This window comes from Amblyraja radiata, chromosome 13, assembly GCF_010909765.2.
Source record: "Amblyraja radiata isolate CabotCenter1 chromosome 13, sAmbRad1.1.pri, whole genome shotgun sequence".
NCBI classification, from domain to species: Eukaryota; Metazoa; Chordata; class Chondrichthyes; order Rajiformes; family Rajidae; genus Amblyraja; species Amblyraja radiata.
In genome coordinates, this window is record NC_045968.1 from 35786087 (window position 1) to 35894844 (window position 108758).

At 46.4% G+C, this 108758-nt stretch overlaps 1 protein-coding gene across 2 annotated transcripts; it reads left to right on the forward strand.

Moving 5' to 3' along the window:
* Nucleotides 1–15865: 15865 nt before the first annotated feature.
* On the forward strand, nt 15866–102346 carry dvl3 (dishevelled segment polarity protein 3). 2 transcript variants are annotated; one of them, XM_033031762.1, is made up of 15 exons: nt 15866–16302; nt 39274–39343; nt 43898–44019; nt 50748–50854; nt 75396–75531; nt 80347–80440; nt 83779–83848; nt 89985–90124; nt 90829–90905; nt 92695–92762; nt 94723–94872; nt 96336–96467; nt 97156–97323; nt 98852–99070; nt 100600–102346. In XM_033031762.1, the coding sequence occupies exons 1-15, from the start codon at nt 16142–16144 to the stop codon at nt 101049–101051; spliced, it is 2166 nt and encodes a 721-aa protein (XP_032887653.1). In that variant the 5' UTR covers nt 15866–16141; the 3' UTR covers nt 101052–102346. The 2 variants fall into 2 exon arrangements, with proteins under 2 accessions (XP_032887653.1, XP_032887654.1); XM_033031763.1 differs by lacking the exons at nt 15866–16302; nt 39274–39343; nt 43898–44019; nt 50748–50854 and adding an exon at nt 67738–68721.
* The last annotated feature ends 6412 nt before the right edge of the window (nt 102347–108758 follow it).

Here is a 108758-nt window from a genome sequence, read left to right on the forward strand (position 1 = left end):
CCACCCCCTGGCAGTGTGTTCTAGTCATCCAGCACACTGTGCATTTGTGGATCTTGGTGTCATCTTATCTACACTGCCCTCCATAATGTTTGGGACAAAGACCCATCATTTATTTATTTACCTCTACTCCACAATTTGAGATTTGTAATAGAAAAAAATCACATGTGAAAGTGCACGCTGTCAGATTTAAATAAAAGGCCATTTTTACATATTTTTGTTTCACCCTGTATAAATTACAGCTGTGTTTATACATAGTCCCCCCATTTCAAAGCACCATAATGTTTGGGACACAGCAATGTCATGTAAATAAAAATAGTCATGTTTAGTATTTTGTTGCATATCCTTTGCATGCATTGACTGCTTGAAGTCTGCGATTCATGGACATCACCAGTTGCTGGGTGTCTTCTCTGGTTATGCTCTGCCAGACCTGTATTGCAGCCATCTTTAGCTTATGCTTGTTTTGGGGGCTAGTCCCCTTCAGTTTTCTATTCAGCATATGAAAGGCATGCTCAATTGGGTTCAGATCAGGTGATTGACTTGGCCACTCAAGAATTAACCATTTTTTAACTTTGTAAAACTCCTTTGTTGCTTTAGCAGTATGTTTGGGATCATTGTTTTGCTGTAGAATGAACCGCCGGCCAATGATTTTTTAGGCTTTTGTTTGATCTTGAGCAGATAGGATATGTCAATACCCTTCAGAATTCATTATGCCATCAGCAGTTGTATCATCAATGAAGATAAGTGAGCCAGTTCCTTCAGCAGCCATACATGCCCAGGCCATAACACCCCCGCCACCATGTTTCACAGATGAGGTGGTATGCTTTGGATGTTGGGCAGTTTCTTCTCTCTTCCATACTTTGCTCTTGCCATCACTCTGATATAAGTTCACCTTCGTCTCATCTGTCCACAAGACCTTTTTTTCCGGAACTGTGGTTGCTTTTTTAAGTTCTTCTTGGTAATCTGTAACCTGGCCATCTTATTTTTGCAGCTAACCAGTGGTTTGCATTTTGCAGTATAGCCTCTGTATTTCTGTTCATGAAGTCTTCTGCAGACAGTGGTCATTGACAAATCCACACCTGACTCTCGAAGTGTGTTTCTGATCTGTCGGACAGGTGTTGGGGATTTTTCTTTATTACAGAGAGAAACTCCTTTCATCAGCTGTGGAGGTCTTCCTTGGCCTGCCATTCCCTTTGTGATTAGTAAGCTCATCAGTGCTCCCTTTCTTCTTACCAAAACAGTTGATTTTGGTAAGCCTAAGTTTTTTTTTCATGTTTCTCATTCTCATAATGGATTCTTTGACTTTCATTGGCACAACTTTGGTCCCCATGTTGATAAACAACAATAATAGTTTCCTAAGGTGATGGAAAGACTGGGTGCTGAGAACTCTCTTATACCTGCATTAAGGAGGCAATTAAGCAACCTGAGCAATTACAAACACCTGTGGAGCCATGTGTCCCAAATATTATGGTGCCCTGAAATTGGGGGACCATGTATAAACACAGCTGTAATTTCTACATGGAGAAACTAAAATGTTAAAAAATGGCCTTTAATAAAAATCTGACAATGTGCACTTTAACCAAATAGATTTTTTTCTATTACAAATCTCAAATTGTGGAGTACAGAGGCAAATAAATAAATGATGGGTCTTTGCCCCAAACATTATGGAAGACACTGTAGATCACCAATATGACAGGGTGGAAGACTGTTGTCCAATCTCATTCTAGTTGATATGTGACTGGATCCTCTTGCCCCAATTGCATAATTCTTTAAGATTTCCCCTCCGATCTTAAAGCGATGCCCTCTAGTCTTTTGACTGTTCCATGCTGGAAACAAGGTTCTGACTTTACCCTGTGTATACAGTGCCCTCCATTATGTTCTAAACGTCTATCAGATCTCCACAACATTCCAGAGAAAGTAGGGATGTTTAAAACGAAAGCTTGCAGAAAAGATAGTGTGTGCCCCGATTCCACAATTTATCTAATTCTTCGGCTATTATGATGGGATATTAACTTATTTTTCAGGTCACTGTGGGAGAACCCTGGACTAATAACATAACCACTGTACACCTCTATGCCACGGTCAGCACCAGGTGAAAGGCAGTGGTGTGTTCCCAGGGCACGGACTGTGCTGTGCAGACTCACTGAAGCAAGGCTTGGTGTGTCCTCCTGGCCTCTGCACACTTCAAGCCTGTTCACTGAATGGAAAGCCATGCATGGGTAGGCAAAGAACCTGCAGCACGCTGATTAAATAGCCACTTTCACTGCGCTTGTGGTAATTGTCAGAAAAGGCCAAGTCGTTTGTGGGCAACACTGAGAACGCCTTCATTATCCCATCCCTAATGGCCCAACTGAGCAGCTTGTTGGGACATTCAATGGTCATTCGTGATGGTCCAATCACAAATCAACTCTAATGGGATCGGACAGCAGTCTTCTGCCCCTGTCATACATTCGTGAAGTAGATAAGATGACACCACGATCGAATAGTTTCAAGATCACTAATAGTCACATAGACACAAGGAACTGCAAATGCTGCTTTACAAAACAAGACGCACTGTGGTGCAGCAGGAGAGTTGCTGCCATATATGGGTCTGCCCCACTTAGGCGATTTTTCAAGCGACTGTCAAGTTGCCGGCAGTCGCCTGAAAAACCGGCAACTGGAACGGCGACTGTCAGAGTGGAACACACGCACATCGCTTCCTTCATCAGCCAGTTATGCAGGCGGGGGACAGGGCAAGCGGAGGGAGCGCTGTCTGAGTGAAATTCACACAATGTAAAGCCAAGGTGATACAGACACAGGAAGATTGGCGCTGTAATTATGACGGCTAAAGCACAGTATACGGTAATTAGTCCTTTAAAAGAGGGGGGCGGGGGGGGGGAGAAGGAGTGGAGACAACTTTTAAGAAGCCAGAGATACACGGCTGTGAAGCTCGGCAAACATTTAACATTACCGGTCAGTTATCCTTGGTTCTGAAAACTACTCACATTTATTTTCCCCAATGAGCCAATGAAAATCACCAGTCAGCGCTACGAGAACCTTCGACCTCCTGGCAACCCACTAGGACCTCCTGGCGGCCCACCTACCGCATGAGAATTCTCGCTACTCCATGGCGGCTTCATTCTAGTCACCTTGAAAAATTTGCGGCCACCATAAGGCCGCGACTAGTTCCCAGAATGCGGGAACTCCTCACGACCATGGAGGCGACACCCCGTAACCACACGTGATCATGAGGCGACTGCATAGTCGCCTAAGTGGGACAGGCCCATTACAGTGCCAGAGACCCAGGTTTGATCCTGACTACGAGTGCTGTCTGCACGGAGTTTATACGTTCTCCCCCTGACCGAGTGGGCTTTCCCTGGGTGTTCCGGTTTCCTTCCACATTCCAAAGACTTACAGGTTTGTAGGTTAATTTGCTTCGGTAAAAATTGTCCCTAGAATGTAGGATAGTTGCTAGTGTACGGGCGACTCCTGGTCAGTGTGGGCTGAAGGGCCTGTTTCTGCGTTGTACTTCTAAAGTCACTGAATGGAAAGCTAAGCATGGGTGGGCATGGAACCAAGTTCATCTGCAGCACTCCGATTCAGTAGCTACCTGCGCTGCGTTGAAGTGAGAATGCGAAGATTTGGATGTTTTGGCAATTTAAAGGGGAAAAATGCTAATTCATCGCAACTTAAAGTTGGTGCCAAGGGACCCTCACACAAAGCAGGACGGTACATAGAACAGTACAGTACCGAAACTGGTCGTTCAGCCCACCGAGTCCACACAGACCAGCAGTCACCCGTACATAATGCCAAGGCTGACTTATCTGCCTGCACGTAATCTATATCCCTATATATCCAAAAGTCTCTTAAACGCCACTATCCTATCTGCCTCCACCACCACCCTCAGCAGCGCGTTCAACGCACCCAACTGTGTCAAATTAAAATTGCCCTGCACATCATCTTTAAACTTTGCCCATGTCACCTTAAAAGTTATGTCATCCAGTATTTGTTTTTTCCCTCCTGGGGAAACGGTTCTGACTGTCTATATACACCACATTCTGACCTGTGGCCAGCGGGACAGGCATCCCAGTCTGGAATTCCATGATAAAAAAAAAGACACAAAGGGTGGCACAATCACACAGCCGTAGAGTTGCAAGACCCCGGTTTGACCCTGACTACGGGTGCTGTATTTACGGAGTTTGCAAGTTGTCCCTGTGACCGTGTGGGTTTTCTCTGGGTGCTCCGGTTTCCTCCCACACTCCAAACACAGGTTAATTGGCTTCGGTAAAATTGTAAATTGTCCCCAGTGTGTACGATAGTGTTAGTGAACGAGTTGATTGCTGGTCAGAGCGGACTCATGGTCCCTGCTGTATCTCTAAAGTGTAAAGTAAAGTGCTGGGGTAACTAAGCAGGTCAGGCAGCATCTCTGGAGAACTAGGTGACAATAGACAATAGGTACAGGAGTAGGCCATTTGGCCCTTCGAGCCAGTACCGCCATTCAATGTGATCATGGCTGATCATACACAATCAGTACCCCGTTCCTGCCTTCTCCCCATATCCCCGGACTCCGCTATTTTTAAGAGCCCTATCTAGCTCTCTCTTGCTGAAAGCATCCAGAGCACGTGCCTCCACCGCCCTCGGAGGCAGAGAATTCCACAGACTCGCCACTCTGTGAGAAAAAGTGTTTCCTCGTCTCCGTTCTAAATGGCTTACTCCTTATTCTGGAATAGGTGACGTTTCGGGTTGGGACCTTTCTTTAGACTCTAGTCGAGGTCACCGATTTGGGAGGTTTTGTTGAATCAGCTGTTGGCTGAGTTAAATATCATTCGACCACCAGTTGGGGCTTGGCAGCTTCACTTGTCACTGACCTTTGTTAGTGGATAGTGGTTGAGCCAGATTTACGACGCTGGTATGTGGTCAACAATGGACTGAAGACACCACCGAGACCAAGATAAGGGTGGAGGCTGGTCTGAAACGGATGTTAGTTTGTGGCTGAAACTCACTGGATTGTGTTGCAGTTATCACTTTCTCTTTTTGTACACGTCTGTCGGTGTGAAACAAATATTCTCGGATCTCCAAGGAACAGATACATGAAGCAGTTCCAAAACATGCTCAAGATAAATACTATTTAAGGAGATGGAGCCTGCTGGGTTATTCATTTTAATGTTCTACTCAGATGTGCATTTGGATTGCAGAATTAAACAATAGAAAATATTCTTTAACACAGTTTTAAAAGTCGTAATTGTGTCCACCTATAGCTTCTCTGGCAGCTCGCTCCAGACTATCATCTGAGTGGAAAAAGTTACCCCTGAGGTCCATTGTCCCTCTTAAATCTCTACCCTTTCACCTTAAGCCTGTGTCTTAGAATCCTCTATCATGAGAAAAAGACTGAGCGTTCACTTTATCCGTGCCCCTTATTATCGTGTACACCTCAATAAGGTCAGCCTCCTACACTCCAAAGATAAATGTCCCACCAATCCAACTTCTCCCTATAATTCAAGCCCGTAAGACCAGGTAACATCCTGGTGAATCTCTTCTGCACCCTTTCCAACCTAATGACAACCTTCCTATAGCTGGGGGACCAGAGCTGCACATGCCATGTGTGGTCTCACCCATGCTGACTCCTTCAGCTCCCAGTTATTTACTGCAGCCAATTAACTTGCCAATCTACATGCCTTTGGGATGTTGGATGAAACCGAAGCACTCAGGAGAAACCAGCACAATCGTAAGAACAACGTGCAAACTCCACAGAGACGGCACCTGAGATCACGACTTGGGCATCTGGAGAACGATCTATCTGCTTTGCATCTCCACAGAAGTATGCATTAACCAGCATCTGCAGTTCCTTGTTTTTACTCTTCAGGTTCAAGTTCATTTGTTGCACGCACCAGTACAATGAAATCCCTTCATATGAAGCTCAGAGAATAAACACACCACACACACAGTAATGATAAGTGCCGAACAACAGAATGGTGCAAGATTGTAGTGTAATTCAAAGTATTGCAAAAGAGGATGAATACAGGAATGGAATAGCTGAATGAGATAATGTTCTAATTACATGGCATAGCAGAACCTCTAGGAAGGGGGTGTGAAGGAGGTGTTAGCAACAGGGAAGAAGCTGTTCATAATTCCGGATGTCCGAGTTTTCAAGCTCCTGTATCTTCTCCCAGAAGGAAGAGGAGAGAAAATGGAACGGCCAGGGTGGCGGGCATCCTTGACAATACTTCCAGCCTTCCTGATACAACGCACCATGAGAGTGTAAGTAATGGTGTCAAGGGTAATGGGGAGAAGGCAGGAGAATGGGGTTCAGAGGAAAATATAGATTAGCCACGACTGAATGGCAGAGTAGGCTCGATGGGCTGAATGGCCTAATTCTGCTCCTATGACTTATGAACATGGACTGGAGGGAAGGAAGTGACGAGCCAGTGATGGACAGGGGTGTATTCATCACTCTCAGCAACTTCAGGCAGTCAAGAGCAGAGCAGTTGCCACACCAGGCTGAGATTCAACCCATCAGGATGTTTCCTGCAGAGCATCTGTGGAAGTATTGGTTTATTATTGTCATGTGTACTGAAATACAGTGAAAAGCGTTGTTATGCTGTCCATTCAAATGAGCACAATCAAGCCATTCACAATACACATGAGTACTATCAAGCGATACACGTCCATTGAGATAATGTGCAGGAGATAATGTAACAGAATTATAGCGTTCTAGTTACAGAGATAAAGTGCAGGGTCTGTCATGAGATAGGTTGGAAGATCGGAACTACACAAAGCTTATGAGAGAACCGTTCAGCAGTCGTTAACAGCGGAGTGGAAGCTGTCCCCAAATCTGGCGGCACATGCTCGCAAGCTGGAGAGAATCCTCGAGGACATGCCAAACCTTCTCAGGTGCCTAAGAAAGTAAATACGGCTGATGTGCTTTCTTGATCATGAGTGACGGGAACAGGTAAGGTTGCTGGTGACATTGATACCAAGAACTTGAAGCTATCAACCATCTCTACTGCAGCTCCATTCTGCAGCAGACTAGAGCAGCCCAAACCAAACAACTGCTGTAGCCCTTACATTTTGTGGAAAGGGTGCTTTCTTTATGTTTAAACATTGATCAGTCATTGATTTAAAAAAAGAAGAAAATGATATTTTTGTTAGGTGGAAATCTATAAAACGTTAGAGATACAGCGGAGAAACAGACCCTTCGGCCCACCAAGTTCCAGTACACTAACACTATCCTACACACTAGGGATAACTTACAATTTTACCAAAGCCAATTAACCTACAAACCTGTTTAAGAAAGAACTGCAGATGCTGGAAAATCGAAGGTACACAAAAATGCTGCTGCACCCACTGAGTTTCTCCAGCATTTTTGTGAACCTACAAACCTGTACGTCTTTGGAGTGTGGGGGGGAAACCGGAGAAACCCCACACAGTCACAGGGAGAACGTGTAAAGTCGGTAAAGGCATCACCCGTAGTCAGAATCGAACCTGAGTTTCTGGTGCTGTAAAGCAGCAACTCTACCGTTGCGCCAATGTGCAGCCCTTCAGTGTGAAAAGGGATCCCAATCAAGGCACCTATTCATAAAAGGACACAAAGTGCAAGAGTAACTCGACAGATTAGGCCCTATCTCTGGAGAACATGAATAAGTGACGTTTCAGGTTTCAGGTTGAGGAATAAGTTTCAGGTCAAGATCCTTTTTCAGCCTGAAGAAGGGTCTCAACACAAAATGTCACGTATCCATGTCCTCCAGAGATGATGCCTGATTTGCTGAGTTAATCCAGCATTTTGTGCCTTTTTTTTGTCAACCAGCATCTGCAGCTCATTGCTTCTCGATTAAGCCTATGCCATCTATCCGATTCAGATTCAGATTCAATTTTAATTGTCATTGTCAGTGTACAGTACAGAGACAACGAAATGCATTTAGCATCTCCCTGGAAGAGCGACATAGCAAATGATTTAAATAAATAATAATAAGTGATAATAAGTGTCCGGGGGGTGGGGGGGTGATTGGCAGTCACCGAGGTACGTTGTTGAGTAGAGTGACAGCCGCCGGGAAGAAGCTGTTCCTGGACCTGCTGGTTCGGCAACGGAGAGACCTGTAGCGCCTCCCGGATGGTAGGAGGGTAAACAGTCCATGGTTGGGGTGAGAGCAGTCCTTGGCGATGCTGAGCGCCCTCCGCAGATAACGCTTGCTTTGGACAGACTCAATGGAGGGGAGCGAGGAACCGGTGATGCGTTGGGCAATTTTCACCACCCTCTGCAATGCCTTCCGGTCGGAGACAGAGCAGTTGCCATACCATACTGTGATGCAGTTGGTAAGGATGCTCTCGATGGTGCAGCGGTAGAAGTTCACCAGGATCTGAGGAGACAGATGGACCTTCTTCAGTCTCCTCAGGAAGAAGAGACGCTGGTGAGCCTTCTTGATCAGAGTTGAGGTATTGTGGGTCCAAGAGAGGTCATCGGAGATGTTGACTCCCAGGAACCTGAAGCTAGAAACACGTTCCACCTCCGTCCCGTTAATGTGGATGGGGGTGTGCGTGCCGCCCCTGGACTTCCTGAAGTCTACAATGAGCTCCTTGGTCTTCTTGGAGTTAAGGGCCAGGTTGTTGTCAGCGCACCATGCTGCTAAGTGCTGGACCTCCTCCCTGTAGGCCGACTCATCGTTGTTGCTGATGAGGCCAATCACCGTTGTATCATCTGCATACTTGATGATGGTGTTAGTACCATGTACAGGTGTGCAGTCATAGGTGAAGAGGGAGTAGAGGAGGGGGCTCAGCACACAGCCCTGTGGAACGCCGGTGTTCAGGGTGAGGGTTGAAGAGGTGTGCTTGTCTAACCTAACAGACTGGGGTCTGTTGGTTAGAAAGTCCAGTATCCAGTTGCAGAGGGAGGGGTCGATGCCCAGGTTACCGAGTTTGGTGATCAGTTTTGATGGTATAATGGTGTTGAATGCTGAGCTGTAATCGATGAACAGCATTCTTACGTAAGTGTCTCTGTTGTCGAGGTGGGAGAGGGCGGAGTGAAGTGCCGTTGAGATGGCATCCTCCGTACTCCTGTTCTTGTGGTAGGCAAACTGATAGGGATCCAGTGTGGGGGGTAGGCAGCTTTTGAGGTGTGCCAGGACCAGCCTCTCGAAGCACTTGGTGATGATGGGGGTAAGTGCAACTGGGCGGAAGTCGTTGAGGCTTGCCGCAGTGGAGTGTTTTGGCACTGGCACGATGGAGGTGGATTTAAGGCACGTGGGGACAACTGCTTGGGCAAGTGACAGGTTGAAGATGTCAGTCCAGACGTCTGTCAGCTGCGCAGCACAGGCCCTGAGCACGCGCCCGGGGATGCCGTCAGGGCCAGCAGCTTTACGTGCATTAGTCCTACTCAGTGCCACGAATACGTCGTAGGGGGTGAGTGTGAGGGGTTGGTGATCGGCAGGTAGCACAGCCTTGATGGCTGTCTCTAGATTGTCCCTGTCGAAGCGGCCATAGAAGTGGTTAAGCTCCTCAAGGAAGGAGGCGTCGCTGGATGTGGGGGTGGTGTTGGAGGGTCTGTAGTCCGTGATGGCCTGGATGCCTTGCCACATGCGTCGGGGGTCGGAGTTGTTGTTGAAGTGCTCCTCAATCCTGAGCTTATGGCAGTGCTTGGCCTTCTTGATGCCCCTCTTCAGGTTAGCCCTGGCTGAACTGTAGGCTCGAGCATCGCCTGACCTGAAAGCGGTGTCCCGTGCTTTCAGCAGTAGCCTGACCTCGCTGTTCATCCATGGCTTCTGATTCGGGAATATGGTCACCTGTTTGAGGGAGGTGACACTAGTTATAGAATCCTCTATCCTGGGGAAGACTTAGCGTTCACTATATCCATGTCCCTTGACCTTATACACGGCAATTCTTGTAATATACAGCAACATTTTAACAATGAAGTGACTTAAGAAAAAGTCACAGGATTAAAAAAAAATCAAAAACATGAAAAAATGCTGAGATGTTATCCGTTTGACAAATGAATAAAGAGCATTGTTTGTTAAATTGCTTGCCTGGGATAAAGCTGGCAATTCAAGCTCTAAGATTCTTTCCTGCCTTCTGAGAAAAACAAAAGGATTCCCAGGTCATCGGCCGAGCTCGAATGTTGGAGTTCATCAGCTGTCAATGCAGAGATTGCAGACGGTTGCAAACTACCCAAGCTGAGAACTCGCCAATGTAGTCAACGCCCTCGAGCTCCCCCTGAATTTAAAACGCTTCTTGTTGAAAAGCTTCTGAGACAGCTGGAGGCTTTGCTGTAAATCATTTTGTTTTCAAAGAAAACAGCGTGAAAACTCTGTTATTGTGTCATCCCTACAGTTCTTTACGATTCACTTGGACTTTATCCTTACTGACCAAGATTGACCTCTGGTCTTGCATAACCCCCCCCCCCCCCCTCCCTCTCCTTCCTTGCCCTAGGCTGACCAGTAGAATGCAAGCAAACAGCAGTAGGCTGTTCGCCCCCTAAAGCCTGTTCTGTCATTCATTCTGATCATGGCTGATCAAATGTCTTAATTCCCTTTCTGTCAGACCCCTATCGTACTCAAAGTGTTCAAGAAGGAACTGCAGATGCTGGAAAATCGAAGGTACACAAAAAAGCTGGAGAAACTCAGCGGGTGCAGCAGCATCTATGTAGCGAAGGAAATAGGTAACGTTTCGGGCCGAAGAAGGGCTCCATAGATGCTGCTGCACCTGCTGAGTTTCTCCAGCTTTTTTGTGTACCTTCCCTATCGTACTCAGTTCTCCACACTTTCAAAGATTTACCTACCTTCTCTTTAAGGAGTTTGGGCAGAGAGATCCAGAGGTACTTCACCCCCTTTGAGAAGAATTTGCCTCATTTGTGAACGCTACCCCCTTCACTTCTTTTTCCATTACCCCAAACCCTACGGTATGTTTGGAAGTCTAGGGAGAGGTTGAGCAGGCTAGGACTTTATTCCCAGGAGTGCAGGAGGATGAGGGGTGATCTTATAGAGGTATATAAGATCAGGAGAGGAATAGATAGAGTAAATGCACTGAGTCTTTTACCCAGAGCAGTGGAATCAAGAACTAGAGGACAGGCGTTTAACATGAGGAGGAAGTATGTAATTTTAAGAACCTGACAGGCAACTGTTTTACACAAAGGGTGTTGGGTGTATGGAATGAGCTGCCGGAGGAGGCAGTTGAGGCAGATACTATTACAATGTTTAAGAAACATTTAGAGGGATACGGGCAGGTGGGAGTAGTGTAGATGGGGCATGTTGGTCGGCATGGAGAAGCTGGGCCAAAGGGCCTGTTTCTGTGCCCATTGTTGGTTGGTGAAGGTGTGATAACACAGGGATTGCTGGCCCTGATTTGTTCTGGCCTTTTCTCCAGTCACCTATTCCTTTTTCTCCATAGATGCTGCCTGACTCCAATGAGTTACTCCAGCACTTTGTGTCTGTCTTCGGCGTAAACCAGCATCTGCAGTTCCTTCCTACACACTTTTGTGTTTCTTGTCTGCACCACCATCCTGTGCCACATGGCTTCCTGCTCCAGGCCACCCAGTCCGTGCCCAACCTGGATCTCAGATACCGACCCTCCATCCACCGCTTCTCGCAACAGTTCTTAATCAGTCCAAAGAAGGGTCACAAACCGTAACGTCACCTATCCATATTCTTCAAGGATATGGCCTGGCCCGCTAAGTTACTCCAGCACCTTGTGTCTTTTTTTTTGCAGAGGTTAACGTCAGGGGAGAAGGTGAACCGGCGATCAGGCGTCTATCAGGAAAATCCTCCACACATCCAAATAATCAGGCAATATTCTGGAATGCACGTGTTTATGCCTGTTTTGCATTAAAAAAAATACCCTTGTTTTATTTATGAATGACAAACCTGGCAATGATTTATTTAACAGCTGAAAATCACAACAGGGAATTCCATTTGAATACCAATAAGTAAACTGATTTTTTTAAAGTTTATTTTAAATTAAACTTAAGATGAATGATTTACAAGTTGGGGATATATATCTTATATATATATATATTTAAGATATATATATAAAACATTTTATATTTTATGATTTATATTCTATATGCTGAGAACTATATTCTGTATCTTCCCCTTTGCTCTACCTATTGTACTTGAGTTTGGTTTGATTGTATTTATGTGTAATATTATATAATTTGATTGGACAGCATACAAAACAAAGCTTTTCACTGTACCTTGGTACACAGGACAATAATAAATCTAAACCGATATGCTGTTATCTGCTCCATGAGACTTTTTGATAGGGACATGGATATGCAGTGAATGGAGGAATATGGATCATATGCAGTCATCATGTTCAGCCCAGACACAGACTTTATGAGCCGAAGGACCTGTTCCTGATCTGTACTGTTCTATATTCTATATTAGGTGCAAAACCACATGATTTTAAAAACTGAAGGTTAATTTTTAATAGGTGTTGGGTATAATTGTGAATTAGGCAGCTGTATTCAGTTAAACAGTAGAACACTTAGTCCTGTGGGCTGGGACACCTTCCAATACAATGGTTACTTGAACTTAAAGAAGAAATCAGTTTAATGTGCTTTGCAGTTGACACAACTTGTGCTTAAAATTCCTCGACCTTTAACTCTGTCGTGAAAAAATATGAGATTTCAAACTTCTGTACCACTTGCCTGGTGGGTGGGGAAAGAGGGAGTGGCCGGGATGAGACTGGTCCTTGATTGTGTTGGTGGCCTTGCCAAGGCATTGTAAAGTGTAGATAGAGTCAAGGTTGGTGAATTGTAGATTAATGTAGGTTGGTTTGCGTGATGGTCTGGGCTGCGTCCACACGCTCTACTCTTCTCCACCCGGTATGCCTTTCACACCGCCAGGATATACAGAATCCACAAGAGTTTTGAGCCCCATTTCTGAGGAAGGATGTGCTCAGCGTTGTAGAGGGTCCAGAGGAGGTTAATGAGAATTATCCCAGGAATGATTCAGTTAACATATGATGAGTGTTTGACGGCACTGGGCCTGTACTCACTGGAGTTTAGAAGGATGAGGGGTAACCACATTAAAACTTACTGAAGAGTGAAAAGCCTGGATGTGCAGAGGATGTTTCCACTAGTGGGAGAGTCTAGGACCAGAGGCCATAGCCTTAGAAGAAAAGGAAGTACCTTTAGAAAGGAGATGAGGAGGAATTTATTTTGCTGGTGATGAATCTGTGGAATTCATTGCCATAGACAGATATGGAAGGCGTCATTGGATATTTGATTAGTAAGAGTTATGGGGAGAAGGCAGGAGAACGGGGTTGAGAGGGAAAGATAGATCAACCATGATTGAATGGCGGAGTAAACTCGATGGGCCGAATGGCTTAATTCTGCTCCTATGACTGCTGAACTTATGAACACAGTTAGATCCTTCAGAAGCCAATAAGTGCCTCTCCAAACCTTTATTGAAATTATAAGGGCACCGTGTGTTTATAAATAACATCCGTGCATGCGAAAAACTTGCAAAAATAAATCTTTGAACAATTGCATTGTGCAGGTCCACAAAACTGGCCGCAGCCCTGATCGCAATAATGAGGTGCCCAGCTTCCATCAATTGTACCTGATTGAGACAGTTCTTCATTAAAAGTTAACCTCCCTGCCCCGGCTGAGACAGAGTTCCCCATGGCACCATTGTTGGAAAAATGTTTCTGTCAAGAGTTCACTCCAGATTTGTTACCAAGGCACCCTGAACTGGAATCCTCTTTTGTGGTGCCGTAGTAAGTTGTGATGTGGGGCCACCTGTTCCAGGGTGTTCAGACTAGCTTTTCCAACTACTTTAATTTAGAGATACAGCACAGAAACAGGCCCTTCGGCCCAATCACTCCCTGTTCTCCCCTCTCCCATCAGGCAAGAGGTGCAGAGGCATGAAAACGCACACCTCCAGATTCAGGGACAGTTTCTTCCCAGCTGTTATCAGGCAACTGAACCATCCTATCACTGTCTAGAGAGCAGTCCTGACCTCCCATCTACCTCATTGTTGACCTTCGGACTATCTTTAATCAGACTACTGGACTATTGTAATCATGTAGTCTTTTTGCTAACTGGATAGCGCACAGCAAAATCTTTTACCTGTACTTTGGTACATGTGACAATAAACTAAACTAAACTAAATTGCCCTTGCAGAGAAATATGCTCCAACTACACTCATCCACCTGCTCGCATTGGGCCCATATCCCTCGAAACATTTTTAATCAATGTGGCAGGGGTTATGTGGAGAAGGCAGGAGAATGGGGTTGAGTGGGAAAGATAGATCAGCCATGATTGAATGACAGAGTAGACTTGATGGGCCGAATGACCTTATTCTGCTGCTAGAATCTATGAAACACTCAGCAGGCCGAGCAGCATCTGTGGAAAGAGAAATAGAGTTAATGTTTCATGTCAATAACCTTCGTCACAAATATTTAGGGTGTTTCCTCACTTGCTGAGTATTTCCAGCATTTTTAGTATTTAACAAAGGCTGAAGATTAAAATGTCCTCTTTTGCAAAAAAAAAAGTATCTTCAAGAGTGTAGGAGCGAATAGAATGGCCATGCAGAGTTGGCATTTAAAGTAACGGGCGATTTATTAAAACTGATGTGCACCAGCCGACCAGTCAAAGCTGATCTCCTGAGAGCGAATTTGGTACAGCTTTTACATTCTCAGCTGACAAGATTATAGATGAACTTGATTAACAATAAAACTAGGTCTTGATTGCAGAATAAAGGTTACAGCAAGGCTTAATTAGGTAACAACCTACGTCTTGGTTACAGAATAAAATGGTTATCGACAAGTCTAAATTGGTTGACAGTAGATCCGATTTTCTGTTACAGTGATGGTGCACAATATAACGTAATCAGTGAAGTTCCTGAAACAGGTGTTGTCGCTGTTGCATTCCATGTCAGTACTCGGGGGGCGGCACGGTGGCGCAGCGGTAGAGTTGCGCCGGAGACACGGGTTCGATCCCGACTACGGGTGCTGTCTGTACAGAGTTTGTACATTCTCCCCGTGATGGGGTTTCTCCGCGATCTTCGGTTTCCTCTCACACTCCAAAGACGTACACGTTGACGTTGGTTGGTGTAAATGTAAATTGTCCCTAGTGTGTGTAGGATAGTGTTAATATGTGGGGACTCAGTGATCACCTGTACTCAGTGATCCGCTGCATCTCGAAACTAAACAAAAAAAAAACTAAACTACGTTTAGGCTTTGTCTGTGGTTCCCTGTCACTACATTAGCACAATCAACATCCCTATTTGCAAGGAACTGTAGATGCTGGTTTACACCAAAGATAGACACAAAAAGCTGCAGTGGCTCAGTGGGTAAGGAGTTCCAGAGAGGGAATAATTTAAAGGTGAGAGGGGGAAGAGAGTAGTTGTGCGGGACAATTTCTTTTTACAGAGAACACGCTGCCGGGGGTGGTGGTGGAGGCATATGCGATAGTGACATTTAAGAGGCTTGTGGATATGCAGGGAATGGAGGGTGGTTTGCGGGCAGATTAGAGTTGGTCTTGGCATCATGTTCGGCATAAACATTGCGGACCGAAGGGCCTGACCCTGTCCTATACCGTTCTCTGTCTCGCACTGCCCATGTTGTGTGCCCCTTGGTGTTAAGAACAACATCTTCTGCAAGGCTGATGGTTATATTTTCATTTTGGTAGCGAAGCAGTGGGTGGGAATCGTCGTTGGCCGGCGTGGTAGGGGTAGGGGTAGGGGTAGGGGCAGGGGCAGGGGCAGGGGCAGGGAAGGGGAGAGGGAGGCGGCGGTGCCAGCTGGCCAGGCCGGGTGACACAGGCGCCGTGACGGGCGGCGGCCGCTCCCCTCGCCGTCTGATTGGGGCTCGGGGGTGGCGGCTGGCGGCACTGGGCGGAGCGCCGGGCCTGGGCAAAGGATACAGTGTTGGGCCGGCCGGGGAGAGGAGGCACTCGGCGGGGGCAGGGAGAGGAGAGGCGGCTTACAAAGTGATCGGCCCGGAAACGAGCTCCATCGGCCAGGGAGACGATACAAAGCATCTGCCGGAGGACGGGTCTCACCGGCCGGGGTGGATACAAAGTAGCGGCCGGGGAAGGAGCCCCATCGGCCGGGGGGAGGAGGAAGGAGGATATAAAGTATCGAGCGGCCGGACTATCCAGACGGAAGGCCCCGGGATCGGGGAGAGAGCGGGGGCGGCCTCTCCGAGGGTCGGAGCCCGAACACCGGGGGCGGCCATGGGTGAGACGAAGATCATCTACCACATCGACGAGCAGGAGACGCCGTACCTGGTGAAGCTGCCGCTGGCCGCCGAGCGCGTCACCCTGGCCGACTTCAAGCAGGTGCTGAACAAGCCCAACTACAAGTTCTTCTTCAAATCCATGGACCAGGACTTCGGGTGAGAGCCGGGGCCGGCGGGCGGGGGGGAGAGAGAGAGAGAGGGGGAGAGGGGATGAGAGGAGAGAGGAGGAAAGAGGGGAGGAAGGGAGAGGGAGGGACGGGGAGGTGAGGCCGGGGGAGGAAGATCAGAGGAGAGAGGGAGAAGGAAAGGTCGGGGAGTCCTGGGAAGGGAGAGTGAGATAAACTGGGGGGATCAAAGGGAGAGGGGAGGGACAAGGAGAGGTGGGGAAGTCCGGGGTTAGGAAGTGGAAGAGAGAGGGAGTTGGGGTTACGAGAGGGAGGGGAGTGGAGGGGAGGGAGGCTGGGAGAGTGAGAGGGAGAGGTGGGGGAGTGAGGGAGAATGGAGGTCCGAAGGGGAGAGGGGAAGGAGTTGGGGGTGAGGGTGTCAGTGAGAGGGGAGACAGGGATGGGGAAGCCCGGGGAAGAGAGAGGGAGATTCAGGGCAGGAAGGGAAGGTGGGAGAGAGAGAGAGAGAGAGAGGGACAGGCACCCGGAGGGGAAAGACCCGCAGAGAAGGTGCCAGAGGGGAAGCCCGGAGGCCAAGCGCCAGCTCTGAGGCCGGGGACGGGGGGGTTGATGTGGCAGCCGGGCGCAGGGGGGCAGTAGCCGGGGACTGTGTGGGTTGTCATGGCCGGAGGCTCGGGGAGCTGTGGTCGAGGCCCGGGGTGGATGGGGAGGGGAGGGACAGAGACCGCCCTGACACTTCCTACGGCCTGTCCCTCCCAGCTGTCGAGCGCCCGGTACTTGAGGTCCTACCCGGGCTGGGCCGGGGGAGAGAGACCTTGGGGCCGAGGTCCCTCTCCTCTCCCTCCCTCCCTTCCTCCTCTCTCCAGCCCCATCAGACAGGAAAATGGCGGAGCCTCTTTGTGTGTGTGTGTGTGGGACGGGGTTGATTCCGAGAGTTCCGTCTGTTTGTGATGGGGATCCAGTGTTGGTGGCTGCAGCCGCGGCCTCGCCTGGAGCGGGGATCCACGGACAGGACGTCCCGTGGCTGCAGCCCGCAAGAGCCTGTCTCAGTGACCGCGGCCCGGGGCACAGGCCCGGGGGGCAGGGCTGGGCTGACAGCTCGGTGGCTGAATGTTTGCATCCTCCCCATTCTGCTGGAACCAGCGACCGCGCTTTCACTGACAACCCGCGCATCTTTAACCCGGTGCAAAAGGATCTTTAGGATCTCTCCCCAGTCTGAACCTTCCTCCCCCCCTGGTCAATCCACCCTTGTCCCTCCCTCCCTCCCTCTGGCTGTATATCTCACTCGTCTCCATCCCCACTTTGACTCCATCTACTCACGCTGTCTTGGGAAAAGTAGACAGGGGTGGCACAGTGTGGAGAGCCTCAGCCTCGCAGCGCCAGAAATCCAGCTTCAATCCTGACCTCGGGTGCTGTCTGTGTGTGGAGTTTGCATGCTCTCCCTGTTACTGCGTGTGTTTCCTTCTGGGGCTCCCGTTTCCTCCCAGGTTAATTGCCTCCCTGTAAATTGCCCTTCGTGTGCAGGGAGTGGATGAGATAGTGGCAATATCATAGAACTAATATGAACGGTGAACTGGTATGAACAAAACTAGTGTGAATGGGTGATGGATGGTTGGCATGGACTTGTTAGACCGAAGGGCTGTTTCCATGCTGTATCAATCAATCCAACATAATCAAACATATTCTGCACCATTGTAGACATTGGACTTTGTCTCTGGAACTGATGTGCTCCAATGCTGAAAACTATATTCTGAACCCTATCTTCCCCTTTGCTCTACCTATTGTACTTGATTTTGGCTTGTTTGTATTTATCCGATCTAATTGGATAGTATGCAAAATAAAGCTTTTTCACTGTACCTCGGTATATGTGACAATAATACACCTAAATCTTATCTGACACCTTTTTGCAAAACACAAAGTGCTATAGGAACTGTGCGGGTCAGGCAGCATCTGTGGAGGGGATGGACAGGAGATGTTTCCAGATTGCACCCTTCTTCAGACTATTTGTAGTAGAGCAGAGAAAACTGGAAAAGAGGCACCTGCAATTCTGTTGTTTGACACTTTTTGTCTCCTTATCCCTCTAGCCTTTTTCACTTTCACCACCCATCTGACAATGATCCCCACCCCCTTCCCCCACACACACACCTGTATCCACCTCTTACTTGCCAGGTTCTGTCCCACCCCGCCTCTCTTTTCCAGCTTTTTACCCCTCCTACTCGAAACATCAGTCCGAAGAAGGGTACTGACCCAAAATATCACCGAGCCATGTTCTCCAGAGAGGCTGCCTGACCTACTAGGTTACTCCAGCACTTTGTGTCAAACTTTGTCGTGGGTTTGCATTAAGGAAAATTGCAATGTGGACATGTTTTGTGGATCAAAACTCCTATGTGATGTGGGGTGGTCTGTATGGGTTCAGTTTAGTTTTTGTTTAGAGATATAGTATGGAAACGGGCCCTTCAGCCCACAGAATCCATCAATCTCCCATTCACACTAGTTCTATGTTATCCTATTTTCTCATCCACTCCCTACGAACTAGGGGCAATTTACAGAGGCCAAATAACCTACAAACCTGCACGTCCTTGGGATGTGGGAGGAAACCGATGCACCTGGAGTAAGCCCATGTGGTCACAGGGAGTATGTGCAAACTCCGTACAGGCAGCACCTGAGGTCAGGATCGAACCCGGGTTCGATCTGGCGCTCACAGACAGCAGCTCCAACAGCTGCACAACTGTGCCGTTAATATGATACAGGTGGACACGGGTCTTTCGGTAGAAAAGACTAACGCCTGCAAGGGATGGTACAAATCTAGTATCATGTATACTTGCAAGACAGAAACCAGAACAACTTGTAATCATTGCCATCCCTATGTTTTATAGTAAAACACCCTTGCACATCCCAGCACTAGATTTGATAATGTGCTGTTAATGGAATATGTGATCGATGTAAGACACAAATGCTGGAGTCAGACCAGTGTCGATGGAGCTTCTCAGTTGCCATGGGCAAGTTGGGCTGAAGGCCTGATTTCTGTGCTGTATGACTCTCTCAACTCTTGGATTTCTGCATTGTGTAACTGGAGGATGTTAGTGATTGGAAGGGGTGAGGTCTCAAAGGGATTTGATTGCAGAGAAGAGAAAATGGTAAAGTCGTGGCATTGCCAGACCCGAAGCCACTGTTTTCAGTGGTGAGTGATGAGCAATATTAATTTCCATTTATCTTGCACAATAACATAGGAAAAACTCCACCCACCCCCCCCCCCCCCCCCCCCCAAGGCACTGTACGGGAGGGATGTCAAAGTAGGACTGACATTGAGATATACAAGGAAATAGCAGGGCACAAGGAACTGCAGATGCTGGAATCTTGAGCAAAATGTGAAGTGCTGGAGGAACCCAGGAGGAAATGGACGAGTGACGTTTTGGATCAGGACTCTTCTTCGGACTGATTGTAGTAGGTGGGGAAAAAGGTGGAGAAGAGAGCTCATGAGCCATAGTAGCAGAATTGGGCCATTTGGCCCATCGAGTCTGCTCCACCAATTGATCGTGGCTGATCTATCTTTCCCTCTCAACCCCATTCTCCTGCCTTCTCCCCGTAACCTTTCAGAAGTGGGGACAAGACAAAGCATGGCATGTGATAGGTGGTTACAGGATGGGGGTGGGGTGGTTGATTCTATAACCAACATTATTGCGGACATTGGACTTAGTCTCTGGAACTGTTACAATACAATGCTGAGAAACTACATACTACACTGTCTCTTTCCTATACCTTTTTGATTTGAGATTATCTGGTTTGAGTGGATAGCAAGCGAAACAAATTTCTTCACTATATCCAAGTACATGGGACAGTAATAAACCTAAACTTAAATTAGCAGATGGCTGGAGTAAGTGACAAAGGCTAGAGGTGAAAAGGAGACAAAAGGGGGTCAGCTAAGGAGAGAAGAAGAGGAGGGAAATGTGAAGACAGAAGGAGGGATATAGTCGGAAAGGGACAAGAGGGAGGGGAACTAAAATCTTGTCTGGGCTCGGTTTTTGAGGTGTCAAAGTGGCGCATCGGTAGAGTTGTTGCCTTACAGCACCAACGACCCAAGGTTGATCCTGACTACGGGTGCCGTCTGTATGGAGTTTGTACATTCTCCCTGTGACCGCATGGATTTTCATCAGCTGCTCCAGTTTCCTCCCACACTCTAAAGACGTACAGGTTTGTAGGTATTCAAAAAGGAACTGCAGATGCTGGAATATCGAAGGTACACAAAATTGCTGGGGAAACTCAGCGGGTGCAGCAGCATCTATGGAGCGAAGGAAATAGGCTCCTTCGCTCCATAGATGCTGCTGCACACGCTGAGTTTCCCCAGCAATTTTGTGTACCTCAGGTTTGTAGGTATATTGGCCCTCTGTAAATTAGCCTTAATTTAGTTTAAAGATACAGTGTGTAAACATGCCCTTCAACCCACCAATTATGCTCCAACCAGCGATTACCCTGTACACTAGCACTATCCTAAACACTAGGGACAATTTATTATTTACAGATGCCAATTAGCCTACAAAGCTGCTCGTTTTTGTAGTGTGGGAGGAAACTGGGTCACCCAGAGAAATCCCACGCAGTCACAGGGAGAACGTACATACTCCGCACAGCCAGCACCCATAGCCAGGTTCAAACCCGGGTCTCTGGCGCTGTGAGGCAACAACTCTATCGCTGCGCCACTGTGCCACTCTGTGTGGGGAGTGGATGAGGAAGTGGGATGACATAGCAAAAACAAATGTCGATTGTCCCTAATGTGTAATATAGTGCTAGTGTATAGGACGATGGCTGGTCGGTGGGTGAGTTGAAGGGCCAGTTTCCGCGCTGTATCTCTAAAGTCTAAAGAAGGAGAGCAAGGTGCAAAGATACACGAGGAGGATTCCAGGCCTCGGGATCTTGGCAGCTGAATGCTAGGCTTTCGGTAATGGGGTAACTGATATGGGTCTGATCAAACGCTCAGAATTGCAAATACAACATGGCTGGAGGCAGAGAGGGATTTGAAAACCCTCTATCCAGGAGTGTGCTGAAATGAATTAGATTAGAGGTAGCAAAGGCAGGAAGGGGGATTTCGGTGGTAGTGGGTTGGTGTTGTGAGACATTGTGGAATAAGATGGTGCCAGATTGTGGTGACCCTTTGTAGGCTGGTTCCTGAGGTGGATCTACTAACATCCGCTACAACCATTCCTCTCTATTAAATTCCTTTTCCACCTTGTAAATTTAGTTGTTCCCTTTGCTCTATCTATTGTACTTGAGTTGGACTTGATTGTATTTATGTATTGTATTATCTGATTTGCTAACAAAACACAGCTTTTCACTGTACCTCAGTACATGTGATAATAACTGTGGTACAGTGGATGGAGCCACTGCCTCACAGCGCCAGACACCCCGGGCTCGATCCTGACCTCTGGTGCTGCCTGTGTGTGCAGTTTGCACGTTCCCCCTGTGACCGCATGGGCTTCCTCCAGGTGCGCCGGTCTCCTCCCACACTCCAAAGACGTGCAGGTTTGTGGGTTAATTGGCTTCTGTAACATGTTCCTAGTGTGTCAGATAGAACTAGTGTATAGGTGATTACCACCTCCACATCCTTCTTGTAATGAGTCAACCAGAACTGTACACAATACTCCAAATGCAGCTTGACCTATAAGTGCTATAAAGCTGCATCATGACTTCCTGACACTCAATACTTTACCGATGAAAACAAGCATACCATATGTAGAAACAAGAAACTGCAGATGCTGGTTTATACCAAAGATTGACACGTTCCAGTGGAAAATGTAATGTTGGTGAATTGATTCACTGTAAAGACAGGCTGGATTTGAAAGAAGATAAAATGCTGGAGTAACTCAGTGGGTCAGGCAGCATCTCTGGAGAAAAAGTATGGGGCGTTTCAGGCGGGACCCTTCGTCAGTTCTTATACCATAGCATACCGTATGCCTCCTTCACCACTCTATCTACTTGCTCTCTTGAGTGTTCAGTGGGAGGAAATTCTGCACCTTCATTGTGTTACTGGGCAAGGCTGTTTAAGGTGCTATTGAAAGCGGGGGACTGGAGGGATGAGATGGGGTAGGTCTCATCAGCGTACAATTGACAATGGTGCCACATTTCCTAAAGTTGCCTGTAGATAGGACACCATAGGATAAGATATGACTGTAAGATTTATTGACTAGTGTAGATGGGGCATCTTGGGGCCTGTTTCTGCACTGCATTATATTATTGCCTATTAAGATTTACTGTCGAGTAGTTGAGGCATCTTAGTTGGCAAGGACAGGTTGGGTCGAGGGGCCTGTTTCCGTACTGTATGACATTATTATCCCTTCACATCTTTTCACGAAATGTCTGGAACACAAAAGTCGCATGTTACCCCCAGCTAGCCTCCCATGGGAGTGGAGTTGATTGTCAGAACTGAGGTGGAGGTGGTGAACTGAGAACAGACAGAACTCCAAGAACCAAGATCACACAAGCCAAACATGGGCAAGTAGGACTAGCCTAGATGGGGCAAGTTGGTCAGCACGGACAATTTTAACTGGGTGCATCACAGCATGATTTGGTACCTGCTCCATCCATGATTGCAAGAAATTGCAGAGAATTGTGGATGCAGTCCAGCCCTTCACACAAGACAACCTCTCTTTCATTGAGTCTATCTACACTTCATGCTGCCTTGGCAGGGCCAGGAGCATAGTCAAGGACCAGTCTCACCTTGGTCACTCTCTCTTCTCCCCTCTCCCATCAGTGAAAATGCACAACTCCAGATTCAGGGACAGATTCTTCCCAGTTGTTATCAGGCAACTGAACCATCCTATCACCAACTAGAGAGCAGTCTTGACGTACCATCTACCTCATTGGAGACCTTTGAACTAATTCTTTAATTTTCGAACTAATTCTCTACTATAATTATTTAATCAGATTCTACTGGACTTTATCTTGCACTGAATGTTATTTCCTGTACACTGTGGACAGCTTGGTTGTTATTATTTCTAGTCTTTCCGCTGAGTGGATAGCACGCGATAAAAAGCTTTTCACTGTGTCTTGGTACATGTGACAATAATAAACTAAACTAAACTGGGAGAGAAGCAGAGTTAATGTTTCATCTTAATGACACTTCATCATTGATCTATGAAGGGTCTTTGAGTGAATCGTTAACTCTGATCCTCTTTCTGCAGATGCTGCCCGACCTGCTGGATGTTCCCAGCATTTCCTGTCTGCAACATTAACATGAATTAGCGTCATATAGCGTGGAAACAGGCCCTTCGGCCCAATTTGCCCACTCCGACCAACATGTTCCATTTGCACTAGTTTCACCTGCCTGCGTTTGGCCCATATCCCCGCGAACCTGTCCTATCCATTTGCACTTGTATGGATCCATGTGGGGAAATGTGTCACTGGAATTCTCGCCGTGACCTATGTGTCAGCTTGGCTGGGTTGGTGGAACTGTGGCTCGCTGAGACTTGAACTCGAGTCACATGTTCTAATCCAGACCACGCTCACACAATTAAAGTCTCCCGTTGATCAGCTGGCTGTGCCGTTTAATGAGTTTTTGGCCCGATATATCACGGCACAGGATGGAGTTACTAAACGAATAGTCTCTGTTTGGAGGTCAAAGGGTGGCCAGTAAAAAAATAATAAATTGCATTTTGAGAGAGAGAGAGATAAAGGAGTTTGAGGAAGAGAGGGGGGTTTGAAGGGGAGAGTGAGAGAGAGAGTAGGGTGTTTGAGGAAGGGGGGGGGGGGTTTGGGGAGAGTGAGAGAGAGTGGGGTGTTTGAGGGAGAGAGGTGGGTTAGAGGGCGAGGGGAGTTTGAGGAAGGAAGAGTGGGTTTGAAAGGGAAGAAGTGGAGTTTGAGAGAGGAGTTTGAGGGGGCAAGAGAGCGAGGAGAGGGGGGGGGGGGGTTGAGGGAGTGCAGGAGAGTGAGAGTTTCATTGGTTTTTTTTGTACTAAATCAGAACAATGAAATTCTTGCAACATGAAGGCTGAGTGGACAGAGATTTCTCTCTCTGTCAGAAATATTCCTGACTGAATTATTTTAACACTTCACACCTGCTCAATGAAAATCATTCATTAAAAAAAAAATCAGCTTTTGGAATGGTGATGCGTGTAAAATAAAATGCAGCGTTTCTGGAGCGGTGGCAGCTGTTTGTGAAATTCTAGAGTAATTCTGTCGGGGAACTGTGTGGTGTGGAGGTAGTTGGCGAGATTCATGACTGGCAGATCCTGGAATGTTCTGGTCACCGGCACGGAATCAAAAGTCATGCAGTGTTTAGTGAGAGTGTTTGTGTTGGAATTTGAATGAAGTTTACATGCCCAGCATCGAGACTGAAGAAATAGGTCAGAAGGGAAAGTATTTAATGGAGATGTGAGGGGCAAGGCTGCTGTTCAGACTACAGTCTGGTGAAGGACCCCTGTCCACTACCTCCGCAGGTGCTGAATTCCTCCCGGTGATAAATAAACACAAAATACTGAACCAACCAGCCCTGAAACTCACCCGAACCGGACTTTGTCTATAACTTAATGTTTAATTTATAATTTAATGCGTGCACTTTATAATTCAACGTTAAATTTACTGTATGGAATCCTCCAGCACGTGATTTTCACACAGGATTGTACCATGTATGGAACTGGCGTGACTATAAACTCAGTCACGGTGGCGCAGAGGTAGAGTTGCTGCCTTACAGCAAAATGCAGCGCCCGAGACCCGGGTTCGATCCCGACCACGGGTGCTGTCTGTATGGAGTTTGTACGTTCTCCCCGTGATCTGCGTGGGTTTTCTCCGAGATCTTCGGTTTCCTCCCACACTCCAAAGACGTACAGATTTGTAGGTTAATTGGCTTGATAAAAATGTAAAATTGTCTAAGCTGGCGATATGCAGAATACTGCCCTACTGACTACAAAATTCAGAAGGTTCAGAAGGACTGACTGACTAACTCAGTGGGTCAGGCAGCATCTATGGAGGAAAGTAACAGGTGAAGTGTTGGGTCAGGACCCTTCGTCTGCAGTTCCTTCCTCGTTGAACTGCTGAGTTCCTGCAGCACTTTGTGTTTTGGTTCCTATTCCAGCATCTGCAGTTACTCGTGTCTACTGTTTGGGGAAAGGACAGTGACATTCTTTATCTATCTTCAGGGATTTTAGGGACAGTTGGTGGTAACTCTCAATTTACTCTGAGGGTTCTGCTATTGGTGTTCCTTGTCTTTTAGATTTTTCGGGATACAATGTGGAAACAGGCACTTCAGATCACCGAGTCTGCACCGACCAGTGCACTAACACTATCCTCTACACTAGGGACAATTTTCAATTTTACCAAAGCCAATTAACCCACAAACATGCACATCTTTGGAGCGTGGGAGGAAACTGGAGCGGTTACAGGGATGAACGTACACACTCCGTATAGACAGCAACCATAGTCAGGATTGAACCCGGCTCTCTGGTGCTGTAAGGCAGCAACTCTACTGCTGCACCACTTGTCCCTGAAGTACAGAGGAGTGTGGTTATCACTGTTACTCAGACGGCCGTTAGTTTGTGCTGGGATGAGCTGGTTGGGTCTTGGTCTTTGAGCATTGTTTATCTCATCGTGCTGCACTATTCCTTCGGGCAGAGGGTAGAGCTGCTGCCTCACAGCACTGGAGACCCGGGTTTCAATTCTGACCATGTGTGCTGTCTGTGTGTGTGTGGAGTTTGCACGTTCACCCTGTAACCACATAAGTTTCCTCAGGGTGCTCTAGTATCCTGCAACATTCCAAAGATGAGCGGGTTTGTCGGTTAATTGGCCCTCTGTAAATTGCCCTAGCATGTGAGGAGTGGATGCAAAAGTGGGATAACAATAGTGTGAATGGGTGATTGATTGATTGTCAGTGTGGAATAGTGAGGCTTGTAGATTGGTTATGACCAAACTGCATTACAGAGACACTGGGGTCTGATCCTCTGGATAAATATCAAATATCTTGATCACTGACACGTCACCATGGGAACTTTCTGGAGACAAATCTGTTGCTTGTTCTGAATGGCTTAAAAACGGCAGCATCCCATGGTCATTTACGTTTATCAGTGTCACATGTACTGAGGTACAGTGAAAAGCTTTGTGTTCCATGCTATCCAAACAGATCAGCAAAGGGGAAGATACAGATTGCAGAATATAGCTCTCAACATTGAAGCCCACCAGTTCCATAGACAAAGTCCATCGTGCAATGGTGTTGAGGTGAATCAGACAGTGCCGTAGCTTATGGAAGGACTGTTCACAAGCCTGATAACTGAGGGGAAGATGTATATATTATATAAACGCATGAATCAATTTTGACGTGGATCCTTGCACTGTGTTCTCAGTAATAGTATGTTAGCAATGATGTAGCACCTCTTGGTTAGATGTGCATGGAAATATGATGTATGGTCATTTCTCAATGCGGTAGAATTATTGATCTGGTGACAGCGAGTGAAATATACTCTGCAGAAATCATTTGCAGTAAAACTTGTTAACAAGGGAGACTGGAACGTAGACAGTAAAGCACAGGAACAGTTCCTGTGCTGTACGTTCTCCCTGTGACTGCATGGGTTTCCTCTGGATGCTCCAGTTTCCTCTGGATGCTCCAGTTTCCTCCTACATCTCAAAGACGTGCGGGCTTGTAGGTTAATTGGCCCTCTGCAAATTGTCCCTGGTGTGTAGGGAGTGAATGAGAAACTGGAATAACATGGAACTGGTGTGAACGGCTGATCGACATGGACTCGGTTGGCTGAAAGGTTTGTTTCCATGCTGTATCACTAAACTATAGGGAAGAGCTTATTAGACCAATGATTAGTTCAGTGATGCCAACCAGCGAACCCCTGTACACTAGTTACATTCCACACATTGGAGACAATTTCTAAAAGCCAACTAACCTACAAACCTGTACGTTTTTGGAATGTGAGAGTTTTTAGAGACACAGCACGGAAACAGACCCTCCGGTGTGCGGAGTTTGGCTCTTTGGCCCAGCGATCCCCGCACATTAACACTATTCTACTAGGGACAATTTTTCCATTTACCAAGCCAATTAACCTATAAACCTGTACGTCTTTGGAGTGAGGGAGGAAACTGAAGATCTCGGAGAAAACCCACGCAGGTCGCGGGGAGAACGTACAAACTCTGTACAGGCAGTACCCGTAGTCGGGATCGAACCCGGGACTCCAGTACTGCATTCGCTGTAAGGCAGCAACTCTACCGCTGCGCCCCCGTGACTGCCCAAGAATGTGCAAGCTCCATACAGACAGCACCCCTAGTCCGGATCAAACTCTGGTCTTTGGCGATGTGAGGCAGAGGCTCTATCAGTGCGCCACTGTGCTGCCCTGAAAATAACGAAGAGATTGTGACCAACAGGGTTTGTTCATTATTCCAGTAAGTAAGGCCACGGCTGCCCACAGATCTATTATAGTGCAGGGGTGACGTCAGGGGCTGTCTTTGCCTAAGCCTGGAATCCCACTGTACACAACATGCATTCGCTTCTCTATTTGCGGTTTGTTTACTTTAGTAATTGCTCTTTTCCTTGGGTTTGGTGTGTCTGCCTTTCTAATTGAGTTCAGCATCTGGTTACTGACGGGCTGGGACTCGTTGGACTCTCTCAGTGTTAAAGTTTGCTTGCTGAGCCTTCAAGGTCGGGAAACTCTCTGGGTTCGTTTCCAGTTCCTGTCGGCCTGTGTGTTTAATTCAATTGCGAATTATCGAGAGTTGTGGATGTAGCACAGTTTTTTTCACACAGACCAGACTCCCCACCAACGACTCCATCTACACTTCCCACTGCCTTGGGAAAGCATCTGACATAATCAAGGACCACTCGCAACCTGCTCAGTCCCTCTTCTCTCCTCTCCCATCATGCAGAAGATATATAAGCTTGAAAGCAAAACACCACCAGATTCAGGACTAGCTTCTTCCCCGCTATCAAGCCACTGAACAGTCATTCACTGAGCTAGCTTGTAGTCCCAATCCTCCAACCTATCTTACTGGGATATTTTTACTTTTTGCCTGGAATTGTATTGCTACAATGCTGAAAATTACTTTCTGCATTCTGTTATTTTCTCTTTGCCTGTTGTAGTTTATTGATTGATTTGAAAGATTCAGGGTGGAAAGAGGCCCTTCAGCCCTACCGGATCCATGCTGACCATCAATCTCCCGTTCACACAAGTTATGTTATCCCTCTTTCTCATCTGCTTCCTACACACTAGGGGTGTACAATTTACAGTAGGGCCTACCAACCTGTAAACCAGCACGTCTTTGGGATGTGGGAGGAAATCCACACTGTCACAGGGGGAACTACCACACAGACTCCACACTGACAGCACCAAAGGTCGGGATCGAACCTGAGTCTCTGACACTGTGGGGCAGCAACTCCACCAGCTACGCTACTGTGCTGCCCCAAAAGTCTCGCAAATTAAACAATATTTTATTTTTGCACACTTCTTTCCAAAGTGGATAACATCATGTTTCACACTACTTGTTCCTCTTACCAACTAGTTGTGCCTGCTCTATGCCGTTAAGTGCAAATCCATCGACGTGTAAGACTGGGTTCAATGGTGGGTACAGGCCTGACCTTGTATAATATTTGAGTTGTACTGATGGATACAGATCTGATGTGTAGGAAGGAATTGCAGATGCTTATTTACACCGAAGATAGACACAGAATGCTGGAGTAATTCAGCAGGTCTGGTGGTATCTCTGGAGTAAAGGAACAGATGATGTTTTGGTTTGAGACCCTTGTCAGACTGGGCATTTGAGTTGAGACTTTCTTCAGACTGAATAAGGATTTGACTTGAAACATCACATTTATTTTCACCAGAGATGCTGCCTGACCCGCTGAGTTACTCCAGCATTTTGTGTTTATCTTTGGGTACAGATCTGAGGCCGTATACATGGGGTAAATACCTTGGGCTGTAGACTGTACCACCTCTTGAGACTGGTATAGAACAAGTAGCTTAGAGTGGTGCAAGAATTGTATGTGTGTACACGGTAACTGATCCCTGAATGTGCAACGGATGATGAAATGCATGGCTGATTAGTGATTGTAGCAACTTTTATACCTAGCCACGCATTCCATCTACTTTTGCCTGAAGGAGTAGGGAGTTCGCAGGCACTCAGTGGCACGGAGCCAGCTAGCAGGTGATTTCCACTGAAGAGGATTCCAGCCCTGTCTGCCGGTGGGGGGGGGGTGGGGCGGGAATCCCGGCTTCGATCCTGACTACGGGTGCTGTCAGTATGGCGTTTGCATGTTCTCCATGTGATGCCGTGGCTTTTTTCCCACATCCCAAAGACGTGCAGGTTTGTAGGTTAATTGGCTTCTGTAAATTATGAATTGTCCCTGGTGTGTTGGATAGTGCTAGTATACAGGGTGATTACTGGTTGGCGCAGACTTGGTGGGCCAAAGGGCCTGTTTCGTGCTGTAATTCTAAGTCGGTGAATAGCATTTTTTTGTTGCGTGCTTTCCAGTCAGTGGAGAAACTATACAGGAATACAATTAAGCTGTCCATTGTATACAGGTACAGGTTAAAGGGTAAAACATTTAGTGCAAGGTAAAGTCCGATTAAAGATAGCCCAACTTGCACGGGTCTTCAATGAGGTAGATGGGAGGTTCGGACCGCTCTCTAGTTAGTGATAGGATGATTCAGTTGCCTGATAACAGCTGGGAAGAAACTGTCCCTGTTTTGCACAGACTAACTTAGTTTAGTTTATTGTCATGTGTACCAAGGTACAGTGAAATGCATTTTTGTTGCATGCTATCCAATCAGCGAAAAGACTATACATGATTACCATCAAGCCATCCATAGTGTGCAGATGCAAGATAAAGAGAATAATGTTTAGTACAAGATAATGTTCAGTAAAGTCCGATTAAAGATAGTCCAAGGTTCTACAAAGAGTTAGATGAGAGGTCAGGACCGATCTTTAGTTGGTGAGAGGATGGTTCAGTTGCCTTGTTACAGCTGAGGAAAAAACTGTTCCTGAATCTAGAGGTGTGCGTTTTCACACTTCTGTATCTCTTGCTGTCATGACTTACAACGCCATTGTATGTTGCCCCTCCTGATTTCCATCCCTCTCAAGATATTCCCTTCACCGCCCCCTCATCCCTTCCCACTCATCCCTCCCCACTCTCTGCAGCACAACCTCTATTGGAGTTTTAACTTCTCCCTGTTCCGATTGACCCACAATTTTCCATGCTTCAGAGAGAGTTGCAACAAAACCATTCACCTCTTCAGGAAGCTTGAAACGTGATTATGGGGACTGGTTAGCGCAGTGAGTAAGTTATTCAACAACGTTGACTGCGTCATCCACATCCGTTGATGGAGAAAACATAAAATGTACTTAAAATGTGGACATTATGATGGTGTAGAAAAAGTAGCAGCCAATTTACACAGCAAGATCTCGCAGGCTCAGCGGTGCAGCTGATAGAACTGCTGCCTCTCAGCGCCTGTGCCCTGGGTTTGATCCTGACCTCGGGTGCTCTGTGTGACTGTTGTTTGCATGTTCTCCCTGTGACCACATGGGCTTCCTCCGCTTTCCTCCCACATCCCAAAGACGTGCGGGTGTGTGCATTGATTGGCCCTCTGTGAATCATCCCTAGCGTGCAGGCAGTGGATGAGAAAGTGGGATAACACAGAATGGGTGGTCGATGTGGACTCAGTGGGTCGAATGGCCTGTTACCATGCTGTATCGTTTTTTAACTAAAACAAACAGCTACTAGCCCAACAGACAGTGAATTACAGAACAGCCTTGCCCAACCCTTTTGCTTTGCTTTTTATTTCTTGTTTTCTCCACCCCTCAGTATTGTGCCATAGTTTACATCTTCCATGGCTGATCTGCTCCTCAGCTCTGTTTATCTAGCTCCGCTATTTGCCACATGCCATTCGATGCTATGAGCCGGCACACAGATCTATCCTCCTGTCTCCGACAGCTCCGTGGTAGCTTGACATTGGTTAGACACTCCAGATTAGTACTCCCCCACGCTTCTTGTAGCTGGAGGTGGGCCTTTGTGTGTATTTTTCTTTGTAACTGCAACACTGTAACATTATATTCTGCACTCTGTTATTTTTCTCGTTGCACTACCTGTACAACTTGTGTATGGCCTGCTTTAGACTTTTTAGACTTGAGAGATAAATTGATTTTGTCCATTTGTTGAAAAACACAGAAACAAAAACAATCACTCTTTTTAGATTTTTACTTTTCGACATACGGTGTGGAAACAGGCCCTTTGACCCGAGTCCGTGCCAACCAGCGATCTCCCTGTACACCAGCACTGTCCTGCACACTAGGAGAAATTTGTAGGAGGCAATTAACATACAATCCTGCATGTCATAGAGTTATAGAGTGATACAGTGTCGAATCAGGCCCTTTGGCCTAACTTGTCCAAACCGGCCAACATAGCTACACTAGTCCCACCTGCCTGCGCTTGGTCCATATCCCTCCAAACCTGTCCTATCCATGTACCTGTCTAACTGTTTCTTAAACATTGGGATAGTCCCAGCCTCAACTACCTCCTCTGGCAGCTTGTTCCATGCACCCACAGTCTTTGGGATGTGGGAGGAAACCGGAGCACCTGGAGGAAACCCATGTGGTCACAGGGAGAATGTACAAACTCTGTCAGACAGGGCCCATAGTCAAGATCGAATTGGGGTTTCTGGTGCAGTGAGACAAGCTCTGCCCGCTGCGCCACTGTGCTGGCCTGATTATACTCATATTTAGTATGGTTTGACTGGATAGCATGCAGACAAAATTTTTACTTTATCTCAATCAGCACACGTGACAATCATAAACAATACCAACATATCTTAATTACAATTTTGTTATTTGGAGAGGAAACAAGAATGGGGTGACGTATAGGGACGTATCTCCCAATTTAGAATTGATCAGGATTGCTTATAGTTAATATTCCAGGTTTAGTTTTAGGTTTGTATAGGAAGCAATACCAAAGATAAACACAAAATGCTGGAGTAACTCAGCCGGTCAGGCAGCATCCTGTGGGTCAAGCATGCTGCCTAACCCGCTGAGATACTCCAGCATTTTGCGTCTATCTTTACTTTTATGTTTATTATTGTCAGCGTATACCAAGGTACAGTGAAAAGCTTTGTTTTGCATGCTATCCAAATAGATCGGGTATTACTATACATAAATACAATCAAGCAAAACCCAAGTCCAACAGGTAGAGCAAAGGGGAAGATACAGAGTGCAGAATATAGTTCTCAGCATTGTAGCGCATCAGTTCCAGAGACAAAGTCCAATGTCTGCAATGGGGTAGCTTATGGAAGGACTGTTCAGAAGCCTGATAAAATAAGGGAAGAAGTGGTTCCTGAGTCTGATGGAGCGCTCTTTTCAAGCTTCTCTGCAGGGGTGGTGAAATGTACTTGGGGACGTACGCTTCCAACGGCTCTGTTCCGTTCCCCCTCCTCCCCCAGAGATGTGGGACAGATGCTCTGTGGCATTGTTGACCCTGGGGAGAGATGCAGCCTTTTAAAGTCTAGACGCAAATGGTGTGGGCTGTGTGTTTCCCCCTTTGCCTCGGAGGCTTTCTATTGATATGCATGATGGATCTGTAGTCATTTGGCTGACTTATTGTGATGGCAGATGTTGTGGGGCTGATGTACACTCCACACTCTGACTACTGAATGCTGTTCTTCAGGCTGGTCACTCCTGCCCTTGCTCTCACAATGCAGGTTTAGGTTCAGGTTTGCTTATTGTCATGTGTGCCGAGATACAATGAAAAGCATTGCTTTGCATGACTACCAAACAGATCATATATACCATACATAGATGCAATTAAGTCAAACTCAAGTACAATAGATAGAGCAAAGGAACGATACAGAGTGCAGAATAGTTCTCAGCATTGCAGCACATCAGTTCTATAGACAAAGTCCAATGTCCGCAATGGGGTCGAGGTGATTTGGACAGTACCCTAGCTTATGGAAGGACCGTTCAGAAGCCTGATAACAGAGGGGAAGAATCTGTACTTGAGTCTGGTGGTGTTCACTTTCAAGCTTCTGTGTCTTCTGCCGGACAGGTGCAGGGAGAGGAAGGAATGACTGGGGTGGCTGCTTGTAGATTGAGTAAATGGTGGGGAGTCTGGTCAGTGTGATAGACTGGGTTACATCCACAACTCTCTGCTATTCCCTGCGGTCTTGGGCAGAGCTGTTCCTAAACCAGACTGTGATGCAACCTGACATTATACTTTATACAGTGTGACTGTAGAAGTTTATAAGAGTCACTGCAGATGTGCCAAGTTTCCTCAGTCTGTTGAACAAGGACCAGCCTGTTCATATGTTGATAATAATGTATCTACAAGCTGATCTCTACCCTGTGAACTAAGTTGGGATATCTTATAGAGGTGTACAGGATTATGGGAGGAATAGATCGGGTCAATACAGTTTCTTTCCCCAGAGTAGGGGAATTGAAAACCAGAGGACTTGGGTTTAAGGTAAGGGGGAAAAGATTGAATAGAATACCTGAAGGGTAACTTTTTTTACACAAAGGTTAATGAGTGCATGGAACAAGCTGCCAGAGGAGGCCGGTACTGTCATAACGTTTAAGTGACATTTAGACAGGTACATGGATAGGGTAGGTTTAGAAGGATATGGGCCAAGCAGGTGGGACTGGTGTACTTGGTCAACGTGGACAAGTTGGAATGAAGGGCCTGTTTTTACGCTGTACGACTATGAATCTAAATGAAATGTAAATGGATCTGGGAAAAACACAAAGTGCTGGAGTAATTCAGCGGGTCAGGTAGTATCTCTGAGGAACATGGATAGGCAACATTTTGAGTCAGAACCCTTCTGTAGGTTGATTGTGGTCAGAGGGAGAAAGCTGGAAGAGAGGTGGGGGCAGAACAAGCCTGGCAAGTGATAGGTGGATACAGGTGGGGGGTGGGTGTTGGATTGGCAGATGGGTGGCATAAGTGACAAGGGCGAGAGAGAAAGGGAGACAAATGGGTGTCAGATAAGGAGAGAAGAGGAGTGGAATGAAAAGTCATAGCTGGAAGGGATGGCAGGGGGTTCGGGGTGGCGGGGGTGGTTGGCAGGACGGACTGGATTGGGAATAGTACACAGCCAGCTTCCACTCATTGGCTGATCATCAACCAAAATTAGAGGGTATTAACTTTGCAAAGAGGTTGGAATTTTTTTTGCTTTCTCTGGTTGAGAATAGGCCTGGTGGCAGTATATAAAATTCTGAAAGGCATGGATATGGTAGACAGTCAGAAGCTTTTTCCCCAGGGTAGCTCGAAGGTGAAAGGAGCAAAGTTGAAAGGAGATGAGTGGGATGGGGCTTTTACACAGAGGGCGGTGGGTGCCTGGAACGCATTGCCAAGGGTGGTGGTGGTGGAAGCAGATACGATAGTGGCGTTAAAGAGGCTTTTAGATAGGCACATGAATATGCAGGGAATGGAGGGATATGGATCACGTGTAGGCAGAAATTAGTTTAACGGCATCATATTCAGCACGGACATTGTGGGCAGAAGGGCCTGTTCCTGTGCTGTACTGTTCTATGTTCTAACGTGTCCACTTTCCTGTCCAAACCCCACAACCTGTGACAGACACAAAGTGTTGGAGTAAATCAGCAGGTCAGGCAGCATCTCTAGAGAAAATGGACATGCGGTGTTTCAGGCAGGACCCGTCTTCAGTCGGAAGAAGGGTTTCGACCCGAAACGTCATCTGTCCATATTATCCCGAGATGCTGCCTGACCCGCTGAGTTGCTCCAGCATTTTGGGTCTATCTTTGGTATAAACCAGCATCTGCAGTTCATTTTTATTACGACATATTGTGATCTCCTTGCGGAGATGTGAATGAATTTGTGTGTATCTGTAGCCCTGTTGCCGATAGAATCCAATGAATGGTAAACATCGGAGACATTTCTTTTTGCCTTCATTTCATTCCAATTTGAAGCTTTATCCCAAGACACTTGCCTTGTTCTGAGCTAACAAACAGAGGAAGTAACATTTTGTAATCTGCCCATTTAAGCCTTCTAAGAATTCATCAAATAAAAGGCTAATTAACTTAGAATGTGGAACTCACTGTTGTTTGAGGTGACCTTCAGGTGAAACGTACATGAGCACGAGGGAGAGGAGTGAGGTGACGGATGAGCCAAGAGGTTTGGGATAGCTTTGGGTGGAGTATAAATGCTGGTTTGACCTGTTCTAGGCTATAAATTAAATGTAATCGAATAGGTTAAATCAACAAAGTGTTGGAAATGCTCACCAGGTTAGTCATCATCTGTGGAGAGCCCTAAAATGATAACCAGTTAGTGTCGTTTATTGCGATGGGAATTGGATACAAAAGCCGGGAGCTTGTACTACAGGGCATTGGTGAGACCACATCTGGAATAGACCACTGTGTACATTACTGGTCTTCTGGTCTAAGGAAGGATGTTAGTCAATTGAAAGCTTTTTACTTTTGTTACTTTAGCTGTTTCCCTGAACCCCTCAGTTCCTATTAAATCTTTCCCCCCCTTACCTTAAATCTGTGTCCTCTGGTTCTTGATTCCCCCTACTCTGGGTAAAATATGGTGCATTTACCCTATCTATTCCCGCTCATGATTTAATACATCTCAATACCATCACCTCATCCTCCTGCACTCCAAGGAATAAAGTGGTAGCCTGCTCAACCTCTCCCTATAGCACCGGCCCTCAGGCCCTGACTTCTGTAAATTGCCCCTAGTGTGTAGAGAGCGGACGAGAAAGTGGAATGCCGTAGAACGGGTAGGCATGGGTGGTCGGTGGTCGGCGTGGACTCAGTGGGCTGAAGGGCCTGCTTCCACACTGTCCATCTTACCATCGATCCATCATGGGGGGAAAACAGACAAATGATGCTCAAGAGAGCGAGAGATGTCTGATTGAAACAAGTTGCCCTCGATCCCGAGGAGCAGGCTTTCTATGCTGAAATTAGCCGTAGCGATTTGATGTGTTAACATAGAAACATAGAAAATAGGTGCAGGAGTAGGCCATTCGGCCCTTCGAGCCTGCACCGCCATTCAATATGATCATGGCTGATCATCCAACTCAGTATCCTGTACCTGCCTTCTCTCCATACCCCCTGATCTCTTTAGCCACAAGGTCCACATCTAACTCCCTCTTAAACATAGCCAATGAACTGGCCTCAACTACCTCCTGTGGCAGAGAATTCCAGAGATTCACCACTTGTTGGTTTATCATTGCCACATGCACCAAGATACAGTGAAAAACTTTGTTTCCTGACTATCCAGTCAAACAAACACAAGTACAACAGTGCAAGGAGAAGTGCAGAATGTTCCAGAGTGCAGAATATAGTGTTACAGCATTACACTTACAGAAAATGTTAACTTTAGGACTGAGTCCACCAAGTGCGCGCTGACCAGTGATCTCCCCGTACACTATCACTATCCTACACACTAGGGACAATCTTTTTTTTTTTAACTGAAGCCAATTAGCCTACAAACCTACATCTTTGGAGTGTGGGAGGAAACCGGAGCACCCGGAGAAAACCCCCAGTCACAGGGAGAATGTGCAAACTCCATACAGATGGCACCCGTAGTCAGGATCGAACCTGGGTCTCTGGCGCTGTGTGGCTGCTGCACCGCTGTGCCAATTATTAACAGTTAAAAAAACAAATCTGTTTTCATAAGGTGGGTGTGGAAGAATGTTTCTGTTTGTGGGCAAATCTAGAATTAGGGACTTTATCTTGCACTAAATGTTATTCCCTTAATCCTGTATCTGTATTGTGGATGGTTTGATTGTAATCATGTACAGTCATTCTGCTGACTGGATAGCACACAACAAAAAAGCTTTTCACTGTACCTTGGTACACGTGACAATTAACTAAACTGAACTCTATCGTGCCTTGGAGGGTGAAAAGAAGCAGATAGATACCTGAAGTTCAACTATATTCCCATTACCTAAAGGCCAAGTGGTGTAGAGAGACAGCCCATCTTCAGCAATGTTAGGGTCATATATGGACCAAACACTTGAGTTCCGATCCTGCCGGGCATCAAGAACGATGGAGAACTTCTCAAGGAGAGAGAAAGGCAGTCAGCACTCGGAGAAAGGAGCACCTCATAGAATAATTGACAGGTTCTTGATTGGTAAGGGCATCAGAGGTTACCAGGAGAAGGTAGGAGAATGGGATTGAGAGGGTCAAATAGATTAGCCATAATTGAATGGTGGAGAGCGCATTCGATGGGCCGAATGGCTTAATTCTGCTCCACCATTCAATTACAGCTGATCTATTTGTCTTATGGACAATTCTGCAGACTGAAGAAAAGTCCCAACCTGAAACATCACTTATCCACGTTTTTTCAGAGATGCTACCTGACCTGCTGAGTTACTCCAGCACTTTGTCTTTCTTTGTCAACCAGCATCTGCAGGTCTTTGAGTCCCCAGATTAGTTTAGTAGTGTAGTCTGTTATCCAGCAACTGAGCCCAACATATTCATTGGAGATCCTCAGACTACCTTTAATTGGACTTTATGGATTTTATCTTGCACTAAATGTTATTCTCATTAACCTGTACCTGCACACATTGGATGGCTTGATTGTAATCATATATAGTCTTTCTGCTGACTGGATAGCGGGCAACAAAAGGCTTTTCGCTCTATATTGGTACACGTGACACTACACTAAACGACACAACACTAAACCACACTGCATTGCCCTACACTACAGTAAACTGTACTGTGCGACACTACGCTATACTAAACTAAACTGCGCTACACTGCGTTGCATGATACCACACTACACTAAACTAGTCCACGTTACACTAAACTGCACGGCATTGCATTATACACTGAACGCCAGTTGGAGTCATGTTGCAGGGAGCTGTGGTCTGTGGTGAAGTCCTGATTGGGGCTGTGATTTTACCACAGCTTCCTGTCTTGGTATCTCGCCCTCCACCACTTCCTGTCTTCTGCATGTTGCCAGGCAACTGAGGAAGGTTTCTCCCTTCCTGAAAGGCAGTCTTAATCATAATAACACAGTTGGTGCTCTGGTTGTGTTGGCTTTAATTGATGCTTGACTGGCAGTCAGGAGTGTATGGAAAGGTCAGGACATTAAATGGGAACACATGGGAGTTTCCTCAATTAGTCCCCGTTTCATTTTGCGCTAGGCTTAATGAGACTGTTTTGCTGATTTACATTTTATTACATTAGAGCTGTGCAGTCATTTTGAGCGATCTTTCGAACATTGCAACAAGGCATGAAGGGCAGCAGAAAATAATGTACCTGTTTGACCAATCTTTCTTGAAGAAATATCAAAGAAATTTAAGAGCGGCACACTGGCGCAGCAGGTAGAGCTGCTGCCTGACAACACCAGAGGCCAGGGTTCGATCATGATCACAGATGCTGACTGTGTCCTTGTGACCATGTGGGTTTTCTCTGGGTTCTCCGGTTTCCTCCTACTTTGCAAAATGTGTGAGTTTGTAGGTTAGACACAAAGTGCTAGATTAACTCAGCGGGTCAGGCAACATATGTGCAGAAAAGGAATAGGTGACGCTTTGGGTCGGGACCCTTTTTCAGACTGAGAGTCTGGGGAGAGGGAAACAACAGGGATGAAAATGTAAAAAGAGCAAATGAATGAAAGGTATGAAATGAACAAATAAATCAAAGCCTGCAAAGATGATCAAGGAAACGTGGAGCCCACAATGGTCCATTGTTGGCTGTGGGAAAGGCGAAAATGAAGGGATACTAACTGAAACTAAGCCAGATGACAGTGAAACTAGTAGGACGAATAGGGTGGGAGAGGGCCGGAGAAAGAGGAAATGCAAGGGTTACTTGGCATTAGAGAAACAATAATCGTACCCCTTGGTTAATTGACCTCATTCAATTGCCTCTGGTGTGCAGGGGAGTGGATGAGAAAGTGTGGTAACATAGAATTAGTTTGAACAGATGATCAATGGTCAGTGTAGGCCGAAGGGCCTGTTTCTGTGCTGTATCTTTCAATCAATGCATTAATGCAATGCATCTTTCAAATGCACTGATTTGGGCGTGAGATTTGCATTGGTGCTCCAGGAAGACTAAATTTGTCTCCATATCCTTACAGGGTGGTGAAGGAAGAAATATCTGATGACAATGCCAAGTTGCCCTGCTTCAATGGACGTGTGGTATCATGGGTGAGTAGCTTTTTCTCCGATTTCAATTGGCTTTCAGCAAGTACAGAGAAACACGCCATTCAATTCATGCCAGTCGCCGCTTTGTACTCCAGATGACTATTCTACCAGCCTTGTTCTTAGGTGTGAATATCATATTTAACCTGCTCCAATCTTCATGATGCTATGGCCAAGAAAACACACCAAAGCCTCAGCTTGCTCAGAAGCCTAAAGGAATTTGGTAGACCTCCAATAACTCTCCTCAACTTCTGCAGATACATCGTGGAAAGCGTCCTGTTAGTATCCATCCATACTGTACAGTAGTGTAGCTGGTAGTGCTGCTGCCGCACGTAGCCAGGGACCTGGCTCCGTTCCCAAACTTGGGTGCTGTCATAGAAACATAGAAAATAGGTGCAGGAGTAGGCCATTCGGCCCTTCGAGCCTGCACCTCCATTCAATATGATCATGGCTGATCATCCAACTCGGTATCCTGTACCCGCCTTCTCTCCATACCCCCTGATCCCTTTAGCCACAAGGGCCACATCTAACTCCCTCTTAGATATAAACAATGAACTGGCCTCAACTACCTTCTGTGGCAGAGAATTCCAGAGATTCACGTGTGTGTGTGTGTGTGTGTGTGTGTGTGTGTGTGTGTGTGTGTGTGTGTGTGTGTGTGTGTGTGTGTGTGTGTGTGTGTGTGTGTGTGTGTGTGTGTGTGTGTGTGTGTGTGTGTGTGTGTGTGTGTGTGTGTGTGTGTGTGTGTGTGTGTGTGTGTGTGTGTGTGTGTGTGTGTGTGTGTGTGTGTGTGTGTGTGTGTGTGTGTGTGTGTGTGTCTCTCTCTCTCTCTCTCTCTCCCCCCCGCTGTAGATTAATTGGCCCTGTAAATGTCCACAGTCTGTAGGGCGTGGATGAGATGGTCGGTGTGCACTCAGTGGGCCGCCTTTCTGTGCTGCAGTTTGAGTGATATAAAACCCACGCAGTCGCAGGGAAAACGTACAAACTCCACACAGACAGGACCCGTAGCCAGGATCGAACCCGGGTCTCTAACACTGTAAGGCAGCAACCCCACCACCGTTCCACCCTCTTCCATTAGCTTTGGGGAAGGAGAGCACGGAGCTTTGAAGAGGCAGAATAGGGCCAGTGTATTCCTGATGCCGGCTTGAAGTTTACTACACGCATCTGACTTAAATCTTGATCAAACAACACTGCTCCACTGCACTTTGCCCAGGGCTAACAGATAGCAATCTCGCAGACTGGACGGGTTGGTAATGGGAGGATGAATTGAACAAATATCTACAGCTCCTAACATTGGGAGAGAGAAAGAGTGATTCACCAGCTAGTTTCTGAATCTATAAACTGAAGGCTAATCCTCAAGTGCCAGGTATCCAAAACAGACAAATAGCTGGAACATGAGATGAAGCTGTAGTGTTGATTTTGCCACCTGATCCCCATGCAATATTCGCGCATTATTTTGCCTCAGCAGCTTGGAATGTTCCTTTATATATCTCTAGTTTGGCCCAAGCCTGTTCAATTCCAGTAACCACTCCTCTATGTTTCTTTGCCGCAAAAGAAGGAAGCCATTTGGCTCTTCGATCCTATGTCTTTACAGATTAATTACATTCATGAGGGGACGGACATTCATGAGGCACATACCAGCTTCTGCCTCACCCCCTCACCTCGTTATACTGTCTATTATCCACCCCTCTACTTTTCCTGACCACGTGACTCATGGCTGAGCTACAGGGAGAGGTTGGGCAGGTTAGGACTCTATTCCTTGGAGCGCAGGAGGCTGAGGGGTGATCTTATAGAGGTGTATAAAATCGTGAGGGGAATTGATAGGTGAATGCACAGTCTTTTACCCAAGGCAGGGAAATCAAGAACCAGAGGTCATAGGTTTAAGGTGAGAAGGGAAAGATTTAATAGGAACCTGTGGGACACCTTTTTCACGCGGAAGGGCAGTAGATATATGGAAAGAGCACCCAGAGGAGAGTCGAAACATGGATCTGCAGATTCTGGTTAGGGACAAGTTGGGCTGAAGGATCTGATTCCGTACTGTGCAACACTATGACCCAAAACATCGTCTCTCCATTCACCTCCACTGACGCTGCCTGACCGGCTGAGTTCCTCCAGTACTTTGTGTTTTACATCCCCATCTGGGGAGAGATGGCCATCTGGCCTTCTCGTGTGCTGAATCGTTGGATGATTTATATCGCGTGCCTTCGACAAACATCTGCTGACAACTTGAGTTCCTCTTCAGATGTACTTGCTTACCTGTGTTGGCCTCCCGCCCAGTAATGCCTCACACTTAAAATTCCCGTCCTTGTTTTCCAACCCCCTAGTTTCCTCCCTTCCTATTCATTCCTCACTCAACTTCTCCCAACGTCTTCTGCCTATTCCTGATGTTACATTAGTGGGCATGTCTTTGGCAGATTTGATCTTGATGGGGTTTTTTTTTGTCAGTCTAAATCTCAATGCCCTCCCCCCCCCCCCCCCCCCCCCCACAAGTCAAGTAGAGGAGTCAGGAAGTCATGGTGCAGCTCCATAAGACTTTGGTTCGGTCACGTTTGCAGTATTGTGTGCACTTCCGGTAACAGTAGAGTTGCTGCCTCACAGAGCCAGAGAACCGGGTTTGATTTTCGCCGAACACCTCCGCTCGGTTCGCAATAACCACCCTGATCTCCCGGTGGCTCAGCACTTCAACTCCCCCTCCCATTCCGAATCCGACCTTTCTTTCCTCGGCCTCCTCCATGGCCAGAGTGAGGACCACCATAAATTGGAGGAGCAGAACCTCCTATTTCGTTTCGGCAGTTTGCACCCCAGCAGTATGAACATTGACTTCACTAATATCAGGTAGTCCTTACTTTCTCCTCCCTTTCTCAGCTCTCCCTCAGCCCAATGGCTCTTCCTCTTCCTTTCTTCTTCTCCCCCCCCCCCCCGGCCTCACATCAGTCAGAAAAAGGGTTTCTGCCCAAAACTTGCCTATTTCCTTCGTTCCATAGATGCTGCCTCACCCGCTGAGTTTCTCCAGCATTTTTGTCTACCTGAGATTTACCAAAATGCTGCCATGCTGCCTGAATTAAAGGGTGATATTATGATATGATATGATAGAGCTTTATTTATCCCAGGGAGGAAATTGATCTTGGCTACATTTAGCTATAAGAAAGGTTGGGGAAAACTTTGAGACCTTATAGAAGTATATAAAATTATCAGAGGCATTGAGAATCAGTCAGAATCTTGCACCAATATTGTTTTGTTTGCACTAATATATTTTTTGAATTTATTGAACTCTTTTTGGGTTTTTTAATTATATATTGGAGCACTGAGCTTACTGACCTAACTGACCTAACTGACCTGTTATGCTGCTGAAAGTTTGAATTTCACTGTTCCGTTTTGGTACATATGATAATTAAACACTGTTTAATCTTTTTCCAAGGGTGGAACTATCAACAACAAGAGGGCATAGCTTTAATGTCGATGGGGAAAGTTTAAAGGAGATGTGCAGGACAAATATTTCACACAGAGGTTGTAAATTATTTTTACAGAGGTTTTGGGGTGCCTGGAACGTACTGCCAGGGGTAGTGGTGGAAGTGGCTTTTAAGAGACTTTTAGATGGATGCATGAATTTGCAAGGAATGGAGGGATAAAGGTCAAGCACAGTGAGAGGTGTCATGTTCAGCATGGATGTTGTGGGCCGAAGGACCTGTCCCTGTTCTGTACAGTTATACGACCATTTGGAGTTCCAGGATGCTAACCATTTTAATACTCCTTCCCATATTGACATTTCAGCCCTGGGCCTCCTCCACTGAAAAAGTGAGGGCACTTGCAAATTGGACGAACAGCACCTCATATACCACTTGGGTAGCTTACAAGCTAATGGCATGAACATTGAGTTCTACAATCTAGGTTACTCCCCTCCCAACCCCCCCCCCCCCCCCCCCCCCGGTCCTGCTCATCTACCCTGATCCACACCACACCTTTCTTTCCAACACTCCTGCCCCTCTCATCCAGTTCCTTTCCGCACTTCCGCTCATCGTCCACCCCTCCCTATCTCGGAGTGGCACAGGGGTAGAGCTACTGCCTCACAGCGCAAGAGACCCGGGTTCAATCCTGACTACGGGTGCTGTCTGTACGGAGATTGTACGTTCTCCCTGTGACCACGTGGGTTGTATCCGGGCGCTCCGGTTTCCTCCCAGACTCCAAAGACGCACACGCTTGTAGGTTAATTGGCTTCGGTAAAAATTGTAAATTGTTCCTAGTGTCTTTTTCTTGCGTATAGCGTGCACAGCCTAAAGTTGTAGGACAACTTGTTCTATTTGATCTTACTTGATTGTGCACGCCAGGTTGATTGCATTCATCGAAACAGGGCAGACCACGTGAAGGTTGCAATCTCCCACCCCGTCCCTAGTGTGTAGGATGGACAGTGCTAGTGTATGGGGTGATCGCTGGACGGCACGGACTCAGTGGGCCGAAGGGCCTGCTCTTGTGCTGTACTGTTCTAAATTCATTGTGATCTTGTTGAAGGTTGAGAGATGGGATGTGCTCAGAGGTTAATTGCTGGTTTGTCTTGCTCCGTTTCAGCTGGTGTCAGCTGAGGGTTCCCACTCCGACTCCGGATCCATGTGCACGGATAACCAGTCGGATCTGCCTCCCCCCATCGAGAGGACGGGGGGAATCGGAGACTCAAGACCCCCCTCATTCCAGTAAGTACATCGGTGGGTGGGATCTGTGTTTACAAGCCAATCTGTGGCGTCCAGCATGGGAACGTTGGCTACTTACCCCCTTGTGCCAGCCTCCAGTGAGATTGTGGCAGACTCTTGACTGAATCTACTGATCTGCCTGCTTTTACACTGGTCAACAAAAATATATTGATCCCAGGTTTCGAATCAATAATTGTTTATAGGTTTAGTGGGATAAAGGCCAAACATGGGTGGATAAAAGAGGTGTATAAGATCATGAGGGGAATAGATAGGGTGAATACACACTTTTACCCAGAGCAGGCGAATCAAGAACCAGAGGACCTGGGTTTAAGATGAGAGGGGCAAGGTTTAATAGGAACCTGAGGGGAAACCCTATGGCCTAGTGGCTTTATTGAATGAGCTTCCAGTGGAGGGAGTCAAGACAGATACAATATCAGCATTTAAAAGACTTATGGACAAATACTTGGAAAGGATTACAGGGATAAGGGCCAAATGCGGCAAATGGGTCTTGCCGCATTTGGGCCAAAGATGTTGCCGTGCTGTATAAGAGAAGATTATGTGCTGTATAAGAGAGAGAACAATGGTCCCAATCAAGCATCCCCACCTGGATTTAATTACATTTCCAAACCCCGCCCCTCCCGCCATGGAGGTGGCCTCGCTGTTATTTTCAACCAGAATTTTCGGATCACTGAACTCACCTTTCCCCCAGTAGCATCATTTGAATTCCTCGCCTTCAAAACCCTTTCCTCCATGACAGTCATCCTCACTTACCGGCCACCTAAACCAAACCCCTCCTTCCTATCTGACTTCACTGAACTCCTCACACTTGCCTCATCCCTCTCCCCACGTCTGCTGCTACTTGGTGACTTAAATATTCACATGGACTCCCCCACCTGCAAGCTCGCATCTGAATTCGCCTTTTTACTTGACAACTTCTCTCTCACTCAGCACGTCACCTTTCCGACCCATGACAAAAGTCACATCCTTGACCTGGTCTGCTCCACAAATCAACCGGTACTCGACCTCCATCCATGCCTCTTCCCACTCTCTGATCATAAGCTTATTCGGTTCACCATCCATTCTCTGACACCTCGCCCCCGCTTCCTCCGAGAAATCACCTTCCGTAATCTAAAATCCATTGATCCCCTCCATCTCTCTGACCTGCTCTCCACCACTCTCCCCCTGGACTCAACCCCCATCTCACCTGATGATCTCACAAACCATCTCAACTCCACCTTGTCTACCTCCCTTAACACTATGGCCTCCCTCAAAACAAGAACCGTAACTTTCAACACATTTTCACCCTGGTACACACCTGCACTTCGTAAACTGAAACAGACTGGTCGCCGACTTGAACGACTCACAAAGAAATCATCTCTCACAGTCCACCTTGAAGCTTACAAACTCCACCTCACTGACTACAAAGATGCCCTCATTGCTGCAAAATCTGCCTACCTCTCCTCCATATTCACCGATCCCTGCCTAAACCACAGAACCCTCTTCTCCACAGTGGGCAACCTCCTCAAGCCTCGAGCAAACACTCTCCCTACCTCTACTCCGGATCTCTGCAACTCATTCCTCCACTTTTTCGCTGATAAAATCAGCATCATCTATCAATCTTTATCCCCTGTACCTGACTCCCCAGCATCTACTCCACCACCTACCAAGGCCCCTCCTTTCAACATCTCCACTGACCTCCTTACCCCTCCTCCACACTGCTTCCTCTCCCAGTTTGACCTGGTCACCCCTATTGAAATCTCCAAACTCATCAGCTCTTCCAAACCCACTACCTGCTCCCTCGACCCTCTCCCCACTCCCCTGCTGAAGTCCTGCCTCCCCGTTCTCTGCCCCTACCTCACTAATCTCTTCAACTCCTCATTGTCCCAAGGAATTGTCCCCTCCGCTTTCAAAACTGCTGCTGTCTCACCAATCTTAAAGAAACCTGGTCTTGATCCCTGCTCTCTCATTAACTACCGCCCAATCTCAAACCTCCCCTTTCTTTCAAAAACCCTGGAGCGTATCGTTGCGTCGCAACTTCATTCCCACCTCCTTGCGTATAACCTACTTGAACCCCTCCAATCTGGCTTTCGCCCCCTCCATAGCACAGAAACTGCTCTCCTCAAAGTCCTCAACGACCTCCTCACCTCTGCTGACACTGGTTCCCTCAACATCCTCATCCTCCTCGACCTGAGCACAGCCTTCGATACAGTGAACCACAACATCCTGCTCACCAGACTCAAAGACCTCGGCATTGAAGGCTCTGCACTCAGCTGGCTCCGTTCCTACCTTTCCAACAGATCCCACTTCATCTCTCTCCACAACCACACCTCTGCTACAGCCACAGTCACTCAAGGCATTCCCCAAGGCTCCGTACTCTGCCCCCTCCTCTTCATCATCTACATCCTCCCCCTTGGTCAGATACTCCGCCACTTCAACCTGGACTTCCACTGTTACGCCGATGACACCCAGATCTACCTCGGCACCAAATCCCCCCACAACCCCCCCCTCTCCCATATCAACTCCTGTTTGTCAGCTATAAAAACCTGGATGCAACATAACTTCCTCAAACTCAACAGCGATAAGACAGAATTCCTCCTCATAGGCTCCAAAGCCACACTCAGCAAAATCAATAACCCCACTCTCACCATCGACGGCACCACTGTCTCACCATCTCCCAAGGCCCGCAACCTTGGCGTGATCTTTGATTCCACCCTCTCCCTTGAGCCTCACATCCGCCATGTCATTAAAACCTCCTTCTTTCATCTCCGCAACATCGCCAAACTCAGACCCTCTCTCACACCTCCCGCTGCTGAAAGACTCATCCATGCCTTCATCTCCTCCCGACTGGACTATTGCAACTCACTTCTCCTTGGCATCAGCTCCACCTACATCAACCGACTCCAACTGGTCCAGAACGCAGCCGCCCGACTCATCACCCACACCAAATCCTGGCATCACATCACTCCAGTCCTCAAACAACTTCACTGGCTTCCCATCTCCCACCGGATCACCAACAAAATCCTGATCCTCACCTACAAAGCCCTCCACCATCTGGCCTCCCCATATCTCACTGACCTCCTCTCCCCCTACCAACCCTCACGGTCCCTCAGATCCACATCAGCTGGTCTCCTCTCCATCCACAAGTCCAACCTCCGCAGTTTTGGGGACAGAGCCTTCTCCAGGGCAGCTCCCAGGCTCTGGAACTCCCTCCCCCAACTGATCCGCAATTCCGTGTCCCTCACCATCTTCCAGTCCCGCCTCAAGACCCATCTCTTCACCTCTGCCTATCCTTAGCCCCACGTCCCCCTCCCTTTTCATCTGTGCATTAATTGCCTCATATTGTGTTTTGAATTGTATTCTGTCTTTACTTTGTGTACTAGTCATGTCTCTACTATTTATTTCATTCCCCTTACATGTTTTTCCTCTACCTGCTAAATTTTTGTAAGGTGTCCTTGAGACTTTTGAAAGGCGCCCATAAATAAAATTTATTATTATTATTATCCTCTTTCTGCCTGACCCATTGAGTTACTCCAACATTTTGTGTACACCTCTCATTATTGGATTAGACTGAGCGTGGATCTGCTGTAGGAGATGCATTGTGCCCGAGTCCCAAAGCCTACACTTATCAGACTGTGTTACTGATCAAGCTGCCTCTCCGCACAAACTGGGGGAGGGGGGAGTTTTCAATTAAACCAATGACTCCCGGGGTCAGGGACAGAAAAAAGAGCAAGCATATGGTCCCTGAAGCCCCCTCTCAATTCGGTGAGATCGAATCCAATCATATACCTGAAAGGTAATAAATCAAATCACATAAAATGCTGGAATAACTCAGTGGTTCAGGCAGCATCCCTGGAGAACATGGCCACACCCTTCAGACTCTGCAGAAAGGTCCCGATCCGAAAGGTCTCACTATTCCCACCCCAGATGCGGCCTGACCCGCTGAGTTCCTCCAACGCTTTGTTTTGATCAAGAATCCAGCGTCTGCAGTTCCTTGTGTCATCCACAGAAGGCTGTGGAAGCCATGTCATTGGGTATTTGAGGAAGGGTCTTTACCTGAAAACATCACCTATCCATGTTCTCCAGTGATGCTGCCTGGCCTACTGGGTTACTTCAGCACGTTGTTTCTTGTCTCATCTGTGTAGGATTCCTGCCACCACAATACAGGAAAGATGTGATTGCATTAGAAAGTGTTCAGGGGTGATTTATGAAGCTGTTACTAGCACCGGAAAATCTATTGCTATGAAAGAAAATAAGGAATATTCTGGGCTGTTTTTTTACAGAATTGACGAGAGGTTAATATAGATTCAACACCCATCCCCACCCCCACTCCCCCTTACCTGTATCTACCTATCTATCACTTGGGTAGCTTACTACCCAATGGTCTGAAATTGAATTCTTCAATTTTGGGTAACCCCCCCACCCTCCCATGGGGCCCACCTGGATTTGCACCTATTTCTCCTCTCCCCATTCCCTTTCCACCTAGATTCCTTCCTCTAGCTTCAAAATTTACAACTCTACAATCCTTTGTGTCATGCCTTCTCTCTCTTCATCTCTGGCCTTTGTCCAAACATTTGTCCATCAAAACCCCCCTCGCCTGTTCCCCTCTTACATGCCACGCTTTGACCTGCCCATGCCCCCTCAGCCCCTCTCGACCCGAAACGTCACCTACCTCTCTTCTCCAGAGATGCTGCCTGGCCCTCTGAGTTACTCCTGCACTTTGTCTTTTTTTGTAAACCAGCATCTGCAGTTCTTTGTGTATACATCTTCTTGCGTATGGTGTGCACAGCCCAGAGTTGTAGGTCAACTTGTTCTATTTGATCTATTTGTGCATGTCGGGCTGATGCATTAGTCAAAACAGGGTAGACCACGTGAAGGTTGCAATCTCCCAGCCCTGTGTACACATGATAATGATAGATACAATAATAGATATAATGATGAATGCAAAACAGCAGCATGGAACAAATATTGTAGTGCAAATTTCCCTTGCATTTGAACACGTTTCAGTGGCCAAATGTAAGGGAAATTGATAAATGGACTTTTATCACAACATTATGAGAGGCATAGATAGATAGTCTTGTTCCCAGATTGGAAATGTCAAATACCAGAGGGTATAACATTAAGGTGGGAGGTGGAATGTTTAAAGGAGATTTATGAGGCTGGTGGGGCTTGGAATGTGTTGTCTGGGGAGATGGTGGAAGCTAATATGACAGGCTAATATACATCATATAGACAGGTACACAAACAAGCAGGGAAAGGAGGGATATGGATCATGTGCAGGCAGGTGGGACTAGATTTAGGTTTATTATTGTCACTTACTGAGGTACAGTGAAACATTTTGTTTTGCATGCTATCCAAACAGATCTGATATACCGTTCATAGATACAATCATATCAAACTCAAGTACAATAGGTAGAGCAAAGGGGAAGGTACAGAGTGCACAATATAGTTCTCAGCATTGTAGCGCATTAGTTCCAGAGACAAAGTCCAATGTCCGCAATGGGGTATCAGACAGTACCCTAGATTATGGAAGGACCATTCAGGGGCCTGATTACGGAGAGGAAGGAAGCTGTTCCTGGGTCTGGTGTTCTAAAGAAAAGTAAAGAACTCAGTGGATTCTTCAGAGTCATGACCCAAAATGTTGCCTATCCATTCCCTCCACGGATGCTGCCTGACCCACTGAGTTTCTCCACCACTTTGTGTTTTGCTCACGATTCCAACACGATTCCAACATCTACTGTCTCTCATGTCTCCTACTTTTATACATCAATGTGTCAAATATATCCTCAGGAAATACAGGGTGTAGATCAGTCCTCCTACCCCCTGGTCACTGTACATCTATGACCTTGGATTATCTTTTGAGGTTGGGTTGTATAACTGGCTCCCACCACTGGCTGGCTCCCACCACCAGGGGTCAGTGAGTTGGCAGTTCCTTCTTGGACATTTAATGTTCGGCTGGATCTGTTAAGTGGACTCTGGGTTTGAGGATTGGTTCGAAAGTCGTCTTTATTATTTTACTCTCACTCAGAATAGCATAATCTGCATTTCAACAGGCAGGAGTTCCTGCAATTTTAGCAATTGCTTCAAAGTCTCCCAAAGATAAACTTTGTGGTGGCACAGTGATGCAGCAGTAGAGCTGTTGCCTTGCAGCGCCAGAGACCATGGTTCGATCCTGACTACTGGACCTGTGTGTATCGAGTCTGTACGTTCTCCCTGTGATCGCATGGGTTTCTCCGGGTGCTCCGGTTTCTCCCCGCATTCCAAAGAATTGCAGGTTTGTAGGTTAATTGGCTTCTGTAAATTGCCCCTAATGTGCAGGATCACAGAAACATAGAAAATAGGTGCATGAGTTAGCCATTCGGCCCTTCGAGCCAATATGATCATGGCTGATCATCCAGAATCAGTATCCTGTTCCTGTTTTCTCACCACATCCCTTGATTCCATTAGCCCTAAGCATTATCTAACCCTCTCTCTTGAACAGGTTGCTCGCTGGTCGGTACGGATACAATGGGCAGAAGGGCCCATTTAAGGCTGTATCTCTAAACTGAATTAAACTTCTGGGGAATGATTTTCACATTTCCTCCAAATTTTCTTTATTACAACAGAGAAGGAGGCCATTTGGCCCCTTGGGTCCATGCTATACCAAACCTCATAACTCCTCCCTTTCGTTCCCTGTGTCCCGGTGGCATGAATTACCCCTGGCTGATGCTGCGTGTCTGTTCATTTCCGCGCAGCGCCAATGCAGTCGGGAGCCAGGACAACCTGGACAACGAGACGGAGACGGAGTCGGTGGTAACCTCGCGGAAGGAGAGGCTACGGCGGAAGGAAGGTCACGAGCACGGTGAGAGTTTGCAAGGGAGCGTGTGAGGAGCGAGGGGGAAGCGGCGGAGATGGCGATGAAGTCAATGGTTGATCGTATCACCTTTGTACTAGTTTAGTTTATTGTTGTCATTTGTACCAAGCAAAGCTTTTTTTGTTGCGTGCTATCCACAAGTGATGTATGGGGCAGAACCCTTCTTCATACCTGCTTCCTATAGATTTTACCTGGCTGTAGATTCAGAGGGAATGAAAAATACAGTAATGCATCCTATGTCTTCATAGAGTCGTACAGCATGGAAACAGGCCCTTTGGCTCAACTTTGCCATGCTGGCCAAGATACCCATCGGCACCAGTCCCATTAGTTATCAGTTAGTATATTAGTAATATTGTCACGTATAATAATGTATACTGCAAAGCTTTTGTTTGTATGGTATCCAGTCGAAGAAAAGACTAAACATGAATACAATCAAGCCATCAACAGTGTACAGATATTGGATAAAGGGAATAACATTTAGTGCAAGGTTAAGTCCAGTAAAGTCTGATGAATCATAGAATCATAGAATCATAGAAAGTAGGTGCGAGAGTAGACCACCAGGTCCGTCGAGCCCGCACCGCCATTCGCTCATGGCTGAACACTAAACAGACACCCTTACCCACAAACAGTAGACACAAGACACAGAACACAAGACACTACCCTCCCCTTTATACCGCTATCTCCCCTCTCCACCCCAAGAACCGCGTGATCTCCTGGGGGAGGCAAAAAACCGGATAAAAACCCAGGTCCAATTCGGGAAAAAAATCCGGGAAATTCCTCTCCGACCCCAATCCAGGCGATCGACACTTGTCCAGGAGATCACTCAGGTCTTACTATACTAACCATACCTAGGTCCATATCCCTGCCCTCTCCCCGTAGCCCCTTATCCCCTTGGCAGCTAAAAAACCATCTATTTTAGATTTAAATATATTTAATGTTTCTGCTTCCACTGCTCCCTGGGGCAGTGAATTCCATAAATTAACCACCCTCTGGGTGAAGAAGTTCTTCCTCATCTCAGTTTTAAAAGAGCCCCCCCTTATTCTGCAACTATGTCCCCTAGTTCTAGTTTCCCCGATCATTGGGAACATCCTCGGTGCATCCACCCGATCAAGGCCCCTCACGATCTTATATGTTTCAATGAGATCGCCTCTCATTCTTCTAAACTCCAAAGAGTAGAGTTCCAGCCTACTTAACCTTTCCTCATATGTCAATCCCCTCATTGCAGGAATTAATCTTGTAAACCTTCGCTGCACTGCCTCCAGGGCTAGTACATCCTTTCTTAAGTATGGACCCCAGAACTGTACACAGTATTCCAAATGTGGTCTCACTAATACTGTGTACAGCTGCAGCAAGACCTCCGTGTTTTTATACTCAATCCCCCTAGCAATAAAGGCCAAAACTCCATTGGCCTTCCTGATTGCTTGCTGCACCTGCATACTAACTTTTAGTGATTCATGTACTACTACCCCTAGATCCCTTTGCATTGCATTACAACGCAGCTCCTCCTCATTTAGAAAATAACTTGCCCTATCATTTTTTTTCCCAAAGTGAATGACTTCACATTTATTAGTATTAAATTTCATCTGCCAAGTTGTTGCCCACTCACCTAACTTATCTATATCCTTTTGCAGACTCTTCCTATCCTCCTCATCCCCTACTTTTCCTCCCATTTTTGTATCGTCCGCAAATTTTGATATATTACACTTGGTTCCCTCCTCCAAATCATTTATATAAATTGTGAACAACTGGGGTCCCAGCACCGACCCTTGCGGAACCCCGCTAGTTACCGGTTGCCATCCCGAGTATGAACCATTTATCCCCACTCTCTGCTTCCTATTTGTTAGCCAATCCTCTACCCATGCTAATATATTACCCCCAATCCCATAATTTTTTATTTTTAGCAATAGTCTCTTATGTGGCACCTTGTCAAAAGCCTTTTGGAAGTCCAAGTATACCACATCCACCGGTTCCCCTTTATCCACCCGGGTTGTTACTTCCTCAAAGAATTCGAGCAGATTCGTTAAACAGGACTTCCCCTTCACAAAACCATGCTGGTTCTGTCCGATGAAGTCATGTTTATCCAAGTGCCCCGTTAGTGTTTCTTTAATAATTGTCTCTAACATTTTACCCACCACCGATGTTAGACTAACCGGTCTATAGTTACCCGCCTTCTGTTTACTTCCTTTTTTAAATATAGGTGTTACATTGGCCATTTTCCAATCCACTGGGACCGTTCCTGTCTCCAGGGAGTTTTGGAAAATTATCACCAATGCATCCACAATCCCCACCGCTATCTCCCTCAAGACCCTTGGATGTAATCCATCAGGCCCAGGGGATTTATCCTCCTTCAGTCTCATTAATTTCCCTAATACCACCTCCTTGGTGATCTTAATAGTATTTAGCTCCTCCATTCCTACCGCCCCCTGTTTATCCAGCGTTGGAATATTTTTTGTGTCTTCTATGGTGAAGACTGATACAAAATACTTGTTTAATGCCTTTGCCATTTCCATGTTCCCCACCAACAACTCTCCAGTCTCACCCTCCAATGGACCAACGTTCACCTTAGCCACCCTTTTTCTTTTTATATAGCTATAAAAACTCTTACTATTAGTTTTTATGTTGTTCGCTAAATTCCTTTCATAGTCTATTTTCCCCGTCTTAATTAATCTCTTAGTTATTTTTTGCTGACCTTTAAATGCTTCCCAATCCTCTACCCTCCCACTATCTCTGGCTACCTTATATGCCCTTGCCTTCAGCCGAATACTATCCTTTATAGTTTTACTGAGCCATGGCTGACTGTTCTTACCCTTACCCCTTTTTTTCTTCATAGGAATAAATTTTTCTTGAAGGTTATACAGTAGATCCTTAAACGTACACCACTGCTCATGTACCGTCTTATTCTTGAGTCTGCTATCCCAGTCAACTTTGATCAGCTCAGTCCTCATACCCTCATAATCCCCCTTATTTAGACTAAGTACCCTAGCCTGAGTTTCAACCTGCTCCCCTTCTATTTGAATATGGAATTCGACCATATTGTGGTCACTTGTTCCCAACGAGTCCCTAACTATGACATTTTTAATTAATCCTACTTCATTACACAGGACCAGATCCAAGATTGCCTCCCCCCTTGTCGGTTCTGTGACATACTGTTCTAGGAACCCGTCTCTAATACATTCTATAAACTCTTCCTCTAGTCTACCCTGCCCAGTTTGGTTTGCCCAATTAATATGAAAATTGAAGTCCCCCATGATTACAGCAGTTCCCTTTTTACATGCGTCAACTATTTGCAGATTTATGTTCTGACTAACAGCGTCACAACTATTTGGAGGTCTATAAATTACACCCACTAGTGTTTTTTTCCCCTTGTTATTCTCTATCTGTACCCAAGCTGTTTCACTATCCTGATCCTTCAACGCAATATCCTTCCTCTCTATTGCCGTTATTCCCTCCCTTATTAAAAGGGCCACCCCTCCTCCCTTTCTTTCCTGTCTATCTTTTCTAATTGTCGAGTACCCCTCTATATTTAACTCCCAGTCCTGATCCCCTTGCAGCCATGTCTCCGTAATGGCCACGATATCATAACTATATATATTTAATTGCACCGTTAATTTATTTATCTTATTTCGAATACTCCGTGCATTTAGATAAAGCACTTTCAGATGATTTTTACTACCCTTCCTTTCTGTTTTTGCCCCTTTTACATCTAGAGCTTTATCTTCACACATTCTGGATCCTCCTGTCACATTTTGATTTTCCGTTTCCCCACTGATACCCTGCTCTATTTCCTCTACCCCTGCCGTTATTACCCCCCTTGATACCTCCCCCCCGCTACTTAGTTTAAAGACCTCTCTACTGCCCTAGTTATATGATTTGCCAGGACCCCAGTCCCAGCACCGTTCAGGTGAAGTCCGTCCTTACAGAACAGATCCCCCCTGTCCCAGTACTGGTGCCAGTAGCCCAAGAAACCAAACCCATTTTTCCCACACCAGTCTTTGAGCCACGCATTCAGCTTTTTAATTTTACGTACCCTCGCCGATTTGGCCCGTGGCTCAGGTAGCAATCCGGAAATCAGTACCCTCGAGGTTCTGCTTTTTAATTTATTCCCTAACTGCTCAAACTCCTTCAGCAGATCCTCCTTCCTCGTCCTTCCTATGTCATTGGTCCCCACATGGACCACGACCACTGGATCCTCCCCCTCCCTCTGCAAATTTCTCTCCAGCATCGCAGAGATATCCTTAACCCTAGCACCGGGTAGGCAACACAGCCTTCGGGACATGTTCTGCTGGCCGCAGAGAACCTTATCTACCCCCCGAATAATACTATCCCCTATTACAACGGCATTTCTAACTCCCCCCTCTTGAATGGCCCCCTGATCCACGGTGCTGCAGCCAGGTTGCTCATCCCTCCCACAGCCCCTGATCCCATCCTCACATTGAGTAAGAGCCTCGGTCATGCTTGTCAGGGACAAGGGCTGTGGCTCCTGCCGCATCTCCTCCTGGTTCCCCCTACCTGCCTCGCTTATGGCCACACCTTCCTTTCCTTGCTCACTAACTACTGAATTAATTAAACTAGTCGGTGTGACCATCCCCTGGCACAAAACATCCAGGTAACACTCCCCCTCCCTGATGTACCGCAGCGTATGAAGTTGGGTCTCCAGCTCATCAATGCGGAGCTCGAGTTCCGCTAGCCTCAAACACTTACTGCAGCTGTAGGGATCATCTACATCAATGGTGTCGACAAATTCCCACATCTCACAGTATTGGCACATCTCCTGGCCGCCCATCTTATATAAGTAATTAACTGGTCCTATTTAAGTATCCCCTACCCGGATACTGTATTGATACACCCCTTATTTATATATTTCTACCTCCTATAAATGGGAAAGTACTCACCCCAGCCGTAAATTACCTACTGGTTTGGCTGTCTAGTGGTAATTCCGTCCGCTCTTCCTGTCTGGTCCACTGCTCCCTTGCAGTGCGTGGCAAACCTCTTAGCCTCTGTTAGCCTCTCGAGTCGCGTCTCCGTCCTTCCTCCCTCGTCGACAGCCCGGCGTATCTCTTGCTAATCTCCTCCTGCTGCTGCTGTTGTTGCTCCCAAAGCTACAGCAGTTCTGAGTGAAAGATTGCCCAGCCTTTTGATTTCTGTTACTGTAGACTGCTGTGACCAGAACTGTTTACAGGACGTTATGTTGAATGTAGGTTCAATGAATGAATGAATAAATAAGTTTATTGGCCACGTATGTACACATACAAGGAATTTGCCTTGGTGCTCTGCTCACAAGTAACAACACGACATACAGTAACAATTAAGAATGACGCATAAAACATTAATAATAAAACATCACATTAATAATAAAACATCACATGTGAATGAAATAAAATATCAGAGCAAAATGATGCTACAGACTTTTGGTTATTGAGTAGAGCTGGTACTCGTGGAAAAAAAGCTGTTTTTATGTCTGGCTGTGGCAGCTTTGACAGTCCGGAGTCGCCTTCCAGAGGGAAGTGCTTCAAAGAGTTTGTGGCCAGGGTGAGAGGGGACAGAGATGATCTTACCCGCCCACTTCCTGGAACTGCAGACGCTGATTTACCAAAAAATACACAAGCTGCTGAAGTAACTCAGCAGGCTAGGTAGCATTTCGTCATCTCTGGAGGACATGGATAGGCCACGTTTCAGATTGTGACCCTTCTCCAGATTAATTTGGTTGTGTGTGGGGAGCGGAGAAAGCTGGTGGAGAGGAGGGGCCGAACAATGCCTGGCAACTGAGATGTGAATGGAGGGGAGGGGTTGATAGGCAGAATGGTTGGGCAAAGGCCAGAGATAAAAAAAGACAAAAGGTGTGAGATAAGGATGAGAAGTGAGAGGTGCGAATTATGAAGCCATTGGAAGGAAAGTGGATGGATGGGGAGAAGAGGGTGCATATCCAGGTGGGGCACAAGCGACACCTCCCAACAAACTCAGTTACTCCAGCACTTTGAGTTTGAGTTTAGTTTAGATTATTGTCACTTGTACCGAGGTACAGTGAAAATCTTTTGTTGCGTGCAGTCAGCAGAAAGACAAAACATGATTACAATCGAGCCATCCACAATGTACAGATACATGATAAGGGAATAACGTGATTAACCTTTAGTGCAAGATAAAGCCAGTAAAGTCTGATCAAAGATAGTCTGTGGGTTTCCAATGTGGTACGTTGTAGTTAAGGACTGTCCGAGGTTATGGGGGAGAAGACCGGAGAATAGGGTTAGGAGGGAGATATAGACTTGATGGGCCAAATGGGCTAATTCTGATTCTATCACTTATGATATGATCTTATGACTGATCTCTAGTTGTTGGTTGGATGGTTCAGTTGCTTGATAACTGCTGGGAAGAACCTGTCCCTGAATCTGGAGGTGTGCGTTTGCACAATTCTATACCTTTTGCCCGATGGGAGAAGAGGGAGTGACCACAGTACGACTCGTCCTTCATTATGCTGGTGGCCTTGCCGAGGCTGCATGAGGTGTAAATGGAGACAATGGAAGGGGGGTTGGTTTGTGTGATGGTCTAGGCTACGTCTGCAATTCTCTGCAATTTCTTGTGGCCTTGGATGGAGTTGTTACCAAACCATGTTGTGATGCATCCCGATAAAATGCTCTCTACGGCGCGTTTCTAGAGATTGGTGAGAGTTGTTGGGGACAAACCAAACTTCCTCATCCTTCTAGGAAGTAGCGGCATTGATGTACTTTCTTGCCTTTTTCAGGTTCTGTATCATTATTGGATGTGCTGGCCTTGACTTGGTTATTGGCTATTTCATGACAACTTTGAGTTGGTATTTACTGTGGAAAAGAATGTTGACAAAGTTCTGATCAAAACTGAACTATTGAATGATTAGTTAACAGTGGGGTGAAATTTAATAGGCAAGATGTACAGGCTAATGGCACATGATTTATGGACACCCCCTACATACTGACCTCCCACAATATTAAATTAAAAAAATCTGACCTACATAGTTCCTCCGAACAGCAGAACCATCTTCTTCTCTGCTTTGTCACAGTGGTGCAGCAGGTAGAGCCACTGCCTCACAGCGCCAGAGACCCGGGTTCGATCCTGACCTCGGATGCTGTCTGGGTGTGGACTTTCTCCGTTTCCCCCCGTGACAGCATGGGTTTCCTCCGGGTGTTCCGGTTTCCTCCCACATCCCAGGTTTGTAGGTTAATTGGCCCTCTGTAAATATCCCCTAATGTACAGGGAGTGGATAGCATGTAGGATAGCATGGACTTGGTGTGAGCGGGTGGGTGATCGATGGCCGGCGTGGACAAGACATAAGTCACTGGTTCAGCCAGTATCAGGCCAAATATGATACCATGACATGTGTTCCATGCACTTAGGAGACCGACAAACCCACATTCTTTCTCATTGCTCAGCCAGCGACAAACCCATGCTTTGCGTCTGTGATTTGTGATTTCTTGGCCTGCTCCCCTCCCCCCTCTGTAACTGTCTGTCCCCTCTCCTTCCTCCATTCAGACAGTGCTGTTGCCTCGTCTCAGCTCCCTGACCTCCCACCTTCACCAGTCTGCTCGTAAATCACCCGGTGACCCCTTTCTGCAAAGGAGGAAATTCCAGAGAGGTGCAAGTTACTTTCATTTAGACATTCAGCGAGGAAACTGGCCCTTCGGTCCACCGAGTCCATGCCGACCGATGATCCCTGCACACTAACACTATCCTACACACACACTAGGGATAATTTACAATTTTACCAAAGCCTATTCAAGGAACAGGGAGACTCTCAAACCACTAGAGATATCTCGAGGTGGTTGTGAGGCTGGAGTGATTACATCATCCAGAAACATTCAGGGACCAGGTTTGTGTGAACCATGAGGTAATCGTTTTGACCCAAAAGTTTTAGCTTTAGGGATACAGCACAGAATCAGGCCCTTCGGCCCACTGAGACTGCACTGACCAGCGATCACCCATAGATTGACCCTCGCATGTAGGATAGAACTATTTACAGAAGACAATTAACCTATAAACACAAACGTCTTTGGAATGTAGGATAAAACCAGAGCAGCCCGAAATAACCCTCGCAATCACAGGGAGAACGTACAAACTCTACACAGACAGCACCTGTAGTCAGGATCGAACCCAGGTCTCTGGTGCTGTAAGACAACAGCTCTACCGCCGTGCCACCATTAAAATGTAAATATCTCCGATAGGATCATCCACTATTGACTGGATTCAGTCAGCAGGCTCGACAATTAACTGCAGTATTTTGTTGATAACGGCAATGTCAAAGATAATCGGTGCTTCCACCATAAACACAGGTGCAAGCTTGCACAGGTTTGGCAGTGTTTGTGTTTTTAATTAGCCACGTGTATCCTGCACCACAGCCCCAGAGCTCAGATGTATACACAGAATAAGCAGCATGGTGGCACAGAGAGTCGATCCTGACCTCGGGCACTGTCTGTTGGAGCTTGTACATTCTCCCTGTGACCGTGTGGGTTTTCTCCAGGTGCTCCAGTTACTTCCCACATTCCAAAGACGTGCAGGTTTGTAGGTTGATTGGCTTCGGTAAAATTGTAATCTATATATTACTAAAACTCTCATCTTGACCACTTCCTGTCTGCTTTGTAATTAAATTTGCGCAAAAACGATCCCTCATAGCGCTACGATTTTTCGCCACCATACTCATCATTCTCCTCTGTTGCAAGTCAAATAAGTTTTATTCTGATTGGTGAAATAGTACAAAAGTTACGCAAATTGGAGGAACAGCACCTGATATTTTGCTTGGGCAGCTTACAACCCAGCAGTATGAATATTGATTTCTCTAATTTCAAGTAACCCCCTGCATTTCCTCTCTTTCTCCCCCACCTTAGTCATCCAACTAGTTCCACTGCTCTCATTCCAGTATCCCTCTTGTTATCACATCATCCCCAGACAACAATGAACCATTATGGGCTCTACCCTTCCATGATCATCTTTTGCCGGCTCTGATTAGTTCTGGCCTTTTTCTACCTCCAGTGTTCCCTCCCTGACTCTCAGCCTGTAGAACAGTTCCAATCCAAAATGTCACCTTTTCTCCAGAGATGCCACCAGACCTGCTGAGTTGCTCCAGCACTTTGTGTCTTTCTACACTGAATCTACGATGTGCTGATGTATAGTAATAATTTTACTGAACTGAAGGCAAAAGAATTTCAGTGTACTTCAGTACATGGGACAATGAAGTATTATTGAGAGGGCATGGGTTTAAGGTAAGAGGGGCAACCTTTTGCACTCAGAAGGTAGTGAGTATATGGAACGTGCTGCGAGAGGAGGTAGTTGAGGCAGGTACAATGACAACATTTAAAAGATACTTGGTCAGGTACATGGATAGGATAGGATTAGAGGGATATGAGGCAGGAGGGCGAATGGGACCAACATATTGGGGGCTGTGGACCTTGTTTCCGTGCTGTATGATTCATGACTCTACGACATTTTTCCAATTCCCTTGAAGCTAGAGAGAGTAGTGGAGGCTTGTTCTACCACCACCCCCATTCTGCACCACATTTTACATCATAACAATTCAACTTGTTAAAAAAAATAGTCTCTCAGGAAAACACAAAGTGCTGGAGGAACACAGCAGGTCAGGCAGCATCTGTGGGGGGAATGGATAGATTACATTTTGGGTTGGGGGCCTTCTTCAGACTGATGAAAAAATAATCCCTTCTTCCTTACTGATTTCTAATTATATTGCCTACATTTCCTCTAGTTTAGTTTAGAGATACAGCATGCACACAGGCCCTTCGGCCCACCGAGTCCGCGCCGACCAGCGATCACTCCGTACGCTAGCACTATCCTACACACTAGGGATAATTTACAATTTTTAAGAAGCCAAATAACCTACACACCTGTACGTCTTTGGAATGTGGGAGGAAACAGGAGCACCCGGAGAAAACCCATGTGGTCACAGGGTGAACGTACAAACTCCGTACAGTCAGGATCGAACTTTGGTCTCTGGTGCTGTAAAGCAGCGACTCTACAACTGCGCCACCACACTGCTTTTCTGCAGCATGGTGGCTCAGCCTTTCTGGCACTGGATGCAATTTGTGCCACCAAACTTAGTCAAAACTAATCAAAGTATTAAATTATCGTGTAGCAATCTCTGCCAAAGCCTTCCCCATAACAGAAACCTGAGAACTGAGCTATAAATCTCCTCCGTGTCAGTGCAGAAGACTACTTTAACTCCCTTGGGCATTGTGGAATTCTGCGATTGAAAATTGATCGTTATTGCAGTGAAGCCAGTGTAGAAATAATTTCCTTCAGGGAATGGACGGCCAACAATGTTTACCCATGTCTAAAGAAGGATCTCGACCCGAAACATCGCCTGTCCATTCCCTCTGCAGGTGTTGCCTGACCCGCTGAGTTCCTCCAGCACTTTGTTTTTGTTACCCAAGTCAGACACTGAAAAAGAAATAACTATCTATACAACATTTCTCTTGACCTCAGAATGTCTGAACTTATCAAACATCTAATGTTATTGATCTGAAATATTATTGTTATGGAGTAATACAGCACAGAAACTGGGGAATCAAGAACCAGAGGGCATAGGTTTAAGTTGAGAGGGACGAGGTTTAATAGGAATCAGAGGGGCAACCTTTTCACACAGAAGGTGGTTGTTTATGGAATGAGAGGAGGCATTTGAGGCAGGTACAATAACTTTTAAAAGACATTTGAACAGGTAAATGGGTGGGAAAGGTTGAGATGAATATGGGCCAAATGCGGGGAGGATTAGAGCAGATGGGACATTTTGGTTGACATGTATGAATTGGCCTGAAGGACCTATTTTCATGTTGTATGACTCTCTCTGACTCTCTGTTATTTGTATCTGCCTCAAGTAACTTCCTCTGGCAAAACACAAAGATATGACAGGGTTCCGTTGCTGGGAAGCAAATGCGGCCGTGATCTGTGTTCCCAATCGGCAGAAACTTGCCGAATTTGTGGGAGAGTCTGGGACCAGAGGTCATAGCCTCAGAATAAAAGGACGTTCCTTTAGGAAGATGAGGAGGAATTTCTTTAGTCATAGGTGGTGAATCTGTGGAATTAATTACTACCATGGAGGCCAAGTCAATAAATATTTTTAAGGCATAGATAGATAGATTCTTGATTAGTACGGGTGTCAGAGGTTATGGGGAGAAGGCAGGAGAATGGGGTTAAGAGGGAAAGATAGATCAGCCATGATTGAATGGCAGAGTAGACTTGATAGGCTGAATGGCCTTATTCTGCTCCTATCACTTGTGAACTTATGAAGCCTACATCAGTAGGCAAGCCCGGTCCAGTCTCTCAAACACTCATCCACATGTTGGGGCTGCACATAAGGTGGGCATTTGTACGCTGGGTTTGCAGTCTTAATTTTTATCCTGGTTAAGAGGTGAATAAGTCTTCATTTATCCTAGTTAACAGATAAAGGACAAAGGGTCTCGACCCGAAACGTCACCCATTCCTTCTCTCCAGCGATTCTGCCTGCCCTACTGAGTTACTCCAGCATTTTGTGTCTATCTTCGGTCTTCACATATCCTGGTTAAGAGGTAAATGGGCCCTTATTTATCCTAGTTAAGCAGTTAGTAAGGCTTGTGTAGGATGCTGGTTGAAACCAAAGATAGATATAAAATAACTGAGTAACTCAGCGGGTCAGGCAGCATCTTTGGAGAAAAGGAACAGATGATGTTTCGGGTTGGAACCCTTCTTCAGTAAATACAGTGGCTTGCAAAAGTTTTCATATCCCTTGAACTTTTCCACATTTTGTCACGTTACAACCACAAACGTAAATGTATTTTATTGGGATTTTATGTGATAGACCAACACAAAGTGGCGCATAATTGTGAAGTGGAAGGAAAATGATACATGGTTTTCAATTTTTTTTACAAATAAAAAACTGAAAAGTGTGGCGTGCAAAAGTATTCAGCCCCCTTTACTCTGATACCCCTAAATAAAATCCAGTGCAACCAATTGCCTTCAGAAGTCACCTAATTAGTAAATAGAGTACACTTGTGTGTAATCTAATCTCAGTATAAATACAGCTGTTCTGTGAAGGCCTCAGAGGTTTGTTAGAGAACATTAGTGAACAAACAGCACCAAGAAGTCCAAGGAACACACCAGACAGGTCAGGGATAAAGTTGTGGAGAAGTTTAAAGCGGGGTTAGGTTATAAAAAAATATCCCAAGCTTTGAACATCTCACGGAGCACTGTTCAATCCATCATCCGAAAATGGAAAGATTATGGCACAACTGCAAACCTACCAAGACATGGCCGTCCACCTAAACTGACAGGCCGGGCAAGGAGAGCATTGATCAGAGAAGCCGTCAAGAGGCCCATGGTAACTCTGGAGGAGCTGCAGAGATCCACAGCTCAGGTGGGAGAATCTGTCCACAGGACAACTTTTAGTTGTGCACTCCACAAATCGGGCCTTTATGGAAGAGTGGCAAGAAGAAAGCCATGGTTGAAAAAATGCCATAAGAAGTCCCGTTTGCAGTTTGCCACAAGCCATGTGGGGGACATAGCAAACATGTGGAGGAAGGTGCTCTGGTCAGATGAGACCAAAATTGAAGTTTTTGGCCTAAATGCAAAACGCTATGTGTGGCGGAAAACTAACACTGCACATCACCCTGAACACACCATCCCCACTGTGAAATATGGTGGTGGCAGCATCATGCTGTGGGGATGCTTTTCTTCAGCAGGGACAGGGAAGCTGGTCAGAGTTGATGGGAAGATGGATGGAGCCAAATACAGGGCAATCTTGGAAGAAAACCTGTTAGAGTCTGCAAAAGACTTGAGACTGGGGCGGAGGTTCACCTTCCAGCAGGACAACAACCCTAAATATACAGCCAGAGCTACAATGGAATGGTTTAGATCAAAGCATATTCATGTGTTAGAATGGCCCAGTCAAAGTCCAGACCTAAATCCAATTGAGAATCTCTGGCAAGACTTGAAAATTGCTGTTCACAGACGCTCTCTGTCCAATCTGACTGAGCTTGAGCTATTTTGCAAAGAAGAATGGGCAAAAATTTCAGTCTCTAGATGTGCAAAGCTGGTAGAGACATACCCCAAAAGACTTGCAGCTGTAATTGCAGTGAAAGGTGGTTCTACAAAGTATTGACTCGGGGGCTGAATACTTTTGCACGCCACACTTTTCAGTTTTTTATTTGTAAAAACATTTGAAAACCATGTATCATTTTCCTTCCACTTCACAATTATGCACCACTTTGTGTTGGTCTATCACATAAAATTCCAATAAAATACATTTACGTTTGTGGTTGTAACGTGACAAAATGTGGAAAAGTTCAAGGGGTATGAAAACTTTTGCAAGCCACTGTAGGTCTTAACATCCTAGTCAAGAGGAAATTGGGTCTTCACATCCTAATTAAATAATGAATAGTTCTTCACTTATCCCAGTTAAAAGGTAAATGGGTCTCCGTTAATCCTAGTTAAGTAAATGGTACCTCACTTATCCTAGTTAAGAGGTAAATAGGTCTTCACGTCCTAGTTAAGCGGTAAATCGGTCTTATTATTCTAGTTAAGAGGTAAATGGGTTTTAACTTTGATCCTAGTTAAGCAATAGATGTCAGGAAGTAGCAAACGCGGGAGGTGAACAATCTTCAGGCTACAACAGGTTGAGAATAAGCTCGGGATTCACAGCAGAAACATTAGGTTGCCATCATTGGGTAATCGCCCATTAACAATTAATGAACACGCTACCTGTCGTGTAACACTTGTTAAGTGATCTTGCTGTCAGTGACTCTCCCAGTGCGTTCAACTGTACATGTTCTCAGTCAGCAGAACAGGTGCCACGAAGCATTGGAAATGGTGGTTCTTGCCAGCAGAGTGTCCAACCTTATTCAATGATTCATTTTCTCAAGGCATAGTTTAACTCCTTCATTGCAGATATGTGTTTCAGCTATTTAGTTTGGTTTAGTTTATTATTGTCACGTGTATAGATGTACAGTGAAAAGCTTTTTGTTGCGTGCTATCCAGTCGGCAGAAAGACTATACATAATTACAATCAAGCTGTCCATAGTGTACAGATACAGGATAAAGGGAATAATGTTTCATGCAAGATAAAGTCTGATCAAAGATAGTCTGAAGGTTTCCAAAGAGGCAGATGAAATGTCAGTACCCTAGTTGGAGATAAGATGGTTCAGCTGCCTGATAACAGCTGGGAAGAAACTGTCCTTGAATCTGGAGGTGTGTCTCCGGACACCCAGTCCGGATTTTCTCCAGAGAACCCGGAGAAAACCCACACGGTCACAGGAAGAATGTACACTTCTGTATCTCTTGTCTGATAGGAGAGGGGAGAAGAGGGAGTGTCTGGGGTGAGTGGTCCTTGGTTTAATTAATTTTGTTCTGCCTGTTTCTTTCCTTCCCCTACCTTGCTCATAGTGGCTGATTATTGCCTGGTAAATATGCTGCAGTGCTTCACCAAAGCTGGGTATGAAATCATGAGAGGACTAGATCGGTCAGATGCCCAATCTCTTGCCCAGAGTATGTGAATTGAGGACCATAGGTGAAGGGGGAAAGATTTAATAGGAATCTGAGGGGTAACTTTTTCACTGTAACGATGGTGGGTGTATGGACCAAGGTGCCAGAGGAGGTAGTTGAGGCAGGGACTATCCCAACATTTAAGAAGCAGGTAGACAGGTACATGGATAGGACATGCTTGGAGGGATATGGACCAAACGCAAGCAGGTGGGACTAATGTAGCTGGGACATGTTGGCTGGTGTGGGCAAGTTGGGCCAAAGGGTCTGTTTCCACACTGTATCACTCTATGACTCCAAGTACCTATTGCAGTAATCCTATTCCTAGCACTTGTTTCCATACCATGTCCTTGCCAATGAGTGCTTGACTCATGGTGTACATTACAGAAGAAAAACAGGCCTTCGGTCCACATTGACGCCGTTAAACTAATCTCCTCTGCCCGCATGTGATTCATATTCCTCCATTCCCTGCATATACAGGTGCCTGTCCAAAAATCTCTTGTGCATCACAACTGCATCTGCCTCCACCACCACCCCTAGCAGCGCGTTCCAGGCACCCACCACCCTCTGCAGGGGGAAATAAAACTTGCCCCGTACATCTCCTTTAAACTGTGCCCCTCTGACTTTAAAGCTGTGCTCTCTAGTATTTGACATTTCTACCCCGGGAGGAATGGAAGTGATTTGCAATTGGGTTGTTGGAGGAATGTCAGATTGCAAAGATACTCAGCATGATTAGCCATCGTGGAGAGGGAGTTCTGATTGGTTCAAAGTTTAGAGGGTGAACCTATGATTAACTCCCCGCCTGTAAAATAAGAACTGTGTCAGAGATTACGGGGGAAAGGCAGGAGAATGGGGTTAGGAGGGAGAGATGATCAGCCAAGATTGAATGGCGGAGTAGACTTGATGGGCCGAGTAGCCTCATTCTGCTCCTGTCACTTGTGACCAAAGATCTTTGCTTGTGACCTGACGACTTTCTAACTGTGATTGGATCGTCATCCACTCTGCAGGAATTGAAATTGGCTGGGTTTACACTGGGAGGCAGTTGCGATTGGCTAGTTGCATGCAATAGGGAGCTGTGATCGGCCCGCTGCTTGGAATTGGCTATTGGCTATTGGATGGGCGAGTTTTGATTGGCTCTGTCTACAGTGCAGGAATTATAGTCTGAAGAAGTGACTCGTCCCAAAACATCACCTTTTCCTTTATCTCCAGAGATGCTGCCTGATTTGAGTTACTCCAGCATTTTGTGTCTATCTATAATTGTAAATGGCTGTCTGCTGGGAGGGAGCTGTGATTGAGCTGCTTGCATGGAGGGAGGTGTCATTGGCTTTTGGAGTGTGCGAGTTTCCATTGGCTCCCTTTGTGGATCAGGAGCTGGGTGCTGGGGCAGGGGCGGAGCAGTGAGTCAGTTCAGGATCCACAGCCTGTTTATCATATTGTTTACAGTGTACTATGTTTACATATTCTGTTGTGCTGCAGCAAGTAAGAATGTTATTGTTCTATCTGGGACACATGACAATAAAACTCTCTTGACTCTTGACGAGTGAGAGCAATGAAACCCTGTGTCTGTCGCTGTCTCCTGCACTCGGCTCGTCAGTTAGTGGAGCGTGACACTCCTCCCCTGCCTGGGGCCCCAGTGTCAGTGATATTCCTCCTGGATCTGAAGAAACGTTTGGCACTGGTCATACACCACTCTGGACAACCTGTGAGGCAGAGGCAAGAAAGGGAAACACAGGAGTCAAAACACCAGCGATTATCTTTCTCTCGATCGTCTGTGGCAACGGACTGGACAGGATTACGCTATGTAAAGTACTGGGGCAGTCAGTGGCCTGAATTCCAACTGGATTATTCAAAATTCCCACTGGAATTCTGAAGAAAGGTCCCAACCCGAAACGTCGCCTATCCACATTCTCCAGAGATGCTGTCTGGTCGGCTGTGTTACTCCAGCACATTGTGTCTTTTTTTGTAAACCTTGCGTCTCCGTTAAACTCTGGAATTCCGCATCCGGACTCTGGGATCAGCTCTGTGACTTCTCAACGAGGGACTTCAGCACATCCTTGCCATCCTGACTCCGGCTGCCGAGGGTAGAATGATGTCTGTGTACGGCCACTACACCCTCAGTATGATTTAGAGAGGGAGAAGGAGGTGACTGAGCGGGAGGGGGGGGGGGAGAGAGATAGAGAAAGTGTGAGAGCGAGTGAGGGAGGGAGAAAGAGAGAGGGTGGAAGAGGAAGTGTTACAGAGAGGGAGGGAGAGAGTGACAGGGAGAGCAAGACGGAGAGAGAGAAAGAGACAGTATCAGAGAGACAGAATCAAATAGAGAGGGGAGGGAGAGGATGTCAGAGAAGGGGGCAGATTGATGAAGAGAGGGGAAGAGAGTCAAAGAGAGGGTGGGAGAGGCAGAGAGAAGGGTGAGAGATTATATGATGTGCTCTGATTAAATTGATCCTCATGGCCTTTTGGAAACTTGGAATTAAATGTGCGTTGGTGTCAGTCTTCTAGTCGCCAGCCACAACTGACTGAATCAAATATTTTATTTTCCCCGAATACCTTCCCACATTTGGAGCGTCTGTGCTGTGAACAATTCCCAGCGGAGGAGGACAGTCTGTGTGGACATATGGAGCTGCAGATTTCCTCCAGCACTTGGTGTTTTGCTCGGGACCTCTGAGTGTCTGCAGAGGGACTGCGTGAGTCTGTATATCTGGGTGTCACTGTCTGCTGACCGTCGAATACGCTGCATGGACTGACTCCTCTCACTGATACAGCAGAACAGAGAAAGTCTATGTCACCACAGTGAGGTCTGCCCTCTTTACACTTTCGTCTTGAGAGATACAGCACGGAAACAGGCCCTTCGTCCCACCAAGTCCGCGCCGGCCTGCGATCCCCGTACACTAGCACCATTCAACACACCAGGGACAATTTACAATTTACAGAAGCGAATTCACCTGCAAACCTGCACGTATTTGGAGTGTGGAAAAAAACCAGGGCGCCTGGAGAAACCCTAAGACGGTGACGGGGAGAACGTAGAAACTGCACACAGACAGCACCCGTAGTCAGGATTGAACCCGGGTCCCTGGCGGAGTGAAGCAGCAACTCTACCCACTACGCCACCGTGCAGCACCCGCTGCAACATCCAGCCGTCCCATCCACGCCGCAGAGCGAGAGTCTCAACCGTTCGCCTTGTGCTTTGGGAGTCGTAGCTGGAGGCTCGTCGATGCTAAGGATGATGTCCCTGTGCTTCAGGCTAAGGGGCAGAAGCCGGGCCCCAACCCCTGCCGTGCCCTCCTGCCGCATGCAGGCCCCGCTCCGCTGCTGGGCGCTGCCTTCCCTGCGTCGTGTCCGGTGTTTCCCCGAGTCGCGGCCGGCAGCTCGTCAGTGTAAGTCACCTCCTTCATTCCTGCATCTCCCCTCATGCCCGTCGCCATGTCACCCCGGTCATTCCTTCGTCTCCCTGCTCCCGTCCGGCAGAAGGTACAGAATTTTGAAAACGTGCACCACCAGACTCAGGAACAGCTTCCCCTCTGTTATCAGGCTTGTGAATGGTCCTTCCATAAGCTGCAGTATTGTCTGATTCACCTCTACCCCATTGCGCACATTGGACTTTGAACTGATGAGCTTCAAAGCTGAGAACTGTATTCTACACTTCTCCTTAGCTCTACCTATTGTACTTGAGTTTGACATGATTATATTTATGTATAGTATAGACGGATCCAAGATGGCGCCCAAGCCAGGTGGTTCTTAGCGTGCTGGCCACAGAAGTGGATCTGCAATCACACATTACAATCGCTCCACTCTTTTAAATCTCTACTCCAACAGCAGCATTACTTACTTTACCTGTGGCAGTACTTGTGGGTGGCTTGATGATAATCATGTATAGTCTTTCTGCTGACTGGTTAGCATGCAACAAAAGCTTCTCGCTGTAGCCCGGTGCACGTGACAATCAACTAAACTGAACTTTGACCTGTTTGAATAGCACGCAAAACAGAGCTTTTCTCTGCACCTCAGCACACCTGACAATAATAAACCTAAAAGTGAATAAATGGTGGAACAGGTTTGATGGGCTGAATGGTCTCCTTCCATTCATTTCTCAAGCCTTAGAATGGACACATCTGTTGGAATGCATGTGTGGGAGAGATGTCTTTACTGGCGTAAAGAGGTTTTAATAAATAATTTGCAATGGCGTTGGGCAGAGCAGGGAGTTTTCCCAGGGTCTGAGGTGCTCTCTCTGGATGTGCAGTGCAGTGTGTCCACTCTTTCCTTTGATCACTGCTGCAGGGAGAGAACGAGGGGAGACCAAGTCATTACTCAACCCTTCTCTTGTGTCTGCCGGGTCCTTCCACCACCGGTGTCACCGGTATCAGATTTAAAGAAAATGCAAATAGTTGACCTTGAGATAATTGACCTTGAGACCAAAGCTTTGGGAAGATTAGTGGGAAGGAATCAGTGTAAAATAAAATAGCAAAGAATATCATCTGTCGGCAACTGGGTGCATGTTTGCACAAAACTCCCACTGTATGTAATAGCTGAATCTTGTTGCAGTCGGGTCGAGTCATAAAACTTACATTGGATCCCTGATCAGAGAAAATATGATATTTAGAATTCTCTTCCTTGCTTTTACATTATATTACGTTGTAGAAGATATTGTTGCGGCCACGTTCGGAGTATTGTGTTCAGCTTTGGTCACCCTGCTATAGGGTGGATATCGTTAAGCTGCAAAGTATGCAGAGAAGATTTACGACCGGACTTGAGGGCCTGAGCCATAGGGAGGGTTTTGATTTGATACTTAGATGTATCTTCCTTTCTTAGATAGATGTCTCGTTAGAGTTGTGTTTTCACTGTGATTTTGTATCTGTAAATAAACTTATTTTTGTAAAGTGAAAGAGTAGCATCACAGGCCGATTACGGACTGATTGCACTGCAGACTTTTGAAAGTGATATTAAGTGGCAATAATGACAATTGTGTGTACTCCAAAGCAAATTAATGAGAGACTGAAAGATTGACGATCACTCCTGTCATCTCATCCTGACACAAGGTTGCTTGTGTCTGTGTGTTTGTGTGTCTGTGTAGGTGTCTCTGTGGTTTAGAGATATAGCATGCAAACAGGCTCACCGAGTCTACGCCGACCAGTGAACACCCGTTCATACTAGTTCTCTGTTATTCCACTTTTTTTCCAGTCCCTAGGGGGCAATTTACAGTGGGCAATTAACCTACAAACCCGCATGTCTTTGAGATGTGGGACAAAACTGGAGCATCCCTGATTGTCTTTTCTCATCGCAAGCAACAGAGTGTGGACTGCAGTGCGCTGCAAGTCAGAGTAAGAGACCTTTCGCCTCTTTGTGGCTGTACTTGCCCCTAGTCGTCGAAAACCTCTCCTTTCCCACAGATGGCGAGGCACAGTGGTGCAGCAGGTAGTGCCGCTGCGTCACAGTGCCAGGGACCTGGCTTTAATCCTGACCTCGGGTGCTGCGTGTGTGGAGTTTGTAAGATCACCCGATCACCCTGTGACCGCGTGGGATTTCCTCCCACATCCCAAAGAAGTGCGGGTTTGTAGGTTAATTGGCTTTTGTAAGTTTCCCCCTAGTTTGTAGATTGCGAAAGTGGGATAATATAGAACTAGTGTATAGGTGATCGATGGTCAGCATGGACTCGAAGTAAATTAAACTAAACCGACATTCTCTACACATAGTGGTCCATGCAAAATTATGAGAGGCATAGATAGGGTAAACAGCCAGAACCTTTTTTTCCCAGGATTAGAAATTAGAGACTAGAGGACATAACTTTAAGGTGAGAAGGATAAAGTTTAAAAGAGATGTGCGGGGCAGTTTTTTTTACATAGAGTGGTGGTGCCTGGAATGTGCTGCTGGGGATGGTGGTGGAGGCAGATACGATAATGGCGTTTAAGAGTCTTTTGGATAGGCACATGGAATGGAGGGATATGGAATTTATGCAGGCATTTCAGAGTTGGTCTTAGTTGGCATGATGCTCGGCACAGACATTGTAGGCCAAGGGTTCTTGTGCTGTACTTGATGTTACTTGTGTCTGTGTTTGATGTTCATTGAATGATGTTTCCCCGAAAGTGACGCCACAGATAGATAGGGTGGTAAAGAAAGGTTTTTTTTTTTGTCTATTGACCTTCATCAGTCAAGGTATTCGATATAGAAGTTGGGACATTGTCGCGAAGTATTGTGATCAGTTTTGGTCACCCTGCTCTAGCAAGGATGTCATTAAGCTGGAAAGAGTGCAGTGAAGGTTTACAAGGATGTTGCCAGGACTCACGGCCCTAGGCTACAGGGAGAGGTTGAGCAGGCTGGGGCTCGATTCCTTGGAGCACAGAAGGCTGAGGAGTGATCTTATAGAGGTGTGTACAATTTTATGGGGAATGGATAGGGTGAGTAGGGGAATCAAGAACCAGAGGATGTAAGTTGTTTAAGAAGGAACTGCAGATGCTGGAAAATCGAAGGTAGACAAAAGTGCTGGAGAAACAGCTGGTGAGGCAGCATCTATGGAGCGAAGGAAATAGGCAACGTTTTCGGGCCGAAACGTTGCCTATTTCCTTCGCTCCATAGATGCTGCCTCACCCGCTGAGTTTCTCCAGCACTTTTGTCTACCAGAGGATGTAAGTTTAAGGTGAAAAGAGCAAGTTTTAAAAGGAAACTGAGGGTCAAATCTTTGACCCAGAAGGTGGCGAGTGCCTGGTATATGGAATGAGCTGCCAGAGGAGGTAGTTGAGGAAGGTCCCATAAAAATATTTAAAAGACATTTGGATAGATATATGGAATAGGAAAGGTTTAGAGGGATACGGGCCAAACGGGGCAGGTGTGGCTAGTGTAGATGGAGCATCGTGGGCAGCATGGGAAGATGGGATGAAGGGCCTGTTTCTGTGCTGTATATATCTGTGATGCTTAAGTAATAGAGTAAGACTTTTATTGTTCTTTTCCCGGCTCGTATGACAAATAAATACTCTTGACTCTTGACATTGGATTTGAACGTTCATGAGACCACACCAGTGTGTGTATGTGTGTAAGAGAGACTCCCCAAGGGATCCGTTCCCTGTAGCTCCGAATGTGATAAGCCACATTTGAAAGACATTTTAAATTGAAATTGCACTAATGAAAGTTGAGTTCTCAATTGCAGTACTGACCAACCTAATTAGATTCTGGGTGTGGTGAACAATGTATTGTGTGAAAACATTGAGACATCGAAAATATTGAAAGCCTTTCATCTTTATGTAGAATTTAGTGGTACAGAAACAGGCATTCCACATCAGCTAGTGACTGCCAGTGTTTTACATCCCCACAGACTACCCAGTTTTTACGAGCATATCATTTTGTTTTACAGCAGATAATACATATAATAATCAGACCACCTCTTGCATTACCATGGAGTTTTTCTATCTGATTGTATTTTGCACGAATGTCCTGCCTTTTGTTTGCAGTCTCCTCTCGAATGTTATGTGTGACTTATGATTTTTCTGTGTTGCCTCAGTCTATATGCCTGTGAAGTTGCAGCAAGCAAGATTTTTCATTGTAGCTGGCCCTCACTGTACTTGTACATATCAGGGGCGGCCCAATGACGCAGCTAGTAGAGCCCCTGCCTCACAGCTCCAGAGACTGACGTCCGCTGCTGCCTGTGTGGAATTTGCACGTTCTCCCAGTGACCGCGTGGGTTTCCTCCGGGTGCTCTGGTTTCCTCCCACATCCCAAAGACATGCAGGTTTGTAGGTTGATTGGCCCTCTCTAAATTGCCCCTAGTACATAGGGAGTGGATTAGAAAATAAGGTAGAACAAGTGGAAACTGATGATCAATGGTCAGCATGCACTCAGTGGGCCGAAGGGCCTATTTCCATGCTGTGTCTTTCAATAAAATAATCAATCACTTAAGAGATTATTGAGGTCTTCGGTCTATAACATCATTTGTAGATTACATCTCGGACATTCAATAGCATCAGTCCTACCTTGGCAGTGTCAACTACTTGTGTGAGGATCTGTTTGTAGGGAGTGGATGAGAAGGTGGAATAACATAGAACTAGTGTGAACGCATGATCACTGGTCGGCGTGGAGTTGGTGGACCTGTTTCTATGCTGTATCCATAAGCAAAACTAAATAATAAACTCAAGTTGACTTGATTTGAAATGATACAAAGTGCTGGATTAATTCAGCAGGTCAGGCAGCATCTCGGGAAAACATGGATAGACGACATTTCGGGTCGGGACCTTTCTAATTGAAATTGCATGAATGAAAGATTTGCTTTTTTTGAAACGAGGAACTGCAGATACTAGTTTACAAAAAAAAGACACGGTGCTGGAGTAACTCAGTGGCTCAGATGGCATCTCTGGGGAATATTATTGTTTGCCAGAGATGCTTTAGTTTAGTTTATTGCCACGTGTATTGAGGTAGAGTGCAAAGCTTTTTGTTGCGTGCTATCCAGTCAGCTGAAAGACAATACATGATTACAATCAAGTCACCCACAGTGTACAGATACAGGATAAAGGGAATAACATATGTTGCAAGATAATGTCCATAAAGTCCGATTAAAGATAGTCTGAGGGTCTCCAATGAGGTTGATGGTCGGTCAGGACTGCTCTTCAGATGGTGATAGGATGGTTCAGTTGCCTGATGACAGCTGGGAAGAAACTGTCCCTGAATCTGGAGGTGTGGGTTTTCACACTTCTGTACGTATTATTTGACCCACTGAGTTACTCTAGCACATTGAGTCTTTTTTGGACTTGACTTGACAAAGCTGGAACCCCAGTACCAGTGAGCAAGTGCTGCAAAGCCAGAAGTATCAGATACCTTACCAGATGGAAGAGAGAGATCCCATGGTATTAAAGCAGTGTCTGCAGTTCCATGTTTCTCTCTTCTCTCTTATTTGGAGTAATGTGTTCAGTTTCAGTCGCCTTGCTTTAGGGAGGGATGTCATGAACTGCAAAAAAGTGCAAAGAAGATTTATGAGGATGTTGCCAGAACTCGAGCACTGAGCTCTCAGGAGAGGATGGGCAGGCGTCGACATTATTCCTTGGAGTGCAGGTGTATTCCTTGGTTCCACCAAGATGCAGGACAGAACGCCACAAGAGTTCCTTCTTCCCTGTGGGTATCAAACTGTAAAACTCCTCCCCCTTCTGTCATGAGGTAGTCTGAGACTGACTCCCCTCCCTCCTCCCTCCCCCACCCCCCTCCCCAATCTTTCCACATCCCCCAATCCTTTCCACTCGTCACTTTAATTTCACGTTTCATGGATTTTGTGTTTTTATCACTCCTGGCAGAGCAATTTCCCTCCTGGGATGAATACAATTCTATCGTATTGGATAAAATCATGAGAGGAATAGATAATATACAGTCTTTTACATAGGGTAGCAGAATCAAGACCCCAGAGGATATAGGTTAAGGAGAGTGGAGAAAGATTTAATAGGAACCTGAGGGGTAACATTTTCACTGAGGGTGGTGGGTATATGGAATAAGCAGCCAGAGGAGGTAGCTGAGGCAGGTACTATAACAGGATTTAGACAGGTACATGGATAGGAAAGGTTTGGAGGGAAATGGGCCAAACACAGGCAGTAGATGCACCCTTTATCTTGTATCTGTGCACTGTGGATGGCTTGATTGTAATCGTGCATAGTCTTTTATTTGACTGGTTAACGTACAAACAAAAGCTTTTCACTGTACCTTGGTACATCTGACAATAATAATAATTAACTGATAAACTAATGATGGGACAAGTGTAGATGTGGCATCTTGGTTGTCATGGGCAAGTTGAGCCAAAGGCCTGATCCCATGCTGTACGACTCTATGAATCTATGAAGACATAGAACACATCTTTCACTTTCCCTCTGAATCTGCAGCCAGGTTAAATCTGTAGGAAGCAGATAGGAAGAAGGGTCTTGACCCAAAACGTTGCCTTGTCCACTGCCCTCCACTGATGCTGCCTGACCTGCTAAGTTCCTCCAGTGCTTTTTTTCCTTTTGTAAACCAGCATCTGCAGTTCCTTGTTTCTACAGAGCTTGTGTCGGTTCTGTGTGACGGTGAACTTTGACCTCTGACCTCTTGCCCACAGTTCCCCGGGTCAACGGCCACACGAAGGTGGAGAGGCGGCACGAGATCGGGGGCTACGAGAGCTCCTCCACGCTGATGAGCAGTGAGCTGGAATCCACCAGCTTCTTTGACTCGGAAGAAGATGATTCCACAAGCAGGTGAGGCAGCTGCGATAATGTCGGGCCCAGCTGAGACCATACCTGCAGTATAGACTCCGACCGAAGGACAGACGTTTCACAGGAGAAGGGGGAGAATAGAAGGCCAGGCCCTGGTTCTGTACCCGCTGGAGTTTAGGATGAGGGGGGGACCTCATTGAAACTTACCGAATAGTGAAAGGCCTGGATAGAGTGAATGGGGAGAGGATGTTTCCACCAGTGGGAGAGTCTAGGACCAGAGGGCACAGCCTCAGAATAAAAGGATCTACCTTTAGAAAGGAGATGAGGAGGAATTTCTTTAGCCAGAGGGTGGTGAATCTGTGGAATTCATTGTCACAGACGGTGGTGGAGGCAAAGTCATTGGGTATTTTTAAAGTGGAGATTGACAGATTCTTGATTAGTAAAGGAGTCAAAGGTTATGGGGAGAAGACAAGAGGGTGGGGTCGAAAGGGAAAGATAAATCAGCCATATTGAATGGCGGAATAAACTCGAAAGGCCAAATGTTCTAATTCTGCTCCTATAACCTATGGACCAATGCGTGGGATGGAGGGAGTGCAGTGAAGATGTGGCACGGTGGCGCAGCGGGTAGAACCATTGCCTCAGTACCAGAGATCCGGGTTCGATCCTGACTACAGGTGTTCCGGTTTCCTCCCACATCCCAATAACGTGCGGGTCTGTAGGTGAATTGGCCTCTGTACATTGCCCCCTGTGTATAGGGAGAGACAGGGGGATAACATATAACTAGTGTGGATGGGTGAATAAAAATCACCCAGTGACTTGGCCTCCACCTCAGTGGTGGTACCATCCTGTGCTGAAATCTAATCGAGATCTAATCTAAACGAGATCTAATCTCTGGAATGCAGCCTCTCAACCTTTCCATCTCCCAACCTCTCCCTCCCACTTCTACTTAGATCCTTGACAAGTAATAGGTGGATGCAGGTATGTGGGGGGGGGGTAATTTTCCAAAGCAGCTCATTGTGGGAACATAAAACACAAAATGCTGGTAACTCAGCGCGTCAGGCAGCTTCTCTGGTGAATGTGGATAGGTAATGTTTCGGGTTGGACTTCTCCAGAGATGCTGCCTGACTCACTGAGTTAATCCAGCACTTTGTTTCTTTTTTTTGTAAATGAGCACCTGCAGTTCCTTGTGCCGAACCTCATTGTGGCCATTGGATTTAGTCTCCGCACCTGATGCGCTATAATGCTGAGAACTACATTCTGCACTCTGTATCTTCCCCTTTGCTCTACCTATTGTACTTGAGTCTGACTTGGTTGTATTCATGTATAGTATTGTTTGATCTCAGGCGACACAGTGGCACAACGGTAGAGCTGCTGCCTCACAGCGCCAGATCCTGACTCTGGGTGCTGTCTGTATGGAGTTTGTATGGAGTTTGTGTGTTCTCACTGTGACTGCATGGGTTTTCTACGGGTGCTCGGTTTCCTCCCACATTCCAAGATGTACAGGTTTGTCGGTTTATTGGCTTTTGTAAGTTATCTCGGGGATAGATGGTTGGCGCAGACTCGGTGGGGCGAAGGGCCTGTTTCCACTCTGTATCTCTAAACTCTATAAACCCATGCAACACAAAGCTTCTTACTGTACATGTGACAGTGTAATAAACAAAAAATCTAAAACCCAACTTCTTAATTGTTCTTAGTCATTGTGAATACTTCGTATGTAACGCAATCGTACTTTGATCATAAAGTCATCTCTGAACATGTTACTTCAACATTTGAGCTGTTTACCACTCTGCCACTTTGCTACCTTGAAGGTGCCATACAAATACAATTCTGTGTTTCTCAGTGAGGTCCTGTCAACAATATTTTGTAGGTACACAAAAAAGCTGGAGAAACTCAGCGGGTGCAGCAGCATCTATGGAGCGAAGGAAATGGGCAACGTTTCGGCCCGAAACGTTGCCTATTTCCTTCGCTCCATAGATGCTGCTGCACCCGCTGAGTTTCTCCAGCTTTTTGGTGTACCTTCGATTTTCCAGCATCTGCAGTTCCTTCTTAAACAATATTTTGTGTTGACTTTTAATATTCTTTAGAGTTGAACAATTCTGCGATTCTTCCTGCCCTCTAGTGGCATACATGGTTCATTGCACCCTATTGCTGTACAGTGGGATTAGATCATCTTAATAATAATAATATCTTTTATTGTCATTGCACATCAGTGCAACGAGATTTAGTGTGTAGCTTCCAACCGATGTAAAAGAAAAGTAAAATAAATAAATAAGCTGTGTGACGTGACCATCCGAGGGAGACAGTCCAGGGGGGATGGGGGGCACTCAGCAGGTCCGGTTCAGAGCCGCTATAGCTTTGGGAATAAAGCTGTTTCTGAGTCTGGAGGTTCGGGCGTAGAAGGCCTTGTAACGTCTGCCGGAGGGAAGTAGTTCGAACAGTCCGTTACAAGGGTGTGAGGAGTCTTTATGGATGCTGACGGCCTTCCTGAGGCACCGTGTGTGGTAGATGCCCTCCAAGGCTGGTAGCTGTGTCCCAATAATCCTCTGCGCTCTGTGGACGACGCGCTGAAGAGCTCTCCTCTCCGCCTCCGTGCAGCTGAGATACCACACAGAGATGCCATACGTTAATATGCTCTCTGTGGTGCAGCGGTAGAACGTTGTCAGCAGCTGTTGGGGCAGACCAGTCTTTTTTAATGTCCTCAGGAAGAACAGTCGTTGCTGTGCCTTCTTGACCAGCGCAGCGGTGTTGGTGGTCCATGTGAGGTCTTCTGAAATGTGAGTGCCCAGAAACTTAAAGCTGGACACTCTCTCCACACCTTCCCCGTAAATGGAGATTGGGGCATAGGGGAAGGTCTTTACAGGGGATCTAAATTTACTCTCCCCATTTCACATTTCACCTCAAATCACTAGCTCTTGCTTGAGGTCCAGCAGGTCCATGATTTCCAAATACACTCCCATTGTCCTCCCTCCTACAAGTCCTATGCCGTTGACTTGACATGTAACATAGAATGTAGAACAGTACAGTGTGTGTAGGAAGGAGCTGCAGATGATGGTTTATACTGAGAGACACAAAATGCTGGTGTAACTCAGTGAGCTATGCAGCATCGCTGGAGAAAAATAATAGATGATGTTTCAGGTCAGAACCCTTCTTCAAAGTCGAAAGAAGGGTTCTGACCTGAGACGTCACCTATTTGTTTTCTCCTAAGATGCTGCCTAACCCATTGAGTTACACCAGCATTTTGTGTCTATCTTTAAATCAGTACAGCACAGGAACAGGCCCTTCAGCCCACAGTCTGTGCCTAACATGCCAAATTCAACTAATCCCCTTTTCCTACGTTATCTATATCCCTCCATTCCCTGCATATCCAGGTACCTATGTGAAAGCCTCCTAAACGCCACTATCATTTCTGCCTCCACCACCACTTCTGACAGCACGTTCCAGGCACCCATCATCTTCTGTACAAAACCTTGCCCCACACATCTCCTTTAAACTTTGGCTCTCTCGCCTGAAGGCTATGCCCTCTAGTCTTTAACATTTTAAACAATTGGGAAAATATTCTGACTGTCTACCATTAAAAAATTCTGGTACCTGCATGTGGATCGATGTGTAAAGGCTGGATGGGATAATAATTCTATGGACATTTGAAATGCTGAAGGGACTCAGTGGGTCAAGCAGCATCTGTGGAGGAACGTGCACATTGTTCATTTGTCCATCCCCCTCCACGGATCTGCCTGTCCCACTGAGAAGCTGTTTGCTTTTTGTCCATCATCATTCCTTATAATAATTAGTCTGCACGATCTTTGTCCCACCTCATCTCTCTTTCCCACCTTTCTCCTCCCTACTACAATCAATCTCAAGTAGGGACTCGACCCGAAAAGCCATCTGACTGTTCCCTCCACAGACTTTGGCTAGGCTGCTGAGTTTCTCCAGCACTTTGTGCTTTGCCCAACCTTCCAGCATCCGCAGTTCCTTTTGTCTCCTCTATAATCCAGCCTTCTTGAGATAAAGTTTAACGCTTCAATAGTTTTGAGATACAGCACGGAAACAGGCCCTTAGGCCCTTCACGTCCACACCGACCATCGATCACCCGTACACTAGTTCTATGCTATCCCACTTTCACATCCTACACACTGGGGACAATTAACCTACAAACCTGCACGTGTTTGGGATGTGGGAAGAAACCGTAGCACCCGGAGGAAACCCACGTGATCACAGGGAGAATGTGCAAACTCCACACATAGACTGCACCCAAGGTCAAGATCGAACCCGGGTCTCTGGCGCTGTGAGACAGCAACTCTTCCGCTGCGCCACTGTGATGCCCTAGGTTTGTCTGTGGACTTTGAATGTCAGGATGAGTTGAGCATGTTGTTCTTCCTAGAGTTGTATGTCCAACTGGACAGAATATCTCAGGCATGGTGTGAAGAAGGGCTCGGGTTGGATGAAGGGCTGTGTTTATTATGTACAGAGGGCCTCCCGTGAGGTAGATGGAAGGTCAGAACCACTCTCTAGTTGTTGATAGAATGGTTCCGTTGCCTGCTAACAGCTGGGAAGAAACTGCCCCCGAATCTGGAGGTGTGCGCGTTCACAATTCTATTCCTCTTGCCTGATGGGAGAGGGGAGAAGAGGGAGTGGCTGGGTTGAGATTGGTCCTTGATTATGCTGGTGGCCTTGCAGAGGCAGCGTGAAGTGTAGATGGAGTAAATAGAAGGGAGGTTGGTTTGTGTGATGGTCTGGGCTGCATCCACAATTCTCTACAATTTCTTGCTGTCTTGGATGTAGTTGGGTCGAAGGGCCTGTTTTGACGCGCTGTCTCTGAGGCGCCGTGACCTTGTTGTGACTCACTCCCTCTCGCTCCAGGTTCAGCAGCTCCACAGAACAGAGCAACTCGTCCAAACTCATGAGGCGGCACAAGCGGAGGCGGAGGAAACCTCGGATCCCTCGCATCGAACGGGTAGGTGCCCTCCTCACCTCTGTCCCAGCCCCTATTGCACCAGTGAATCTAAGCCGCACATCACTCAGGGTGAAGGCACCCGGTGTTGCTGCCACTGGGTACTGAGAGTGGACCACTCCTGGGGCAGGGAGAACACAGTTGCACATAGAGTTGCCTCTACACTGTCTTGTCGTACACTCTCCAGACATGGACAGCATGGGTTCGAGATAGTATAGCCCCCTGTACACCAGTTCATAAGTTATAGGAGCAGAATTAGGACATTCAGCCCATCGAGTCTACTCCACCATTCAATCATGATATATCTTTCCCTCTCAACAGCATTCTCCTGCCTTCTGCCCAGAACCCCTGACATCCTTACTAATCAGGAATCTGTCAATCTCCGCCTTAAAAATACCCAATGATGGCCTCCACACCCATCTGTGACAACGAATTCCACAGATTCGCCACCCTCTGGCTAAAGAAATTCCTCTTCATCTCCTTTCTAAAGGTAGGTCCTTTTATTCTGAGTCTGTGCCCTCTGATCCTAGACTCTCTGACTAGTGGAAACACCCACTCTAACCAGGCCCTTCACTATTCAGTAAGGTTCAATGAGGTCGCTCCTCATCCTTTTAAACTCCAGCGAGTACTGGCCCAGTGCCATCAAACGCTCATCATATGTTAACCCAATCATTCCTGCGATCATTCTCGTAAACCTCCTCTGGACCCTCTGTAACACCATCACATCCTTCCTCAGATATGGGACCCAAAACTGCTCACAATACTCAAAATGTGGTCTGTCCATTGCCTTTTAAAACGTCAGCATTACATCCGTGTTTTTATATTCTGGTGCTTTGGAAATGAATGCTAACATTACATTTGCCTTCCTTACTACCAATTCAACCTGCAAATTAACCTTTTGGGAATCCTGCACTAGCAGGATTCTGTTCCCTCATCAGTCTGAAGAAAGGTTTCGGCCCGAAAGGTTGCCTATTTCCTTTGCTCCATAGATGCTGTCTCACCCGCTGAGTTTCCCCAGCACTTTTGTCTACCTTCGCTTTTCCAGCATCTGCAGTTCCTTCTTGAACAGGATTCTGTTCCATTCTGTTTTGTAGTTTTTTTTGCACAATCCGCAAGCATTGCCACTTTTCATTTCACTGCACATCTCATATGCGTATGTGACGAATAAACTTGAATTGACTTGACACTCCCAAGTCCCTTTGCATCTTGCATGTCCCATTAACACACCCTCAAGTCAGGAACAGCATCAGTCAGATACAGAGTGAAGTTCCCTCTGCACTGCCCCATCAAACGTTACAAGATACAGTTCTGGTTCAAATTTGATACCAATTCAAACATCTTTACTGAGTGTGTTGAGGATTGAGACAGGTTTACTGGGCAACTAAGCTTCAGGCATCTACTAATCCTTGCTTGGCCCAGGCAGCATGAAGATGCCTTGAAAGCTCTTGGTATCCATTGAGAAGCAGGCTAGGGAGTGGGAGTAGTTGGGTGCAACAACGGGCAGGAGATGATGATGTACAACTCCAGAAGGGGCATCTTCTAATTCTCCTTCAGTCCCATTTTCTCTGGAACTTGAGGGTGAGGGAAGTCTTGATAGATATCAAATTATGAAAGGCACAGATAGGGTAGACAGTCAGAACCTTTTATCCCCAAGGTGGAAATGTCTAACACTAGAGGGCATAGCTATAAGGTGAGAGGGGGAAAGTTTAATGAAGATGTGCAGCATGTTTTTTTTACGGTGGGTGCCTGGAACGCATTGCCAGGCCTGGAGGTTTTTTGATAGAACACATGTATTGAATTGAATTGAATTGAATTCCTTTATTGTCATTCAGACCTTACGGTCTGAACGAAATTTCGTGCCTGCAGTCATACATACAATAATAAACAACACTAAACACAAATTAACATCCACCACAGTGTATCCTCCAAGCACCTCCTCACTGTGGTGGAGGCAAAAATCTTAGGGCTGCAGTCTCTTCCCTCCTCTTCTCCCTCTGCGCTGAGGCGATTCCCCACCGGGCGATGGCACAAACAGTCCCGCGGCTCACCGAACCCCGCAAACGGGCCGGCTCAAACGGGCCGGCCCGGGGTGGTCGAAGCTGCCGCCCTCCAGTCCAGCGGACGCAGCCGCTGGCCCGCGGCTCAACCCAGGACTCGGGTCACCGCCGCCAGAACGCCATCCCAGCCACCGGAGCACCGTTCCAGCCCCGAGCCAGATCGCCCTCACGTGAGTGCCGTTCCTCCCTCGAGCTGGGCCGCTCCGACGGGAGTGCCGTTCCTCCCTCGAGCTGGGCCGCTCCGACGGGAGCGCCATTCCACCTCGGGCTGGGCCGCTCCGACGGGAGCGCCATTCCACCCTCGAGCTGGGCCGCTCCGACGGGAGCGCCATTCCACCTCGGGCTGGGCCGCTCCGACGGGAGCACCACAGCCCCTCACGGGAGAGTCTCAGCCCCTCGCCAGGCCGCCCTCACGGGAGCGTCACAGCCCCTCACGGGAGCGCCGTTCCAGCCCCGAGCTGGGCCGCCCTCACGGGAGCGAGCCCAGGGTGAGTCCTGACTGGCTGCCTCCGGAGTCTCGAGGTCGCCAGCTCCGCCATTAGGCCTCAGCGCAGACGGAGGCAGAGAAGGGGGATACGACAAAAAAGTCGCATTCCCCCGAAGGGAGAGACAGCAAGCCCCGTTTCAACCCCCCCCCCCCCCCCCCCCCCACATAAACACAACCTAAAAACCAAAAACTTAACTAGACAAAATGAAAAAAAACACAAAAAAGTAAAGACAAACGGACTGCAGGCGAGCCGCAGCCGTTAACCAGCGCCGCCACTTCTGTATATGCGGGGATTGGAAGGATATGGATCACGTGCAGGCAGAAGAGATCAGTTTAACTTGACATCAGGTTCGGCACAGACTTTGTGGGCCGAAGGGCCTGTTCCTGTGCTGTAGTGTTTTATGTGACCAAAAGCGCATATAATTGGTTAGATTATAAGGATGCTTCAAACGAGGTGAGAGATAGTTATGTGTAGGAAGGAGCTGCAGATGCTGATTTAAACCGAAGGTAGACACAAATAGCTGGAGTAACTGAGTTACATTTGCAAAGGAAAGCCCATAGCTTTAGAAGCTTTTAGATAGGCAGGGCATGGACGGATATGGATCACGTGCAGGAAGAGAAGATTGGTTTAACTTGGCATCATGTTCGGCACAAACATTGTGGGCTGAAGGGCCCGCACCTGTTCTGTACTGTTCTATGTTCTGCGTTTATACACCGTGATGGTTTGGAAACATTGTGAAGGAGCTGCGACTGGTCTCAGCGATGTTGATATATTGCTCTCTTCTGTTCTCTTTCAGTCCTCCTCGTTCAGCAGTATCACAGACTCCACCATGTCCCTCAACATCATCACCGTCACTTTAAACATGGGTAAGTGCGTTTCTTCCTCTTGTGTTTGAGGCAGCAGAGGTCTGCAGCAGGGTGATGCCATCCGGTTCGACATCCGTAGGTGCCCGCCCTAAAAGGGGCGCATGCTCCGGGTTGGCGCCAAGCTGCGGTGCTGCTGCTGTCTCTGTTTGTTGTCGTTCACCTGACTGAGGTCAGTTGACAGGGCTCACCAAGGGGAGGTCGACAACATGAGCCCCGGTAAGTGCGCTGATCTTAGTGGGAGAACTGAGTCGGTGCAGTAGAATCACTGCCCTACACCTCCAGAGACCCTGGGGTTTGATCCTGACCACGGACGCTGTCTGTACAGAGTTTGCTTCTGTAAATTGACTCTAGTGTGTATGATAGAGCTAGTGTGAACGGGTGATCATTGGTCTGTGTGTAGATTACTTGGCTTCGGTAAGAATTGTAAATTATCCCTAGTGTGTAGGATGGTGTTCGTGCACAGGGATCGTGGGTCGGCAGGGACTCGGTGGGCAGAAGGGCCTGTTTCCACGCTGTACCTCTAAAGTAAACTTAACTAAACTACTGATGGATGTCTGGTGGTGTTTATCAACAAATACCTGGTGAGGGACCCAAACATCACACCTGATCGAGAATACAATAAGCAAAAGGGCACATAGTGCTAGAGTAACTCAGTGAATCAGGCAGCATCTCTGAAGAAAATGGATAGGTGATGTTTTGGGTCAGAACCCTTCTTCAGACTGATTGTGGTGGGTGTGGGGTGGGGTGGTGGAGAAAGCTGGAATAGAGGATGGGCAGGACAAAGTCTGGCAAGTGATACGTGGATACAGGTGAGGGGAGTTTAGTTTAGAGATACAGTGTGGAAACGGGCCATTTTTCTACACGTGTTCTATGTTATCCAACTTTCACATCAACTCCCTACACAATAGGCAATTTTACAGAGGCCAATTAACCTACAAACACGCACGTCTTTGGGATATGGGAGGAAACCGGAGCACCCAAAGGAAACCCACACGATGATATGGAGAACATGTAAACCCCAGACAAACAGCACCCATATTCGGGATCAAACCCGGGTCTCTGACACTGTGAGGCAGCAGTTCTACCTGATGCACCACTGTGCTGCCCTAGTACATTTTTTTCTCTCCTGTAACCTGACATCAATATCAAATATTTTCTTGGCCTCAGTATTAACATGGTGACGGGAAATTAGAAGGGATTTGTAAAGGGCCATCAAATAGGGTTGATAGCAGGGATGCGATCATTGATGGAGTGTTCAAAGTGTTTAGACCCCTGGTCCAGATGAATTACATTCATGTGCATTAAAAAACACAGGGAACAACTTGGATCTTATTATGTTCATAGAAACATAGAAAATAGGTGCAGGAGTAGGCCATTCGACCCTTCGAGCCTGCACCGCCATTCGATATGATCATGGCTGATCATCCAACTCAGTATCCCATCCCTGCCTTCTCTCCATACCCCCTGATCCCTTTAGCCACAAGGGCCACATCTAACTCCCTCTTAAATATAGCCAATGAACTGGCCTCAACCACCTTCTGTGGCAGAGAATTCCACAGATTCACCACTCTCTGTGTAAAAAATGATTTTCTCATCTCGGTCCTAAAAGACTTCACTCTTATCCTTAAACTGTGACCCCTAGTTCTGGACTTCCCCAACATCGGGAATAATCTTCCTGCATCTAGCCTGTCCAACCCCTTAAGAATTTTGTAAGTTTCTATAAGATCTCTCAATCTTCTGAATTCCAGCGTGTACAAGCCGAGTCTATCCAGTCTTTCTTCATATGAAAGTCCTGCCATCCCAGGAATCAGTCTGGTGAACCTTCTCTGTACTCCCTCTATGGCAAGAATGTCTTTCCTCAGATTAGGAGACCAAAACTGTACGCAATACTCCAGGTGTGGTCTCACCAAGACCCTGTACAACTGCAGTAGAACCTCCCTGCTCTTATACTCAAATCCTTTTGCTATGAATGCTAGCATACCATTTGCTTTCTTCACTGCCTGCTGCACCTGCATTTCTACTTTCAATGACTGGTGTACCATGACACCCAGGTCTCGTTGCATCTCCCCTTTTCCTAATCGGCCACCATTCAGATAATAGTCTACTTTCCTGTTTTTGCCACCAAAGTGGATAACCTCACATTTATCCACATTATACTGCATCTGCCATGCATTTGCCCACTCACCCAACCTATCCAAGTCACCTTGCAGCCTCCTAGCATCCTCCTCACAGCTAACACTGCCCCCCAGCTTTGTGTCATCCGCAAACTTGGAGATGTTGCATTCAATTCCCTCATCCAGATCATTAATATATATTGTAAATAACTGGGGTCCCAGCACTGAGCCTTGCGGTACCCCACTAGTCACTGCCTGCCATTCTGAAAAGGACCCGTTTACTCCTACTCTTTGCTTCCTGTCTGCCAGCCAGTTCTCTATCCACATCAATACTGAACCCCCAATACCATGTGCTTTAAGTTTGTATACTAATTATAACTCTTATGTGGGACCTTGTCGAAAGCCTTCTGAAAGTCCAGATATAACACATCCACTGGTTCTCCCTTATCCACTCTACTAGTTACATCCTCAAAAATTCTATAAGATTCGTCAGACATGATTTACCTTTCATAAATCCATGCTGACTTTGTCCAATGAATTCACCACTTTCCAAATGTGCTGCTATCCCATCTTTAATAACTGACTCCAGAATTTTCCCCACCACCGATGTTAGACTAACTGGTCTGTAATTCCCCGTTTTCTCTCTCCCTCCCTTTTTAAAAAGTGGGGTTACATTAGCTACCCTCCAGTCCTCAGGAACTACTCCAGAATCTAAAGAGTTTTGAAAAATTATCACTAATGCATCCACTATTTCTGCGGCTACTTCCTTAAGTACTCTGGGATGCAACTTATCTGGCCCTGGGGATTTATCGGCCTTTAATCCATTCAATTTACCTAACACCACTTCCCGTCTAACCTGGATTTCACTCAGTTCCTCCTTCTCATTTAACCCCCGGTCCCTTGCTATTTCCGGCAGATTATTTATGTCTTCCTTAGTGAAGACAGAACCAAAGTAGTTATTCAATTGGTCTGCCATGTCCTTGTTCCCCATGATCAATTTGCCTGTTGCTGACTGCAAGGGACCTACATTTGTTTCAACTAATCTTTTCCTCTTCACATATCTATAAAAACTTTTGCAGTCAGTTTTTATGTTCCCTGCCAGTTTTCTTTCATAATCTATTTCCCCTTTCCTAATTAAGCCTTTTGTCCTCCTCTGCTGGACTCTGAATTTCTCCCAGTCCTCTGGTAAGCTGCTTGTTCTGGTTAATTTGTACGCTTCATCTTTTGTTTCGATACTATCCCTGATTTCCCTTGTTATCCACGGATGCACTACCTTCCCTGATTTATTCTTTTGCCAAACTGGGATGATTTCATAAGGTAAAGGTATAGGGGCAGAAATAGGCATTACGGACCATCAATTCTACTTGCCATTCAATCATCGCTGACCTATCTTTCCCTCTCGACCCCATTCTCCTGCCTCCTCCTCCTAAATAGACAGATTCTTGATTAGTATGTGTGTCAGAGGTTATGGGGAGACGGCAGGCGAATGGGGTTAGTAGACAGAGAATAGATCAGCCATGATTGAATGGCGGAGTAGACTTGATGGGCCGAATGGCCTAATTCCACTCCTATTTCTTCTGACCTTCTGACGTCCCCTTAACCCCTGGCACCCATGCTAATCAAGATTCTGTCAATCTCTGCATTAAAAATATCCATTGACTTGGCCTCCACAATGAATTCCACAGATTCACCACCCTCTGATCAAAGAAATTCTTACCCATTCCCTTTTATTCTGAGGCTGGCCCCTCTGGTCTGAGACATCCCACTATGTTGGAATAAAAAAAATTAGATAAAAGAATAGTGTGATAAAGTTGCTAATTTGTGATGCTTTGACAGATGATGAACATGTCTATGGAATTAAAGCCTACCGTTTAATAATGGTGTTGGAAAAGATCATGATATCCTTAGTCGGCCTGTAATGGAAAAATACTTGGAAAGTATTTTTTGGAAAAATTAAATAATGTTCATCTTGGGTTCCGAAAGGAGATTCTTCCTTGACTACCTCAAAGAGAAATGGAAAGGTTTATTCCTCCTTCTCCCCACTCCCGTTGGGCAGAAGGTACAGAAGCTTGAAAGCGTGCACTATCAGACTCAGGAACAGCTACATCCCCTCTGTTATCAGGCTTCTGAATAGTCCTTCGATAAATGAGGGTACGGTCCAATTAATCTCTACCCCATTGCGGACATTGGACTTTGTCTGTGGAAGTGGTGCATTACAATGCTGAGAACTATATTCAGCACTTTGTATCTTCCCCTTTGCTCTACCTATTGTACTCGAGTTTGACTTGATAGTTTTTAGATAAAATATTATTATATAATCTTGAAAGAGCTAATAGTCACATCTAATATAGTTTACAAAATGGAGTCATTCTTCTACAAAAGCATGGTCTAGTAGAACAAAAGAATGGCTCGATGCCAAGTCTGAATGACTTTGCAAATTATATGGAACACAATATGGAGGACAGGTTGTCTTTTTAATAAAGACATTAAGATGGAAACCTGCGTAATAACATGTGCTTCTCTCAAGGCCATAAAGAAGCCAAGATAGAAAAAATAGCTGACGCTCCAGAGATAAGTAATAACTTGTTATTGGATGAGCTTAATTTGGACCCAGCTTTTCCTATATTCTGAAAGGCTACAGAATCTTTCAGTCATGCCATATTCAGACTTGGTAGGAGTGTTTTACTGATAAGAAAAATGTATAATTGCGCTAACTTTCCTTTGTTCTGTGAGTGGAGCCCGAGAAGCACTGAGCAACGTGTGTGCTCTTTGTAGATCTCGCCACTCCCGTCTGACGAATCGATTAAAGATTGGCCTTGTTTACCTTTAACAATTTTGTTGCTGTCTGCTTATTAGACCAACGAACTTTGACAATCTGATCTGTTATGCGAGCATGCAAAACTAAGCTTTTCACTGTACTCATTGTACAGTGTACATTGTAATATGACAATAATAAATCTAAAACGAAACCTTCCTGATTAGGGCGGCGCAGTGGTAGTGTTGCTGCCTCACAGCACCAGAGACCTGGGTTCAATCCTGACCTTGGGTGCTGTCTATGGGGAGTATGTACGTTCTCCCTGTGACTGCGTGGATTTTCTTCGGGTGTTCCAGCTTTTTCCCACATCCCAAAGATATGCAGGTTAGTAAGTTAATTGGTCTAGGTAAATTGTCCCTAGTCTGTGGGACATAGAACTAGTGTAGCGTAGACTCAGTGGACTGAATGGCCTGTTTCGTTGCTGTATCTCTAAACTAAAATTGGGTTTAGTTTATCATCATGCGTACTGAGGTACAGTGAAAAGCTATTGTTGCATGTTAACCAGTCAGAATGATTACAATACATGATTACAATCGAGCTGTCCACAGTGTACAGATACGTGATAAAAAGGAATAATTTTTAGTACAAGATAAATTCTAGTAAAGTCCGATCAAACATAGTCCAAGGGTCTCCAATGAGGTAGATAGTAGTTCAGGACTGCTCTCTAGTTCTCTAGTTGTTGGTGGGATGGTTCAGTTGCCTGTTAACAGCCAGGAAGAAACTGTCCCTGAATCTGGAGGTGTGCCTTTTCACACTTCTGAACCTCTTACCTGTTGGGAGAGGGAAGACGAGGGAGTGGTCGGGGTGAGACTGCTCCTTGATTATGCTGGTGGCTTTGCCGAGGTAGCATGAGGAGTATATTGAGACAATGAAAGGAAGGTTGGTTTGTGTGATGGTCTGGGATGCATCCACAATTCTCTGCAAATTATTGCGGTCTTGGATGGAGTTGTTCCCAAACCATGCTGTGATGCATCCCCATAAAATTCTTCTACGGCGCATCTGTAGAATTTGGTGAGAGTTGTTGGGGACAGGCTGAGCTTCCTAAACCTTCTAAGGAGGTAGGGAAGTAAAGGTGATATATTAGATCTTTGGATTTTCAAAAGGTGATTGATATTGGACAGTCTATGGGCATCTGATGGTCAGGGCATGTGGAGAAGCAGCGATTTTGTCTGGGCTGTAATTTGATGTTTTATCTTTATCCTTTCAGAGAAATACAACTTCCTTGGAATCAGTATCGTGGGGCAGAGCAACGAGAGGGGTGACGGAGGGATCTACATCGGGTCAATCATGAAGGGAGGGGCTGTGGCTGCAGACGGCAGAATCGAACCCGGGGACATGTTGCTCCAGGTGAGCCCATGCAGCACACTCCCTCGCAGCTGAACCTGGGTCTGTGAGGCAGCGGCTCTACCGGCTGCACCACCGTACTGCCCATGTACCCTCAATGTGATGTTATACCGGTCATAGCCACAGCCTTTTTCCCTGCATTAGACTTTAGAGATACAGCCGGAAAACAGGCCCTTCGGCCCACCAAGTCCATGCTGACCAACGATCAGCCTGCATACTAACACCATCTGACACACTAGGGACAATTTTGCAATTTTTACCTAAGCCAATTAACCTGCAATTTGTCCTTGGAGTGTGGGAGAAAACCGGAGCAAACCCACATGGTCACAGGGAGAACGTGCAAACTATGTACATGCAACACCCGTAGTCTGGATTTGAATCTGGGTGTCTGGTGCTGTAAGGCAGCAACTCTACCGCTGTGCCACCATGCTGCCCACTGCTGTATCTCTAAACTAAACGAAAAGTTGCTGAAGGGTCCCGACCCGAAACGTTGTCCATCCTTTTTCCCCCCCACAGATGCTGCCTGACCTGCTGAGTTACTCCAGCATTTGGTGTCTTTCTTCGGTATATACCAGCATCTGCAGTTCCTTTCTACACAAAACCAGACAGGATTTGGTGGGGATACGTAGGAATGGCTTTGATAAAATTACGGCTTGTGCCTATTCTCTCTAATGATGAATAATTGTGGTCTTTTCCTGTCTCCCCAGGTTAACGACATAAACTTTGAGAACATGAGCAATGATGACGCTGTCCGGGTCCTGAGGGAAATTGTGCACAAGCCTGGGTAAGAGTGATGCCCCTCAAGGTGCTTCCGCAGACCCAGCCATGTTTTCTGACACATACAGTGGGCGGCACATTTGCCCCTGAGTGGGGAGGTCAGAGGTTTGAGTCCTGCATAATCCAGGCTGATGTGGGGAGCCCGAATGTTCTGATGACAGCAAACTAAACTAAAGGATCATGTAATACACAGAAGCACATGAACATTCTCCTTGATTTAACCTTTGAGCTTTATATTTATTCAAAAGGACAGAAAGTGCTCGAGTAACTCAGCGGGTCAGGCAGCATCTCCGGAGAAAAGGGACATGTGACGTTTCGGGTCGGGACACTTCTTCAGACTCCTTTTCACTTCTCTTGTCACTTACTCCACCGTCTGCAAATCACTTCCCCACTTGTATCCACCCATCACTCGCCCGGCTTTGTCCAGCCCCCACCTCTCTTCCAGCTTTCTCCCCTCCACTACAATCATTATGAAGGGTTCAGACTCAAAACCTCACCTATCCACATTCTCCTGCGATGCTGCCTGACCCCGAGTTACCCCAGCACTTTGTGTCTTTTTGTGTATTAATCAGCATCTGCAGTTCCATATTTCTACTAGCTGATACTTACTCCACAGTCAACATTGAACAAAGTATTATCTGACCATTCCTGATTTAGGGAGCTTTCTGTTCTCAAATTGGCTGACCCAGTTCAATGTTACAACATGCACTCTTATAGAATGGAAATGGGCCCTTCGGCCCAACGCCCATGACAACCTTTCATGCCTCATCTTAACAAGTCCCAAATGCCTGCATTTGGCCAATATCCCTCTAAATCTTTCCAAGATCCAAGTATCTGTCAGCGTGTCTTTTAAATTATGTTATAGTGTCTGTCTGCCTCCCCTAGAAACTCATTCCACTACCCTGTGAGTGAAAATGTTTCCCCTTGGGTTCCTATCAACTCTTTCCCCTCTCACCTTAAACCTATGTCCTCTGGTTCGTGATTTCCCTACTCCGGGTAATAGGCTACGCATTTTTCAATATGATTTTATACACCTCTATAAGATCACCCCCCCCCCCCCCCCCCCCCCCCCTGCCTCCTTGTGTACCCCAAGGAATAAAGTCCTAGCCTACCCAACCTCTCCCCATAGCTCAGGGCCTGGAGTCCTGGCAACATCTTCGTAAAGTTTTCTCAGGGTACTCAATGGGTTGTAAAACACTTTGAGATGTTCGACAGTTCTAAAAGGTGCTATAAAAAGGACATTCTTCCAATTCTTGGTGCAGTCATTCAGGAAACAGCGAGGGATTTGCTGGGCGTAAGCCAGGAACTGCTCTGTAACATTTATGTTGTTCATTTGTTTTTTTTAATGCACACCTACAATCAACTTTCAGAGAGGCAGTGCAAGAAGGGGCAGATGCGGGCAGTCAGTGGTGGTGGGAGGGGGGGGGGGGGGGGCAGAGAGGGAGATTTCCCTGTAGGTTTATTCCTGGGCCTGGCCAAGGGTGATCATTCATGGGTCCAGGCAGCGGGCAGGCAAGGGTTGTGCCCAAGTCGACTGCCTGTCCCTCGTCCAGGCTTGCGTCTATGCTCGCTCTCCAGGGACTGATTGTCGTTTGCAAACTGCTGGGCAGTTTTGTTCTTTCCAGTACTCTGTAACTGCATTGAATAAAATCCCTTTGTCAAGGGAAAAGAAAAGAGGCAGATGTTGAGATAATTTTGCATTATTTATCAGTGTTGCTGCTGGAGTTTCGAATAATGTTTTCATTCCATGCGCTTGGAGTGTTGCCGATCTGAGTCCCCTTCTGTTCTTTCTTCAGGCCCATCATGCTGACCGTTGCCAAATGTTGGGACCCAACCCCTCGTGCCTGCTTCACCCTCCCCAGAAGTAAGTCGTCACAGTAACCTCCCTATTGAAGGAGAAAAATAACATAAGAAGAAAACAAAGTTCATAAGTTTTCCTTTCCGCTGAGTGCTCTGGATCCCTCCCACATCTCAAACTTGTGTGGATTTGCAGGCTAATTGACCCTCTGTAAATTGCCCTTAGTGTGTAGGTAGTGGATGAGAAAGTGGGATAACATAGAACTGGTGTGTGAAAGGGTGATCGATGGTCGGCGTGGGCTCACAGTGCCGGAATTGATCCTGACCTCGGGTGCTGTCTGTGTGGAGTTTGCACATTCTCCATGGTTTGGGAACAGCTCCATCCAAGACGGCAAGAAATTAGAGAATTGTGGACTCAGGCCAAACCATCACTCAAACCAACCTTCCTTCCATTGACTCCATCTACTCGAACTAGTGTGTGAACAGGTGATCAATGGTCAGTGTGAATTCGGTGGGCCAAAGGGCTCTATCTCTAAACTAAACTAAATTGGTTATGTAAACTTAGTGGTGGGTATATTGAGCTGCCAGAGAAGGTGGTTGAGGCAGATACTATAAAAACATTTAAGTTTTGTTGGACAGGTACATGGACAGTAAAGGTTTAGAGGGATATGGTCCAAACGCAGGCAAATAAGACTAGCTTAGAAGGGACATCTTGATCAGCACAGATGAGTTGGGCCAAAGGACCTGTTTCCATGCTACATAACTCTGAGTCTACTATTCTGTAATTATACTCTCCATCCATCGGGTGGAGGTGCAGCAGGAAGGTGACACAGGGTTTCCTTGATTGTGGATGCAGAAATTCATATAGGAAGCTGCAATCTGCTAGAATGTAGAGACCACTTGGTGCTTGGACTTTTTATTCCCTGCTCCGTTCTCTTGACTTGCTATATTTGAAATGTCCCGTTAGCAATGGGAAAGCATAAAACTAGTTATCGAATGCAAATCTAAAATAAAAACCAAAAATGTTGGAATCCTCAGCAGGTCAGGTTGCATCCGTAGAGAAACAATCAAGTTAAAGTTTAGCCCTGTATGTCTCTTTTGCCCACTAAGATTCCAGCCTGTATGATCCCACAAAGTTTTTGTGGGTTTTTGTCCCTCGTCCTCTTGGTTATTTTAGCTGTCTACCATCTTCATTCTCGTGAGGGTCTTTCCTGCACAGTCTGTTAATTCTTGTTAATAGCAGAATTATACGTTGTAACATCAACATTCAGGTAAATCTGGTTTATAAGTAGAATTTAATGTTAAAGTTTGGATGAGGGTAATGCATCACGTACACACGCATATCCATGCATGCACACAAGTCCAGGCACACACATGCACAGGCATCGACGAGTTAGGCTGAAGGGCCTGTTCATTGCTGTATGACACCATGTACAAAAATACACACACACATGTGTAGACACACAAGTGCACATACAAATATAAATACACATTCACACACACACACTGGCATACACACAATTACACAAGCATATATGCAAATATACGCATAGGTACACACACACACACACACACACACACACACACACACACACACACACACACAGCATACACACAAATATACACAGTCATACAAACAAATATATACACACAGGCACACACCCAAATGCACCCACATATTCATGGAATGACTGCAAATGCTGGAATCTTGAGTAAAGCACAAAGTGCTGGAGTATCGCAGTCAGTCAGGCAGAATCTGAGGAGGGAATGGATAGGTGACGTTTCGGGTCAGGATCCATTTTCAAAGTGAGTGTGAAGAAAGATCCCGACCCGAAACGTCGTCCGTCCATTCCATCCACAGATCCTGCCTGTCCCACTGAGTTCCTCTAGCACTTTGTGTTTCACCCACATCTGCAAGGACGTACACACAACAAAAACACAAGTTAAAAATTAACTCCGAACTGTTTAAAAACCCAGTTGTAGTGAAGGACCCAGGGGTTGAACTCGTGTCTCCTTGTTTCCCTCAGGCGAGCCCATCCGGCCCATCGACCCGGCAGCCTGGGTTTCCCACACGGCGGCCATGACGGGAGCCTATCAGCCTTATGGTATGAGCCCCTCCATGAGCACCATTACTTCCACCAGCTCCTCCATCACCAGCTCCATCCCAGAAACCGAACGTAAGTTCCACCTGTACCCACCATCTACTATGGCTGACCTAACACAGCATGGCCTTCCTGTCACTCCACCGCTCTATCTCACCTCTTTATTCTTTTGTGTGTGTGTGTGTACCCTTGTGTGCCCAGAAGATTGGGCTGCATTTCACACCAGAGGTATATGAAAGATTCAAAAGGACATAAAGAGCTGTAGTATCTCTGCGGGTCAAGCAGCATCTCTGGAGAACGTGGATAGGTGATGTTTCGGGTCGGGATCTATCTTCAGAGAAGAAAGCTGGAAGAGATGAGAGGCAGGACAAAGACTGGCAGGTTTAAGGTGGATGGACACAAAATGCTGGAGTAACTCAACAGGTCAGGCAGCATCTCTGGAGAAAAGGAATAGGTGATGTTTTGGGTCGGAACCCTTCTTCAGCCAGGTCGTAAGTGGACACAGGCGAGGTGGGGTTTTGATAGACAGATGGTTGGAGCAAAAGCCAGAGATAAGAATGAGAGGTGTGAGACAGGTTGGAGAAAAAGGGAGAGGCAAAACAGAAGGGGGGAGGGGGAGGGAGTAATGGGTGGGAGTCCAGATGGAGCTTAGGGGAAGAAAGGGCGGGTGAATGAGGGAAATAAAGGGGGGGGGGGGGTTAGTTAGAGGTTAACCAAGATTCTATTTTGTAATATCTACCCATTCAGTTTATAGATCGAGTGAATCCAAGTCTTTTACCCAGAATGGGGGAATCACGAATCAGAGGATTTTTATCTTACTCTAAATTATATTCCCTTTATCCTGTATCTGTACAGCTTGATTGTAATCATGTATCATGGTTGGTGGGCAACAAGAAAGCTTTTCACTGTACCTCGGTACATGTGACATTAATAAAGTAAACTAAATGTTGCTAGGAATTGGGGATCTGAGCCATGGAGAGAGATTGGGCTCACTAGAACTGTATTCCTTGTAGCACAGGAAACTGAGGGATGATCTTATAGAGGAGTAAAAAAATCACGAGGGGAATAGATTGGGTAGTTTCACCATCTTTTACCCAGAATGGGAGAATCATAAACCAGAGGACATAGGTTTAAGGTAAAAGGTGAAAGATTTAATAGGAACCTGAGTGACAAGTTTTTCATACAGAGGGTGGTGGGTATATGCTGTCAGAGGAAGTAGTTAAGGCAGGTAATATAACATTTAAAAGTCAGGGACAGGTACATTGAAAGGATTAGAGGGATATGCGCCAAATGCAGGCATGCCAGACTAGTGTAGATGGGGCATGGACAAGTTGGGCAGAAAGGCCTGTTTCCATACTGTAATACTGAGTCTAATTCATATCTTGGAGCTACAACTGGCACAATGCAAGATGGTCTAAGCAGTTAGTCTGCATAGCCTCAGGAAGGGTGGAGCCCATAATGGCCCCTGATGGATGGCTGTTCTCCCTGCTGCTGACCATTTAAATGTGAATTGATTAGCTTTCTTTTTCCTTCGCCAGGGTTCGACGATTTTCATTTATCAATCCACAGTGACATCGTCAACATCGTTAAAGCCATGGCTTCCCCGGAGTCCGGCCTGGAAGTACGCGACCGAATGTGGCTTAAAATCACCATCCCAAACGCTTTCATTGGTACGTGCAACCCTGCCAGCCAGCAATTTTATTTTAGATTTTAAGAGATGCTGCACGGAAACAGACCCTTCTGCCCACCGAGTCCGATCGAACCAGGGATCACCCCGTACACTAGCACTATCCTGCACACTAGTGACGATTTACAATTTTTACCAAAGCCAATTGACCTACAAACCAAGTAACTTCTGCATTCCTCTCGCCCACCCTAGTGGGCCTACCAGTTCCACTGTTCGCTTCCTTGTATCCCTGCCATCAGCACATCTGGCAGTGGGGCAGAATTGTAGGTGGTTGATTGCTTTGTCGGCACGGTGGCGCAGCGGTAGAGATGCTGCCTTGCAGCTTCAGGGACCCAGATTCGATCCAGACATTTGGTGCTGTTAGTACGGAGTCTGCACATTCCCCCTGTGTCTGTGTGGGTTTTCTCTGGGTGCTCTAGTTTCCTCCCACACTCCAAAGAGGTGCTGGTTTGTAGTTTAATTGGCTTCTGTAAATTGTCTCTAGTGTTTGGGATAGTGCTAGTGTATGGGGTGATCGCTGGTCGGCGTGGACTCGGTGGGCCTGTTTCCGCGTTGTATCTCTAAAGTCTAGAGTGATGGGGAAAGGGAAGTGAAATTAATGGATAGATTCTGTCACACAGTCTTCATCAAGCGATGGTCTGAACGTCTGTGATCCACTTGCTTCTCCACAGGTTCCGATGTCGTCGACTGGCTTTACAATCACGTGGAAGGATTCCCGGACCGGCGGGAAGCTCGAAAATACGCCAGCAATCTCCTTAAAGCCGGCTACATCCGACACACTGTGAACAAGATCACCTTCTCGGAGCAGTGCTACTACATCTTCGGGGACCTCTGTGGCAGTGAGTCGCTCGCTCGGTCCCAGCTGTGTGATGGGCATAGAACATAAATAATAGAACAGTACCATCATAAGTCATAGGAGCAGAATTAGGCCATTCAGCCCATCGAGCCTACTCTGCTATTCTATCACGGCTGATCTATCATTCCCTCTCAATCCCATTCTCCTGCTTTCTCCCATAACTCTTGACACCCTTGTCACTGTGAGATAACCACACTTAATCATCTAACGTTTCTGTCACCATGAGGCTTTTATTTGATTTATAACACAGAACACGGAACAGTGCACGAACAGGCCCTTCGGCCCACAATGTCTGTGCCGAACATGATGACCAATTTTTCTCTGCCTGCACATAATCCATATCCCTCCATTCCCTGCATATCAATATGCCTATCCAAAAGCCGACTAAACACCACTATTGTATCTGCCTCCACCACCACCACCCCAGGCAGCACGTTCCAGGCACCCACAGCGCTCTGTGGGGAATAAAATAGTTGCCCCGCACATCTCCTTTAAACTTTGCCTCTCTCAGTTAAAGCTATGCCATCTAGTGTTGGGACATTTCCACCTTGGGGACAAGATTCTGACTGCCTACCCTATCTGCCTCTCATAATTTTATATACTTTAATTAGGTCTCCCCTCAACCTCCGATAACAATCCAAGTCTGTCCAACCACTCGCTGTAACTAACACCTCGAATCCAGGCAACATTCTGGTAAGCCCTCGCTGCACTCTTTCTAAAGCCTCCACAGCCTTCCTGTAATGGGGTGATCAGAACTGCACGCAGCTTAGTGTGGAGATACAGTGCTGAAACATGCCATTCGGCCCACCGAGACTGCACCAACCAGCGCCACTAACATGATCCTACACACTGAGGACAATTTTGCAATATTTTTTACCGAAGCCAATTAACCTCCAAGCCTGGACGTGTTTGGGATGTGGGAGAAAACCCGGCGAAAACCTACGCGGTCACAGGGAAAACTCCGTACACACAGCATCCGTAGTCAGGATTTAACCCGGGTCATTGGTGCTGGAAGACAGCAACTCTACTGCTGCGCCACCGTGCTGCCTCATGACAATTTATCCTTCATCTGTAAACTGTGGGCAGCTTGATTGTAATCATGTAGTCTTTTCTTTGACTGGATAGTAGGTAAATAAATGCTTTTCAGTGTACCTCGGTACACATGACAATAATAATCTAAATTAGTTTGATGCTGACTGCGGGTGCTATCAGTATGGAGTTTGCACGTTCTCCCTGTGACCGCGTGGGGTTTTTTCCGGGTGGTCCGGTTTCCACCCACACTCCAAAGACATGAAGGCTTGTAGGTTAATTGGCTTTTGTAAAATTGTAAATTGTCCCTTGTGTGTAGGATAGTGCTCGTGTACAGGGTGATCGCTGATCAGTGTGGACTCGGTGGGATAAAGAGCCTGTTTCCACGCTGCATCTCTAAAGTCTAATCTAAACTAAACCGCAGTGCACGTGACAATAACAAACTGAAGAGTTAACGGCTGCCCTGCCTCTTGCTCCCACAGATATGGCCAGCCTAACCTTACACGACCATGACGGATCGAGCGGCACATCGGATCAAGACACGCTAGCCCCCTTGCCCCACCCTGGAGCAGCGCCCTGGCCCCTTGCCTTCCCCTACCAGTACCCGACTCAGCACCCCTACAACCCCCAGCCGCCGGGCTACCACGACGTCGCCGGCTTCCCCTACGGAGGAGGCAGCGCCGGCAGCCAGCCCAGTGAAGGTGAGTGGACTGTGGGGACCGTCAGCCTGAGGTGTGGCACCCTCCCTCCCCACACCCTCTCACCCCCCCACCCCGTACCCTCTCACCCCCCCCCCCCCCACCCCGCACCCTGGACTAGATCTTCCACTAAACGTTATTCCCTTTATTCTGTATCTGTACACTGTAGACGGCTCATTTGTAAGTAATCATGCGTAGGTTTACAGGATTAATTCCCGGGATGGCGGGACTGTCATATGCTGAGAGAATGGAGCGGCTCGGCTTGTACACTCTGGAGTTTAGTAGAATGAGAGAGGATCTTATTGAAACATATAAGATTATTAAGGATTTGGACACGCTAGAGGCAGGAAACATGTTCCCGATGTTGGGAGAGTCCAGAACCAGTTTAAGAATAAGGGGTAAGCCATTTGGAACGGTGACGAGGAAACACTTTTTCTCACAGAGTTGTGAGTTTGTGGAATTCTCGGCCTCAGAGGGCAGTGGAGGCCGTTTCTCTGGATACTTTCAAGTGAGAGCTAGATAGAGCTCTCAAAGATAGCGCTAAGATATTAGGGGATATGGGGAGAAGGCAGGAATGGGGTACTGATTGGGGATGATCAGCCATGATCACATTGAATGACGGTGCTGGCTCGAAGGACCAAATGACTTACTCCTGCACCTATTGTCTATTGTCGTCTTTCCGCTGACTGGTTAGCACATAACAAAAGCTTCTTTCACTGTACCCGAGTAGACGTGACAATAAACTAAACAAAACCTCTCTGGAAAACATGGATAGGTGACGTTTTAGGTCGGGACCCTTCATCAGACACTTCCTTTCCTCGGGAAGGGTTCCGTCCCACGTCGCTGCTCCTTGTTTCTTTTTCTTCTTTATTTGCTCTCAACTTTAGTTTGGAAATACAGCATGGAAACAAGTCATTCAGCCCACCGAATCCACACCTGCTCACACCAGCTCTCTGTTATCCCACTTTCTCATTCACTTCCTACATACAAGGGGCAATTTATAGAGACCAATTAACCTACAAACCCACAGGCTGGAGCCACCGGAAGAAATCCACACGGTTGCAGGGAGAATGTGCTAACTCTGCACACGGACAGCACCCAAGGTCAGGATCGAAGCTGTGAGGCAGCAGCTCAATGGCGCAGAGATAGAGATCCTGACTACGGATGCTGTCTCTGGAGTTTGTACGTTCTCCATACAACTGTGTGGGTTTCCTCTGGGTACTCCAGTTTACACCTACATTCCAAAGACGTGCAGGTTGGTAGGTTAATTGGCCTCTGTAAATTGTTCCTAGTGTGCAGGATAGAACTAGTGTACTAAGTGATTGCTGGTTGGTACGGACTTGGTAGGCCGAAGGGCCTGTTTCCATATTGTATCTATAAACTAAACTAAATTAAATGCTACCAACACTAGTTCTATCCAACACACCGGGGACAATTTTCATAAGCCAATTAACCTACAAACCTGCACATTATCAGCTGAACCACTGTGCCGTCCCTGTTGTAAAATCCCTTCTATCTTTCTCTGCCCACAGGGAGTCGAAGCAGTGGATCGAACCGGAGCGGGAGCGAGAGGCGAGGGGGGAAGGAGAAGGAGCCAAAACCCGGCGATCCAAAATCTGGGGGCAGTGGCAGTGAGTCGGAACACACCACGCGGAGTGCTGTGCGGCGGGAGCGGGCGGGAAGCGAGCGCTCAGCTCCCGCCAGCGAACACAGTCACCACAGTAACCTGAGCCATCGGAGCCACCACTCACTGGCAGCCAGCATCCGCAGCCACCACACCCACCAGTCCTACGGCCCGCCTGGGTTGCCCCCTCTCTACGCACCTCCCCTCGTCATGATGCCCCCACAGTCCGCCGCCACCCCACCCCCTGGGGCACCTCCGCTCCGCGATCTGTCAGCGGTGCCTCCAGAGCTCACAGCCAGCAGACAATCGTTCAGAATGGCCATGGGAAACCCCAGTGAGTTCTTTGTGGATGTTATGTGACTCGTTCCCCTTCACCCTCCGCAAAAGAAAATGCACCCCTTCCACCGCCACCCGTGCAACTGAACAGCAGAGCGACTAAAGAAAACGGCAGACCTGCTTGCGACAGAGTGGCACGTTTCTGGGGTGTGAACAGGATTTTTTATATTTATTCAGCACTAATCTCGCAAGATTTATCAACGTAAACACCCCCCATTTTGCTTCCCTCCCCATCCTCCCCTGCAATCTGTGTTTTTCCCCACCCCCTCACAAGAATGGACTGCATTTGTACTTGGACAGTGTCCTGTCTCTCTGCCTCTTTTAACACCTTTCTCATTGTAAGGTTTTGTTTTTAAAGCAAAAAATCTTTATTCTGCTTCTATGGAGAGCTTGTTGTAATATCAACGGTCAAACTTTAATCACTTCCAATCTTGTTTTCTGTTGAACTAATTTCTTAAGCTCTTATGTGTTTCTTTCCTTGTCACACAGCGACAGATAGTGGGGTTCTTGTCCTCCTCCAACTGGTAATATTGTTAGTGCATTGAGGGGAGAAGTCACCAGCTGGATTGGGTTGGCCCTCTTGTGCTTGGCATCATTTCTTTTTAAATCGTCTGGTCACCAGAACAGTAGGATACAGAGGACAGACCCAGACTGCAAGGAAAAGCATGGAAGAGTTGCTTAATTTTTCTTATGTTAAAACTCGGTCATTAAGTGTACGATTATGAATTGCATCTTAAAACTCTTCAAGGAAACACCGCAAGCCTTATATTTCACGAAGGAACAAACAAAAAAATAACTGTCCAACAATTCAATCATGTTGTAATGCTTCTGATGTGTGTTTTTTTTTCGTGTAACTCTTCCTTTCATGAGTAGCATTTCATGCTTTAAGTTTGTGGGAAATGAAGTAAAAACATCTCGGATCAAAGCACGACGTTGGCACTCCATCCCCGTCTTCCCTCTCCCCGCCCTCCGCATCTGTCACAATACCTTTCCCATCGGGAACTGAAATAATAAAAAAAGGTACCTAACGATCAATGAAACCTCACTACAGTCAGAGCAGCAAGTCGAAAGATCGTCGAAGATCAGATCCCTCAGGAACATCCCAACGGAGTCTCGGTGTGGAGAACCTCGACTCCATCAGGCAACAAAGGGCAGCTGCACTAATATCTCACAACCTCTCCGCTCACTCACTGAATCTGAAGTTGAATAAGAGAAATATATAACTTGGAGATGACATGTGACCCTGGATGACGGTTTTGTAGCTGAAAGTTGCATTGTATACTTTAATAAAATGGTTCTAGATGATTTCTTCACATCAACTAATTTCATCACTGGTGGAAGTGAGGTGCAATTTGTTATCCATTTTCACGACTGATAGATCATTCAGTGAGGTCTCAGCCACTGTGGTGTTTGAAGAGAGCAAACTTGAAGGAACGCAGAGATCTTGGGGCTGGACCACGTTACAGGGATGAGTTCCTGCAAGGTTGCTGAAAAGGTGACAATTGTTGCCTCAACTGCTCTGGTTGCCGAATCTTAGGTTCAGCTTTATTAATGTCATGTGAACTGAGGTGCAGTAAAAAGCATTGTTTTGCATGCTATCCAAACAAATCAAATAATACTACACCTTAATACAATCAAGTCAAACTCAAGTAGAATAGGTAAAGGAGAAGATACAGAGTGCAGAATATAGTTCTCAGCATTGTAGTGCATCAGTTCTAGAGACAAAGTCAAATGTCTGCAATGGGGTTGAGATAAGTCGGACAGTACCCTAGCTTATGGAAGGGGTGTTCAGAAGCCTGAAATGAGGGGAAGAAGCTGTTCCCGAGTCTGGTGGTGTGCACTTTCCAGGTTCTGTACCATCTGCCCGATGGGAGCAGGGAGAAGAAGGAATGACCGGGACAGGGACAGGGACAAGCCTTTGACTATGTTGACTGAATTCCTGAATCAGTATGAATCAAATGGAGTCGATGGTGGGGAGTCTGGTCTGTGTGATGGACTGGGCTTCATCCACAACTCTATAATTTCTTGCTGTCTTGGGCAGAGCAGTTCCCAAAACAAGCTAAGATGCAACCCGATAGTATGCTTTCTATGGTGCAACAGTAGACGTTTGTAAGTCAATGGAGACATGCTGAATTTCCTCGAAGGTACACACAAATGCTGGAAAAACTCAGCGGGTGAGGCAGCATCTACGGAGTGAAGGAATAGGTGATGTGTCGAGACCCTTCTTCAGACTGATGTGGGGGTGGGGGGGGGGAGCGGTTAGAAGAAAGGAAAAGGCGGGATAATGGGCAGTGGGAGAGCTGGGAAGGGGAGGGGAAGGAGGGAGAAAGCAAGGAATACCTGAAATTGGAGAAGTCAAAGTTCATAGCGCTGGGGTGTAAACTACCCAAGCAAAATATGAGGTGCTGCTCCTCCAATTTGCAGTGGGACTCACTCTGGCCATGGATGAGGCCCAGGACAGAAAGGTCGGATTCGGAATGGGAGGGGGTGTTGAAGTGCTGAGCCATTGGGAGATCATGTTGGTTAATGCGACTGTGCGGAGGTGTTGGGCGAAGCGATCGCCAAGCCTGGTTTTGGTCTCACCAATGCAGAGCAGTTGGCACCTAGAACAGTAGATGAGGTTGGAGGAGGCACAGGTGAACCTCTGCCTCACCTGGAAAGACTGCTTGGGTCTTTGGATGGAGTCAAGGAAGTAGAGGCGTTGGTGTGCCTTCTTGGCTGAGCTTCAATGTGGTTGGTCTACGACAGATCATTGGTTACATTAACACCAACGAACCTGAAGATCTCAACCATTTCCACTTTTGCTTCCATGAGAGTTAATTCCTTCATCTGCACACTTTGACCAGTGATGGTGCGGGACTTTCTCTACAGTGCAGCAAAGAAATACTCCTACGTTTGGCCCTAGATGTTTGAGTTTAAAGAAATACTCCTACGTTTAGCCCTAGATGTTTGAGTTTAAAGCATGTTCCCATTGACATCTCTGAGCACAGCTGATTTACGTGAGACATGATGCCAGTGATGACGGAGGAGTCTGGATAATGCAGATAGGTGATGTTTTGGGTTGGGACCCTTCTTCAATCTCAAGGTGATGTGATATTTGATTTGGGTCTTTGATGATGCTGGCTGTCTTTATAAGGCATTGCCTCCTGTAGATCCCTTCAATGATGGGGAACTCAGTACCCATGATAGTCCAGGCAGTGCCCACCACTAATCTTCTGGGTACCTGGGCGTTCAAGTTGCCCAACCAGGCCGTGATGCCATTGGAGTTATTTAGTGAAACCACTACCATCCATATTTTATTAATATTGCTGTAGGTAAGAACTGGTGATGCTGGTTTACTTCGAAGATAGACATATGTTGGGAGTAACTAAGTGGGACAGGCAGCGTCTCTGGACTGACTGTCTGAGTTAGGATCTTGACACAAAACATCACCCATTTCTTCTCTTCAGTGATGCTGCCTGTCCTGCTGAGTTACTCCAGCATTTTGTGTCTATCTTTATTAATATTGCTGTTTGTTTTCAGTGCAGATGTCAAAATGGAGAGAACTGTTGTATTTCTGAACCATTATAGTGAGATTAACAACGTGGCAATGTTCTACATCAGACTTAGATAGCATTTTGATGAAATAGAGAGGTCTCAGCTACAGGCCAAACTTGATTGGTATTCCCAGAGATCAACTTCAGTTCCATTAGATATTTATTCTCCTCTGAATCTCGTTTATACTTATGGTGGGGACTGCTCCGTGAAGCTTTGATGATCCAAGCCTCGACACAAGCTACAATCCCAGAATCAAAGAGAAACCCAGTAAGCACTCTAGTTTACGTTCGAGATTTAGTTTAGTTCAGCGCAGAAACAGGCCCTTCGGCCCAACGTTTACGCTCCAACCAGCGATCCACATCACACTAGCACACACTAGGGACAATGTACAATTTTTTACCGCAACCAATTAACCTACAAACCTGTCCATCTTTGGTGTGTGGGAAACCGGAGCCCCCAGGCAAAATCCACGTGGTCATGGGGAGAATGTATAAACTCCGTACAGACAGCACCTGTAGTCTCTGCCGCTATAAGGCAGCAACTCTACCGCTGTGCCACCCTTTGGGAACAAGTCCAATTTCCAACCCATGAACAAATGCAAACCTCAGACCTGTTATCAAGGTGTATCTGGGAACTAAAAACTCCTTATCTTACTTAGCACACTACGGTACCAGGAACAACAACATGCATTTCTTAATCTTTAGATGCAGAACTGCAGATGCTGGAATCTTGAAGAAGACACAAAGTGCTAGAAAAACTCAGCGGGTCGGGCAGCATCTGTGGAGGGAAATGGAGAGGCATGGATCTGGGTCAGGACCCGGCTTTAGACTAATTTAGGCAAGGGAAAGATCTTTTCCAGCTATCTCCCTCCCAATCCAATGTCTGAAAAAGGGTACCGATCTGAAACATTGCATGTTCATTTCCCTCCACAGATGCTGCCTGACCCAGTGAGTTCCTCCATTACTTTGTGCTTTTGTTTCCAATTTTTCATCTTTACGATTACAGCCTGACATCATTATTTCTTAATTGTAAGTTGAGCTGAATGTCCAGGACACTTCACAGGAACGTAATCAATTGAAATTTGGCACTTGGGACATGTACGAAGATATTTGGTGTAAACACTTTTTACCGTAGTGAGTTCAGGAAAAAAGGTCTAGATGGAGAATTCCAGAACTTAAGGCCTTGACAGCTGAAGATGAAACTGTTTATGGTGCAAGAGGTGGGTTCAGAGAATGCAGAGATCTCGGAGGGTTGTGGGGCAGGAAAACATGACCAAGATGAAGAATGCAGTGCCCGAAAGGACACTGGGAAGTGGTGCCAATTGTTGCTTGAACTGTTCCGGTTGCCTAATCTTCAATGAGAGCTAGAAACGAGGAAATGCAGATGCTAGTTTAGTTTAGTTTAGAGATACAGTGTGGAAACCGTGTGGACCTGCGAACACTGGTACACTAATTCGATCCTACACCCTTGGGACAATTTACACAAGCCAATTAACCTACAAACCTGCACGTCTTAGGAATGTGGGAAGAAACCAGAGCATCTAGAGAAAACCCATGGGGTCACAGGAAGAAAATACAAACTCTGGACAGACAGCATCCATAGTCAGGATCCCCGAGGTCTCTAGCGCTGTGAGGCAGTAACTCTACTGCTGCACCACTGTGCCACCTCCATATATGTATAGTATCTGAACTGATCGGATAGCAGGCAAAACAAAGCTTTTCACTGTACAGAGATCACAAAACGCAGGAGTGGGACTAGGGTAGATGGGACATGTTGGCCGGTGTGGGCAGGTGGGGCTGAAGGGTCTGTTTCTATGCTGTATGACTCTGTGACATGTTACAATAATAAACAAACCTTCCAGGTAGGGCAGAAATTCACAAGCATCCCCTGTAACCTGGGCTTTTGCATTTGATGCTTGTGATTTGGCCTCTGTACTGGTGAGACCAGGTGCAGACGAGGCAACCATTATGCAGAGCACCTGAGCTATGTCCACAACAGTCATCTTGAGCATCTGGTTTACTGGCAATTCAACTCTGCTTCCCATACCCTCACCAACCTATCTGGCCTTGGTTTTATCCACTGCCAGAATGAGACAAAGTGCAAACTAAAGAACAATACCTCACATTCTGCTTGGGTGACAATGGTATGAAAATTGAATTTTCATAATGCTGAAGTCACATTTAGAGTATTGTGTTCAGGTTTGGTCATCATGTCACAGGAGACGTATTGTTAAGCTGGAAAGGATGCAGAGAAGATTTACAAAGATATTGCCAGGACTCAGGCCTGAGCTATAGAAGAGGTTGAGCAGGCTAGGACTCTATTCCTTGGAATGCAGGTGGGCGAGGGGTGATCTTATAGAGGTGTATAAGATCATGAGAGGAATTGGGGAATCAAGAACAAGAGATCATAGGTTTAAGGTGAGAGGGGAAAGATTTAATGGGAACTTGAGAGGCAACTTTTTTACACAAAAGGGTGGATGGTATATGGAATGAGCTACCGAAGGAGGCAGTTGAGGTAGGTATTATAAACAACGTTAAAGAAACATATAGACAGGTACATGGACAAGATAGGTTTAGAGCGATATGGGTCAAACATAGGCAGGTGGGACTAGTAGATAGGGCATGTTGGTTGACATAGGCAAGTTGTGCTGAATGGTCTGTTCCCACACTCTACGACTCTATTTCAATAACCCATTCCCTGAGGGACTCAAAGTGCTGGAGTAACACAGCGGGTCAGGTAGCATCTCTGGAGAGCATCAATCGGTGTCACCTATCCATGTTATCCAGAGATGCTGCCTGACCCATTGTGTTACTCCAGTAATTTGTGTCCCTTTATGTAAACCAGTATCTGTTATTCCTTGTTTTTATTTTCCTCCACCTGTACCTTAGCTCATCACACTTCCCCACTTGGTCGTGTCTGACCTTCACCCGTATACCTGTTCTACTTTGCCCATTGTTCAGCTTTTCTATACATCCCCCTGTCTCATCACTCAAGTCCACTTCTTTATATTAAAACGTCAGAATGTGTTGGATGAACTCAGCGGGTCAGGCAGCATCTGTGGAGGGAAATTGACAGATGGCATATTAAATCTGGACGTTTATTTCCCATGAATGAGTACAGTAGATGTTTAGCACCATTGACACAAAACTGGGACACTATTGAAGGGAAGAGTGGAGACACAAGAAACTAGTTGCTGGAATCTAGATCAAAAATTGGCAGGTCAGGGAGCTACTTCAGTGTCAGAAGGGTCCCAATCTAAAATATAATCTATCTATAGGGTGATTTCACGAAAGGTCACTGGAGCGTAAATCCCCACTCACGTGACCGAAATTTTTAACTGGGGGATAAGCGTCACTTCCGGTACATGTTAGTGGATGGGAAAACACGCACTTTCACACCCGTTAAAAACATCGAAAACGGCCCGGTTTTGAGCTGCAATTTACGGAGCCAGTCGGGGTGACCGTGAGGAACAGCTACCTAAATTTACAGTCCAAAAAAAAGATAGAAACTAAGGTAAATACAAGAGCGAGCTGAAGGTGTAAAAAAGGCGGAAGTTGATAGCGGACTTTTTTCTTGGAGATTTAAAGATCCAAAATATCGGGAATTATCGCGTTTGCTCGCTGCATTTCATCAAAAGTGGCATTATTGACTTTTTATCTTTATTCATTTGTTATATGAAAAGTATTAAAAGTTAGAAACCCGTCAGTAAAATTGCAAAATCGCCCATGGTTCTCGGGTGGGTTTTAACATGCAAAATAAAAACGCTTCTGAAGCTCCATTTACCATTTAAATAATCGTAAACTCTCAATGCGTTTGGAAATCAATTTTACTGAGATGCAAGCTTACGATTATTTAAATGGTAAATGGAGCTTCAGAAGCGTGTTCATTTTGCATGTTAAAACCCACCTGAGAACCATGGGCGATTTTGCAATTTTACTGACGGGTTTCTAACTTTTAATACTTTTCATATAACAAATGAATAAAGATAAAAAGTCAATAATGCCACTTTTGATGAAATGCAGCGAGCAAACGCGATAATTCCCGATATTTTGGATCTTTAAATCTCCAAGAAAAAAGTCCGCTAGCACTTCCGCCTTTTTTACACCTTCAGCTCGCTCTTGTATTTACCTTAGTTTCTATCTTTTTTTGGACTGTAAATTTAGGTAGCTGTGCCTCACGGTCACCCCGACTGGC

Coding starts and splice junctions, on each gene's coding strand:
- dvl3 (XM_033031762.1), top strand. CDS start 16,142: ATGGGTGAGACGAAGATCATCTACCACATCGACGAGCAGGAGACGCCG. Junction 39,344..43,897: donor ATGGACGTGTGGTATCATGG/GTGAGTAGCTTT, acceptor GCTCCGTTTCAG/CTGGTGTCAGCTGAGGGTTC. Junction 83,849..89,984: donor CACCGTCACTTTAAACATGG/GTAAGTGCGTTT, acceptor TTATCCTTTCAG/AGAAATACAACTTCCTTGGA.